The following is a 144,179-nucleotide window of genomic DNA, read 5'->3' as shown; positions in this document are numbered from 1 at the left end:
TACCATTATGTACTCCGAAGGCATATAGATGAGACCATTCTTCCCTCCTGTGGTCGATAATTTTGCCGTATTTACTAAGCACCGAGTTAAAAGATTCTATCGGGACTTCTGGTGGTACATTTAACACTCGAACCGTTTTCTGTACTGTTTCCGCATCACTGATTTTAACCTTCCCTATTCGACCATCCTGTAATGTCATATTGCGTGTACCCTGATATTTACAAACCAGTCTTTCAAAAAGAGTAGTTGATATTACCTTGATGAAGGCCGCATTTTCCAGGTTGTCCAGCTGAATCATTTCTATCTGGTCCTCATTGAGTTTCAAGAAGTGTTGGAACCATTCCCATGCCGAAGGTCGGTTGTCACATTCGAAGGTACATTTCAAGGTATTTTTACGTGTGAATCTTGTTGCCATGTTTGTTTTCTGCGTAGTTACACAATGAAATCACTTGAATTACAGTTAACTATCAAAGTTATCAGACTCGTTTACACACGGAGCGCGGCCAACTGATTTATCTTAACACGTTTAAATATAGCTTTCGGTCCTCGACTTCCTCCACTTTCTCCGAACCCAAAGTGGAACTGCATGTACCATCTGTGTCCTAACGTACAACTGAAAACGTTTTACAGCCAGATGACCTTCCTAACACCGAATGCCCATGTCAAATGCTCAGCCCCACTTTCTTGTCCCCCGCGTTAGACATACCTGCCCTATGATATAGATGTTGATTCCCATAGGGAACTTAAAATATTTGTCCTGAATGAGTAAATTTAAAACACCAATATAATGGTCCGTTATTGGACATTATACATTTTCCAGCTAACTCAGTGCATTGGCACTGCTGGTGGCTTCAAGTAGCCTATGCACTAGCCTTGCGTCTTGGGAGGTGTGCTAAGTCCCAAATGACGAGCCCAACTTAGCACATGAGGGCGAAACGCAGGCAACCAAGAATGAGTTAGCTGGAAAATTTATAATGTCCAATAACGGACCATTATATTGGTATTATGGCTGTGCTAGTAAATTATTTATTCATTTATTTATTTGATTTATTGTTCAACAGGAATTTCTGCCCACTTACAGAACATTTCGATGTCTTATTTTTATTTTAGAAATAATTTACAATAAAAGTTTAAGTATGAAACATAATACTATGCTAATGAACTATGCACAGTCGTAAGTGTGTGTTTCAACTTATTATTTTAATTAATCCTAAAATATACATTATTAATATAAATTAATCTAAGGACTAAATTATTCATGGTACAAAAGTATGCTACTCTACTTTATGTATTCTCTCTGTGTGAGTTCCCGTCTGACTGACATAAACAAGATACTCTACTCGTGAAATATGTCCACGTTTGGCATTTTATTAATTGACTGATATATTCCGTTTAATGGTGAATTCATATGGTGATTTGTGTTTGACCTTTTAACAAAGAAAAATATTTCATACAGGTTTATTTGGTGGAGTAACTCTCGGTTATCTGCCTTTACCTTTGTGAATTCTATGTAGGTATTTTATACACGTTAATATTCTTTGTATGCAACATATCTATCTCAAAATTTGTTATTAAGTCCCTATATGCCACATATTTGCACTAGTTTTAGAGATACAGGAATACAGATATCTTAGAAATTTAGCTTGAACATTTTCTATTTCTTTTATACGTTTAATACTTGGTGGATTACGGACTGTAGAGGCATATTCTATTATTGTTGTAACTGGTGAATTGTACTATGGCTTTGATATTTTTGAATTTGTTGGTGTTTCTCATTAGAAATCCTATAGGCCTTATTTACGACATTATTGAACTGAAGTTTACTATCAAATATTACTCCTAAATCCCTCTTTTCTCAACTCGTTTTAGGCTGATACCGTTCATTTCATAAGAATAGATTTTTGGTTGCCTTTTTCTAGTAAAGATCATTGATTAACATATCTTAACATTGAAACGCAAGGAATTGTGTTTTTCCCATTCAACCAGTGCTGTGAGGTCTTGTAATTCTTCGTTCTCTTTGTTTGAACTAATCTGCCTGTAAATTTTCATGTCATCGGCATATAACTGAAATGTAGAATTCTTCAATAACAAACAGAATGAACAACATCGGAAATTACCCCTTTGATATTTACAAATTGAAATCTATTCATCGCGGAGGAGTTAAAGAATTCGACCAGTTCAGGGCTAAAACTAAAGCTGTGAAGCTTTTTTAGAAGTTTATGATGATAAATCCTATTAAATGCTTTTGTCATGTCCGTGTATATGACATCCAGTTGCCCTCCTTGATCTAAAATATTTGGCACATAGTTTGTAAAGTTTACTAAATTTGAACTTGTTGATCTCCCTTGCATAAGCCATGTTCTTGCTCTATGATGACTCTCTCAACATGTCAATAGATATTGCAGTAAAGTATATCATAAAAACTTTGCATGAGACTGATAGTATTGATACTGGTCTATAATTATGAATGTTTCCGATATTGCCATCTTTGCCCATTGGACACACTTTTGCTATCTTCCACAAATCAGGAAATATTTTTTGTTGGAGAGATTTGCTAATAATTGTAAAAAGTGGATATGTAAGAGCTTTCACTACATATTGGGGTATATTATCTGGACGAGCACTCCTTTTAGATTTTAATCTTTTTATAGCACATTTAACATCATCACCAGATACCACTGACATGTTTAGCATGTCAAGTTCCTTATATTGCAGTTCCTCTAGAATATACTGCTCATTATTTTCGGTGTTTTTTTTGTATGTACTTTTGAAGTAGGAGGCAAATCCATCGGGTATTTCTGTCTTAGAAGTTAAGGTGCTATCATTCAGTACATGTCTGTGACATTCTTGATTATTGGCCCTCCTTTGATTACGCTGTTCCTATTTTCCTTTTAAGGACTGCTCTCTTTGTTTTGAACCCTGTCATACTATATTCACTAAGACGTCTTCTTTACCTATCATACTCCTTACTTCGAATTAGTTGTATTATTTCTTTATTATACCATATTGGATAAGTTATTTTACTATACTTAATCAGAGGAACGCAATAATCAAGAATCTCATAGAGTTTATTATAGAAGCAATCTAAAGCACTGTTAAAGTCCTCAATGTCATTCAATTGTGAACAATCACAAGTGTTTAGTAATTCAAAGAGTAATTGAAAATTAGCTTTATTTTAATTATGATGCCTAAAAGTTGACCTACTGTCCAATGTAGTGAGTTTTCTCAGATTAACTTCTATTGAGAGAATCAGTGCAGGATGATGGTCATCTTCAAGTAACAAAGGCTGGTCGTCTCGCTCAGTGTGAATTTGCTCTGCTGTAGAGGCAAGAACTAAATCTAAATTTATTCGTGATAGTATTTCTAGATGTTAGATTCAAGACTTAGCCGATCCTGCTTTACTTTGATTCTCTCAACTGAAGTCTCCTACAATACAAATAGGACTTTCATTTCCTGGATTTATTGCTGATTCAACTGTATCAAAAATTTCACAGCATTGATCAAGGTTAGAATTTTGTGGAAAATACACTACTCCCATAAAATTTCACCTACGGTTAAACTGAACTTTAAGCATTACGAATTCGAATTCACGAGAGTAAGGAATAATCTGATGAGTTTTAAACATTTTATCAACGGCTACTACCACCCCACCTCCACTCCGTTTACCTGTTACTTTATGTTCTCTATCTGCTCTAAACACACAGTAATTACTAGAGATGATTTCATTATCATATATAGACTTAGTGATACAACTTTCGGTATTGCAGATTATCCTATGGTTATTTTCAGAGGCAGCTAAAACCAGTTCTTGAGTCTTTGTCCTAACTCCTCACACATTCTGATAAGTAATAGTTACCTCTTCTTTACTACTATACTTATTCATGTTTTGTTTTGGCATTTTACTTTATATTTTCAATGTCTTCTGCACGTTTAATATGTAAGACCAGATCGCTTGGCTTCCTTCTAACAAATATCTTACCATTTCGCACCCAGCAGAACTGGCAATTGGCGGCTTTCCTCTTCGTTCTTACCTGTGCAGAGAGCTTCTTCCTGGAAAGGGAAAGGCATTCATTGATGAATACCGGCTGGCTTGTTGTCCACCCAAGATTGAGGGTTGTTATTGTCTTCCCTAGTTTAGCTCTGGCATCCATCAGTTTCTCCTTATCCGCTCTCCGCACGATGGAGTACCCGGTCCGGCAGATGTTCTTGAGGGAATTCTGTGATATATGTCGATCATTGATGAATCAATATTTACCCCAGTGGCAGTACCACCTCCTCCGTGTTTCTGAAACTCAGTACTGCTCAATGTCCTCCACTCGTCCCTTTAAGTCATCCACTTCCTGTTTTCGTTTGTTGTTTTCCGATTTTAGAATGTCAATTACCCGTAGTAAGTCCACCAGCGATCACTCTGTGTATCGTCTAGTTTGCAGTGACAAACCTCCAGAGAGTACCCTAGGTCTTTTTGCTCACTTCTTAGTTCTTTCAATTGCTCATAGTTGTAACATTATAAGGTTTATCACCTTCTCCTGTTTTCGTTTCTCCTTTGTTACAGCCCTCACAACTCCATACTTTACTTTTATTTTTCACAATTGCATCACTCTCACTTTTATTAAGTTTTACACACTTGCCATGGTACATAGTTTCACACTTACCAAAGTCACCTTCTGACCTCCTGTGATCGAGTCTTCACGGGGTCATATTAGAGGTTAGGTCTCTGTGTAGTTCTTTATAACCTATCTCTGTCGTTGCGACGTAAAGCAACTAGCAAAAAAAGTTCTTTATAAATGTCCGTAGAGCCGTTACCCACGTTACTTTCCAGAAATTACACTTTACACTGGTAACATGTTCCTTAATTTACACAAATTTACTATATTTATGGTAATGTCCTCGTTGGTGTCGCCTTACTTTGTCCAAATTACGGAACTTCACTCGTACACACTTCTACACGACCGCCATTGTCGTCTAGTTCCGAGTGTGCTCCGAACACAACGGTTTGGGCTCTAAGTGATGTAAACCATACTGCAGGTTCTAGAGTACAAATCTATACGGTCTGAGTTTAAAATAAAAACTGTGTGTTGCAGACACTAAACAAGACAGCGTTACGCCTCAGCTCAGACGCTAGCGTATTTAACTCCGCAGTCGCTCGGCCACTCCAAGGGGAGCCGGTTAAGAGCCTGGGTAAGGTTAAGTTAGCATGCCAAAATGACGTCTTAACCTCATTTACAGGTCAGCTCGTCGGTTCGGCTCTTAAGAGCCAGTGTGAAAATATATTAGCATTCTTGATAGTGATGTAGGGCAAGCAAGTCATAATGACGTCAAAACCTCACCTAAGCGCCACTTTACCAATTCAGCTCCTCAAAGGGGAGGGAGCCCGTAAGGAGCCTGGGTGAGGTTAGGTTAGCGTTCCTGGTAGCATGTTTGTCAAAGAGGAGGAAGGATTTTCAAATACTGTGCGGTGCACTACAGTGTTAGTCTACCTGTGCAAATTATTAGACTCACCAGAGTATTTTCACATTTTTCTGTTTATCACGATTTATATCTTAATAAATACCGGAAGAATGACTCATTTCATTTCACTGAGCTTTGTTTATATGTTGCTCATAGTACTGGGCCATGGTATTAAGTATATGTGGTAGGTTTCTTTTTCTGGAGGTGGCAGCAATTGTTGTTTTACTTCTCTACACAAGCTGCTATATTCAGCCTCTTGATATGCAATTTGCTATATCCTTCTTACTTTGTTGAGGAGTATGTGATAATGTGTGGTCGGTAGGATTGTTTCTGGTGATTTACAAGGCTTCATTGTTTCAAAAAAGGTGGTATCATTGTTGTATTTGATACATCAGTACTGACTCCTCTGTGAAGTTTCTTTTCTGTTAAAAAGTGGTTATGGGGCATATTCTCAACGCGATATTTCTAGAAAACTGGATGTTTCACAGAAATCAGTGAGCCGAATCAATGTGGCAATCAAGGCTGGTGAACTTGTTACAAAATGAAAAGGTAACTGTGGTCGAAAGCCTAAAATGAGCCCACGAATGACTAGAAAACTTATACAGATAGCTAAAGCGAACATAAGGGCATCCAGTAAGAACATTTCACTGTCTATTGTTCGGAGACGACTTAGTGCCACAGACCCCGTAAGAAGGCTAGGATCACGCCTGCAATGGCCACAGAAAGTTTGACTTGGGCCAAGGAAGTTCAGGAGAAATTTGGTAGTGACTGGAGTAGGGTAAGTATTATTATTAAAAACCAGTAGCAGGAAAGAAGTTGCAGTTCATGAACTGAATATTTAACTCACAACAGAATACATATTTGTCTTGTTTTCGAAAGTTACTGTAGCATGATATTTATGGTTCCTTTCAATTATCTTTAAGTCATCTTCTCTGATGAATCAATATTCTCCATAAGCCAAGAAAGCGCTCAGTATGTTCGCCGAGCAAAGGATGAGGAGTTCCATCCCCAGTGCATCGCAGAGGCAGTGAATCATCCAACCTCTGTGATGGTATGGAGCTGCATGTCATCCAAGGGAACTGGCGGGTTGTATCTGGTAGAAGGTACTATGAGACCAGAACAGTACAAGAAAGTGCTATAATCTCGACTATTTCCACAATTGAAGGAATGGTTTCCGGATGGAGATTTCATCAGGATAGAGCACCCTGTCATAAAGCCAAATCAGTGCTCAAATTCCTAGAAGAAAACAATGTAAATGTCCTTCCCTGGCCAGGTAACAGCCCGGACGCAAAACCCATCTAGAACCTGTGGGCAGTAGTAAAAAAGCTGAGGAAGAAGACGATTACGAACAAGATTCAGCTTTTGGAGGAGCTCGTGAAGATATGGCACAGGGACCAAGACATAAAGGAAAATTGTAAAACACTTATGAACAGCATGCCAAACCGTATAAAAATGATTATAAAAAACAAGGGATACCATACTAAGTATTAAACATTATGTAGAGTGTTTTAATAAACGAGTTTTGAACAAGAAAACGGGTTGCAGGTGGATTTTGGTTTGAATCTAATAATTTGCACACCGCTGTATTTTATATAGGCAGAGCCAAAGCAAAAAAGAGGCCACTGCGTGTGCGCGCGATAATTTGACACACGATTACCGAAGTGCGATTATTAACGTGTGGAGATAATTGTGAGTATATATTTTTTCTGTTCTCTTTCAGAGTCTTATAATTAAGTCAAGAAACAATCAGAAGAACATAAAAATGCAAAATATCGTGATGAAAACTTATGTACCGGAAACCAGTAAATTAATAACTAAACATAGAGAGGACGCCGGTGAACTGGTACGAGTTAAAGAAGATCTGTGTATTCCAATAATTTTTACAATGCAGTCCTCTGTATTTTGCCTTGCTAACATTTTGTTACGTTTAGGGCTAATTTGCCTTGTTTTATTTTAGTGGTATTTTACCACAGTCGCAACTACTTATTTGTGTGCTAAGAGGACCCATGGCGAAATTTACGATGTTTGTTTGCGTTAGGAATGTCACCGTGTTGCAATAGAAGTTTTGTCATAATTTTCTTCCAGATGGGGACGTGATGTATACCACATTTCTCTAGGGATTCGTTGAGGCGTCGTCAGGATCATTTTTACGTTAGATGAATGATATTTTGAGGATGCTTAATACGTTAATATAGAGTGTTCATGTCCACAGGCGTAGCATCAGTTGCGTGCAACAAATGTCATAAGTATAAGAATATTAAATAGTGGAACGCATAATAGTTAATATTCGCAGGGTACACCTTGTTTTGTTTTTGAAAAGTCATCCTGTGATAATTTTGCCAGAAGGTGGTAGCAACGGGGTTCGGTGTAATGAGCTTTGAGGTCGATGTAGAAGTGAGTGTCATATGCGAAGTGAAACGAGAATCTTCGTAACTGTCGGTGGCAGAGATGTTGTATTTTTCCATGTAGTTATGGAACCATGCCACTCAATTAGTTCCTGGTACATATTCCAGAGGTAATGTAGCAGTTAGTGTCGTGATTCCCTTGTAAGAGAAGCCTGAGGGAAAATCGTCATGACGGAATGATTTGAAATGTGGTAAGGTCCGTAGTTTGGTTATTGAATAGGATTGTATATCCAGAGGGGTCTTTCGTTCTTCTAATAACTCCATGAATACCAGTGAAACGCATATCATATTCTCAACAGACTCGAGTTCATTCGTGATGGGAATAATGTGGACCGATAAATTGTTTGAAAATACATAACGTTTTTGTGTAGTAAGAGGCCGTCCGTGGCGAGATTTGTTTGCTGACTTGTAAGCCAGGGGAGAACCGTCTCGGCACACCTCATGATGTACACTGAAGAGCGGCTCGTTCCTCTGCGCCATTTCCTCAGAGAGAGAACCTTCCGTGTGCGGAAGGAGCAAAGGACTTTTCATGAGTTATCTCGCCATCAATCCCAGATCCTTTACATCCGTTTATTCTGAGCTTCCGGACTCCAGAATGGTTATAAGTAACACTCATACTACGGTCCAAAAGATAGGAATAAGTTACGAGTAAACAGCGCAACATGTAATAGACCGCAAATCGCACAACATATGCAAATACCAACCTCATGTGTTCGCTCTGTGTAGGAAAGGAGTGTTCCTTGCTATGACTAGCGGCGTACCCGTAAGGTAAGCAGAGCCAGTGCCTTAGCCCCATATTCCCTCAGTCGTGGTGGACCTGTTATCGTGTGTGTAGTGTAGCCTTGTGGGAAAGGAGTGTTCCTTGCTATGACTAGCGGCGTACCCGTAAGGTAAGCAGAGCCAGTGCCCGAGCCCCATATTCCCTCAGTCGTGGTGGACCTGTTATCGTGTGAGGAGTGTAGCCTTGTGAGAAAGGAGTGTTCCTTGCTTTGACTACCGGCGTAACCGTAAGGTAAGCAGAGCCAGTGCCTGAGCCCCATATTCCCTCAGTCGTGGTGGACCTGTTACAGTGTGTGTAGTGTAGCCTTGTGGGAAAGGAGTGTTCCTTGCTTTGACTAGCGGCGTAACCGTAAGGTAAGCAGAGCCAGTGCCTGAGCCCCATATTCCCTCAGTCGTAGTGGACCTGTTACAGTGTGTGGAGTGTAGCCTTGTGAGAAAGGAGTGTTCCTTGCTTTGACTAGCGGCGTAACCGTAAGGTAAGCAGAGCCAGTGCCTGAGCCCCATATTCCCTCAGTCGTGGTGGACCTGTTATCGTGTGTGGAGTGTAGCCTTGTGGGAAAGGAGTGTTCCTTGCTTTGACTAGCGGCGTAACCGTAAGGTAAGCAGAGCCAGTGCCTGAGTCCCATATTCCCTCAGTCGTGGTGGACCTGTTATCGTGTGTGGAGTGTAGCCTTGTGGGAAAGGAGTGTTCCTTGCTTTGACTAGCGGCGTAACCGTAAGGTAAGCAGAGCCAGTGCCTGAGCCCCATATTCCCTCAGTCGTGGTGGACCTGTTACAGTGTGTGGAGTGTAGCCTTGTGAGAAAGGAGTGTTCCTTGCTTTGACTAGCGGCGTAACCGTAAGGTAAGCAGAGCCAGTGCCTGAGCCCCATATTCCCTCAGTCGTGGTGGACCTGTTATCGTGTGTGGAGTGTAGCCTTGTGAGAAAGGAGTGTTCCTTGCTTTGACTAGCGGCGTAACCGTAAGGTAAACAGAGCTAGTGCCTTAGCCCCATATTCCCTCAGTCGTGCTTGACCTGTTATCGTGTGTGGAGTGTAGCCTAGTGTTGAACGTGACAACATTATGACACAACTACGCCATTTGGACCCTCTTCTTCAGGGTAGAATACTCGGCCACCCGGAAGCAGGCCAGACAGAGACCGAGGTCGCCCCAACCTTGAATGAGCTACAAGGCTTCATTTCCAGGCTTTGGAGACGATTTCGAGACACAGGAGGTGTCAGTCGTAGGCCAGTGCCAGTTCGACCAAGGGTGACTACCCAACAGCAGGACCGATATCTGGCCTCAAACGCCCGACGAAATCGGAGTGGACCTGCAAAACAATTGTCGGCGGAGCTTGCAGCCACCTGAGAGATTGCCGCTTCCCGGCAAACTGCGTACAGGAGGTTCAGAACAGCAGGGCTGTTCGCCCGACGTCTAGCGGTGTGCGTCCAGCTAACTGCAGCACTGAGACGGGCCCGTTTACTGTGGAGCCGTCAATATCGAAACCGGACCTTGAATGAATGGAGGCATGTGCTCTTCACAGATGAATCCGTTTTCAGTTTGCAGAACGATTCCCGACGCACATTAATCTGGAGAGAACCGCGTAGCCGATACAACCACAGGAACATCGTGGAACGGGACCAGTATGGTGGTAGTGGCGTAATGGTGTGGGGCGGCATCATGTTGGATGGCCGTACGGACCTGCACAACTTCATGGGTGGTCCGAGGAACACTGTTAACGTTTAGAGATAAGGGGATGAGATACTGAGACCACATGTTCGACTCTTCAGAGGAGCGGTTGGTCCAGACTTCCCCTTAATGGAAGATAATGCCCGACCAAACCGCGCTGATCTGGTGGATGAATTTCTGGCTGGGAAAGTCATTCGTCGGATGGACTGACCAGCGAGGTCTGTGGATGTGAATCCTATAGAACATGCCTGAGAAGCATTGAGGACGCTAACTGCGTCCCATCAATATCCAACAAGAACCCTCCAAGACTTTTGCACTATCCTTTCCGAGGAATGGGATCGACTGCCACAGGAGCTCTAGGACCACATCTCTGCAAAACCGTATGAACCGTATTAACAGCATATTTTGTTGTGGAAGACATTGCCAAGTTTTGTTAGTTGTTGCCAAAGCTGTACCTTAGCTATCAGAAAACTTCTGACCCATTTTTGGACAAGTTGTGGGACATATGGTGGGTGATTCAGCTTCTGATTGTTAAGCAATCCGTCTGACATTCCTATCAGGCACTAGAGTACATTATTTCATTGGTCCAATTATGGGCCAGCAATACCATGAATCCCTTCTATGCAGTTCTACCCCAATCCTACTGTTCAACCCCAGGACACATAATCGACAATACTTAACGCATAGATACAATACGAACATAGATCCTACATATCTAAAGACAGTGACACTTCAAGAATTATTAAATGGTCAACGGTAATACGAACTAACCCTGTGTTATGGAAACAATGAAACTGGAATATTAAGCCAAATGTTCGGACATGCCATCGAGAGCCCACTCTATGATTTGCCTATGCAAAAGAAATGAACACATGAAAACTCATGCGCCCTAATGCCCGTGTGCGTGGACAACACGGTGCTGCGTTCAAACGATTTGCCACAAAACATACAGCAGTGAAGCTTCTCGCCAGTATGAAACCAATAAGGCTTTGTTGAGTTGCAAGACGCTCTGGATTGTTTATCGTAATACTCAGCCACATTAATCTTTTGCCCGTATGATTCCACGTATGTTTCGACAGCGTGCTCTAGAGACTGAAGGATTTGCAGCAAAATCTATAGCAGTATTGCTCTACATGTAAACCGACCACGCTCACTGCCTAGTGAAGGAACTGCAACAGATACTGCAGGCAATAGTTTACACCTGATGCAACCGCATCTGGCATCTTCTTTCAGGCTACAGAATCTGCTACGTGGTACGGCACCTTGCCTGGATGAGAAAACAAGTGATTGGCCAAATAAGCTTTTTTGTTAAACGACATACCACAGATATTACATAAATATCGCTCCTCGTCTGTATGCGTCCGCACGCTACGGCTAAATAAGATTTCCGGGTATATGACTTGGCACATATATTGCATTTGTTCTAATTCCCGTCTGTATGATACCGCATGTGTTTTGGGTAAATAACCTTTTCTGCTAAAGGACTTGCCACAGATATTGCACTGATTGCCTTCACGCCTATATGTGTTAGCAAGTTTTCGTTCAGATTGGATTTATTCCTTAGGTGTTGCATTGGACTGGCTTTTCGCCTGTATGTGTGGGCAGGTGTTCGGTTAAGTTTGACATACGACTGAAAGCCCTCCCTCAAGCATTACAGGGGATTGGTTTCTCGCCAGTATGCGTCATAAATTGTTTCGTTAGCTAATGATTAAGGCTAAAGGACACGCCACAAATATCACATTGAGTTTTTCTCCTGTATGACGGTGCGAATGTGTGGTTAATTGGGGTTTCTGGGAAAAGGACATGTCAGAGATTTGGCAGTAATACGGCTTCTTTCCTGTATGTGTCCGCAGATGTGCGGTTAAATAAGCTTTTTGGGTGAAGGACTTGTCACAGATATTGAATGAATGAGGCTTCTCGGCTGTATGTGTCCGGATTTGTTTTTTTTATAACCTTTCTGGATATTAGATTTCCCACAACTATTACAACAGAACGGCCTCTCGCCTCCATGAGTCCACAAGTGATTGGACAGGAATTCACTCCGGCTGAATGACTTGCAATTGATATTTGATGGGATTGGCCTGTCGCCTACATGAGGCTGCAAATGTTTGGCTAAATGAGCTTTCATTCTACATGACTTGCCTCAGATAGTGCATCGCGAGGCTGATCTTCTGTATGAATTCGAATGTGTTCGGTTAAGTTTTATTTGCGGTTAAACGTCTCGCCACATGTTCTGCATTAGAATTGTTTCTCTCCCATATGCGTCCGCATGTGTTTCGTCAAAGGCCAGAGGTTTTTGAACATTTTCTGGCATACTGAGCAATGAAATTTCTGGCCTTTCGTATGAAATCGCTTATGCACTGTCAGTGAGCTCCCAATTGAAAAGCATTTCTGGCAAATTCTGCATAAGTGGAGCACCTGGTCCACGTGGATCATGACGTGCTCAGACAGGCTGCTTCCGCTATTGTACTGCTTCCCGCAGTGATCGCAAATGGATGGACGAATCTGATTCTGTCCATTGAAATGTCGTCTGCCTTCCGGAGGTAGAAGACCTGCGTAGCTCACCTCTGGGCTCGATCTACAGTGACAAATTTAAACTATGTGACCAATAGTTCAATAGTCAACTCCACTACAAGTCTCGCCCAGACGAATTACTACTGAACATTTCACTGACTGATATCCCATGCAGGGAGCTCGTTACTAATGAAAATCACATTCCTATTACTGAACATCATCTGGGGTCAAATTCAGAGTGTAGTCCAAAATTTCAAAAGCTCTCACTTGTTAGGATGATGTGTTACGTCTTTTCTCTCGAAAGCCTAACGTCACGATATCACGGTCAATATTTTTCTCATAATTTTGAAATGTACGACATCACAGACTACCTCATTTATGGGGACCTGGAATGCCTTTCTCCACAATGTCAAAATATCAATGCTTGACGTGCCTTTTAACAAAGCTCCCCACGGCAGACGTATGCAATTCTTATATGTTTAAGGTATATACCTTGTCCAGATCGTATATCACTGAAATTATAGTTTAATAAATATAACTTTTTGCAAGTTGGAAAATGTGCTTTTTGCTGAATATAGCTTCCATTAAGGTGAATATGCATTTGAAACCAGGCATTTAGAGACCTTGAGTACACATGGAGCGCTTGAACAAACTGTGAAAGTTTGAAGTTCCTACATGTAGTAGAACACCAAACAATCCCCTTGGCACTACAGCACTTGAAGGGCCTTGACCTAGCCCGAAGGCCTGCAGATAACGAGGTGTCGTGTGGTCAGCACGATGAATCCTCTCGGCCGTTATTATTGGCTTTCTAGACCGGGGCCGCTATCTCACCGCCCGATAGCTCCTCAATTCTAATCACGTAGGCTGAGTGGACCTCGAACCAGCCCTCAGGTCCAGGTAAAAATCCCTAACCTGGCCGGGAATCGAGCCCGGGGCCTCCGGGTAAGAGGCAGGCACGCTACCCCTACACCACGGCCTACATGTAGTAGAGTCTGAGAAAATGTACATTATGTAATTAAAGGAGTAAATATACGAGAAAACAGCGACCAAAATTAGAATGTCAAAATAAGCCTAACTTGGGTCACCTTCCTCTTCAAATTTTTCCAGAAGTTTTCTTTTGGCAGCTCCATCCGTTTTTCGGGCTTCTTGTGATAAATACTGGAAATTAAGGTTAGCATTCCTTAGTCGTTCCTTGTCGCGTCATAGCATGGCATCAACAGTTCGACTCCCGACACACAATAGCAGGATTTTCAAAACTTACGTCTTGTTGCATTTCGTCACTGAATGCTACTACTGCATCAAATAATCCGATGTGTAGGGTATAAATGCCCACAAACACTGTCCTGAGAATCCGACTCCAGATGACATTGTTTACACCATCACTTGGATTTTGTGTCCCGCCGTGCAGACATTGTTTCAACAGGTCAGGGAGTGCTAAGTCATTAAAATCCGGCTGTATTATTCCCATGACAGGAAGAGGTAGACTATTTGGATGATAGTACATTTTTTCAGTTATTAAGCTACTATAACACTTGCACCAGCCTTCAGGATCTACCGGACACAATCCATGATTGGGGTCTTCATTTGAGGACAGTGAGGGAAAATACAGAGCACACATTGCTCTTTTCATAACTTCCGAACTATCCAGGTTTTGCCAGATTCCTAGGCCACAGCAGATTTGAAGGTGGTCTATTGGTGAGTCAGTCTGCTTTTCCCACTGACTCGCTTACCATTTGACAACTTCCGTCCCCTCATACTTTCCTTGAATCGCCTCAGTCGTGATCCCATTCTTTTCTGCGCATGGCCAGGCATTCCAGCTTATTTATGTTTACGGTATCTGCATACGGATTGATAGAATTCACATCATTATTTACCTTTATATCGCCATCACCTTAATAATTTACACATCGAATATTATGTCATTGGAAGGAACACTGAAAACTTATTCTCACTCCTGTCTCCATCGCCCAACTTGACCCCTCATACTTGGCAGCAGAATCTTCTTTATGGGAATCTTTCATTCTCATCTATTCCTTTTCCAGGGTCAGTACTAGTGGCCGATAATACTCCACCATTAGCGGTATGTCCCCTCTTTTGCCGCGTACCATCGAAGGCACCGCAGAGGTCAGGAGGTTTATCACGGCCATTTGCCACTACTGCTTCTTCACTGCATCTCTCACAGATTTTAGTGCAACATCATCTACAGCTCAACCTATTACGTAGCTATAGTCTTGAAATTTTGCAGGTGGACACGGTAAAATTAAAACTCCATATAGCATATCCGCAGCTGATTTTCTTCCCAATGCAGCAAAGGCTATATGTTGTGACCTTTCATGAATATCTCAATTCAGGGTTCTCAATGTTGGGCTGCGCCACGGCCAGTGTCATGCGGAGGTACATGAAATCTCCACTCAAGGGACGTATGGTTCTGGAGTTGGGTCACAGGATCTTATGGTGGACGCATGTCGGCTCGGGTGATGTGAAGAGATGATGATTATTTATTATCCTAAACTAGGTCATAATCCTAACGTTTCTGATAATACGAAAATGAGATCACTGAAAATATTTATTTTATGGAAGGATTTTCCGTTTAATAACTAAGTAAATGCTTTAAGTAATAATTACAAGATAAAAATATATTGAAAACAACACAAATGGACATAGGAGTAATTGAATATTACGTTAATTAAGGAAAGAAAATATCTAACTTTCAACTCTTGTCATTAGTCTTTTTACACATCGATAGTATGTCACAGTGCTGAAGGCTTAACAAATGATGTTTATCATCCACCACATTTTTCAACAGGTAACTGGGAATTGTAAAATCTCATTCGCTTCGCACGACTGTCCTGACTCAAATAAGTGTCTCAACATCCCGCTATTCATACTTAATCATCGCTTGGTTTGCTTAAAAAAATCTATCTGACAACTTGAAGACACCGATAAATTGCATTCATAATCGTTGGACAGGCAATAAATCATTGAATGACATAAGATAGTACCATAGTACGTCATACAACAACATTGGACAAGAGGGAAAAAACATCCCTTCTGGACATCAACAGCATCCGTACCTAAATAATGGACATTAGAAATATATTACAACATCTACAATGATTTCTAACTACGAAGACTCTGCAGCTCTGGTGTCCTCTGCGAAGTTCAACCTGGAAAACTGTGTCAGCTCTAAGCACTAACTCAAATAATCTACAGAGATGTTCATCTAGCAAAAGCTCACCATTGAAGGTCATATCCCTTGTAACGTGGTCCGATATCATACAATGTTATTTACTTCGTGAAGATCATGTATCTTTCCAATACGGTGCGCAAGAGCCTACATTGTATTTGATTGATATAATTCGACGATCATGCTATAAGTGTTCACGAGACGAAAAACCCTCATATTATTCCAAACACGGCCTCATGCCTAAATAATTATCATTCATTATAATAATACCGAATCCGCACGCATGACTAATTCGATTCCTACCTCAATAACTCACATCAGGACCTCTACAACGCATCATCCCAAGAATAGGTAAATCCCAATGACACATCTATAACAATTCAAATTACATTAACCATTGCATATTTTGACGATCCTATTACGTTAAACACTTCATCACATCACATATATGTCATGCACATCAAATTCTCCTTTCTAAAATATATTCAGGCATTTCACGTTGTGAAGACTATTAATCTTATCGCCGTATTACCTCTATATTACCGTAATAACATCAAAACTGCATTCTCGAAACATAGTATTCTATGTAAGAACATGATCTGTGATGACCCTAAATTACGCACTTCACAATTATTAGGTCCTTCCGATGTATATTAAACCTCGAATTAAATTAACAATCATTATAATGACACTATCTCAATACGAATGCCATCGATGCCAAAATCAACCTATATAACCTTGCCAGAGATCGTTAAAAATTCACACGATTTATCGTACAATATATTCACGACCCGAACTGAATTACCGTATCAAACACAACACTCCTGTTCAACGCAAAGTAAAGATTGCCAAGTGGAACGGTCGCCTTCAAGTTGTATGATTTTACATGTCACAATTCGACATAAAGAAACATGCTACTCTACTTTAAAAAAGCAACTACGAAGCGGAATAATGAGATATCATTTAAGTACTCATCCTTGGTTGAGTCCCGTGAAGATGTCACCTCTCATCTGCCAGTTCCTAAGTATTAGCCATTGGTATCCGTCATCATTCTCATCAGATCCTTCGAGATGCTATTACTGCTTAGCTGGTCATGTTGGAATTTGCAGTCATTTCATAATCATATCCAACGATCACCGGTTCCATGTTACCTGAAACTTATAAATATCTATTAGAGTAGAGTTGCAAGCATTAGTATTGTTTACAATGTTCATACACCACACTTGCCTTGGTGTTCTAATAAACAAAATACGTATTTTGTTTTACAACACGTTATTTTACAATGATTTGTCAATATCGTACTGTGTTTTCCTTTAACTTTTGTACAATCTCTCTCTCTACGTATGCAATAACTCTGATTCTCTTTCAGACTCAACAAGATTGAAATCAACTCTCATCAGAAAACAAAATCCCAAATTACATTCTAATAATAACAGACGGTTTGCTTTTCGAGGCTTCACTATACTTTTCATCTTCCATATGTTTTTGACAATTAAAACACATGACCCTTAAAGCATAGCGCTCGCGTATGACCATTTACGCCGGCAAAGGAATTCGTTTAGCAATCTGTCGCGTAATTATTTTGGTCATCAATCGACAATTTCGTCATGAATCTCGATCATCGAATCGTACCAGGGTCTGGCCGTCACATATAGACTCAGCTTAGCCCGATTAATTCAACTCATTCCATGGCCTCCGGTACCTTTCTGCCATTGATGTTCTCGCCATTTACCCGCATTTAACAGACAACACTTGAGGAAATTGTAATACTAATTCAATTCTGTGTTATGCGCCGCGACGTCTCATCATCTACCGTAATTTTACGAGGCACCACGGGGATCAGAGCTTATCATTTTCCTGCAGACACCTTTAAACCGTTGCCCGTCGTTCACATATTTGGATGAGTCACTTGAGTTCAGACACTCCTGGACGTATAATAATCGGACATATGTTTTCATTGATGTCGATTTCACCATAAACTTCCAATGTCTTCACCAACCTCAGTCTGACACTCATTGGAAGGTTATAATATTAGTCTAATATTCACACTGCACAAGTTACTTTTTTCAGTTCTCACATTCACATTTACTGCTGGTGAATTATAAAACTTCACCCAGTATTTGCAATATTTACAAACCATTTCCAGCTCCGCTTTAATGTCTATATGATTATGTACAGCTATTTCTAGGCCACAGCTACTGCACTGTTTACACTACATATGTTCACTTAGAATAGAAGAAAGAATTGATAAATTAATTCATTAATTGGTTGCAATGCCCTTACAAGGCTGTTGTACACTTCTGTGACGCACTTTTAGCACTGGGTACGTTAGTGAGGTTAGGAAAATGTGGTCCCTATACTTGTGATTGTAACGGAACTTCCCTTACACTACTACATGTTTTAGCTTTTGTCTGCCAATACACGCGCTTCCTAAAAATTTTTTTATCACCTCTAGGCACACTGAGCTTCAGAAACAATCTTAGAACAATATACAGACCACTCAGAGAAAACTCCGTTTACCATGATGGCTACCGGTGACAACTTTCCGTGTATGAGTTATATTAAAAATTAAGAATAAATAATTGCAAGTATAATACAGAAATGGCTTATTTGTCATTTTGACGCAGAGATTCCAAAGCTAATTTCATATCAAAAAATAAATTCGATTTTTAACCCTATATCTCCATTAAGGGTCCCCTTAAAGAATGTACTAGGAGGTAGTTGTAAAGGCGAAAGTAGAAGTACTAACTCTTATGTCCGGCAAACATACATCTATTGAAATCCGTAGGAGTCTACTCTTCTACATAAACGACGGCACATGGTTTGGAGTTTTGATCTTGTTCCACCACCCTGTTGGTTGTGGCAGGTGTGTAATTAATTTTCGTAAAAGCCCTTGGTGGCGTTTGAAAGAACTCCGGTGTTGTAGGTACCAATAAAGTTAAGAAAATGTTTAGCCGACAGTCAGCAAAATCTGCTCAACCATGGCAAAATGTTTATATATTACTTACTGTGACACAAACACACTATACTATTACGAGTCAAGGAGTAGTAATAACGCTCTCAGCTGGACCGGGGAACAAGTGACGATCACTACGCAAAAAGTACGAAGAGACAGAATGTGTGCCGGAAGTGAGAATAATATTTCTTCTCTTGTTTGAATGTCAAGCTGTAAGTCAGGGCAAGGACATTTATGTACTCGTGAATCAACGAAGATTCTAGTCTTGTAATGTTTTAATCACTTATTTAGTAATCTGAACTTCTTAGAACAAAAGTATCCCCAGATATGATGTATCGTGTATCGTGTTCTAAACACATCAATCAATATTCTAATCACATGTTGTATCGAGTACAGTGTTCGATTCTATTCTTAATCACTTCTTTTGGAATCTGATCTTCTTAGAACAAAGGTATCCCCTGACATGTTCTAAACACATGTTGTATCGAGTACAGTGTTCGATTCTATTCTCAATCACTTCTTTTGTAATCTGATCTTCTTAGAACAAAGGTATCCCCTGACATGTTCTAAACACATGTTGTATCGAGTACAGTGTTCGATTCTAGCTTGATTACTTATTTAGTGTTATCAACACATCAATCGCTGTTCTAATCACATGTTGAAGTTAACAACATCGAGTACAGAGTTCGATTCTAGTCTTGTCATGTTTTAATCTAATCTTCTTAGATCAAAGGTACCCTCGACATGTTGTATCGTGTATCGTATTCTAAACACATCAATCAATGTTCTGATCACATGCTAAAGTTAATGACGAGTACAATGTTCGATTCTAGTCTTAATCACTTCTTTTGTAATCTGATCTTCTTAGAACAAAAGTATCCCTTGACATGTTCTAAACACATGTTGTATCGTGTTCGATTCTAGTCTTGATCACTTATGTAGTGTTATCAACACATCAATCAATGTTGTAATCAGATGTTGAAGTTAACGACATCGAGTACAGTGTTCGATTCTAGTCTTGTTATATTTCTTTTGTAATTCGCAAGTCTGAATATGCACAATAATGTTATCACCGCACACTCTTGCCTTCGCGATGCATGTTCGATAGAGCTATGCCTTGACAGAGGATGAGGAGGAGGTAGAGGAGGCGGAGGAGGTAGGGGAGGAGGAGGTGGAGGAGGTAGCCATAACAGCCACCACCATCTTGTGTAGTAGCCTCTAAGCGCTAATTAGCGTCGGAAAGGATATCTTGTTGTAAACTAAGGATAGCCTCCATCAAGGTGGTAGATGAGAATTTAGGTTCGCGTATGCACTAAGGTTTTTCTGTTTAATGATGGTAGCTAACGGAGTTTTTCAAATTACCCGCAAGCACATTTCAAAGGTATGTTGCTAAAGATAGCAAATGGAGCATACCAGGTCGAGAATCTAGATGGAACTCAAGAAGGGATTTATAACGCTTCTAACCTCAAGAAATATGTTCCGCAGGAAGGGTAGGCAATTAAGATAAGAAAATATTTCGTATTTTTTAATTAACAGGGGAAGGTATGTGTACCACGAACTGTTTTAGCCAGGTACATTATTCTAAAGTTACCGGACGGCACTAATATATGTTCATGTGCCAGACATCTTATGTGAGCTCGTAGCAAGCAGGACACGTCACCAGCGATGAATCTGCGGCTGACGTCCATGCCACGTGTCGTATGCATTTCTCTCGAAGATACGAGAACTAAAATTGACAAACTTTTTAACCGATGAAGATAAAAGTGACATACATCATCGTGTAGCTAGTGTTCTGAAGGTAAACATATGTCAATCTCAGCAAATTCCACAAAGGCGTTCAAGGGATATCAAGCAAAAAACACACATTTACTCGTGACGTAGCGAGTAACATTGGCCTTGCGGAGTAAAAGCTGTGGCTCCGGCCATAACAAGGCAGTACCAATTCTTCGCTCACAGCCGGCTTGTCAGTCATGCTGCTCGCGGCAAGTGAAGTCGAACTTAGTATTCATTCTACAGGAACGTCGTCATACTTGTATTATTTTCGACAGCAAGTTGACACTTAGTTTATTTGAACACCAGTGAGTAACCTTTGAATGTTCTTGAGAAATTGTTGGACTTACAATTCGACAGGGACATTCGAACTTTGGAAACTAATGTGTTTATAACATTGAAGTTGTAAGACTTCAAATATTTCGCCAGTATTTGAACTTATAAAATATCTCGATTTCCGTGTAAATAACTTTAACAAACTTGAAGCTAGCCCGACTACTTTAAAATATAATGGTCATGAACTGTTTCAACATAGAACATCGTGAGTGCAGATTTGCAACAATTTAACTATTTTGAATATTATCTAAGTATAAAACCACTTTAACTTGTGCATAAAGACTGTTTAATAATTTTCATAACAGAGTGTATCATTTCCAACCAATTCGTGTGAACAAAGTGTCTAATGAACTGTAAATACGCCGTAATACATTACGCCTACTTCGTAATTATAGGATTGGTACACGAATACTTGAGGAACTGTGGCAGTGAGAAGAAACATCACGCTATTCTACAAGAGAGAGCTGTTTCTTTTTTTTACTGCGACAGTGAGTCATGATAAACTGTGCTTCGAATGAAAGTCATTTCGGTACATACGAACGGTGTGTGGTGAGTGTGAACTGTGCATAGAAATGTGTTTTTCATTTCCAATTATTTCAACTTACGTACAAACTGGGACTAGTAAGAAAGAAAAGAAACAGTGTTTCGACAAATTTGTCATCTGGTGAATGGTGATTATTTCTGAAGCCGTTTTTATCAGTTATAATACAGCAAATAAAATTGTGCTTATTTCAAAATAGGACACTAACAGTTACCTAGTCAGATGGACTTTCTTGTGTTAAAGCCGTTCTTGTATTAACATGAGAGAACCTGACTCAAGACGACAATAATCGATGGAGAACGACGCAGATCGATTAAGATGACGTCGATCGACGGAGATTGATACAGATCAACGCGGAACGTGGGCTTGGTACTACGATGGACGGTTCCTGGAACGCGATACTATGGAACATCGCGGTGCTTGCTGTTAGCTGAGTTCCAGATTGTTGCTTGCGGAGCAGTATTCAACAGTTCGAGCTCGACAAGGCATATTACAGGTGATGTACGCGTCTTTTCGTTTAGAAACTTAATTCAGACTCTCAACAGATTCTTATATGCAATGTCACTGCTGACAAAAAACATTAATTCAATTCAAAAGCTCACTTACTTAATATTTTGATGAACTATTATTAGCTGATTATAAACATTGAAAATTAACTTTTCACAACTTAATTCAATAATTCACTCTCAGTAGAAATACAGACAGACTTTTGGAAGAGAGTGTGTTATAATGTTAGCTCTCGTAATATTGTTGCTGTCACTTGTTGGAACTTTAGAATTTCAGTTCAGTATTTTATTTGTAGTGAAGGCTTACAATAAACTCCTAATTCGCAATATTCATATAAAGTATGCAGTAAGTTACGTAAAATAGGACAATACTTAGAACTTTCTACCGGAAGATCGAATTTAATTTCAAGTGTTTTATATATATTTATGACTAAAAATATTTGAGAATTTCACGAGAAGAATTTATAGAACTTACTTTGTTTAATATATATAGAAAACATACTTTGAAATCACAAAAGGTAGTAGAAAGGACTTCAGGATTTCATTAAAATGAAATATTACCTTAACTTCAACATGCTTTATTGATTACATCAAGAATATCATGATGGACATATCTGGTTGAAAAAAATATTACACATTTAGAGAACAAGATATTTTATAAGATGAACACTATTTTTCGATATTTTGTTGTAGGTATTGGAACATATTTTCCAATAAATACGTTTGACCACTACAATAAAGCTATATAATAGGGCATTTTTTCATAGATTGAATAAGTGGGACAAAGTTATGATATCTATTATTTCGCCTTGCAATCCTTCCTCACTGTACCCACTCCTAAGCACTAGGCACCCCTTAGTAAGATCTCATGCTCTTTGATACCATTTTTTCATGGTACAGTACATTTCAAATTTCGTACTTATTGTGCATGTTTTCGGCTTTTAGTTTACATATTCTAACATGTTCTACAGACAATATTAAAAACATTAAGTAATTAATGAGTGTACACTTTCGGCACTGAAACATTTGAAAGGGCACAGGTATCTATCAGGACACACTTCGAAATATTACCGGGATCACTCAAAAGGCTAGATACAAGTGGACTGCGTCTTGGAGAATGTGAAGTGTGAACTGAAAGGTTTATCAGGAAACCGCGGATAATGAGAAACTACCACCATGTTGAAAATCTACACTCGCCCACATACGTAGATGTAGAGATCATTCTCCGCACTGAAGTTAGTTTTAACAAACGCCAAAGGATTAAAACACGAATCATGGAAGAGACTGTTGTAGTGCAGTGCAAAGCAAACGATAAGGACATGGATTTAATCATGCAAATTATGCATGTTATAATATGTTAATAATTCCCTTAACACAATATAGCATAGAACACGCATACGGTCCCTATTCCGGATATGTAAATGTGAATTTTTTAATATAAAAATGATAGCGACATTCGCAGGGTAAAATTCGCAGCGAGGATAAAATTTCTACTTCGTAGCAAGCTGTCCCTATGATGTCCATAGAGTGGTGTAACAAATATCTCAAGCAAAGAATTATACTACCTCCTTCATAAATGTTATTGCTATTAGGTGATACGGAATGGAATGTAATTTACATTCACCTAACAATACTTTAAATGATTCATATCAACATTATTTAAAATACATAATGTTTATTTGTTCTGTTCAATATTGATGCAGGCCACTTAAATTCATAATCAGATTGTATACATGGAACATTCTCAAGTGAAATATGTGGCTGAACTCTCCATATTTTCTATCTTACTGTGTATGAGAATAGTGTGTTATCATGAAGATGAGTTGGATATTCAAAGTTATTATTATTTGAGAATTTTTCAAATTTTGAGTCCTACAAATATCACAGTTATTTGATCAATCACGCAGCCAGAGGTTTGGTAAGATTATTATTTCATATCGTTATTATGATTATTATGAACAGTATGGTACTGCGATCGAATGGTTTGTCAAGAAACATATAACAGTGAGGCATATCGACAGTGTGAGTACTCATGGACACCTATAAATTCCAGGATGGTGTATCTTACATTATTCAGCACGCATGTATTCCAACATGTTTAAATAGTGTAATGGTTATAGGGTCCGCCATGACAACATGCTACGGGTCCGGCTCGTCACCCTATTCGGCCCACCCCCTTACTTCAGCCGCGCCAATCACGAGCGGCATTTACGTGCTAGGCCAGCCCCACTCGCTTCCGCCCGCGGCCCCGTAGCCGAGGAGTATGGAAATGACTCGACTATTAATCTTGAGTCTTCGATCTCGCGAGGTTCCTGGACGATTCTAGAAGGGCCAGTGCAGGTATATAAGAGACGAACGACCAGCCTGCAGTCAGTCAGAGTTAGAGAGTGAGAGTTAGTTAGTGAGTGAGTGAGGAGTGAGATTGAGTTCGCTGGTGTGAGCTAGCGAAGAGCGCAGTCAGTGATAGCCTGGGCTGCGGGTGTCAGCCTGATGGAGTATCTAGCTCTTGGAGCCGAGGACTCGTCCCTGTTACCCTGACGTCGTGTGTGTGTGTGTCTGTGGGTCTCTTGGGGCTGGCTGCTGGAGAAGAACCTTGGGTGTTCTGGAGCAGCAGCGAAGAGAACACTGGGTGACGACGTGTGTAGACTGCGAACGGAGTTCGGCGGATTGAGTGAACAGCAGATATTATCCCGAACCGTGTGGACTGCCGTGATATCGAACTAGCGTGCTACAGGCCGGACTGACGGCGAAGGAGTGAACGTGTAGCCGTGCGACATGGAACCTTGTGTGTGAATGTAGAACTGTGTAGCGTGAGAACATGAGAAACTAAGAGAGAGAGAGAGAGAGGGAGCGCGAACCGTGTAAGTGTGTACGTGTACTTGTGTAACTTGTAAGCTCGGCTATCTAGTGTGTGTGTCTAAATCTGTAATTGTAGTGCTTAAGTTAATAAATCTTAGAAATAGGACGCTACCAGGTTCTGTTCGCATTTATTCATTTATTTAACCCGCCAACACGTAACAATAGCTTGCATTTCTGAGTGAAGGCCTTGCTCATCAGTATTACCCTTTAAGCGGTATGCAACTGCAAATCCTGTGTTTTATTGTGTTTATAGCTAAAGGCCTTGCCACATATACTGCAAGGGGTACGGCTTTTCCTTTGTATGCGTCTGCAAATGATTGGTTAGACCGCGCATTTCTGACTAAAGGCCATACTACACGTATTGCATGAGTACGGCTTGAAGCTCATATGCTACCGCAGGTGATCGGTTTGACGGTCTTTATAGGTAATGGCTTTGCCACACACACATATATATAGCATTGGTACGGCTTGAGGCCAGTATGCGTCGGCAACTATTCGTTATATCGCCACTCCGTCTAAAAGCGTAACCACACCTGTTGTATTAGTATGGCTTATTGTCTGCATGTGTTTGGATAGATCGCCCCTACCATATAATAGCTTCAGCAATGCACCTCCACTGTGTGTGTCCTCAGATGTATGGTTAAAACTTGTCCATAACTGAAAGCTTTGCAACACATATTGCCATGGAACTATTTCGCGCCAGTATGCGTGCGCGTATGTCTGGTTAGACCGCCATTATAGCGGAAGGCCTTACTACAGATATTGCACGGCTACGGCTTCTCGCCCGTATGTATCTGCATGTGAGAATTTAGAAGTATTTTCAGTCAAAGGACCTTACAACAAATATTGCAAGAGTACGGCTTCCCCCCGCGAATGCATCCGCATGTCAGTGTTCTAAGGAACTTCCAGACGTATTGCGCCGGCACGGCTACGCGCTTGTATGCGTTCTGACGTGGGTGATTAAATTTCTTTCTGAGTGAATGCCTTGCCACACGCATTGCAGTTCTATAGCTTCTCGCCTGCATGCATCCGCACGTGGTTGTTTAACTTTTGTCTCTGTGTAAAGGCCTTGCCACACGCGTTGCATTTCTATTGTTTCTCGCCTGTATGCTTCCGGACATGCCTGTTTAGGTTGTGTTTCACTGGAAAGGCCTTACCACACGTGTTGCATTTCCACGGCTTTTCGCCTGTATGCGTGCGATCGTGCTTGGTTAACTGTGCTGTCTCTATGAAGGCCTTGCCACACGTACTGCAAGAGTACGGCATTTCGCCTGTATGCGTGCGAACGTGCTTCGTTAACTTTCCTTTCTCTGTGAAGGCCTTGCCACACGTACTGCAGGAGTACGGCTTCTCGCCTGTATGCGTCCGCACGTAGTTGTTTAAGTTTTGTCTGTGTGTAAAGGCCTTGCCACACGTACTGCACGAGTACGGCTTCTCGCCTGTATGCGACCGGACGTGGATGTTTAGGTTATGTTTCATTGTGAAGGCCTTACCACACGTGTTGCATTTTTGTGGCTTCTCGCCTGTATGCCTCCGCACGTGGTTGTTAAAGTATCGTCTGAGTGTAAACGCCTTTCCGCACATAATGCAAGAGTACGGCTTCTCGCCTGTATGCGTACGGACGTGGGTGTTTAGATGATGTTTCAGTGTGAAGGCCTTACCACACGTGTTGCATTTATGTGGCTTCTCGCCTGTATGCATACGAACGTGATTGGTTAACATTCCTTTATCCACAAAGACCTTACCACACGTACTGCAGGAGTATGGCTTCTCGCCTGTATGCGACCGGACGTGCCTGTTTAGGCCATGTTTTCGTGTGAAGGCCTTGCAACACGTGTTGCATTTATATGGCTTCACGTCTGTATGTATCCGCATGTGTAGTTTCAGCACTTTTGTCTGTCTGAAGGCCTTCCCACATATATCGCACCGATGCGGTTTTGTGTCTGTATACGTCCGCATGTGCTTCATCATACTCCTTTCGATTCTAAAGGCTTTGCCACAATGCGGTTCTACTGCTGAATGGATCGGCATATGCTCGATTAAGTCGCTTTTACAGACATAGCTTTTGCTACAGATTTTGCAGGAGTAGGGCTTCTCGTCTATAAACGTCCGCAAGTCGCTTATTGAACACTCGAAGCTCCCGACATCTGTGTGAAAACCCATGTGCACTGTCAGGTTGTTAATATTTGTAAAGTATTTCTTGCATATTCCGCACTCATAAAGCGCTCGTTGCTTGTGGATCATGACGTGCTTAGACAGGCTGCTTTGGCCATGGAACAGCTTACCACAGTCATCGCTGTTGAATTGACAATCCCCTTTGTGTCTCGCGAGATCTTGTCCACCATCTGTAGGTGGATGACCTGCGCGGCTCACATCTGGACTCGATCTACAGTGACAAATTGAAACCATGTGACCTATAGTTCAACAGTCAACCCCACTAGATGTCTCAAACAGAGGAATGACTACTGAAAATTTCATTCACTGCTATCCCATGCAGAGAGCTCTTTAATAATGACCATCACATTCCTGAAGGTGAACATTTCAATTCAATAATTTAATTTAAATATACATCATTTTAACACCCATTAACGGTGGATATCGGCAGGACTTCAAGTTCTAATGCAATTTTATTCATCCTTAACTCAACATTTTTGAAGTACGCAAGGCAACTTCAAGGACACTGTGAATTCATATCATCACAAGACGTTGTATTTAATTAGACATTAATTAGACTATATTGTGTTTTTAATTTGTACTTGACAAAATGGGATTTTAATTCTATGTTTGTACTATCCAAAATTTTTAAATGTCACATTGTCATACTCATTGTTTTGAATTTTAATGGGGGCCCCCGTATTTTAGTCAGGTCTTATTGTATAATGAATTTTAATCTACTAGCTAAGGAAGAGAATGCATTATATTCTCGAAACATGTACTAGATGTTAAGGTGAAAGGTAAATAAATGAATAGTATTGACTAGGCGGACTATCTTCCAACATATTTATTGTTACTAAGTCAATACGGATCCAATCCCGACCATCATGGTCAAGATTATTAATAATGATTATGCCAGCCAGGCTAGAAAAATGATAAACAAATTTAAGAACACCAAGGTTAAAATTCTTAGTATTTCAAAAGAGCTGAACTTTCTTAAGAAATGTATTAAAAGTGACGTTATACCTAAACATTTGATTTCCGTACAAAAGAGAGGTAGATTGCTGCGTCATGAAATGAGAACACAGCGGAAAGTAAATCACTTGTGGATTAAAAATGAAATCAGGTTCTTACACCTTAAAAAAACGAAGCTGAACAACACGCTTTATGAATTACACCTACTCATCGCTAGTCAAATTTCGACTCTGGAATGGGAGGAGGCGCAATTTAACATTGACCTCTCATTATTTACAATATTAAAGAAAAAACAAGATATTTTAGATAGAAAATACCAGAGGCTCATTGAAGACAAATGCATCACCAAAAATGAAATACGAAATAACAACACATACACGACAACACACACATTTTATCCGCCACTCAAAAACCTGACCAACGTTGATTTCAACGATGACGAAGTCGAAATCTTAAATAAAGGTCCCAAACATAACTGGCCACACACGAGTAAGACTGTCCAAAATAGAGAACTAGTGAAACTGATAGCGGAATCTGAAGTAGCAATTGCAGAAGTACCCATAGACGAACAAGAGAACATGAGGTTCGAGGCTAAAAATAAAATTTGTAAAATAATTGAACATAAAACCATCGCAGATACCCACACTAATAACAATCTCCGAAAGATTAATAAGAAGACTAAAGATAATAACATAATTGTCACGAAAGCTGACAAGGGTAACACTATAGTTTTAATGAATAAAGATGATTACATTAGTAAAACGAATGATTTCCTGAAGGGTGACAACTTTCGTCAGATAAAGAAGGACCCTACTAACAACATGCAAAAGACTTTTAAACAAATTTTAGCTAACACTAATTTTTTGATGAATTCGAATGAAACAAAACGCATGGTAAATATGAACCCAGGATTGCCGAAATTGAGGGCTATGCCTAAGGTACACAAAGAAGGCATACCTATTAGACCGATTGTTAACTTCAGAAACAGTCCTACATATAAAACGGCCAAATTTGTACACACGTTTTTAAAGAAACATTACAGATTTAATGTAGATACAAGTCTCCGCAATACCATAGATTTTTGTGATAGGACAAAAAATTTCATTTTATCGCAATATAATACTATCCATAGCTTTGATGTGAAAGATATGTACTCGAATATTCCGATCACGGAGACTATCAACATTGTTAAGAACAACTTAAACACACATAGTTCGTTGAGTAAAGTAGAAATTGATGAATTCATCAACTTATTAAAGTTTATATTAGAAAACAACTTTTTTACTTTCAACAACAACGTGTACAAACAAGTTAATGGGTTGGCCATGGGATCACCAGCGTCTGGTATCCTTGCAGATATATTTATGGACCATATGGAATCTAATAAAATAATCGGTAAAATAAAAGGATTAGACTTATGGTTAAGGTTTGTTGATGACGCGTTCGCTATCATTAACGAACAAGAACTCAAGCCAAACGAACTGTTAGACCAATTAAACAACCTTGATAAACATATAATGTTTACAATCGAGTCGGAAGATAATAAAAGTCTAAACTACTTAGACGTAACATTAACAAGAGACAATAAAAACCTGATTTACCAAGTATTTAGAAAACCTACACGCACAGATGTTGTTATTAGGAAAGACTCGAACCACCCAGGAGAACATAAGAAAGCGGCATTTTACAGCTTCATCAATAGAGCAGTAAGAATACCATTAAACAGAAATGATTTTAATAAAGAGATAAACATTATACAAGATATTGCCAAAAGTAACGGTTACCCCAAAAGCTATGTCAATAGGATAAAGAGTAAGGTCGTGAATAGACCTAACACCCTACTTGTAAATAAGGAAGAAAGAAAGAAATTCGCTACATTCACTTACATTAATAAACAATCATATAGTTTGGCTAAACTATTTAGAAAACACAATATCCATGTATCCTTTAGGACAGACAATAATAATAATAATTTATTGTTCAATTCGAATAGCGTAAACACCAACAGTAGGTTCAGTAAATCAGGAGTATACAAACTGTCGTGCCAAGATTGCGGAAAAAAATATGTCGGACAGTCAGGTAGAAGTGTGGTGGTACGGTATAAAGAGCATGTCAATGCACGAAAACATTCTAGATACTCTGCAATGTGTGAACACATGCATGAAAGCAACCATCATTTCACAAATATTGAACGTGATATGACTTTATTACATTCATTAAGCAAAGGCAAACAAATAAATGCCCTAGAGAAATTAGAAATATACAAATTGCAAAAATTTGATAATGAGAACAACCTAAATGAACACATTGCAGAAGACAATCAGTTGTTTAAATTGGTAACCCAATACCCTAGTAAGAGGCCAAATGATGTCAAGCGTGTAAGGGGGGAAGTATGACTGTAGTATCAGGGGCGGTTCCTTCCACCCCTCCTTCCATCCAACACGCAACCCAATGTAATTCTGTAACCAGTTGCCAAACAACATCAGGTGCCTCAACATCTATCTAACACATGCATGCTACACGTAATATTTACATCATCACACTGGTAAGGTTTAATAATTTTTACCCCGTTGTATTCTCATTTGTTCATGTCGGAGCCTTTTGTTAATTTTCAATCCATTTCCTTTTTATAGACCATTTTAATCTATTTTCAACCTGGCTGCATAATACATCTATCAACCGAAGATAATGGAAGGACTCCAAGTTTTAACGCAACTTCATTTATTCTTGTACAAATCCAATTGAACTACGCAAGATAGTATTATAATTCCTAGGACACCGTAATTTCACATCATTATACGACGCTGTGTCCAATATTTTAATTTAAATAGACTTCATTTTAACACCCATTAACGGTGGATATCGGCAGGACTTCAAGTTCTAATACAATTTTATTCATCCTTAACTCAACATTTTTGAACTACGCAAGGCAACTTCAAGGACACTGTGAATCCATATCATCACAAGACGTTGTATTTAATTAGACATTAATTAGACTATATTGTGTTTTTAATTTGTACTTGACAAAATGGGATTTTAATTCTATGTTTGTACTATCCAAAATTTTTAAATGTCACATTGTCATACTCATTGTTTTGAATTTTAATGGTGGCCCCCGTATTTTAGTCAGGTCTTATTATATAATGAATTTTAATCTACTAGCTGAGGAAGAGAATGCATTATATTCTCGAAACATGTACTAGATGTTAAGTTGAAAGGTAAATAAATGAATAGTATTGACTAGGCGGACTATCTTCCAACATATTTATTGTTACTAAGTCAATAAGGATCCAATCCCGACCATCATGGTCAAGATTATTAATAATATCAATACGCAAATAATTAGGAAGAGAGATAATATGCGGCAGAAATGAGAACAATTATTTGTCGTTGGTTTTGAATGTCGTGCTGTATGCCAGGCCAAGGAAATATATGTACTTGTGAGTACGAAGATTTTGATTTCTTGCATGTTATTTTGATAAAAATTATTAGTATTGGCGTAAATGTGTATTTGTGTAGAGATATCTCTGTGTCGCACCGACACAGACAGGTATTATGACGACATTGCGATAGGAAAGCCCTAGGAAAGAGAAGGAATCGGTCGTGGCCTTAAATTATGCAGAGCCCAAGCATAAGGCTGGTGAGAAATTGGGAAACAACGGAAAAAATCTTCAAGACTGCCGACAGTGGGGCTCGAACCCACTATATCAAGGATGCACGCTGACAGCCGCGGGCACCTAACCGCAAGGCGAACTCGCCCGGTGTATAGTTTTCTTGGTAGAGCTGTAATCAGATTTACAAGATATTCCTACATAAAGGAAATTGACGTACGTTCCCGGTACTTACGAATGTAACAGGCGTCAGAGGTAGGATAGTATTTGGGCAATTCGTGACCTTTAAAGGATAGTGCGATATACGGAAGACGATACCAGGAATGATGGCTTTGATGAAAGTGACTTTGATCAATTTACAATTTACCCATATGAAGTGCAAGCTGGAAGAACGCGATGAGGATATTTCAGAAACCAATACCGCGTTACGGTCATGACTTCGATCAGTAGTAGTAGCAGAAGGTAATGATACTGATAAAGAAATTATTGAAATAGCGGATGTTGCTGACTTATTGGCACAAATTGTGGAAGTTCGTAAGAAGTTCTAAGAAGACAAGCCGAAAATTTTAGATTATTGGAGAAAAAGCTAGCGAAATGTTCTCAGAAACGAGCTGAAAATTATAGATTGGTAGAATCTAACATAACTGAAATTGATCAAGGACTAAAGCAAATTGAAACTGATGTAGAGCGTAAAACAATGACTACAGAGGACCGATTTGCATCACCAGAAAAGGGGTCTATACGAAAGTAGAGGCTTATTACTGAATTCTGAACAAAATCAGATAATGTAGCAGGGAAAGTGCGTGTGAAAGCACCACCTTAAGATTGTAAAACTCCATGGTCTACGTATCGAAGGCAATTTTAAGCCGCAGCCGCCTCCTATGGAGTGACTAGAGAAGAAAAAAGCACTGCCTTGGTTATTGCGCAGCGACGTGATAAGTTGGATATACTCCGAGCGATTCCAAGACAGTGAGCAATCAAATTTCAGTTCCTGGTAGCCCGATTAAAGATTGGATACGGTGGTAAAGACCTTCAACAAATTTAACATCGTCAACTTATCAGACGCCAGAAACGTGGCGAGACACTACAAGAATTTGAGGCAGACTTCGCGCGTCTTGCTTGTATGGCTTATCATTCACCTACATGCAATTTCACAGAAGAACATTAATTCTGTAGAGCCTTTGATGATGAATATATCCGACCCAGAATTGCAACGACCTCTTAGTCTGGCGAACCCAAATACGTTAGATAATGCGGTGGCTCGTGCATTTTAATTCGAAGCTGCTACACAGAGCTCGCATCTACACGTGCAGCTTCGACGGTTGAATGAGGAGGTGCCTCTAGACGAAGAGGTAGATATGATTGCTTTGATAACCCAGTGCAATGCTGATGGACAACCCCGAAGGCGGGAGATTTCTGTTGGAGTGAGCTCGGACATGTGAGTAGCCCTTTCAGACCTGAAAGAAAACTGAAGGTGTGAATTTTTGTTTGTACGTCAAGAACTGACTAAAATGCTCCTCAATACACATATTGATAGTTTATTTTACAAAATAAAAACTAACATCCGAAAAACAGGACCCACACAATTGTGCGTATCAAAATTCAAACCTCGTTGTATCACGTACGATGGTGTAGCTTCAAAATTTACGTTCACTAACCAATGTACACACTTCATTGAATATATTCCGGTATCCAGTAAAGCTTCTAGATTAATATAAACGCAGTAAATAAATACTTACTTTCGGCACTACTGCTTCCTGCCATCTCGCCGATCAACTGTGCTTTTTAAACTCGTCTTCCTTCGCCCTGGCGGTCAAGCGCATACTAAAATCAATTGAAATACACGCCACGTGTCCTGCACAATCACTGCAGTCCGGTGTAGCGCCGAAAAAGCATCAAATACGGTCAGGGATAACTAAAATACGAACCCGCACAATTGTGCGTACTCGGTCTGAAAGGGATAAAGAATCAAAGTTTCAGCAAAACTAAAAAGGGCCGGTGCAAATGGGCAAGCACCGCATGTCATCGCTCCTGCCCCGGGAAAATTAGTACATATCATTTCATTCGTGCGCCGGTTAGACATTATTTTTGTCGACGGAGAAGTGAATAGTTCTGCTCGTACTTCGCATCATACATCGGGGCCAAACTAAACATATATAAGCAGGGTGTTACTGAACCGTCTAGTACTCCCTGGACGTCACCCGTGGTTTTAGAGAAGAAAAAGAACGGGTAGATAGGTTGTTGGTCAGCAACTTTTTCGCTCCTTCCAGTTGCTTTTGTTGTGTGGCTAGGGCCAGATTGTTGGCTCAGAAGAATTTTCTGGCCGGAGTGTATGGAAGGTGAGATATGTAAAAGTTGAACAGTAATGGTGAACGAACGGATCCTAGGGGCAATCCAGCGTTAGACTTCCGCTCCTGGCTTATCTTGCTTCCAACGAGTAACTGAAATTTCCAAACACTTAGCATGTATTAGCGCCAAACGATGTCGAAGGCTGGAGTAAAGTCAACAAACACCAAAGTTGTTTTCAAGATGTAAGAGGCACCACTTGCTCACAGCAATTATATTCTTGTCTCAAGCCTGCCTCATAAGTTCAAATATGCTCTATGACAGTGCTACTCATTCTGTTATAGAAGAGACCTTCAATCAGTTTACAGAAGTACGTAGGAAGGGCTATGAGGTGACAGCTTTCAGCCTAGTTGCTTGGTTTGCTAGGTTTTAAAATACAAATGGTCTTCACCTTTTAATGACCAATCAACAGGATGTTGGTGAAGAATTTTGCCATTCTTTAGCACTTATACGTACATGAATCATGAAGTGAATGCAGGAGCGTTTAGAGTCAATGTCTGAAAATGTGGAGCAATGGCCAGAATCAGATATGATAAACAACAGTTATTATCAGGTTTTGCAGCTGCTGTCGAATGTACCTGGTATGTTTTAATCAGGAGATAAAAACGTGCCTCGTATACTTTCATGACGTCATTGCAATAGGCAACTTTGATATACACCTATCGAACCTGGAGGAAGTCTTTAAGTGGCTGCAGAGGGCCAAACTGAAGCTGAATGTAAAGGAATGCCAGCTCTTCCGGGAAAAGGTCAGGTATTTGTGAGATGTTGCCAAAGACGGTGTAGTCGTAAACCCGGAGAGGATACGTGCGGTAAAAGAATGGCATGTCCCCCCAGAGATGTATATGAATTCCTGAGTTTCTTAGGCCTATGCTCCTACTACCAATATTTCGTGCCCGGATTTGCCAACAAAGCTAAACGGATGAAGAGGACGAATGGAAAACAGCTTTCTTAAGTTGTAGCCGACAACCAACTTCACTGGGATGAACACTTGCCGTTATTTCAATGACATATCGGTCTTCGGTCCATGAAACGACAGGACAGACTCCGACCTGTGCTCTCTACGGCGAGGAGCTGCGTTTTCCCTGTGATGTGAAGTTCGGCAGTGGATCCGGCGAGCACCAGACGGCTGGGGATGACTACGTGAGGTGTTCGAGAGAAGGAATGGGTCAGATTCACGGCCTCGATCGAAGAAACACAGAAGCTGCTGGTGGCCGAATAACGCATACCTACGACGCGCGGGCCGTAGAAGGTGGATTCGAAGCCAAGGATTTGGTGTGGCTCTTTAATTTACGGAGACAGCGGGGTCTGCCACACAATCTCCAGCGTTCATGGGTGTTAAAGACTTTATATCTCGTATTCTTAGTCTTTCCAGGAGAATGCCAATGGTGGAGCATTTCAACCGGTTAGCAGCATACGAAAGAGCAACTTCCTTGACTAACGGGTAATCGAAGACTGTTTGCTAACTGGTCCAGCACGGAACAGTCTTAGGGGGGCGGCAGTATTACGAGTGAACGAGTAGTAATATCTCCCTCAGCTGGACTAGGAGACAAGTGACGATCGCTAAGCGAAAAAGTGAGACAGAATGCGCTGCAGAAGTGAGAATAATCTTTTGTATGTTGTTGATGAACGTCATGCTTTATGCCAAGACAAGGAAATTTGTGTACTCGTGAGTGAAAGATGATTTGCAAAGTGTTGTAGGCTATTTTGATTAAAATTATTAGGATTAGCGTTAATGTGTGTGTAGAGTTCACTTTGTAATTTGGCAATACGATTTACGAGATATGGAGCCATAGAGATTACTACCGAAGAGAAATTTACGTACGTTACCGGTACTAATGAGTAGTAGGGCAATGTATGTTGTAGAACAAAGGGTGATGCATCAGCATTTTCCCACGACGTCATTGACCCCTAGCAGTGGAGATATGGGGCATGAGTCCCATCCAAAATATAGTCTGTGAGGAGAGAAGGGCATCTGAGCGTCAAAACTGAGCCCAAGATGGCGACTGTGTAGTTAAGCTCTTCTAAAATGGCAAGGGAAGGGCATCTGTCCGTAAAACTGGGCGCTGTGTAGTTAAGCCACTCCAAGTTGGCGACGAGGAGGGCATCTTTACGGAAAACCCAGTCAAGATGGCAAGAGTGTAGTTAGGCCCTCCGAAACGGTGAGGGGAAGAGCATCTAACCGTAAAACAGGGCGCAAGATGGCGACTGTGTAGTCAGGCCCCGCAAAATGGCCACGGGAAAAACACCTGACCGTAAAGCTGGCCCCTCCTAGATGACGTCAGGCAGGGCATCTGGACGTAAAACTAGGTGAGACCCTATGTGTCCCCTCTGGTGGGAGAATCAAAGTGGCGACGGGTAGGTCAACTGACCATAAAGCTGTGCCCCGTGTAGTTAGGCCCCTCTAAAGTGGCGTCGGAAAGGGCATCTGTCCGCCGAACTGAGCCAAGATGCAATGGTGTAGTCAGGCCTTCCAAAACTGTGACAGAAAGGGTATCTAACCGTAAAACCAGGCACAAGATGGCGACTGTGTAGTTAGACGGACCAAAATGGCGATGGTTAGGGCATCTGACAGTAAAACTGGGCCATGTGTAGCGAGTTCCCTCCAAAATGGCGATGGGAAGGTCATCTGACCATAAAACTGTGCCCTGGGTATTTAGGCCCTCAAAAATGGCGAGATGGGCATCTGACTATAAAGCTAGGCCCTGTGTAGTTAGGCCCTTGAATGAGATTAGGCATGCTCTCCTACTCGAATTGCCCTATGCCCTATTAATCAAGATGGCGTCGCGAGAATTCCTATTACCCTGCTACTCAAAATGGCTTCGGGAAGGGTATCTAGCCGTAAAAGTGAGGTTAGGCACCTCCACGAGGTTACGCCTGCTCTCTTGCGCGAATCCACATTGCCCTACTAATCAGGATGGCATCGCGAGAATCCCCATTGCCCTACTACTAAAGATGGCTTCGGAAAAGGCATCTAGCTGTAAAAGTGAGGTTAGGCCTCTGCATGATGGCGAATGTTGGCGTCGGGAAGGGTATATACCCGTATAAGTGAAGTTAGGCCCCTCCTAAATGGCGTCTGTGAGGTTAGGCTTGCTCTCTTATCTAAAATCCGCGTCGGGAAGGGCAACTGACCGTAAAAGTGTGGTTAGGTCCCTCCAGGATGGCGACTGTGAGATTAGGCATTCTCTCTTATGGAAAATCCGTGAATCGGCATTGCCCCACTACCATACAATGGGTCAAAGACCTCAGACCCCGGCAGCCCCACTACCAGGGGTCAATGACCTCGTGTGAATATCCTGACGCAGCATCTGTTGTTTTAGAACATACATTGCCCTACTACTCTCATGAATGTACCATTCTTGTCATACAAGTGTAGCATTCTATTATGTCACAATTACATAGATTTCATGTGCAATGAAAGAGAGCCGCCTTAAATATAGTACAACAAGATTATACTAAGAAGTTCATACTCACTACCATGTATTACATCAGTCTATGTCTTAATTGCTTTCTTTAACAGAGGCCATATGCAACATGGAAACCATTAATCCTGATGAAATCTTGGAGAAGCTTAAAGATAACAAGCAGACGATGGCTCTTTCCCTAACTTTTGACGTTTCCACATCATCTCCAGGCAATGCTGTCTTAGGCGTTACGATGGGGACAAAGAACATGGCTTAGGTTGTAGGTTTTATTAAAATGTTCTGATAGCCTGAAATCCTTTGAATCCAAATGCAAGCTATACTGTCCATGAGTATTCTTGCAAGTGATTCTCGGAAAGTACAGCTAAAATGAGCATGAAAATCAAAGCTTCAACCATACTTCAATACAATATAACATTGAAATGCACCACAGTGTCACATAGAAAATATCGAAATATGCATACCAAGCAAATTAGAGCTGCTATGGACAAGAAAAATAGAAACTACAAGCTGCCAAATATAGACTGAGTACACATTAAGACGGGAATCCCCATGCAGATTAGTCCAAACTTGTCTGAATATTGTAGACTGGCTTGCAATGCATTCGGTGACATTTAAATACTGAAAATAGAACACTACACGCACCCATGGCAGTTCAAGTGCAGTAAACATGAAGGTCGATAAGTAATCCCTGCTCTAGACTTAATCATTCACAGTGAGCACATCGAATGAAGAGTGCGACAAATTTAACTGTGGACAACAATACTGCTGTATTTGTGATGAACCGTACCATCATTTTAAATGGACGGAAAATGAAAGCACCTGCTGTTTACACCAATCCAGTACATTTTGCAGGGATCAGTTTCTTGTGAAATTCAACATCTTCTGGAACTGCCTCATTGTATAGAGCATCATCTTTATTTCCTGTCGAAGAATCAACCAAAATAAGAATTCTATTTCTGCCATGCAAATGCAGCCATACCACGTGGTCCAGGAACACTTTCAAATCCTGCTTTGTCATGTTTGGTGATTTGACAGCATATGTAATTCAAGTGTCCTGCCTGTTGGAAATTTCCCACTGGGTTCTGAGACAAGAACATACATGTGTGGAAGAAGGGTGCCATCCATTAAAATAGCAGGCATTATCATGTATGAATGGGTGGTTGCTGCAACTGAACCCATCGCACCATAAATCGTCTTTGCTCCCTTCACGGCAAGAGTTCTCCCACAATGTAACTCTTTACTACAAAATCTTGAGTGATCTGCATTAATTATCTGCTCTGCTGTAAAATTATACTCATCAATGGAACGCCTTAATTCCGTAACAAACTCAATAGTTTTCTCTTCTATATCAGCGGCATCGCCAACAGATCTGCTGCCAACTTTATGCGTGATCTTGCAAGAAAAAATCCTGTTTCTCTCAAACCACTGCAGCCATGATTTGGAAGCTTTGAATGTTAAGGTCTTGCTTGCATCAATTTATAATTTGACAGACATCGCCGAGATTCGTTAGCGTTTGGTCGTGTATAATTCCATGTTGTTTTCGCACTGCAATGAACTGACAACGTACCTCGTTATTTATTCTTTCTTTTAGCACCTTCCTGTCTCTGCCACTTCATTTCAGCGTCTTTTCGAAGTTTTGCATAATTGTCTTGTTTTTTATTTGTCCTAATGTGCTGTTCCATTAGTAAATAAGACCTTAGGGATACTCCAGGAGGACAGCACTGTGGAGGATCATATACTCTTGATAGCTTTGTCCACATTTTGTAAGCTACAGCCAAGTAACCTTCAGGATATTTCGTTCCAGTCTTCTTTAGTGGTGATGAATAATACAAGGATCCACTGCCACATAATGCTAGACCGCTTTTCAAAATCGACTTATTTTCCCGATGGATCATCCCCAAAGTCACCCTCAATATCATCTTCATTGATGAATTCTTCGTGTACCATAAGAGTTACATAATTTTCAACAAGAAACTTTTCATCAAAGAGCTATTCCGCAACTACCCCTTTCTTTACACTCCATACGCCCCTACCCCTCTGCTTCCCATTCCAGCGATCCATGACACGTCAAATTGTACCAAATATCGCTTCTGATGTTCTGAAACCTAAATAAACTGAGTTCGTCAGTGAGAACAGTTGAGTACTCTTTCTTGTTAGTTCCCGCTGGGACCTGATACTGTTGTCTGAGACCGCCCAGTAAACTCCTGCTCTCCCCTACCTAAAGTTGTTAAATCCCGCAAACCACTTTCATAGGAAAGAAAGGAAAAGCTAATAGCAGGACTCAAGAGGTACTGAGAATGAAAACAACCATTCAAAAAGAACTAGTCATAAGCACTCCCTAGTGGGTTAAAGTAACCTTACTCCATACATTTTATTACAAAATGATCTTAAAACTACCCCAAACTAATCAACAGTAACAAGTTCATTGATACTTCAACCAAGCAGTCTGCTGTCCTCAGCAGGTAGTCTGGGCATGCAACTTTACACATTGACAACGAGCTGCTTTCTGTAACATGAGCTGGCAGTTATTTACTATGTTCAACTGTTTTGTGCATTTCTTATGATGCAATAAGGTCCAAAGTGTGTGTGTCAAGGTCCAGAATAGTGGGAAAACTTTATCCATTGTTTAGCAGCATGTTCCCCATATTAAGACATTTACCATTATATTAAACAATATTTAATTCAGACAATGTACATTGTCCCACGGTAGTTGATAATGGTCATAATTCAAGAAGTCCAAGTTTATGTGTTTTGTATTTCTGACAGTTATTCAGTTAAGTTTGTACTTTGGTACTCTCAAAGAACAAGATAAATACATAAGGTCATTGGTTGAAATAAATGGCACATGGATTAGCTCATAGGTTATTACTTTATCTGAGTTTTTGTTTTATTCAGACTGCTAAGTTTGTGATGAACGGTTAGTTGGATACATGTAATTTGTAAGGTTTTTTTTTGCTAGTCACCTTAGGTCGCACTGACACAGATAGGTCTTTTGGCAGCGATGGGACAGGAAAGGCCTAAGAATGGGAAGGAAGCAGCCGTGGCCTTAATTAAGGTAGAGCCCAAGTATTTGCTTGGTCTGAAAATGGGGAAACCACAGAAAACCATTTTCAGGGCTGCTGACAGTGGGGTTCAAACCCACTATTTCCCGCATGCGAGCTCGCAGATGCACGCTCCTAACCGCACGGCCGACTCGCCCGGTTTGTAAGGTTGTACCATAATAATTTCGTGTGGCTATTTCTAGCCGGGTGCAGCCCTTGTAAGGCAGACCCTCCGATGAGGGTGGGCGGCATCTGCCATGTGTAGGTAACTGCGTATTATTGTGGTGGAGGATAGTGTTATGTGTGGTGTGTGAGTTGCAGGGATGTTGGGGACAGCACAAACGCCCAGCCTCCGGGCCACTGGAATTAACCAATGATGGTTAAAATCCCCAACCCGGGACCCTCTGAACCGAAGGCCAGTACGCTGACCATTCAGCCAACGAGTCTGACAGGTTGTACCTTGAGAATAATTATACTATGGGTATATAACAAAACCACAAATTGATTACTGCCATGGGTGATATTAAACCATCCACACTAACAATGTGCTCATACGTGACCTGTAACCATAGTAAATATGTTTAGAATTCTCACACCAGGCAGTTTATTTATCAGAGAAATCACCATTTCCTGCCTATTAATATTTACTTCAACAAATGTGAATTCCGGACATGTTCGAATAACCTGGGAAGTCATACATAATACGTGGCTCCATAGGTCATGCCTACAACAAACTGCTGCCTGGCCTCCATGCTTTCCATCTGACCAATCATACTGTTTTAGATCATATCAATCAATTTCCAACATAGAGGATTGAATTTGTACTTGCTCTGAAAACAATAACCACCACCACCACCACCACCTGCTAGGAGTCAGCAAGGTTTCAGAAATGCACAGAATTCTTATTTAGTGCTAAAATTTCAACATGAAGCATGCAAGACAAAGAGAATATACATGCCCACACTGCAGACTTTGTGAAGAGGATGACAATGCCTGTTTCAAGAGATACGTGCTGCAAAGAGAGAGCCCAGGCAGGTGAAATTATTGATACTGACACTGCTAAGGTCATATCTATTACAGAATACATGGTGTTTAAAGAAGGCAACTCATCTCAACTTCCTTGAGAAAGAGACAGTTTACTATCACTTGCTGGCACTTGCAGATATGTCCACATATTCTTAAGAACTCTATAACAACAATTACAATAAACATTACTTTTATTGCTATCTCATTCAAAATTTAAATGTTTCAAGATTGCATCTGGGGTAATAATCTAGGATTGTTAATGTTGGTGCCATATGGAAGCACATATCTATCTTGTATCTACACATTTTTCATGCCACATCAGATGACTGAACTGACAATCAGCTAGAAAAATACCGAGGAAGGTTCCAATTGAACCTTGCAGACGAAGACAATGTGGTGAACGGTTTGGCATAGAGCTGCACATGCACAGTCTGGAGTAGGCAGCTTGCTCCATTTTTGTACTGCATATGTGCACCTGTCATGGCCTATTCTGATTCTGTTCAGGTAACTCCAGGTCTTGCAAGATATCCGATATACACTTGAAAGTTTAGCACCTGACAAGATGTTAATACAGGTGCAATTCTCTTGCTACTTCTTGCAAAACTTTTCATTCTTCAAGAGATTTAAAACACCTGGCAACCACGTCAGCAGCATCACGCAGTGGTGGATGATACAACTGTAGCCTATGAAAATGTTAAAGTGGCAGGTCCCTATGTGGGAGTAGAAGAGACATTTTGGAATTCATTTATAAGGACAGCAGATCTGCACAAATGAGGTGGCATTATATTAATCAACAGTGAATTGGAGTGATTGGATTGCACATAGTAGTGTTCACCTGGGTGTCAACAAACCTTATATAATGACAGTTCAACCAAACAGGTGTATAATTCTCTGCACTTGAGTAAATCAAACCCAAGGTTGAAGATTACAGCGTGGTTGCTCAAGTTCCCCAGGTAGTTCCACATAATTTATGGAAAATGTTGTTATGAGTCCTGAATTTCTGAAACTATATTTTGGTTTCCAATTATGACAAAGGACTCTGCTGCTGAAACTGATGCCGAGTTTTATGTTTACCAAATAAAAGCAAGACTGGGTTGAAGTTGCCAGTTTTGGAAGTAAGTATACAATATAGACAAGCTGTTAGTCAGCAACTTTTCTGCCTCTTCCAGTTGCTTTTGTTTTATGGCTAGAGCCCGATTGTTGGCTCAGCAGAATTTTCTGGCTGGAGTGTCAGGAAGGTAAGATATATACACGTTGAACATTAATGGTGAATGAACTGACCCTAGGGACAATCCATCGTTAAACTTCCACTCCTGGCCTATCTTGCTTCTAATTATTAACTGGAAATTCCAACTACTCAGCATGTTATTAAGTCCAAACAATGTTGAAGGCAGGAGTAAAGTCAACAAACACCACAGAAGTTTTCAGGATGTAAGAGATACCTAATGTTCACAGTAATTATATTCTTGTCTGAAGCCTGCCTCATCAGTTGGAATATGTGCTAGGACAGTGCTGTTATACTGTAGATGAGCTTTACAAAGAGCTTATAGGAGTAGGTAAGAAGGGCATTGGGGTGACAGCTTTCTGCCTAGTTGCTTGGTTTGCTACGTTTCAAAATACAAATGATCTTCACCTTCTTAATGACCAGTTAACAGGATGTTGGTGAAGAATTTTGCCAATGTTTAGTACTTACTCGGATATGAATTAGAAGTTGAATACAGGAGCCTTTAGAGTCAATGTCTGAAAATGTGGAGCAACGTGCACAATCGGATGTGAGAGGTAAGAATCATTTTCAGGTTGTGCACCTATTGTTGAATGTACCTGGTATGTTTCTTATCAGGAGATATTCTAGTTATATTAATGATGTGAGAAGCAATTTGGTTCGGTGTCACTTCAGGATGTTTTCTGCATACTGGTGGACTACTTCTTCCCTGTCGATGACCTAGTTGTTAGGTCCCTTTAAACAACAAGCAACAAGCTAGAACTTCTTCCCAATCTTCTAAGATGACTCCATCTGTCACTGTTGAAGTGGGTAATGCCCAATTTCTGCACTGTGTTTGTCCATTTCTGCCTCCGAGAGAAGGCAAAACTCGACAAAACTTGGATTAATAATTCAGGGCCTCCACTTTGATGGAAGTGTTGGTACAGTATTTCACTTTCATCATTCCATCCCGGAATGTGTTCTTTACAGTATCCTCGTGGCATACACCCTTTAGCTGTTGTTCACACATTTACAAAGAAAACTCATTCCAGTCATCTTTCTGTAAGTTCCATCAGACATGTGGTGTTTATTGGATGACAGGGACCATAATACCTACAGGTCTGTATTCGTTGTGAGGATAGGCATCTAAGACTTTTCCCATGACAATCATGGGATATTAGTTTCATTGCAGCTAATAAAACGTAAGTCAGGATTTGGATACTTGAACCCTGCAGCAGACCTGAAAGTACCTTGATGTTGGGCATCAAAGTCTACATGAAGATTGTCCCCCTTAGCCTATTCTTCAAACATGCTATCACTTACATCTTTATCAGAGTACAGTCAAAATTTATGATGACTTGAATTTTCCTATGTAAATTGCAGTGTTCTGCAGTGTGTATGACATATTTAGGCCAGAATGTTTGGGTGGCTTATAAACATTTGTGACAGTGAAGCCATGAAGGTGATAACTGTATCTATATCTGCATACAAATTCTCAGAAATCAGCAAGGCCTCATCTATGTTGCTCCGGACATATGTAGCAACGCCATACACCTCGTGGTATGTTGATCCTAGTGTGGTATACCCCGTAATTTAACCTGTACTTCAGAAATTTTCTTCACTGGAAGCATGCCATTCCTGAATGATGACAATATCAATGTCTAGCAAGAATTTTGACAGGTAGTCACACTTTGCCTTTTTAACATTTTAAACATTAAGTTGGAAGAGTGGAATGATTGGCCCAACGTTTCTCATTAAAGAACTCTGAGAATAACTATGTTTACTACTTTGATATGTCATTGTGTGTCACTGTCAGGAAATCCTATCGATAGCCTGGCTGCCTGTATTGTTGTTGATCATTCTGCACCATCCACTGATAGACATAGCATATGGACTTAATTTTAAGCCTAGTGCATCAGCAAGCTTACCCAACATGGAGTTCATCTGAGATCTGCTACCAAGTGATACTCAACAGTCATAAAAAAACACCTCTACTGCCCCTTACTCTGACAGCGACAGTAGACAAAAGAACTTCATATTCCTAAAAGTTCCCTTGACTGATCAGTACGGCTGATTTCTCACCGTCTTATTCTGTGTGCAGGGATTGGTTGCATATCCTGCTGTTTTCCAGTGAGCACCTACTATGTTGCTGATGAACTAAATACAGTCACTTACAGTCATGTTTTTGATAATAGTTCATTTTATAGATAATGAGGACCATTACATCACTCATATGATAAAGAAGTAGAAGTAAGTGGCTGAGGCCCTCTTGTGGCTATATCAGGTTCATACGACTGGATTTAGTAAATGTTGCTTTGTGGATGACACAAGCTCAAGACTCTGACAACTGCTCTCTTAAAATTTTAGTGAACCTTGTAAACAGTGAGATGCTTCACCTAAACTATTACCCTCCCACTGCTTCTGGAAACATGTACCGATTACGTCCATGGTAAAAGAAAGAAACTGAGTGTATACCTCTAACACTTGTCCAGTACTGAGATTACTGAATAGTTTTTCATTCAATAATTTTACATAATTTGATGATTCTGATCAAACTATAGGTTCTGGAAATAACTAATTTTCAAATTCAGAATTAATCTGGGATTAGTGTAATGACTGCAGATAAGGTCCCATTATATCATTAAGTTGCCTTGGGTTACAGGCAATCAGCTGATTCAGTTCATCTGACATGCAGGACAACAGGTAATATTAATACTGGGTGTCAGTCAATGAATTGTTTTCAATTATCAAGAGAGAAATATATCATGGTAATGCATGAATTCAGCAAGTGAACCCCTGAATTTTGGGAATGAAGCTGTTGGCAACTGAGTATTGTAACTGGAGGTTGTAGGTTGCTGATTTATTGAGGAAGGTGGAGTTACATTAACCCAATTGCTCCAGAAATAATGCTCCAACGTGATTGGTTAGAAATTAGAATTAAATTGCCCTCAAGAAATATAAACCACCCCATCAGAGATACTGTGCACCATTGTGAAGTAAATATTATAAATTATAATTATTATTTATTCTCCTTAAATTGTACAAGTACAATCTGGGGGTGGTAGATAGAGAATGTACACAGGAGTGCCTCCATCCCCACATGTATGTTTACGTAACCTCTACTGAATATTTACATATGTGTAAACAATTTTAAATTTACATATCTACACTCCAAACACTGTATACTTAGAATAATTATTATCTTGATTTATGCAATACATATTAGAGTAAGAATACCCGGTCCTTTATACCCTCACTCATACCCCTCTGTAGACACTCATACACAGCCATTCCCACATACACACGCATACATATCCGCGCACATTCGACTTTACTTGCACAAATCGTTCTTAATTTGAATTTATACACGTTGTATACATCACATATGGGATTCTATTTATATATTTTCTATACTGCATGGAGAAGGTGAAGAAGAGGAAGCAGTTTTATTTGAGATGGAAGACAGTTCAAGACATGAGCTGACCCTGCCTAAAATTCATTACTATGAGGTAGTTCTGGCGATGGGGAGGGGGGTGAGGACACAAGAGTAACTCCTTAGCCTCTACTAACAGAGTAAAAATTAAACTGTAGGGAGAGATGTGTCTTGTCTGTCAGGGATTCCTTAAGGAAGGCTACGTCTAACGAGTTCACTGGTGGCAAAACCTGGCTGTGTATACAGGGATGTTTGTTTATTATATATTTTGCTCGTCAATCAACACCTTCTAATTTCCTCATATTATCTGTTGTCGTTGGGTGCGAGGAAGGAAGACCATATAGTGCTGCACCCGAGAATTATAAGCTGTTTGTAGGGCTTATCTCTTCCTCCAGAGAGCCATCTACAGACAAAACCTAGCGCTCAATATGCCTTGCACCTAATTCCGTTGACGTGCTTATTCCATTGTAATTATCCTTAATATAAATACCAAGCAGTTTGATGGAATTAGAAATTGGTAGGTGGAGTCCATATAGAGTAGGCAGGTTCGGGAGTGGCTGTCCAACTCTGCTTAGTCTTACATATTTACATTTCTTAACACTTATACCATACCACAGAGCTATACTATCCAGATCCGAGTAGAACTGTACCAGATCATCTGTAAATGTGTCATCAGCATGCTATGCCATGGTCGAATTTACACAATCCAGTAAGTCAAGAGCATAAATCAGGTACAGGAAGGGCCCTATCTCACTGCCCTGAATTACTCCAGGAGTAATTGGGGTTTGGTCTGATTTGGATACTCCATGTGCAACACATTGCATTCAACCCATCAAAAATGACCTCGGCCATGCCAGCAGTTTACCCTGAATGTTGTAGTTGTCAAGTTTTAACACAAGTCTTTGATGTGACACCTGGTCAACAGCTTTGCCCCAGTCCGGAGACACACAGTCTATTTGTGACACCCGCCTGCTCCAGTCATCAATAACTTTTGTTAAAAGAGTTGTGCAGGATTTTCCAGGGATGAAGCCGTGCTGGTTTGAGTTTAACAGGTTTCTCTCCAACATTTATAAAACAACTAGGCATCCCATACACTTACAGATCCCTGATGTTATTGAAACTGCTCAGTAATCATCCACATTTTCCTTGTGTCCATCTTTGAAAACTGGGACATTGGCTTCTTTCCACAGGCAGTGTCCTGGTATTCATAAAACGACTGAAGGGAGTGGAAAGAGAGGGCACAGCTCTTGAGAATTCTTGCTGACATTCAATCTGGCCCGGTCACTGAATGTGGTCTTGTTTACAAAAGCCTAACCTTGACTTCACTTTTTGAGAAATACAGATTGGTTAGAGGGAAGAGAGGGATAGTTGTCCAAGAATAGGGCATGTTCCCTTCCTCAGTAGGGGCTGAGAAGTTATTAAATTTCCTGTTGAAGGTGCCTGCGATTTCTTGTGGAGTAGAGACTGCCGTACTGTTAGGTTTAAATACAATGCAACCTCTACTTCAGAGAAAACCCCATAGTTCCATGCAGTTGGTGTTGAGACCGTGAATATAAGAATCACACGAATGTCCAATAGAGTGTTTCGCCAATCTGTACTTCTCCCACTCACAGTTGATTGGGTTTCTTTTCCATTTTTAGTACAGGCGGTTCCTCATTGAATCTCTCGTGCAGCCTCCTTGGTGATCCATGGGGATTTATGTTTGCTGGTTATATTTACTATTGGTGTGGCTTCTTCTACGCATCAGAAAAATGTTCCAATAGTCTTGCCATATCTTCTTAATGTCTGTATTGCTGGTGACTTTTGAGGTGAGAGTGGGTAGGCAGTTTGACAGTAAAGTGCACAGATTGTTCCACTTTGTTAAGGAAAATTTAAAAGATGTTCTAGTATGGGGCTAGGGAGATGGTTTTATGTCAGTCAGTGATGTACGAATTGCCTGAAGATCACAGAATCCAGGAGTAATATTAAGGGATTGGACACACTGTGATATGTTACCTAGGAAAAGATCAAGTGATGAGCTTGTTGTTCACATAATACGCAGGGCTTGGAATATTGAGGAAGGAATAAATCATAGAAATGGGAAAGGAATCTAATGCCAAGGGTGTTATTTGGAACAGGGGCAGAATTTCTGGACAACATAACTTCTAGTTTGAAATCAGCAACAATAAAAATGGCATGATAATTTTGTTGTACATCTTGTACAAGCTCGAGAGAGAAGCGATTAGTTCATCGTTCATCTCCGGAGATGACTTAGAGGCGTGGTAAATTGATCCCATATGCAATTTACATTTGTTGCATGAACCGGAAAAAGCTCCACATTAGCTCACCTAATGAACTGAACTCGTGTGTGCGTGTGTGTGCGTGTGTGTGTGTGTGTGTGTGTGTGTGTGTGTGTGTGTGTGTGTGTGTGTGTGTGGTGGCTTAACCAGTCAGCAGTCCATTTCTTCAGGAAATCCAGGTAAGACTTTTTTGTCTCAGTTAAAGTACGCCCATTAGTCAGGTAGCTACAGTATTTCCTCATGACAATGACCTCTCTAAGAATAGCACACCCCTCACTCCTTCACAGAACATAGATGCCGGTAACCTTTTGAAACAAGAACTTTCACTATATCCTCATACTCTCCATTGTTGTCACGTGAACAGCCTAAGCTTGCCCGCACATATTGACGAAATTCAGGCTATATTTACCAAAAATAGCATCCATTTGATAGGTATTAGTGAAAGGTGGTTATCGCCATCAATTCCAAACAACATGGTTCGCCTTGACGGCTATAAACTCTACCACCATGATCGTACAAATAAGAGGGGTGGAGGTATTGTTCTCTACTGTAGAGATGACCTGAAGAGCCGTGTCATTTGTACCTCATCGACCGGTGAATTGCCGAGGATGGAGTTTATGTTCTTTGAAGTAGTTGCTAGTGGACAGAAAATACTTATTGGAGTGGTTTACCGACCACCTAAATTATCTTACTTGACCGAGTTTGATACGCACCTACTTAACCCAACATCGGTCGATCTTATTAACGTCACATCATCGGTCGAGGTGTTAGCGCAGCGCTCACCCTAATGAAAAAGAAGTTCAAGTCTTTCTTATGTATATCAATCGGAAATTATCTTACTAGGAAGTTTATATTTTTATTCTTTTGTCACCTTACGGAGCACTTTAATTTATTTTTATCACTTTTGGCCTCTAAACCCAAAGTAACGTAAGTCATAATGCCTTATTATGCCATATTTGGCCGGCTTCTTTGGCATGAACTGTCTAAACGCACATCTACCACGAAATGATTCAAGCATTTCGTCAACTGTAGCGTATTCAGAAATGCTGTAGCTGTTCACACATCTTGCTACAAAACCTTCAAACACATTTCTGATCGGGGCTAGTCTATCAAGTGCTCTCCTTGTAAACCTTGTCCGTGCATCATCGAAACAAAAACCTCGCAACAGTAACAGAAACTTCGGTAAATCATTGTAAATCAAAAATACTCTGTAGCAGTCCCATCATTATCCTATAAATCCTCCACAATCTGGAGTGACGAATTTTGCACGCCTGCTAAATACGAGAGACCTGGAACTGCCCTTATTTCATGAGGATTTGTATCTATAACATCACTTTTCCTGCTGTAGTTTTATGAAGGCAATCGTTTGTGTACGCTGTAATTTCTTCAATCACTTCGTCAGGGAAAAATATTTTCCATGCATTGAGAACAGATCTAGCGTTTTTTACAATTTCTCCTTTGAGTCCCGGTGGATGAATAACGATACTTCTGCGCTTCCTACGTACTTACTGGCGTGCTGCATGAGCATGCCAAACGGTCAGTTGCTCCTTACCGATATACACCACTCAAGGTTCTGTTATTTCCTGCTCATCACCGGCAGATTGTTCATTTCCACTATCATGGTCACTGTTATTCAACTGTTCTGCGTCTGAATCAACTGAATCATCTAACTCTTGAGATGAGCCTATTTCAGCGTCATTATCAGATTCTTCCAACACCCACTGAACTACCTGAGCATATGAACGATGCATAGTTCCTGATGAATGCTACATGTAACTTCACGTGCACTGAAATAACAAACAGTGAACTCAAAATATCTAATCCAATTCTTCTATTTCAATAATCATGACACAACATTACTTAGAATTCAAAGGAACACCATCGGTCAAGGTGTTAGCGCAGCGCTCACGACTTCACAAATAAGCAGTCTAGGTCACTCTGATGACAACTTCGCAGCCGTTAACAGCACTATTCGATTGTTGACATATCACCGGCCAGTTAGATAGTAGCACACGTCAGCAGAACAAACGAAAAGCAAGCAGTGGCCAGATAAAATCGTTTGTTAGCGCTGCGCTCCCCCCTCGACCGATCTTGGGTTAACTTGCTACCAGCCTATCAACATATCATTATATTAGGCAACTTAAGTACAAATCTACTTATGAAGAAATATGGTACTAAGAAACTAGAGGACTTGTTTTCCTCATGTGACTTGACTATCCTTCCCTCTGACCCTACATACCATGTACATACTGCCAACAACATTTCCCACACCTTAATAGATCTCAAAGTAACAAACAACCCTCAGAAAGTGGTAACTCACGGACAAACTTCAGTGCTGGCTGTGTCCATCCACGATCTTATATTTCTCGCGTACTCACTTCGTGTTCCAAAATATAAACCTAGGCATATAACGTAAATACCTTTAATATGTTAATACACAATCTATACAACAAACATGCACCGAAAAGACAGAGTAGAATATCCCGCAAACCTAATCCATGGCTAACCCCTGCAGTTAAAAATATGATGTCTCAACGTGATGCTCTTTACCAACATTACAAACGTACTCAGGACCCAAATGACTATGAACAGTATAGAATAATTAGGAATGAAACTAAACAAATCACCCGTAATCTTAAATTTAAATATTTTCGTGAATCAGTAAGTAACCTAAATACAGCTAGTGGCTGGAGGCATCTCTGAGCCATGGGCATAGGAAAAACACATGAACAGCTTCAGGTACCTGACATTCCACTCGACGATTTAAATTAGTATTTCACGGAAGAGAGAGCTCAGTCTAATCCGCTTAACAGACCACGCGTAAATAACGTCCCAGCACCTGTCCCACAAAATGGCCCGTGCTTTGCGTTTCGTATCGTCAGCACTAATGAAGTTAAAAAGGTCTTGTATTCTATTAAATCCAAAGCAAGCGGTGTGCATGAAATTCCTATTACTTTCATACATAATATTATTGGCGCTATTCTACCCATTCTCACCCATATTTTTAATTACTGTCTCAAAAACGGCACATTACCGACAATTTGGAAGTATGCCAATGTAATTTCACTTCCTAAAATCCCAGGTTCGAAACTCCTATCCGATTACCGTCCCATTTCAATTCTCCCTGCTCTCTCCTAAGCGTTAGAACGGCTGGTACATACGCAAATATTGGAATACCTTCAGGCTCACTCTCTTCTTGACCCGCTGCAATCTGGCTGCAAAAAGGGTCATAGCACAGCCACTGCCTTACTCAAAGTGACTGAGGACATCAGACAAGCAATGGACGAAAGACAAGTGACTATACTCAAACTCCTTGACTTCAGCAGTGCTTCTGACACGATAAACATCCAGACATTGCTGATGAAGCTCAAATCGTTTTTCGGTAATGTTGCTTTAAAATTTTTCACCGCATATCTTACAGATCGTATGCAACGTGTTACAGTACAGGATAGTGCTTCTCAGTGGCGACTCCGGAAGGCAGGAACCCCGCAAGGTCCTGCTCTTGCTCCCCTTTTGTTTGTCCTCTACATAAATGACATCTCCTCTAAAATAAAGTATAACAGATATCACCTCTTTGCCGACGACCTCCAAATTTACTGCCACGTTAATATAAATGATATATCGAATGCAATAAGAGATATTAACTCCGACCTTCAACAAATCAGTGTGTACGCCAGTGAAAACTCTCTCCTCCTCAACGCCCAAAAAACTCAAACTATTATTATCGGTTCTCAGGTATTATTAAACATCATTAATAAAAATTATGCTATTCCTCCAGTGACATAAAATGCCACTATAATCCCGTTCAGTAAGGAAGTGAAGAACCTAGGTATGACCGTGATTGAAACTCTTGACAGGTCTGCACACGTAAGAAATACACGTAGAAAGATGTACGCGACGCTACACCCTCTGAAACGACATAAGGACATCTTGCCAAAAGACGTGGAGATAAAACTACTCCAAACTTTGATACTACCAATACTTGACTACTGCGACTTTGTCCTCATTGATGCTACCCGTGAACAAACTATGAAACTTCAATGAGCATTGAACTCTGGTCTTCGATTTGTTTTTAACTTGAGTTACGATGCACACATAACCCCTAGCTACACATTTCTTTCCTGGCTGAAACCCGAGAGGCGACAGAAATTCCATGTACTTACGTTGATATATTGATCTCAGAAGGAAAATCTACCCAAATACATCTCTTCAAAATTCCATTTATTATCCACATTCCATAATTGTAACACTAGATCTGGCACTTCCCTCGCTATTCCCGTCAACCACTCTTCAATGTATAACAGATCCTTCGTTGTGGCTGGGTCACAACTTTGGAATTCACTCCCAGCTGCTGTCAGGAACTCAAAATCAATATCGAAATATAAGACTGAATGTGGAGATTATCTGTTGAATACCGCTGATTGTTTTGTGTGTATGATGACGTATATTATGATGATGATTATTATTATTATTATTATTATTATTATTATTATTATAGTGCAATGTACATTATATTTAGCTACTTACTCATGTACATAGATCACTTTTACGGCCATACTTATATTTCCATTTACTTTATTACTTACTGTGTTCTCTTTATGCACTGCTCATTTCTTCCAGTTTGTATCTTACTTTTTCATTATGACTGTCTCTTTCTCATTATCTATACGCTCCGAATTTTATTCTATTTTATAAATAGAAATTATATGTTGTCCAAATCTGTAATTTTTAGCTTATCTTTGATTTTATGATAGAATAGTGTTTTTCTTTTATATATGTATTATCTGTAGATTAATTATGTGGTTAAGTGTAAGAGACGGCCACGAACCCTAACTTCGCCACTGCTAAAGTCAATAAATAAATAAATAATAAATAAATTTCTACCCACAGGGCTTTGGCAATTGTCTCCACGTAACAAACTCAAGTTGGGTGACATTCTGGCTTGACTGCTATTAGAACTCCCCCTGCACAGCTATGGGACCGAGCCTTACGGAAATATATCAGCGCGTCATGAAACAATTCTGAGTCATAAATTTTGTTGGACAACCAGCTCTCACTGACACATACAATGGTCAGGTCAAGGCTTTCACGCGATGCGTGGATATTTTGTAACCATCCAGGTGGCATAATACTGCGCACATTGACGGTGAAAAGTGACAGATGTTTATTTACATATAGAATTATTCACTGAGTCACTGTTAAATGTAAAGAATGAGCCTGATAATGGCCAGCATAACCATCCCGGAACCGTTCTTTATTTTCCTGACGTCAGACTTTGAATGCATTGTGCAGGTTCTATGGCCATTTAGCGAGCAGCTACTACACCACATGAATAATCGGCTCCTTCTACAGCTATTTCCGCAAATTGTGTACTATTGAGAACCTGGATGAGTTTGATATCCTCACTTAGGTCAAGCACCAACCATAATGGTGGCAGATCAGCTAACGGCAGTCTGACAACACTGTTCACATCGCTCCGCTGTGGCCGACGTATGGATGCCAGCTCCAGGCTTTCAGCACTGCATTATGACAAACAGTGGAGAGTACATTTTTCATTCACCAATAATTTTTCCAATAGAAATGTTATCTGAAGTGATTATAGCACTTTTGGAGTATTGCACTGCAAATCATTACCACCAAAAAATATCATTAAACTCTGCCAAGGACCTTCAGAGCTCTGATGCCATGGGTTACGTTTCAAAGTTTACGAACCTGGGATATCAGAATGCAGAGAGCAAAGCAGGCCTTAATGTCATCCCCATTAGTGTCAAACCACTTGATATCATGTATCCTTTTCTTTTCTTATCTGGTTCCATTAATTGTCCCCAGCTAAATATTTGTTTCCCATGCAATGCGGAAAAGCAATGGGTCAATAAACTCCAAAATCACAGGGATTTCTGATACAAAATTATCTAAATATTTGCCTCTCAGTTCTCCCGACACCCCTAGAGAGCCTGTAACGTGATCAATATCATTACTACTAACCCACAACCCAGTCATTATGTTTTGCTTTCGCACATGGAACTTTCAATACAATTTCACAGTAACTTTTACCTGATGAATTGTCACCTTCACTTAAAATCTCCTTACCATTATCATGATAACTGCCATAACTGTCCTCCAAATCATTTTCAATAACTCAGCAATAGCATTGCTGTCACTGGTCTTTACTACATCTGGAACCGTGGCAAGGAGACTGACTAACACCTAAGAAAAGTTTGTGCTTTCAGAGGCTAGAATTGGGCGATGTGTTATGGTAGAAGTTCTCAGAAGGAGAGCCGAAAATAAATCACATTCCTGTTCTACTTATAGAAGATCGCAAAAGGGGGATCACAGAAAGGAGACCTGAAACAGGCTCGTTTAGCATGTTCATATCATGTAGGTTTATCTGTGATGACTAAGAGCTTGCATTAGCTCTCGTTTGACTTCACTAAACTGGCTATTAAATATTCCCCAAACTGTACCGCAGAGGGCAGCGCCCCTGCTTTGTAAACGGATGGTCCTTCCTTCCGCGAGTCTTTGACTTTTATCTCCTTGACATGATGTCTTTGTTGTTGTTATGACCTAAAAGAAAAAAGATGGAGTCGCCTCTACTCGGAATAGCATTTTTGAATTATCGATGGGTCTTTATCAGGTTTAAACTCTGCCTGTATTCATATTCTGATTTTTAATTGATCAGCTCCAACCTCAGGTAATGTGAGCTGTGTTTTCACTTTTATTTTATGTTTATCTTGTGGCTGTTCCAAGTGCCTTGTAATCGCGACTGACTGATATACGTCTTTGCCCCGCGATATGAATGGGTGTGTGTTTGCGGGCATTATTGTGGTGGTGGTGACGAGGTAACTGGGTCTCTACGAGAATTGTCATTATGTGCACGACATTATACTTCTTTATTGCCACCAAATGTTAGTAGGCTCTGGGTGTCGACACGGAGATACGTCGTACCCAGCGCCTGTGTTGGTGGGCTTGTACGTGGGCCGTGGGTCCATATCGTCCTGCTTATAACATATTTGCAGTGTGCACGTTTCTACGTCGTGTGTGGGAACTTACTTATGGCCAGGTGAGTCATACTACATGTGTTTACGATCTGTTTTGAAAAGAGGTTATTGACCCTATTGTTGCCCGATATCGACAATGCCTGAATGTTTGTGTGTATGTGTGAGAGCGAGCGAGGGGCTAAAGGGATGTCGTACCGGTCAGTTAATTTATGTTTCCTTTTTATTTACTCCTCGTACACTTGTTTTTTCACTTCGAGTGAGGTGTTTATTATTTTTGTCTTGGTCTATTTTATGACCGTTTTGCTCGTTCTTATGGTCGCCATTTTGGTTTCATTTTTAATTCGGGTGATGCGCACACACGCTTTATTTCCTTTGCCCTTTTGTGTGCTCTTTGGTACAGAGATGCTGCTCCCCTGGCCATCTCGATACCTTCATTGCTTTCATGTAACTATTGTTCGCTCTACTCCGAGAGGCTGCGTGATGTCTTATCCTTGTGATGGTCATTGTTGATGCTGTAATAATGGTGGAGGCTTGGGTAATGTTTGGTGAGTAAAATGTGAACTACTTCGCGGAAAGAAATGACCAATATAAGTCCATGAGGATCTTTCCGTCAATGATTTTTCAATATGTTGTGAATATATTAATTAAGCAGTGAGCAGGTCATAAGGTATTGTTTATCCATATATTATTGGTATGTTGGGTTCGAACGGTTACGATGCTAGCTTCTACTAACCTGAAGGACAAAAGCACGTATGTAATAATTTTTTTTATTTTCCTTTGGTGGCTTCTTTTCTTGCATTTACATTTTTATCTTAATAAACCCTCATTTAATTTTATTTGATTTTTATTGCTGGTAGTTAGCTTCTTTTTCCTTGTCATGAATTATTATTATTAATCAAAGTCTTCAGTTCGAGGCTGTTATCTGCCTCTCCTGATCGGAGTCCACGTCCTCGAATCTCCCGTCGTGTTTTTACGTATTGGGTTCGGTGCAAATGGTAGCAGATGCGTGCTCGATCAGGACGTCTCCTCTGTAATAGACTTGGACGAGATGGAACTGTAGGTGGTGATTTATGCTTATTTTATTATATGAAGCCTCAATTTCTCTTAATTTATCTTGTGAAGCCACTATTATTCTGACCTTAATTTTGAGTCATATATTCTATTTATCTGCATTGTTGTGCCAATCGGCGTGTATGCGTTGTGTTTATTTGAGTTGAATACAATCGTGTGGATAATGGAGAGTCAGAAAACGATTGTGATGAGTAAACATACCGATGTTTTGACTACGGAAATGCCCGACGCTGTGAGAGATAAAGGGGAGGATACTGATGAGCTTAATGCTTCAGTTGCGTCCGATAATGATAGTGCTAGGTGCCCTGATTGTGGAAATGTTATGGAGTGTCGTAATCGTGCCCTTGACCTGAACCATGAGGAGCCCGTTTCTCCTATTTCCAGTCCTGCTTGTTAACCGAACGCTAATGCAAATGTTAATCCTGTGTTTGATGTAGTCCGTAAATGGAAATTAAATTTTTCGGGGGAAGGCAATAGTTCTAGCGTGATTGAATTCTTAGAGCGGGTGGAAGACATTGCGGAGTGCAGCTCGCTCCCCCTCAATCTATTCGTATCCGTCATCCCCGGAATGTTAGAAGGGCCGGCTTTGAGATGGTTTAGATTGATGAAAGTCAATATTCGGTCGTGGGATGATTTCGCCGTCCGCATTAAGCAGCAATTTGGTTTATCAGACATGGATTATTGTTTGAAACAGGAAATTTTTAGAAGGACTCAGAGAATGGGAGAAGGTATCGACGATTACGCCACAGGCATTCTAAACCTATTCAATCGTTTTAAGCGTTAAGGCACCGGAATATGAGATCTTTGACCAATTTTATCGAAATCTGGCCCCTGACTACAAATTATATATAAAGAGGTGCCAAGTAGACTGTGTTGAAGACATTATAAATTTAGGCCGTGAGTTCGAATCGACAGTCAGTCAGAACAAGATGTATCATCCACCTCCTACTCCTTCCAATTGTTCTTTTCCCGATGTTGCCTGTCGTGTACCCATCAAGTCGGTTTCCTTTGGTGCCACCCCCTCTTCGTCTCGGCCTTGTGGCAGTCCCGATCGTAAGTCCGACCTTGCATCCCCACCTCGGCGCTATGTCAACGCCATTCAACCCTCTAATCCGACTACCATAAGCAACGCCACTGTTAGAAAATGCTGGAATTGTGGTAAACTGGGACATATTTCAAAGTACTGCCAGTCTAAGAGTCCTCTCAAATGTTTTAATTGTGGTCTTACTGGTGTTACTCGGCGCGTGTGTCCGCGATACAATCCTGAGCAGGGAAACTGAAGGCGCGCTGGCATGATGGCCCACCGTTGGCGCCTGATATTGGTGTGAATAAAAGAATCTGGGGTCACCCCTCGTCTACACCCTGGGCCAAGATTTTGATAGGATCGCGAATTGTTTATGCCTTATTGGATACCGGGTCGAGTGTTTCGTTCATCAGCCGCCAATCCCTTGTATCTTCCCTCAATTTGACGTATCTGCCTGCCTGTGAGGACCTGGGAAAGTTCATGTCCGCTGATGGGCGTCAGCTGTGTGCCGTGGGTCGTATCGAGTGTCATATCAAAATTCGTGGTTTGTCATGGGACTGGACGTTCAATATTGTTCCCGACTTGTCTGTCCCGGTCATTTTAGGATCAGATTTCATGTTGGCAACTGGTTTGTCCATTGATTTCATCAGTCGTACCTTTGCCTTTCGGTTCAAATCTGATGTGAGTTAGCCCTTTGAAACCCCCTTTCAGCGTGGCACTGCATGCGCCATCGTGGAATCTCCACTGCCCAACGCCTCGTGTGAATTGACTGAAAATCAAACCTTGATGTTGAACGGTCTGTTAGAAGAATTTTCCGATGTGCTGACTGCCGATCTGGGTTGTGCCAAGAATTTTTCCTATTCAATCGAACTCAATAACGACACCCCTGTTAGGTCCCCTCCATTTAGCTGTTCACCCCCTAAATTGTGCTCTATGCGCGAAATGGTAAACGATTTGTTAGAAAGGAAGGTCATCAGTCCCTCAACATCGCCCTATAGTAGCCCCGCTTTCCTTGTCCCCAAAAAGGACGGTCGATTTAGGTTCGTGGTCGACTATCGAAAAGTCAATAAGAACATCGTCTTCGACAGTTTCCCGTTGCCTACCATCGAAAGAGCATTTCAACATTTTCATGGTGCAAGGTTCATCACTGTTTTTGATTTCAATTCGGCGTACTATCAAATCCCCTTAGACCCCAAGAGTCGTCCTTGCACCGCCTTCGCCACTCCTTTTGGGCTTTTCGAATTCAATAAAGTGCCGATGGGTATCTCAATTGGTGGCCAAGCGCTTAGTCGGGTGATGGACTTGATCTTCGGAGACCTAAAATATTCTAGTGTATTCAATTTTTTGGATGATCTTCTCATATATTCCACGAGCTTCGACGAACACCTAGCTCACCTGCGCGAGGTACTCACCCGTTTGCGCAAGCACGGTTTTACCATCAATCCCAGAAAGGTGTCTCTCTGCTCTAAGCGCCTGAATTTTCTTGGCCATGTCATCTCCGAGTCCGGCATTGCTGTGAACCCTGACAGAGTCAAATGTATTAGAGAATTTCCTCGCCCAAAGAATGTACGTGGCGTTAGAAGATTCTTGGGTATGGTTGGCTTCTACAGTCGTTTCATTAAGGATTTCTCCCAAATTTCGGCCCCCTTAAACCTTCTCAAAAAGAAAAATAGTCGCTTCGTCTGGGACGAACCTCAAGCCAATGCCTTCAATCAGTTGAAAGATGCCCTCTGTCAAGCCCCTGTTCTTTACAGTCCAAATTTCTCCCGTGATTTCGTTTTACAGTGCGACTCTAGTGAACTTGCAGTTTCTGCCGTATTAAATCAATCCGATGAGGATGGGAAGCTGGTTCCCATTGCGTTCTTCAGCAAGTTGTTGTACGGAGCTGAATTGCGGTACTCTATCTATGAAAAAGAATGCCTAGCCATAGTCTTGGGAGTTGAAAAATTCCGGTCTTATTTGGAACACCGCCATTTCTTTGTCCATACGGACAACCAAGCGCTATCATGGATGAGCGCTAATGTCAAACGACTCGGTAGAACGGGTAGATGGATACTCCATTTGTCAGCTTATAAATTCACCATTGTTCACGTTCGAGGAAAAGAAAATGTGGTGGCCGACTGTCTGACGCGCATGTTCGATGGAGTGCCGGAGAGTGAGGTCGAACCCAAAGACGATTGTTATCCATCCGAGTTGTTGAAAGCGTCAACATTTTGCACAAAGTTATCCCTGGTCTTTCACAGACATCTCCGAGCATCAAAAAAATGATATTGAATGTCAGGAGCTGATGAAGGGTGTCGCCGATGGGTCTCTTCGAGACAAATCATTTGATGTCAGACGAGGACTGTTAGTCCACCGCAGCCGTAAAAATGGCAAGACAAGGTTTTCGTTCCTCTGGCATTATGAACCATGATGTTACACTACTACCATGACTCTTACCTAGGTGCTCATCTGGGTCAATTCAAAACCCCGAATAGTATCTCTCGGGATTTCTTTTGGCCCAACCTGAAAAAGAATGTACTGGAGTATGCGAAAAGTTGCGACATATGTCAAAGGTGCAAACCTGCGCAATCCTGTCAAACTGGTCTTCATTCCGCTGACATTGCATTTTACCCCAGAGAAAAGTTGTTTGTAGATTTTTTTGGCCCTCTTATGAAGTCCAAAAATGGCAACATCGGAATTCTGTCGGTAGTTGACGCCTTCTCTAAATTCGTCTGGTTGTTTCCGGTTAGAAAAATTAACTCGAGCAGCGCCATTCGCCTTCTATCTCACCATATTTTCCGAGTTTATGGCCCCCCGAAAATGTTAGTAACTGACAATGCGTCTACCTTCAGTGGCAATAAATTTCGTCATTTGTGTTTCGGATGGGGAGTGAAGCAGGTTTTTCTGAGCCCCCACTATCCCAAACCCTCACACATCGAAAGATTTCATCGCAATCTCAAGGCCTGTCTGAGTGCTTACCATAGCGCTGATCAGCAGACCTGGGATGAAAATCTTGATTTTTTTGTTCTAGCTTTCAACAGTGCACTCCACGAGTCCCATTGCCCCAGCCCGGCAGAATTATTCATTCGTAGAAATCTGGCTGACCCATTGGAGTTGAAATGGAATATTGAATACCTGAGCAAACCGTCAAGGAACGTAGAGATTGAACAGAAATGGAAAGAAGCAGTCGCCCACTTGATCCGTGCACGAGACCGGGTGGCTGAACGGTTCAACCGGGGCAGAAGAGAGGTCGCTGTGCAAATTGGAGACTTGGTGGTGGTGAAAATGTTTCCTGTCAGTTCTGCAGCTAACCAGGTCACTGCCAAACTGTGTCATAAATGGTCAGGCCCCAAAAAGGTAGTCAGATTCTTGGGACCTGTCACCGTTGAACTACAGGACCTGAAAAGTAACAAATTTAGTAAGGCTCACGTGTCTTTGTTGAAAGTTTATCATCCACGGAGCCAATAATAAATACTTCATTAATTTGTAATATTAGGTTTAATACTTGTACATGTTCTTTTGCTTGTAGCAAAATTGGCAATCTTCTAAAATTCCTTTTCTTTCTGGGATAACATTGATGAAAAAGAGAGACCGGAAAGGAAAAATAATAATCGTATGTCATGAATTGGAAATGAGACAAAATGAATGCAGATTCCATGGAGAGAAGAGGACTCCCAATCTCACTTTCACTCAGCTATTCCGACCATCGCTGGTGGAGACATGAAATAAATTGCGTAAAAATAAAGGGATAAGAAAAAAGGGAAGAGAGGCTGATTAATTCAGCCTGTTATTGTTAATCAAGAAAATACTGAACTTCAAAATGAGATGAACTGGATTTCATAATACCTTGATGTGTACATAGCTCGTAACTGTATCTGTCTTGTGTGTTTCATTCAGTTGTAGTTAGGATGTAACATTCTTTAGGTTTAGATGTGTGCACACTCTAGTTATAAGGTTTGAGTCTCATTTTAAAATGTGTCCCTTGGCTGATCACCAAAGGAAGACACATTTTAAAACGGGGCTGTGGGATGATGAAACAGGCTCGTTTAGCATGTTCATAACATGTAGGTTTATCTGTGATTGCTAAGAGATTGCATTAGCTCTCGTTTGACTTCACTAAACTGGCTATTAACTATTTCCCAAACTGTACCGCAGAGGGCAGCGCCCCTGATTTGTAAACGGTTGGTCCTTCCTTCCGCGAGTCTTTGACTTTTATCTCCTTGACATGATGTCTTTGTTGCTGTTATGACCTAAAAGAAAAAAAGATGGAGTCGCCTCTACTCAGATCAGCATTTTTGAATTATGGATGGGATTTTATCAGGTTAAAACTCTGCCTGTATTCATATTCTGATTTTTAATTGATCAGCTTCAACCTCAGGTAATGTGAGCCTGTGTTTTCACTTTTATTTTATGTTTATCTTGTGGCTGTTTCAAGTGCCTTGTAATCGCGACTGACTGATATACGTCTTTGCCCCGCGATATGAATGGGTGTGTGTTTGCGGGCATTATTGTGGTGGTGGTGACGAGGTAACTGGGTCTCTACGAGAATTGTCATTATGTGCACGACATTATACTTCTTTATTGCCACCAAATGTTAGTAGGCTCTGGGTGTCAACACAGAGATACGTCGTACCCAGCGCCTGTGTTGGTGGGCTTGTACGTGGGCCGTGGGCCCATATCGTCCTGCTTATAACATATTTGCAGTGTGCACGTTTCTACGTCGTGTGTGGGAACTTACTTATGGCCAGGTGAGTCATACTACATGTGTTTACGATCTGTTTTGAAAAGAGGTTATTGACCCTATTGTTGCCCGATATCGACAATGCCTGAATGTTTGTGTGTATGTGTGAGAGCGAGCGATGGGCTAAAAGGATGTCGTATCAGTCAGTTAATTTATGTTTCCTTTTTATTTATTCCTTGTACACTTGTTTTTTCACTTCGAGTGCAGTGTTTATTATTTTTGTCTTGGTCTATTTTATGACCGTTTTGCTCGTTCTTATGGCCGCCATTTTGGTTTCATTTTTAATTCGGGTGATGCGCACACCCGTTTTATTTTCTTTGCCCTTTTGTGTGCTCTTTGGTACAGAGATGCTGCTCCCCTGGCCATCTCAATACCTTCATTGCCTTCATGTAACTATTGTTCACTCTACTCCGAGAGGCTGCGTGATGTCTTATCCTTGAGATGGTCATTGTTGATGCTGTAATAATGATGGAGGCTTGGGTAACGTTTGGTAAATAAAATGTGAACTACTTCGCGGAAAGAAATGACCAATATAAGTCCATGAGGATCTTTTCCGTCAATGATTTTTCAATATGTTGTGAATATATTAATTAAGCAGTGAGCAGGTCGTAAGGTATTGTTTATCCATATATTTATGGTATGTTGTGCTTGAACGGTTACGATGCTAGCTTCTACTAACCTGAAGGACAAAAGCACGTATGTAATAATTTTTTTTATTTTTCTTTGGTGGCTTCCTTTCTTGCATTTACATTTTTATCTTAATAAACCCTCATTTAATTTTATTTGATTTTTATTGCTGGTAGTTAGTTTCTTTTTCCTTGTCATGAATTATTATTATTAACCAACGTCTTCAGTTCGAGGCTGTTATCTGCCTCTCCTGATCGGAGTCCACGTCCTTGAATCTCCAGTCGTGTTTTTACGTATTGGGTTCGGTGCAGACCCGTGCAGGGGTGATCAAAATATAACCTAGTAAGTATGCCATGGCGCGTGAAAGTCTCATCATTTGAGTTGAAGGCCTAGCCAATATTCGCATGAACGTCAAGTCATTTAAGTCCAGTAGGTTGTTAAAATTGGACAGAATTTCCAAACATAAAAAACATGATCCCACAGTGCTACAGCCATAATGGGCCTACCTTGGCCTACCAAGCGATCACTACTCAGCCTCAAGGCCTGCACATTATGAGGTGATTTCTGGTCAGTGCAATGAATCTTCTCAGCCTATATTCTTGGATTTATCGACCTGGGCAGCCATCTCACCATCAGATACCTCCACAATTTTCATCAGGTAAGCTAAGTGGCATTTGAACCAGTTCTTGGATTAACGTAAAAATACACGACCAGACCAGAAATTGAAACCAGAGCCTCTGGGTGATAAGCAGGCATGCAGGACATCTGGCTGGCTGCTTTTCTATCTCACTCTAAGGTCCACTAGATAGCAAAGTACACCGAAGCTCTCGAGGGTCAACGGCTGAGTTATCATGAATTTGGTTGGGTACACTTGCTGACATTGTACAACACAAAGTATCACACTTTTAACATTATGACTACCTGGGCCATGGGATCCCGAGGTTGACTTGTACACAGAGGGAGTTAGTGTTACGGGTGTAAGATATAAAATGTACTTACTTCTCCTCTTCTTTGAAACATTGTACAAGTTGATCAACTGTAGGTTCTTCAATGGTTACTTCATCCTTTACATCTGCTGAAGCCTATAAGAAATATGGAAAGTAAATTGAAAGTATAATAAAGGGATAACAAGAATAAAAGTGTAAAAGGTGTCCCATATTCCTACAGTAGGTAATATTGGTCAATGGTAGAATAACCCCATAATTCAATATCCAAAACCAATACCTGTTGAGATGAGGGCAATCTTATCTCTGCCGAGTATGTGTAGCATTCGGTGATGTAGACCGTCTTCCCATTGAAGATCACTGTTCATTTCTGATGGTTGCGTTTGCAGTGCACTGAGTGTGTTACTGGTACATTTCAGGTTGTGTTGCTAGTGCAGTAATGTATCAGAGCAAAACTGGAGATTCAGTAGAGAGTGAATGATTTAAATGGTGAAAATGAGTCTTACTATTTCTTGAAGGAAATGCCAGACATGGAATTCCACTATGGATTAGCTACAGGCCCGTGTTATGTATAATGAACAACATCCACAATTCCACATTCCTTCTGCAGTATTATTCAGCAGGCTATCCTGCTGACTTGCAGACATAGGATCATTTGCAGCAAGGAGAACAGATCCAGTAGGAGTCACACAGTCCACTGCTGGAGACGGAGATGCTTGTGTTGTCCCTTAAAAAACGTAATTCTTCAACAACAATTTTGTGAAGAACTGAAAATACTGAGGATAACCACACACTCCTTATCCAACGTGTGCAAGCTCTTTGGCCACCAGACAACTGCACTCATGCTCATAAATTAAGGATAATTGCGTATTGTGGTGCCATACGTGACACTACACAAAACTGGCGCTAATAGTATAGGCACATAGTGAACACAAACGAAACATATCCGTAAGTCCACGGTATTGGTGATAAGTTGAGAAAACCGTCCCAAAACACATGTGCTACAAAACGCCACTGTTTCCTGCGCATGTACCCCGACATCAATATAGGATGTGATCACCATGCACACGTACACAGGCACAAAGGTTTGGCATACTCTGGATCAGGTGGTCAAGCAGCTGCTGGGATATAGCCTCTCATTCTTGCACCGGTGCCTGTCAGAGCTCCTGAAGCGTCCTAGGGGTTTGAAGACGTGCAGTGATACATCGACCGAGAGCATCCCAGACGTGCTCGATGGGGCTTAGGTCTGGAGAAAAGGCAGGCCACTCTATTGGCCGGATATCTTCTGTTTGACGGTACTCCTACACGATGGCAGCTCGGTGGGGCCGTGCGTTATCATCCATCAGGAGTAAGGTGGGACCCACTGCACCCCTGAAAAGATGCACAGACTGGTGCAAAATGACGTCCCGATACACCTGACCTATTACATTTCCTCTGTCAAAGACATGCAGGGGTGTATGTACACCAATCATAATCCCACCCCACACCATCAAACCACTACCTCCATACACGTCACTTTCAAGGACATTACGGGGTTGGTGTCTGGTTCCCGGTTCACACCAGATGAGAACCCGGCGAGAATCACTGTTCAGAGTAAACATGGACTCGTCTGTGAACATAACCTGAGACCACTGTTCCAATGACCATGTACTGTGTTCTCGACACCAGGCTTTACGGGCTCTCCTGTGAACAGGGATCAGTGGAATGCACCTTGCAGGTCTCCAGGCGAATAAACCATGTCTGTTCAGTCGTCTGTGAACGGTGTGTCTGGAGACAACTGTTCCAGTGGCTGTGGCAAGGTCCCGAGCAAGGCTATCTGCAGTACTCCGTGGCTGTCTGCGGGCACTGATGGTGAGATATCAGTCTTCTTGTGGTGTTGTACACTGCGGACGTCCCATACTGTAGCGCCTGGACACGTTTCCTGTCTGCTGGAATCGTTGCCATAATCTTGAGATCACACCTTGTGGAACATTGAGGGCCCGTGCTACGACCTGCTGTGTTTGACCAGCCTCCAGTCGCCCTATTATTCTACCCCTCATAACGTCATCAATATGTGTTCGTTGAGCCATTTTCATCACACAGTCACCATTAGCACGTCTGAAAACATCTGCACGCTTATTACAAGATATTAGAATCATTCTGTATTGATGGTTTTCACTTTACAAAGGTGAAAAATGAGAGTATCCTCCTATTCAATACATCATATATTCCATCATTGGACGGAGTAAACAAATTAAAACATGTTTTGGATCGTTTGAGCCATCTTCAGTGAAAAATGAGGGGGGTTGAAATAATTTACATAATATAAGTTAAAAAATGCCAAAAAACATAATGAAGGAGCAAATTAAAAAACAAACAAAAGAGAGCCTAGACGGAAACAAAATTAGCACAAGTATACAATATTTACATCAATATGCAGGGCAAAAAACAACTCACTGCGACAAAATTCAGTGAAACAGGTGTTCATTTAAAATAAGAATTGGAACTAAAAACTGTGTTAACCTAAGTGAGTTGTTTTTGGCTCTGCATATTAATATAAATATTGTATGTTTGTGCTATTTTGTTTCCATCTAGGCTCTCTTTTGTTTTTTCATTTGCTCCTTCATTATGTTTTTTTTTTGCATTTTTTTACTTATATTATGTAAATTATTTCAACCCCCCTCATTTTTCATTGAAGATGGCTCAAACGAGCCATAACATGTTTGAATTTGTTTACTCCGTCTAATGATGGAGTATATGATGTATTGAATAGGAGGATACTCTCATTTTTCACCTTTGTACAGATCTGCACACTTACTCGCTGCACCGTACTCTGACATGCACCAACATACCTCTGCATATTTGGACTGCTGCCAGCACTACCGTGCGACGAATGCAGGTCAAATGCAGAAAATGCTCATATATCAAGGTGATTTAAAACCGTAATCCGCCCACCATATCATTGTTTCACCATGTATCAGCATTATCCTTAATTTCTAAGCATGAGTGTATGTCGACATTACAGTTCTGTCACTGGTTCCTAGCTAGGACACTGAAGATGCACTGTCCCCAGACAGCATTTTATTTACTGAAGTTGCAGGATTCACAAGAGATGGCACATTAATTTACCAGAACACATCCGTGCAGGCAGATGTAAATTCTTGAGCAATCATGGAGATATAGCATTAGGTTTGCTTCAGTATCAACTGTCGGCAGTTATCGTGGGTGATAGACCCGTAAGACAACACATTTTACCACAAACTTTAACATTAACAGGTACCGAGTATCACCAATTTCCATACCTACAATGAATTGGCAGCTCTATTGGGGAACTTCACCATTGCAGAAAGATAACAGATGTATTTCATGCACGATAGGCTAATAATTCAAGTTCTGTACCTTATGCAACAGCATCTAAACCAAACATATCATGGGTGAATGATTAGTTGAGTAGATGCCAGTAGCAGAGTCTCCCCATTCACCTGCCCTGAATCCTTTCAATTTCTGCCAATGGGAACACTACATACATGGGTGTAAGCCCAACCTATCCATAACATACGTGTTACAGGGGCCTTAACAATTCACACAACCAAATCTGAGTGCAGGTATGACCCCAAGAGTTCATGCTTCACTGACAAGAGTGTCTGAAGCATGTGTAAGGATGGATGGTAACCACATGGAGCACCTCCTTAGTGTCTATATCTACGTAATACACAGATGGGCATCAGATGAGAGATTGGCCCATATCTCAACAGCTGACCAAATAAATTTTATTCTTCCACAATAAAATCAGTATTTTACCATCAATGTTAAACTAAAAAAATGGAAATGAACCAACAAGCATTGTATCATGTTGTAACTGTTAGCGCTATTAGCTGCCCTACATGTGTCCAGCAATGGAAGGAGAAAACAATGAAACACTTGTAGAAGTGCTAGTTGGAGAGTTTGTTTACTATTCTGAATCACCTAGAATAACCCCGAATGTTCACTAATTAAAAGAGTAGGATATTAAGGAGTTCAGTTCCAATATATATTAACACAGAATTGTTAAACATGAATTAAATTCTAGTCACTATAAATTAATCTGGAAGGATACTTACAAATGACGTACTTGCTTTTTCATCAAACAAGACCGGTTCTTCCTTGATCTCAACTTTCTGGTCCATTTCACACAGCACCTGAAGTATTTATTACTTCCACTAATTTTCTACTGAAACAAGGAACAGAAAATATATCATCACCATCATGATCATTGTTTGGGCTACAAGTTCATGGACTAACCAAGCACGGAAGCAAGCCTGTAGCTCTCCATGACCGTCAATTACTTTATCACAGCCACACAACCTCTATTCATGAATGGAATCCAAATCACACAGGTTCATAGCTTTTACTTCAAACGATAACACATGCAATGGCTGAGAATAAATCATAGGCACATTTGTGAGAAACTGCGGACAATGCTAATATATTACCAGTGTCCCTCCAACTCTAGAGACTGTTTTGATACAGATGTTCATGTCACCATATCCTGTGCTAACCTTCTTAATTTCTTCATAAGCATTTGCACATGCACTGTAATGTATACCAATGCCTTACTTAATCCCCACCCCATACACTTTTCTGAAGTCAACTGTGAGAATCCTGGGTTACTCAGCATGCATCCTACCAAATACATTTTTCATTCTTTATGTCGCACCGACACAGATAGGTCTTAAGTCGACGATGGGGTAGGGAACGGCTAGGAGGGTGAAAGAAGCTGCCATGGCCTTAATTAAGGCATCTGGCATTTGCCATTTGCCTGGTGTGAAAATGGGAACCACAGAAAGCATATCCAGTGCTGCCAGCAGCGGGGATCAAACCCACCGTCTCCCAAATGCAAGCTAACAGCTGTGTGCTCCCAACTTGCTTGTTACCAACCTCTCTTTCAGGATTTTTGCTAATCTTTCTCCTCTTACCAACATTATTTACTATCTAATTATTTGCAACCTGAATTTTCAACATCACGTTCAACATAAAAGCACATTTCATTAGTTTCCTTCATGTTATTTCTCTATCAGCTCTTATCCATCATCATTCCCATACAGTCAATGCCATACTGTAATGTATTCTAAACATCTTTAGGAGTATCTATACTGACTGACAGAGCAAATGCAACACCAAGAAGGAGTGGTCAGAACTTTATGCCAATTGCAGGGTAGACTGACGTCACTGAGGTATGCTCATGATGTGAAATGCGCCGCTGTGCTGCGCACGTAGCGAACGATAAATGGGACACGGCGCTGGCGAATGGCCCACTTCGTACCGTGATTTCTCAGCCGACAGTCATTGTAGAACGTGTTGTCATGTGCCACAGGACACGTGTATAGCTAAGAATGCCAGGCCGCCGTCAACGGAGGAATTTCCAGCAGACAGACGACTTTACGAGGGGTATGGTGATCGGGCTGAGAAGGGCAGGTTGGTCGCTTCGTCAAATCGCAGCCGATACCCATAGGGATGAGTCCACGGTGCAGCGCCTGTGGCGAAGATGGTTGGCGCAGGGACATGTGGCACGTGCGAGGGGTCCAGGCGCAGCCCGAGTGACGTCAGCACGCGAGGATCGGCGCATCCGCCGCCAAGCGGTGGCAGCCCCGCACGCCACGTCAACCGCCATTCTTCAGCATGTGCAAGACACCCTGGCTGTTCCAATATCGACCAGAACAATTTCCCGTCGATTGGTTGAAGGAGGCCTGCACTCCCGGCGTCCGCTCAGAAGACTACCATTGACTCCACAGCATAGACGTGCACGCCTGGCATGATGCCGGGCTAGAGCGACTTGGATGGGGGAATGGCGGAACGTCGTGTTCTCCGATGAGTCACGCTTCTGTTCTGTCAGTGATAGTCACCGCAGACGAGTGTGGCGTCGGCGTGGAGAAAGGTCAAATCCGGCAGTAACTGTGGAGCGCCCTACCGCTAGACAACGCGGCATCATGGTTTGGGGCGCTATTGCGTATGATTCCACGTCACCTCTAGTGCGTATTCAAGGCACGTTAAATGCCCACCGCTAAGTGCAGCATGTGCTGCGGCCGGTGGCACTCCCGTACCTTCAGGGGCTGCCCAATGCTCTGTTTCAGCAGGATAATGCTCGCCCACACACTGCTCGCATCTCCCAACAGGCTCTTACTGGTACATGCTTGGTGACGGACGTGAGTGAGTGAGGCTCCACAGTAATCAAGTGATTTGAAGGTGTTATACAGCAGTGAAAGTGAAAAAAATTGGCGGAAGTGTTACATTTGTATTGACCAATCAATATACACACACGTTTTGTTGGTATTGATCTTCTTTTAATTCCAAATTAGCATTGTAAAGAAAATGGGTCGCCGAAACAACGGAGTTGGAAGCCCAGCCATTACCAGTGCTGCCAACGTAGACCGCCTCGTGAAGTGCGCGCTGGACGACTTCATTAACTCGGACAGCTTCCTTGAAAAAATTGTGCAGGCCATTTCGACCCGCATAACAGAAGTGGTCATAAAAGAACTTGAAAAAAGTTTAAAATTTAATATCGAAGCGTTGTCAGAGTTAACTGAAAAACTTGATAAGGAGGCGGAAATTCGCAAACTGAAGGAGGATATGGACGCTAAGTGTGATTCATTGGAGCAATATAGCCGGAGAAATAATGTAAGAATTTTCGGCATTCCTGAAAGTTCGAACGAAAACTGCGATGAACTAGTGCTCAACGTGTGCAAAGCAGTAGGTGCAGATGTGAGACTTAATGACATCGATAGGTGTCACAGAGTAGGACCTCGATCTCCAGGAAAAACACGACCTATCCTAGTGAAATTTGTGTCTTATCGCTCACGGCAGGACGTCTTCACGAAGAAAAGGAAACTGAAAGGATCATCTACAACAATCCGTGAAGACCTTACGGCTGTCAGAATGTCCATCTTGAAGACAGCAATCCAGCGTTTTGGGCTTACAAACACTTGGACTGATTCAGGAGACATCATAATCAAGAAGGCGGACGGGATGAAATTAAGAGTTTGCCAGTTAAAGGATCTTCCTATGGCATAAGGTTTTGTTGCAGTGCTGCTTTATCACTTGATAATGTGAGTCTACTTCCCATCCTTTACCGTAAGTCACAGCCGAGAAGCTATCTTTCAATTTAGTTTAAGAAAATCTATCTATCTATCTATCTATCTATCTATCCATTTACCGTATTAATTGATCTAAATATCGATTAGCTTATCTGTCTTCTTATCCTACCATCTGTCGATTGACTTACTCTTTAATCACTTTCCTAACTGGTTCTAATTTAAATCAGGTCCCCGTATTTACGTCTACATAGATCTAACATCTACACTACGGAGAATAAGCTCCTACTCGAGTTATTCTGTACGCGTAATCTGCTGTTGCACGTTATTATTATTATTATTATTATTATTATTATAGACAATTTAGCTATCTAAAATACGTAAATTGCTGATTATTCATTGGATGTATTCGCATGCTGTGTTCTACTTCTAGTTAGTTTTCATTTTAGCAATTGGCAATGCATACCACTAACAGCAGTAATCCCTCTGACCATAGCAATACTTTTCCTTGTCACACTTCCCCTTCCCCACCCATCCCTTCAACCTGTCTACCTGCTAGTCCATTGACCCGAACCCCACCCCTTGAAGCTACAACACACATTCTCCAGTCAGCCCTAAATAGACATAAAAGCGCACTTCACATATGTCACCTTAATGCCCAGAGTTTAGTTTCTCAAACTCGTATAGATGAACTCAAAGCGATTTTCATTCCCCTGTCCTTTGATATCATCTTATGCAGCGAAAGTTGGTTGAAAGTCAAACATCAAGCTAAGAATCTTGAATTACCTGGCTACTGCCTTCTGAGGAATGACAGACTTGGCAAAGGGGGAGGTGGGGTCTGTGCTTTTGTCTCTTCGCGCTTGAAACCTCAAATTATCTGTCAGTCGCCTCAACAGTACGAGCGTAAACCTGAGTACATGTTCATAGAGATACAGGTCGCTACTGTTAAATGCTTGGTAGGTGTAGTATACAAACCGCCTAAAGCTCGCCGTCTGAATGACTTAGAGACTGATATTAACAGACTGTTACCTATGTACGAACATTTTATAATGATGGGCGATTTTAATACAAACCTTCTAAATCCAGATTCTTCCGAAGCCACCCATCTATTGAATACGTTTCAGGCATGCAGCTTGGCGGTCCTCCCACTTTCTCCCACTCACCACACTAAAACTTCACACACACTACTGGACCTAATAGTAACGAACAACCCTGACAGAGTATTACATCACGGCCATACATCTGCTCCCGGACTGTCAGCCCATGACATCATCTTTATGTCTTACGCACTGCAATGCCCTAAACATAAACCTAAGTACGTGACTTACCGAGACTATAGCCGTATTAACAACGAAAAATTATTGGAAGACGCTTTTTCGATGCCGTGGCAGGAGATAACTCATAAAACTAATATTGACGACATGGTCACCACTTTCAATAACATGATAATACATATTTTTGACAAACATGCCCCTATGCGAACAGCACGCGTCTGTAAAAGACTCTCCCCGTGGCTAAATGATGATATTAGAGCAATGATGGCTAAGCGTGATGCAGCTCATAGGAAATATAAACATTACCCGACAGAGGAAAACTTTATCTATTACAAACGACTACGTAATAAAACGACTCAGACAGTAAGAAACGCTCGACTACGGTACGCCCATGACCTTATAAAACCTGACGTAAGACCCGCTACTTTATGGAAGTCAATCCGCCATTTTGGACTAAATAAACCGGACAAGGTAGACGATTTGGAAGTTTCTCTTGATGAACTGAATAATCACTTCGTATCCTCCCATGTACAATTAAACGAAGAAGCAAAAGAAAACCTTTTGTGTGCAAATTACAACACACCACCCGTAGGCAGAGACAAATTTTATTTTAGTTATGTCTCACCCCTTCAAGTGAAAGCGGCTATCATGCGAATCAAAACCAAATCCACAGGGGTGGACAATATATGTATTATAATGCTAAAGAAAATTATCGACGCTATTATTCCAGTATTGACATTCATATACAATTTCTCCCTTCAAAATAGTGTATTTCCAACTGTCTGGAAAATGGCCCTGGTGCATCCTTTACCAAAGATAAAATCTCCTAGACTAAACAGTGACTACAGACCTATAAATATACTGTCAATAGTAGCCAAGGGACTCGAACACATTGTGCATAATCAAATCACCAACTATCTCAACGACCACGACATATTAGACCCACACCAGTCAGGTTTCCGACGCAATCACAGTACATGTACTGCCTTACTAAGCGTGACTGACGATATAAGACAGGCTATTGATGAGCAAAAACTGACTATCCTAGTATTATTGGACTTCAGCAAAGCATTTGACTCTGTAGACCATGAGTTGCTCCTATCCAAACTTTATCACCTAGGGTTCTCCTACAGTACTCTGAGATGGTTGGGAGCTTATTTACACCAACGTCAACAACGTGTCATCAATTAAGGTGCATTTTCTTCGTGGCAATATGTAAAAAGAGGTGTCCCACAAGGGTCAACCCGTGCTCCTTTGATATTTTCTGTCTATATCAACGACCTAGCTAAACAGCTGACACATTGTAAACGTCACATCTATGCTGACGACGTACAATTTTACATCCATGCAAAACCAACAGACGTTTTGACAGCAATCGAGAAAATTAACATGGATCTAGAGGCCATAAGTAAATGGTCTTACCAGCATGGACTTATTTTGAACCCGAAAAAGTCCCAAACTATAGTAATTGCCCACCCAAGACTTATTTCCGACAATTTCCGCATGTCCATCCCCGACGTACAACTTCAAAATCAAGTGTTGCCCTTTTGCAAGAGCGTAAAAATTCTCGGAGTAACCATTAACCAGCACCTCTCGTGGACAGATCAGATAATATCTGTGAGTAGACGAGTTTTTGCTACGTTGCACACATTAAACAATTTCAAATTTACTTTTCCGTTCAGTTTAAAGAAGAAACTAGTTGAAACCCTCGTTCTTCCAATATTCGATTATTGTGACGTAGTTTACAATGATGTGAAAACCGAGCTTCGAGATAAACTACAACGTGCACAGAATGCCTGTGTAAGATTTATATGTAATCTGAAATTTTCAGATCATGTTACCCAGTCTTACGTCGACCTCGGATGGCTACGCCTTGAAGACAGACGCAAGCTGCATACCCTGACTTCATTGCACCGAATCCTTACCTTACAATCCCCATCTTACCTGTATGAACGATTTCATAGCCTTTCTGAACACCATGATAAAAACACCAGAGCGCTGAACTCGACATTGCTCGCTATTCCCAAGCATAAATCCTCAACCTACAACAATTCCTTCACTGTTGTGGCCAGCCGTGAATGGAACTTCCTTCCGCAGGAGGTCAGAGGGATATCAAACCACGGAAGATTTAAACGTATGTGTTCAAAATATCTCTATGAAACGAGCTCGTAGTGCGACAGTCTTCTTCTTCTTTTCCTTCTTCTTTATCATGGTCATTCTTCTTCTTCTTCTTCTAGTCATTCTTCTTCTTCTTCTCATGGTCATTCTTCTCTCCATGGTCCTCCTTCTTCTTCTTCTTCTTCTTCTTCTTATTATTATTATTATTCATCAATAGTGTTAGAAAGTACTCAGCTGTGGTTTCCTGCATAGTTACCCTTATCCCTATCCCCATTTGGCAATGTTTTTCATCCACAGTAAACACATGAAAACTGAACATTCGTCAATGTGATATACTTCTGGAATTGGACAAATTAATTGTAAATATTAGTAGGTTTATCTATATTATTATTATTATTATTATTATTATTATTATTATTATTATTATTATTGAAATTGTAATTCGTTGTTTGTTGTATGTTAATTTCTTCGTACGAAGCAAAATGTTAATTTATATTGTGTATTATAATAGTTATTTTTATGTACAGCAGGATAGCATAGTACCGTAGTAATTTGTTTCAGTCTCTTTTTTTTTTCATTTATTCAGTATGTTATATATTTTTATGTTAATTATGTATATCACTGGTTAAGTGTAAGACAGGGACGCGTGTCCCTAACTTTGCCAGTTAAAATAAATCATATCTATCTATCTATCTATCTATCTACGAGGTGTACAGATGCTTCCGTGGCCAGCGTACTCTCCGGATCTCTCACCAATCGAACACGTTTGGGATCTCATTGGACGCCGTTTGCAAACTCTGCCCCAGCCTCGTACGGATGACCAACTGTGGCAAATGGTTGACAGAGAATGGAGAACCATCCCTCAGGACACCATCCGCACTCTTATTGACTCTGTACCTCGACGTGTTTCTGCGTGCATCGCCGCTCGCGGTGGTCCTACATCCTACTGAGTCGATGACGTGCGCATTGTGTAACCTGCATATCGGTTTGAAATAAACATCAATTATTCGTCCGTGCCGTCTCTGTTTTTTCCCCAACTTTCATCCCTTTCGAACCACTCCTCCTTGGTGTTGCATTGTCACTGTCAGTCAGTGTATATTTGAGATGAACAACGGTTTTCTATTATTACTTTTATCATTTATCAAACTATGTGATTATAAGAACTTCTTCTTCAGTGAGTATCAGCTCTAGGTGTTCCTTACGAACAGTGTCCTAAGACAGTTGGTGTATTTATTTGATCACAAGGAACCTCTTGTTGTCACACCCTAGAGATCTCACCCTCAATGTGGAAAAAGGAAGCAACAAAGAGATCCATGAAAAATGTATACCAGAGAAACTAAGGAACAGTCACTGGACTTACATATAACTAGTCTGTAATCCCATCAACATACCATATGATGGAGCAAAACTGTTTTGTACGTAAATCACTCACTTGATTAAAAAAACAACAGTTATTACACTTATGACACTTATATAACATATTATAATACATAATACTGAATATTGATGGGCAGATGCCCTTGATAACAGTCAGACACATGTTCTCATCTCCTCTCGCACGAGGCACCCAAGCATAACAGTCTCTCATCCCCTTATATCCACACCACTTCCAGCTGGGTGCTGAAGGGTGCTGCTATCTGTCCTAGGAAGTGGTAGCGAGCAACTAGGTGGTCTAGCCATAGCTAGGCCGGAACATGCTCCTCACCATTGAATCACCATGATTCAACCAAAATAAATTGCCTGATATGCCCTCATGAGAGTTCAGTTCAATTTCCAAGTCTCACACAGGCACTGACATATAGAGTTCATGTTCAGTAACCAAAATGAGTTGATCGTTCAACAAAATATATACATAAACATAAGTAAAACAGAAACACAAGCAACAAAATATTTACACACTGTTAATAGAAGGTACTAAGTAGGTTGACTGTGTCCTCATCCATTATTATGCAGTATGAATTAAGCACACTATAAGTTCTCAGTTCAAATCACACACAACACCATAATTACACTCTGAAATAAACAAAGAAACAAATATTTACATGAAACACATTATGTTTAGCCACACGATCCTGTTTAGTTCTCAATAGGTAATGGAATTAACTTCTTAACAGGTCGTTTAAAAAGACCACTGGTCGTTCTGATGGTAGCCACTCGTGCAAGTCCATTCTTCCTAGGGTGAACAGTCTCCACCACAGCCAACTTCCAACAGAGAGGAAGAACAACTGTTTCAGTAGATACGTTCTCCTTGAGACAGGTCCATTTCTTCCTCTGCTGCAGTGAGTTCAGGTAATCGGCAGACCACCTCTTCCTTAACTGCTGCTGCATTGACTGGACACGCAGCAATCGAGACAATCTGTTCATGGGCAGGTCAGTAATGTCAGGCTCAGGAATGGTTTTAAGGGGGGCACCAATTAGGAAGTGAGCAGGTGACAAATAATTAAGGTCACTGGGGTCATTGGATAAGGCAGATAGGGGGCGAGAATTAAGACAGGCTTCTATCTGTGCAGTAAGTGTACATAGCTCCTCAAATGTCAGTAGCGCATTACCCGCAACTCTTCTCAAGTGGTACTTCATGGACTTGACAGCTGCTTCCCATAGTCCGCCAAAGTGTGGAGAGCTGGGAGGTATAAAGTGCCACGTGATGCCTTCCATCGCTAATGAATTCCTTATCTCTTCACAAAAGCTGGTTGAAAGGAATAGTTTTTGGAGATCCTGCATTCTTCTATTGGCACCAATGAAGTTAGTCCCATTATCACTATAGATGATGGAGCATTTCCCACGTCGAGCTATGAATCTCCCCAGGGCTGCCATAAAGGCATCAGTAGAGAGGTCACTCACCACCTCCAGGTGAAGAGCCTAGGTAGCCAGACAGATGAACAATGCAATGTAGCTCTTCGTTGTCTGTTTGCTTCTTACATATCCCCTCTTTACGAAGAAAGGACCAGCATAATCAGTTCCTACATTAAGAAATGGGCGACTCTGTTGCACTCTGGTAACAGGGAGCTGTCTCATCAATTGTTCAGCTGTTGACGCCTTGAATCTAAAACAGGTCAGGCACTTGTGGATGACTCCTCGAACAACTGCCCTAGCCGTGGGAATCCAGAATCTTTCTCTTAATGATACAATTACTAACTGAGCACCTGCATGTAAAAGCCTAATGTGCTCTGCCATCACAACAAGGTTTGTGAGAGCATGCTGGGGAGGAAAGATAAGCTGGTGCTTAGTGTCATAAGGTAGTTTTGAATTTACTAATCTTCCTCCTACCCTTAGCATTATCATCTAAGAATGGAAGTAAATCTGCAATTTTATTCTTCCTTGCAGCATTTAGAGTTGAGACTGGCTATCTCTTGAGCATAACACACTTGTGCAATTTTGATACAGGAGTGCAAGGCTATCTGCAGCTCTTGTCCACTTAATATCCCTAACCTCTTGTCTTGAGGATTTGCAATACTGTGAATAAATCGCCAACAATATGCAGTAACTCGAGTCAGTCGGGACAGTGACGAGTACTTCAGCATAAGTTCATCCCAATTTGTACCTACCAATATGACTACAGGAAGTGTGCTTCGTGACTCAAGTAGTTCCTCTTCTTAATGGACCGATATCGTGTCTGGCCATGATTCAGTGGGCTCAGTTAACCAGGATGGTCCGTGCCACCACAGGTTCATACCTCGTAGTTGTCCTGGAGCAACACCTCTCGATATTAAATCTGCTGGATTGCAACTGGTAGGAACATGTCTCCATTCTGCCTTGTGAGAGTATTCTTGATTTGAAGAGACTCGGTTGGCCACAAATCTTTTCCAGCGAGTGGCAGGAGATGCGATCCAGGCTAAGACAATGGTGGAGTCCGTCCACAGGTAAAACTTGCTGACTGGCAGAGACAAAGCTGGAAGGGTCTTGTGGAGTAGTTGGGCAAGTAGTAGCGCTCCACACAGTTCAAGTCTTGGTAGTGTCAGTTTCTTCACCGGTGCTACTCTGGATTTAGAACATAATAACCTGACACAGGTCTGTCCTCCTTTGTCGACAGACCGTACATAAAGACAAGCCCCATAAGCTTGTTCTGAAGCATCAGAAAAACGATGAATTTGTATATCAACAGGGGGTCCCTTACATGTGACTAACCGCTCAATACAAAATTATCTTATTGCCTGTGGCTTAAAGTGAAGTTCTTCCCATTCTCTGACTAGTTGAGATGGTAGTCTGTCATCCCAGTTCAGACTGACTAGCCAAAGTTTCTGCATAAAAATCTTGTAAGAAATTACCAAAGGACTGTCCAACCCACGTGGATCAAATATTGATCCAATAACAGATAATACCTTTCATTTAGTTACATGAGTATCAGTATGATAGGGACTGTTTGAATATAGATTGTCACAAATGAGAAAATGATCAGTAACTGGATGCCATAATAGGCCTAAAGATTTCACGTTAGTGCCTTCATCAAGACTTGAAGGCAGCTGGGTTTCCCTGTCCTCTTCTGGAACTGCTTCTAGTAATGCTGGGTGGTTTGAACACCATTTCCTGAGGTGAAATCCTCCACTCTCTAGTAAATTAATAATGTAAGACTGCAACTGAAGAGCATCCTGGATATCGTCACAGCCGCTTAATAAATCGTCAACATAAAAATTATTGTTGTTATTGTGAAATTGTTGTTATGGATCATAACTTGAAAACTGTCCATGAACGAGAGCCAGTTTTCGTATTTTCCATTGAAATGTGGAATGTTAATAGCCGGCAACTTTAAACTCGCAACACTGCTGACCTGAATTCTTCCTGAATCTACCGTGTTGCGTGATGCCTCTTCAAGGTTCGCTATTATTTTACTCATTTCGCCCTTTACCTTGTAGTATTTGGTTTCGAATTCGGCACGCACCTGATCATGAGCTTGCTAGTTTTCAACGTCTCCTAATTCTAATTCTGACTGCACGTCATCAAACTTCGACATTAATGCATTCATGTCTTCGTATCGTAGTTTAATTTCATGCGAATTCGAATGTTGCTGAGCGATGAAATTCTCAACGAAAGTTTCCCAGCGGGTAAGTTGCGCTTAAGAAGCTTTTGCCTTGTTGAGGATTCCATGATGGAGGGGGTAAGACAATAGCAAGGAGAAAAGGAGAGCCTTAAATGGATAGTACTGACCTGCCTTCAGTTTAGTTTACCTCTGGTGCTGGAACATCGAACCCGGGACTGCCAGATAATGTAATTCAAGTGAACTTCCAAGTATTTCCACGTGACTGTTGAAACTAGTCGTCCATACTACATGCCACGCTGGTTTCACGAGGTCCTCGTGGTGTAGATAATCCGGCCCGGTAATTGGACCATGTTTTGTACATAATCACTCACTTGATTAAAAAAACAATATTTATTACACTTACGACACTTATATAACATATTATAATACATAATACTGAATATTGATGGGCAGATGCCCTTGATAACAGTCAGTCACATGTTCCCGTCTCCTCTCGCACGAGGCACCCAAGCATAACAGTCTCTCATCCCCTTCCATCCACACCACTTCCGGCTGGGTGCTGAAGGGTGCTGCTATCTGTCCTAGGAAGTGGTAGCGAGCAACTAGCCATAGCTAGGCCGGAACAAAAACCATGGAATGTTTGGAGAATGAGTGCTACTGTACAAGTGGTTGTACAACGTGGCCTGCCTTACCTAAGGAAATGCATGGACTTGGTCTATACTTATACAGGTATCATGTGTAAATATATGGAAAAAGTATGTCTGCCTGCCAAGTGCAGAAATTATGAGAAATTCCAAGAGGTTAGAATTACTGTAAGAAACGAATAGTGAAGATGACCAAGCTCGATTGCTTCAGTCGCTTAAGTGCGGCCAGTAAACTTAACTAGTAATCAGGAGATAGTGGGTTCGAACCCCACTGCTGGCAGCTCTGAAGATTGTTTTCCGTGGTTTCCCATTTTCACACCAGGCAAAAGCTGGGGCTGTAACTTAATAAGACCAGGGCCAATTCCTTCCCATCCCTAGGCCTTTCCTATTCCATCGTCACCATAAGACATATCTGTGTCGGTGCGACGTATAGCAAATAACAAAAAAATATATATATATAGTGAAGATGCTATGCATCAAGATTACATGCACTTCAGAAAGGACACAGGAACAAACACTACTGCTGAAATAGTTTGATGAGCGCTTTAGTAAGTGGAAATATGAACAACGCACATTTTTCTAATGGGAAAAAATATATATATATATTTATATTTATACATATTTATGTTATAATGAATGTTGCCTTTTGTGAATAATTAGAAAAGTAGCACAATGCTGAAACAAGACAGAGCCCTTCATCCTGGCCTATTTCTACCCTTTGTGCCACACTGAAATAAGGAGGCTAACAGTTCCTAGTTACAGTATTTACTTACTGCTAGCACTGTTTGATGGAATTGAAACTGTGGTGGTTTCGCTGCTGTCCATCTGTTGAGCAAAGAGAGGAAAAGACTTCCCTTGCTATAGCAAAAACAAATATAATATGAGCATCATCTACAATACACAGAGGATTCCATATTACAGGAACAAAAATTAAATAAAATTGTCATGCCTATCACAGAAGAATAAAAAAGGGACAATTTACGCAATGGATATTCATTACCTATATAATCACAGGAATTAATTCCTTCAAAAAACAATGCCTTAAAGACAACAAATCAGTGTTAAATCCCCTCAGGTATTAATACATAATATATACATATTATTATTTTCTTTTTCTATATTTTGCTTCTTTCAAGTGGCAAATTTATGGCTCTTTGTCCTCTCTTGCACTTAACCCCATCCACTACAGTTATTTGCAGATACATGAATGTATAATCTATCAGAGTTTCATTATACTAACACTCTCACATGTATAATAAAATTAGAACAGTACACTGTACATTAACCAATATGAAATAATACTCCTCAAACAAACACACAAAATAAATACACATATTTCACAATTATCAACTCGGTCTAATATACAAGAAATACACTCATGCACTCAGCTGTAAAGTGCACAGCTTTCAACAGGTAATCTCAGCAAGAATCAATGTCTGATAGGAAATTTCAAAGTCTGGAATAGTTCACAGTAAAATAACTCTTATACATAGATGCAGAATGAAGAGGAATAGCAAGGGTATGGCATTTCGAGTATTACAATTATGACAGAAAACAAAGTGAAAAATTTAAAGTAAATGTACTCAGGAGAGTTGCTATATAGGAGTTTCTGTATTAATACATGTGATACTAACAACATTTTTCAGGTTTCAGCCAGTGAAGTTCTTGATACTAAGGAGTCATATGCACATCACAGCTCAACTTAAAAAATTATTGTGGCAACAGTTCAAACCTTGCTGCAATTTCATCGTTCATTCCTTAGTTGCATCATCAAGGACTACAACACAGTTGTAGAGGTTTGGAAGAATTAAAGACTGGATGAGTCTTTGTCACATGTCCACTGGTAAGACAACCAGCATTATTTTCAATGGATGAAAAAAGGCAAAATATTTCTGACATACATTCTTGGTATGTTCTATCCGATTTAGAGTTTAAGTCATAATCTCGCCAAGGATTTTCACTACTGTATTGTAGTTCTATTAGCAGAGGTGGATGTATACACTGTTGATCATGCACAGGAGTTTCTGAGAAGCAACTTAGATCATGTAAATTTGTTTAGTTATATCAAGTCAGCAATGATTTTTGAAATACATCCGATATTCATTTATTTTGCAGTGGATACATCTTTGAAAATCATCTGCAGATAAGTCGTAAGAACATGACTTTAGTTTAGAGATCTCATTGATGTACAACAAATAATACAGTGGTCCCAAAACACTTCCCTGTGGTTCCCTACTTTCCTGGTTTGCAGTTCTGAAAGGCTGTCACGAGCTGATACCCACTGCCGAGATCTTCAAGTAAGATGTAAAATCTCAGTGTTAAAGAGTCAAACCAGAAGGATTCCATCTCCCTAACTAACTGCTGTTGGTTATTGTGTCAAAAGCACCACCAGGCATGTTTCCATAGCAAGTCACATCAAGGGGAGCAAGTGCAGTACTGTACCCCTTCTTGAAACATGATTTTATAGGGTCAAGAAGAGAACTAATTTAAATATCACAGTACTCGTTTGAACCCAAGTTGTTCCAAAACTTTAGGAAGAACCGGGAGAAAGGGTTAGGCAATAATCAAAAGTTAGTCTGGGATCAAGTTTCTTAGGCAATTGTATATTTCCAAAATGAAGAAAAGCTAACAGTTTTAAGACAGTAGTTGAAAATGTGTCACAACAGGAAAAATGGCACCCGTAATAGTACAGATGAAATTGTATAATGGTGATATCTACATTACAGCTGCAGATTTAATTGAGTAAATTACTTTCATAACATGGTTGCCAGAACAAAACGTGGGCAATTACGCTGTGAGGTGAATAACTGGTACCTGTTTAGGTGACTGGGTTAGGAGGTATTCTATATTCTACAAAATATGTATTAAGTTTGTTGGTTCCATCTGTTGCTGCTGACCTCTCACAATACCCAGTGCGCAACTGTTACTTGTGTTCAGTTTACCTCGAAGAGTTAAGTATTTATATTTCTGATTTCTTAGGACTCACTTGACTCAGTTTCTAACCACAAGGTAGCTTTGGAAATCACATCCACTGACAGTTCTCTTGTACTCTCACAAACGTGCATGATAATGAACATTCATATTTTCAATTTTCTCATTTCACCACGGGTAGGGAGGGTGACTAACTTTCACAAGACATTTGGGAGCAAGCTTGTCCTGCAGTCTGGTACCAAGAGCATTAAATCTGTCAACTTTTGTGTCGATATTTTCTAGAAGTAGAGTATCATTTCAGATTACGTTATGGGCATCATACCTTACGTTAGGCAAATTGATATTTTTTATATTTCTACAGGTGTTGAAGTTTATCTTGTATTTGGGTACATGAGGTCATGAGTTGGGATTGACGGAATAGGAATTTGGCCATGATTTACAACCTTCTGCAGCTTGTTAGCTGTAAGATCCATTAATATATGAGCTGTGTTTATGTGTATATCTGTGATTAACAGGATTTGAAGGAAGGATTGCCCAGTTAGAGAAAGACATCATGTCTACAAATATCGCAGTACGGGCTAATTCTTTGTTTAGGTTGATATTAAAGCTACCTATAATTATTATTATTACAAGTTCATAGATAGGCACAAAGTCGAATCAACAAGCTTCAAACTCAGTCATGTCCATTGTGCCACGAGCTCTATGGACTAATGCACCGGGAACTTTTGCTGTGCTAACAGTAATCTCAACAAACCTGAACTCAGGCCCCAGCTGAGCAACATGCAATGGGTTACAAGTCATTTCTATAATAAAGTGTTACTCCACCTCCTTTCCTACCATTGGATCTGTCCCAGTGGACAAGTTTATAGCTATCAAGTGCTGGTTGGTAGATGTGAGCCAACTTTGAGAAATATATAGGACGGGTAGCAGGAAGAGAGAGGACATTGTAAGCACTGTGATATGGAGGGAAGGACCTGATTCAATAGAATATCTGTGGTGATTGGACGGGAAGTGTGGAAGGAAAAGTGTCGAGTCCCTCACCAAGGCAAGCACCAGGTAGTGGACATGGTTCTAACTGTATGGTAGAATAATCTTACAAATATATTGATAGCAACAATGAACAGTCACCTCATATTCCTGGATAAAAAGAACACTGACCGAAGCTAGTACTATAACACACACACATTTAAAGAAAATATAAAAACAATTAATGAAATAATATATCAAAAATGATCAAACGCACGGTGACCATAAATCATGAAATCCAACATCCTTCATGTTACCATGGTTTGGTGGATCAGCAGAGGTGAAAGAAGGTGCGGGGTGGAATGGGTCTAACCACAAGGCCGAAAGAAGAATTAAAATTTCAACAAAGGTTATATTTTTGAAAATGACCAAACTTAACAATATTCACATAGAATTTAACAAAAACAATCAACAACAATCCAATAATCAGGTACACAATATAGTTTTACAAAGAAAGCTCGAGTTCCGGGGGTTTACAAGTTCAGGGGTCCGAGCCCCAATCTTCACAACCCTTGGACAATTAGCCCACCTTCACACATTTATTCAAAGGGCAGAAATCCCCGAAAATCATATCGGGCCTCCTAGAGGCACTTTATTACATCAGAAAGAGCTGACCCGCTCTCAATTTCTCACGCCTATCAAAGGCCACAACAACTTTCCCCATAAAGTGCCTCTCAAGGCACTTACAAATAAACAGGGGTAACTTGTACCCAACCTACAGGGCCTTCGTCGAGAAAGAACAGATTAATTAAATGGCCCAAAATACCAGGATGAATATAGGCGTGTACTTGCACTCCTACATGAGGCTTATTAAAACCTAAGTGGCGCTAGGCCGATAAGCAGGGGCTATTCCAATACTAGGGAGGTGACTCGTACAAGCAAATTTTTAAGATATTACAGAAAGAAAGAGTAGAAAAGCGGTTACAAAAACATAGTCACCTCAAATGCAAAATGAAGGGGAGCTCTAGAGGGTAAAGCAATCTCTATCTCGGATTTACAGTTAAAGTTATGTGAAAATTTTACAAAGACCGGAAGATTTTACATGTTTCAATGGATGGTTTACATATTAAAGGCTTTGGTCCTGCCCCGAGGGTTAAACTGCTGACCTAGCAAGAAAAAAGATGTTAAACGGCCATTACCTTGTTGAAGAACTGCTGCCCGAAGAAAGAGGCGCTTCCCGCCCCCTGCTACATATCCACACACTGAGCTAGATGTTGTTCGAGAGGTCCAGAGACAAGAAAATCAGCAGTTTTATACCCTTGTGGAAGATTCGAGACCTTTCATGAATAATAAGGACACACCCCCTAAACTTTATTGGGTAGGTAAGAGTTACACATGGAAATTCGAAGAAGAAACCTCTGATAGGTGGAAAATTAATTACAGAAATTACTGTTTGGCTAAATTCAAAACAGGCGGAAAGAAAGCTTAATACTGCCACCCCACAAATGAAAGAACAAAATTATGAGGGTATTTAGAGGATGTAGTAAGGATGTAAAAGAGAGTCTCTGGTAAGAAAGCAACTAGAGTATGGTTCCAGAGTATGGGACCCTCACCAGGAATACTTGATTCAAGAACTAGGAAAAAACCATAGAAAAGCAGCTCGATTTGTTCTGGGTGATTTCCGACAAAAGATTAGCATTACAAAAATGTTGCAAATTTGGGCTGGGAAAACTTGGGAGGAAGGAGACGAGCAGTTCGACTATGTAGTATGTTCCGAGTTGTTAGTGGAGAGATGGCGTGGAATGGCATCAGTAGACGAATACGTTTGAGTGGTATCTTTAAAAGTAGGAAAGATCACAATATGAAGATAACGTTGGAATTCAAGAGGACAAATTGAGGCAAATATTTGTTTATAGGAAGGGGAGTGAGGGATTGGAATAACTTACCAAGAGAGGTGTTCAATAAATTTCCAATGTCATTGAAATCATTTAAGAAAAGGATAGGAAAACAAGAAATAGGAGATCTGCTACCTGGGCGGTCGCCCTAAATGCACATCAGGATTGATTGATTGATTGATTGCTTGATTGATTGATTGATGGATTGAGATTGCCCCATTTGATAATATTTAAAATGAATATTTATGTAGTACTATTAGGAATGGTCCTTGGGTAATATTTAATGTAGATTTATTTATTTTTATTTATTTATTTAATTATTAGATACAGGCTATGGAGGGCCATTTTACACTAATAATAATAATAATAATAATAATAATAATAAGTATAAAAGATAACAAAGGTATAAACAACAATATTAAGTAACAACAAAACAATTTTAACAGTAACAATGTAACAACAATGACAACGGTAACTGGCAAGTGTCGGTTTCAGAAATTAGGAAGAAGAAAGGTCAAGGATTGGAGGGACGGAAGAAAGTGAAAACCTGGAGAGGACTTCAGAGGAATCTTTTAATTTTTTGTTTGAGGATGCAAAAGGTGTGAATATGTCAATATCGGGTAGTGAATTACCAAGAGTAGGGAGACGGTGGAAGATAGAGCGTTGTTGTAAGGTTAGGCGCGGATGGGACTCATGATGGGTGCGCCGGTTGTGTGTAGGGCGGGGAGGAACGTATATAGGGAAGTACGCTGGAAGAGAATTACATTTGGTGTAGCCATTGATTATTTTGTGAAGGTAACATAGATCAGAGAACTGTAAACGGCTTCTCAGGTCAAGTATACCCAGGTAGTTCATAAGGTCAGATTTAGTTTTGTTCTTAAAAACAGGATTGCGAGTCTTAACAATGAAGGTGAAAAAGTTAAAAATACCATTTAGTTGAGATATATTTGTGATAGCAGATGAGGACCAAATAGGGGAACAAAAGTCAATAATGGAGAGAACATACGAGAAAAAGTATAATTTTAAGGCGTTAATATCATTAATTTCAGTAAACCTATAAAGAATGCCTAGAGTACGCATAGCACAGGATTTTATAGAGTGAATATGAGCAGAGAAGGTTAGTTTACAGTCTATTATAATACCTAGGTCTCTTACCTGAGAAGCCGATGGCAATGTACTTCCCTGGATGGTATATGCAGTGTTCATTCCTTGCTTTAGCAATGAAAAGGAGATTGTATTGCACTTCTTAAAATTGGGAGAAAGATTCCATTTCTTAAACCAGTCACCACACGAATTGAGAACAGTCTGTAATTCGTCACAGTCATCAGGCGTAGACACTTCTCCTTGGATTTTCAGGTCATCAGCGTACAAGAGGAGGGAACACTGACTATTTCGGGTGCAAAAAATTATGTCATCAATATTGAGAACAAAGAGTAGGGGTCCCAGAATACTGCCCTGAGATACTCCTGATAATACAGATAACCATGACGAGGCAGATTCAGGGAGTACCACTCTTTGTTTTCTGCCGGAGAGGAAACTTGTTATCAATGACAAGACGGGGCCATGGATATTAAACCTGGTAGCGAGCTTATGAAGAAGAAGTGTATGATCCACTGAGTCGAATGCCTTGGCCAGATCTATATAGATTGCATCTAACTGAGATTTATTTTCCATTGCTGAAATGATGTGGTGATTGAGAACAGTGAGGTTAGTGAGGCATGATTTTCCGGGAGTGAATCCGTGTTGTTCTTCAGATATGTACAGCTGTGTGAAAAAGAGGAGTCGGCGGTGGATTATTCTTTCAAGGACAGAGGATAGTATTGGAATGATAGATATTGGGCGATATGATAAGATATCATATTTGTTGCCAGATTTGAAAATAGGTGTGATATCAGCTTGTTTCCAGCTGTCGGGGAATGTACCAGTAGCCATACACAGGTTTAAAATTGTAGATAACGGTGCACAGAGAGATGCAGAAGTGTTTTTTAGGAATATAGGGCTAATATCATTGGGCCCGGTGGAGCGGTTTGTTGGGAGACTATTGAGAATATTTTGTACTTCGTTAGGGGTCGTTGATATTTGTGACAGTGAGTAACTGCAAACACTATTGATCTGTGGTAGTTCTGTGATAGGTGCAGGAGGGCTAAAGGTAGAGTGAAAGTACTCATTGAATTTTTGAGACCTTAATTCAGTTGGGACATCATCACTATGTAGTTTAAGATTCAGTGGTATCCGGGGTGACTTTCTACATGACGAAATTAGGATCCAGAACTTTTTAGGGTTGTTTTTAAGGTTTCCAGTTATAGAAGTGATGTGCCGGTTGTAGTCATTTTTAAGATGCGATTTTGAGATTTTCCTGAGGTGTTTAAAAGTATTATACGTGTGTGAATTGGGGATAGACTTCCAGAGTGACCACGCACGGCTTTTGTTCTTTAGTAGCAATTTAGTTTTGGCACTCAGCCAGGGGGGATATTTGTGTGTTCTGGGTTTGGAGAAAGGTACATGCTGTTTAATGGTGGTAAATATTAAATCCTCAAACAGGGAAACCGCACTATTGACGTCAAGCTCAGCTGATAACCAGCACCAAGGGAGGGATGACAAGTCCTGGTTGACGACTAGCCAGTCCACTTTACTCCAGAGCGGAAATGTTTGCCTCGCACCGGGTGGGAAGTCTTTACGTTGACAAGCAGGTAGGCTGAGGGTAGCCTCGATTGAGTCATGGTCAGCGCTAAGAGTGTTTCTGCCAACAGATACACTAACACTAGTTACTGTAGAGAAGAGGAGGTCCAATGTTGCCAGATTTCTGATGGGTTTTAAGCAGAACTGATGTAGATGAAGACCGTTTATGAACATACATACATACATACATACATACATACATACATTATAATTATAGACTGTTATGCCTTTCAGCGTTCAGTCTGCAAGCCTCTGAGAATTTACTAAATGTCGCCACAATCCTCGATTTGCAACTAGTGTTGTGGCCTCATTTAGTTCTATACCTCTTATCTTTAAATCGTTAGAAACCGAGTCTAACCATCGTCGTCTTGGTCTCCCTCTACTTCTCTTACCCTCCATAACAGAGTCCATTATTCTCCGAGGTAACCTATCCTCCTCCATTCGCCTCACATGACCCCACCACCGAAGCCGGTTTATGCATACAGCTTCATCCATCGAGTTCATTCCTAAATTAGCCTTTATCTCCTCATTCCGAGTACCATCCTGCCATTGTTCCCACCTGTTTGTACCAGCAATCATTCTTGCTACTTTCATGTCTGTTACTTCTAACTTATGAATAAGATATCCTGAGTCCACCCAGCTTTCGCTCCCGTAAAGCAAAGTTGGTCTGAAAACAGACCGATGTAAAGATAGTTTCGTCTGGGAGCTGACTTCCTTCTTACAGAATACTGCTGATCGCAACTGCGAGCTCACTGCATTAGCTTTACTACACCTTGATTCAATCTCGCTTACTATATTACCATCCTGGGAAAAAACACAACCTAAATACATGAAATTATCGACCTGTTCTAGCTTTGTATCACCAATCTGACATTCAATTCTGTTGAATTTCTTACCTACTGACATCAATTTAGTCTTCGAGAGGCTAATTTTCATACCATACTCATTGCACCTATTTTCAAGTTCTAAGATGTTAGACTGCAGGCTTTCGGCACAGTCTGCCATTAAGACCAAGTCGTCAGCATAGGCCAAACTATTTACTACATTTCCACCTAACTGAATCCCTCCCTGCCATTTTATACCTTTCAGCATATGATCCATGTAAACTACAAACAGCAAAGGTGAAAGATTACAGCCTTGTCTAACTCCTGTAAGTACCCTGAACCAAGAACTCATTCTACCATCAATTCTCACTGAAGCCCAATTGTCAACATAAATGCCTTTGATTGATTTTAATAATCTACCTTTAATTCCATAGTCCCCCAGTATAGCGAACATCTTTTCCCTCGGTACCCTGTCATATGCTTTCTCTAGATCTACGAAACATAAACACAACTGCCTATTCCTCTCGTAGCATTTTTCAATTACCTGGCGCATACTGAAAATCTGATCCTGACAGCCTCTCTGTGGTCTGAAACCACACTGGTTATCATCCAACTTCCTCTCAACGACTGATCGCACCCTCCCTTCCAAGATGCCAGTGAATACTTTGCCTGGTATACTAATCAATGAGATACCTCGATAGTTATTGCAATCCTTCCTGTTCCCTTGCTTATAGATAGGTGCAATTACTGCTTTTGTCCAATCTGAAGGTACCTTACCAACACTCCACGCTACTTTTACTACTCTATGAAGCCCTTTCATCCCTGCCTTCCCACTATACTTCACCATTTCAGGTCTAATTTCATCTATTCCTGCTGCCTTATGACATTGGAGTTTATTTACTATCCTTTCCACTTCCTCAAGCATAATTTCACCAACATCATTTTCCTCCTCCCCATGAGCTTGGCTGTTTGCAACACCACCATGATGATTTCCTTTTACATTGAGAAGATGTTCAAAATATTCCCTCCACCTCTCCAGTGATGCCCTGGGATCTATTATGAATTCACCTGAATTACTCAAAACACTGTTCATTTCCTTTTTCCCTCCCTTCCTAAGATTCTTTATTACTGTCCAGAAAGGTTTCCCTGCTGCTTGACCTAGCCTTTCCAGGTTATTACCAAAATCTTCCCATGACTTCTTTTTGGATTCAACAACTATTTGTTTCACTCTGTTTCTTTCATCTACGTACAAATTCCTGTCTGCCTCGGCCCTTGTTTGGAGCCATTTCTGATAAGCCTTCTTTTTACGTTTACAGGCTGCTCTCACTTCATCATTCCACCAAGATGTTCGCCTTTTCCCATCTTTACACACAGTTGTTCCTAGGCATTCCCTTGCTGTTTCTACTACAGCATCCCTGTATGCCACCCGTTCACTTTCTATATCCTGAACCTGCTTACTGTCTACTGTTCGAAACTTCTCACTAATCATATCCATGTACTTCTGTCTGATTTCCTCGTCCTGGAGATTTTCTACCCTTATTCGTTTGCAGACAGATTTCACTTTCTCTACCCTAGGCCTAGAGATACTTAGTTCACTACAGATCAGATAGTGGTCTGTATCATCGAAAAATCCCCGAAAAACTCGTACATTCCTAATCGATTTCCTGAACTCAAAGTCTGTTAAGATATAGTCTATTATGGATCTGGTACCCCTAGCCTCCCATGTGTAGCGGTGAATAGCCTTATGCTTGAAGAATGTATTCGTAACTGCTAAACCCATACTAGCACAGAAGTCCAGCAAACGCTTCCCATTCCCATTAGCTTCCATATCTTCCCCACATTTACCAATCACCCTTTCGTATCCTTCAGTTCTATTCCCAACTCTTGAAATCACCCAGTAGCACTCTTCTATTCTTGCTGTTGACCCTGACCACAATGTCACTCAATGCTTCATAAAACTTGTCAATTTCATCCTCATCTGCACCCTCACATGGTGAATACACAGACACAATCCTTGTCCTAATTCCTCCCACTGACAAATCTACCCACATCATTCGCTCATTTACGTGCCTAACCGAAACTATGTTGCGTGCAATGGTATTCCTGATAAAGAGCCCTACCCTAGACTCTGCCCTTCCCTTTCTAACACCCGTCAAGTACACTTTATAATCTCCTATCTCTTCCTCCTTATCTCCCCTTACCCGAATATCACTTACTCCTAGCACATCCAGATGCATCCTCTTTGCTGACTCAGCCAGTTTTACATTCTTTCTTCCATAAGCCCCATTAATATTGATAGCTCCCCCATCGAATTCCATTTCGTTCGCCAAGTTGTTTCCAAGGAGTCCCTCGCCTGTCAAATGGGAGTGGGACTCCATTACTCCCATAGGTCCGAGGCTTGCTTAAAGTGTTCTGAGCTCGGTAAATTCATGAAGCAGGATGCTGCCCTACTTGCACATAGTCCAAGTGAGGATCTCTCCTCTAACGGGTTATGGACCACCGGTGAATTGTATAGTCCTAGCCGCCTGAGCACAAGGAGGGCCACGACTCAGAATATGTCCGAGATGTCCACTCCCATTCCAGAGCAACTGGTATCCCGACTCTCAGGACCACTTACTAGGCCACTCAGCCGTTGCCCATGGTTCACGAACTAGGACGCGACTACAGTAACCCACAAACATGAACCATCCGTTTATGAAATTAGACAAAATAAATGAGTCCACAGGGTCGGTTACTGTTCCAGTGGTTGTAGATTGCCAGGATATGTGCGAATTGAAATCACCGATTAGCACAATATCATTGGATTTATTTAGAGCCAAAACCGTTGAATTAAAGCAATTTTCTAACACTGTGATATCACCGGAGGGTGGGCGGTAGAAGCAGCCAACTAACAAGTTTTTACTTCTGGGGATCGTAATTTCAACCCAGGTTATCTCACATTCAGTTTCTAGGTCGGGCCTGTGACGGGCTTTAAGTTTATTGCTTACTGCAATCGTTACACCACCCCCACGCTTACCGGTACCTCTGCTTTTACGGAACACTGAAATGTTAGACGAGAATGGAAGTTCACTGTCCGAGACAAAATCAGGTAACCAAGTTTCAGTGAAACATAAGATATAAAACTCGCTAAATTCAGGTTCACTGAGTACACAGTCAGTTAATTTGTTTTTCAGACTCTGGGTATTCTGATAATAAACATTAAGCGGTCCTGGTTTTAAATGAACGTCGCCGGAAAGAAGTAGTAAGACAGCGAACACAGCACGTGAGAAAGCATGGCAACCTTTCGTCCTTTCGCTGGAAGAGACAGGGGCATGGCGAAGCTCAGGGAGATCAGAGACGGACAAGCAGAGAAAATATAATGCTGTTCAGCAAAGCACCATTGCAGTACTGAATCACACGACACTTCACTTGCTTCAGGGATGGTTGTAGATATGAAAGCACAGTACGACACACTTCTATACACAAGAAAGACTAAGAAAAGAAAGTAATATGTCGGAGGTACAAAAACACGCCCGTTCCCAGTTACCGCCATCTTGCAGAGTAGAGTTGGGTCGATTCGTGAACGAAACGTTCATTTGAACGACTCAAAATAAACAATCGTGTGAATCGATTCGCGGTATGAATGAGTAGTCATTCAAATGAATCGTTGAATCTGAAGTCGCCCGAGTAAGAATGAATCGATGTTCAAATGATTTGTTGTGAATCGTTGAATTTGGTGACTGTCTGTCGTTGTAGCCAACTCCGCATGAAGCTGGCAGCGACTATTACCGATCCGTCCCGAAGTTCGCGATGTGTGAGATGAGGGTAATGGTGAGGACATATGTTTATAACACCTATGACCTGGCCTTCACGCTGTTGTAAGAAAGGCATTTCCGGCCTACAGTTCAAGTCATCTACAGTATGTATAACAGAGATGAAACATCAGTTTTACATTTACTGTTGCACAGCTGACTATTCGTCATCGTTCCACATGAGCATTAATAAATACAGCTGGTAATAAGTACGATTTCCTAACATTTTGTACGGCTACAACGTACTGCGCTGTAAAAGAAATAAAATATTGATGTAAATAAATAATGTTTGACTGAGATGAACGGCCTGTTAGAGGGAACAGCAAACAACAGGTAGAAGGGGATAACAGTAGATCGAAACAATGATGTATGAAAACAATGAGTACATACCTTATGTTGGAAGATTTAGTAGACACATGATGCAAAACATATACTTGGAATTTCACTTGAGTTTATAAATTATAATTGAGGAACACTATCTTCGATAATTTTGTGGACGTAAGGCGTCGTCTCGGCTCAATTAAAGTATTTCCAGCTCTGGAAAAACACGCTCACATGGAACAGAACTACCAACAACACACAGTCGTCTTAACATGAGCTGGTACAGCCTTGCCACCACCTAAAGGGATCTATTTTCCTTGCCAGCAATGGTTCATCAGTAAACTTATCATATTCTATTATCGTGTCAGCCAGCGGCGTAACTGGGTTTGTGAAATGCTTAACACTGGAGTCGAACTCTCCCCACAATAAATCTTCATCTGAGTCCTCTGCATGTTGTTGCTCCTCTGATTCCCTTACTACCACATCGCAGGAAATTCTTACAGATGCAGCTTTTTGGATAAGCGATTGTTTCGCCTTATTCTACGCTGCAGTAGACAGAAAAGCTTGCTTCTTGAATGTCTTTGAACCGTTTATCAAGTTCGGTTTTAATTTTTGCAACCACTGATGATATTTCTTTTGGCTTATTTACATTTTCAATTTTCTCAAAATAATTATTTAAGCACTGAGCAAATAAAATCAGTTTGGAAACAGTCACTTGTTTCTCAGAGCTTACATCCTCGGTGATCTGTAAAAACGGTTTGAGAATTTTGCACATTTCATCCAAAACATCAAAATCTTCACTGGAGAGAATGATCCCGGGATTCACTAGCGCCAAAGTTGACACAACAGCTTCTCTATTTTTCACCACACTTTGAAACATAGCATAGGTGGAATTCTATCTGGTAGGCACCTCTTGCTTAAGAGTTTGCTCTGGAAGTCCCATTTGTTTCTGGATCCCTTTTAATTTAGAAAGAGCACGTGGACTCCGCTTAAGATATTCTACCACATCTTTCACTTTGGTTTTGAGCTCTTTAATTTCCCCTATAGCGTTCTGCACTATAAGATTTAAAGTGTGTGCAAAACATGGAATGTGTTGATATCCTAGGTTTCTTGCTGCTGCAATCATATTTGGTGCACTGTCAGACACAACAGCAACAATTTTACTGTCAATTTCCCATTCCTGGCATACCCGCTTTATTTCATTGGCAATGTTTTCTGCACTGTGGCTTTCATTGTACACGAAACAGTCCAATAAGGCACTACACAATTTGGAGTTTCCATCCAAATAATGAGCAGTTAAGGCAACATAACTTTCAGACGCTCCTGAGGTCCAAATGTCCGTGGTCACGCAGCATGCTGTAGTCTGGGATAAGCTGGCCTTTATTTTGTCTTTAACATTATTATATGTCGAATCGAGAAGTGCATTCGGTAAAGTTTTTTGAGAAAGCAATACATAATTTCGATTTAAATGATGCAGCAATTCCCTAAACTCTGGCTGTTCAACTATTCTGAACGAATGATATTGTTTCACAATAAGTTTTAACACAATATTGTCCAACATTTTGCGTTTCGACACTGGAAGAGGTCTGGAAACAAAGTCGCTCATTTTGTTCTGTCCAGTTTTTTTGCCTTTTGGCTGGTGGCTGCGATGATTCTTCGGTAGATGTTGAGGGTATAGGTCCAATGGCAGATGTTGAGGGCACCACAGCAGATGTTGAAGGCACAGATGACCTATATTCAACAACTCCTTCTTCGGTATTGGGTTGCGGCATTTCCGGCCTAACAGCAGCAGTAGGATGCTTTGTTTTTAAGTGTCTAGTTAAATTTGAGGTGGTTCCAGCCTTAAAAGAATAAACACCGGAACATATTTCACACTTAGCACGACCGGGACTTATCTCTAGAAAGTATTTCCAGATAAAACTTGTTTTCCTATTACTCCGATCCATTTTGCTCACATAGACAACACGCACAAAAGCTAGGCAAACCACCGAGGACTGAGTTGCTCAAGATATCACGTGACCAGTGTTGCCAACATAGCTTTTTCTCGCTAAATGTAGCTTATTTTAATCCTACGTTTAGTGCCAAGAAAAAAACAATCCCACTTAGAGAGATTGTAGGCTTTAGAAAATTTAGAAGATAGTATGTCGATCCAGGTCAATAAAACCTCGAGAAACCCAGTCGTGTTGTAATCATGAGCAACGTGCTCATGTTAACGTTTGTTGGTTGATGCTGTCGCAGAACACCTACATGGAGGCATCAAAGTAGTTCGTTATCCAATTCATATCATAAGCAATCTTACATGCAAAACGTCAAAAATATGCAAGAACCTTTTGTATCCATTGTAATTAATATAAGTAAGTAATTCAAACTGAAGAATACCAGGGACACATGCCCTCATGCTTAACCCGCCATTTTGTATCTGTAATCTCTAAGACACCATTCGTTCGCGAAGGTTCAATGGAAGCTGCACATCAATAGAGATTGTGTGGAGCCTGGTGTGTTGGACTTAATAATAAAACTCCTAGACGTCAGGACATGAATAAAGCTCTGATGAGTGTAATAGCTGAAATGTAGCATGCCTTTGTTCATCACGTGGTGGCAGATCGGTCGGTATGTGCTGTATCACTGTCGACAGTCTCGCCATTAATCAGAATGATACGAGCAGCAGTGAAAAAGAGGAGATATGGTGGTAGTGGCGATTATTGTTTTAAGAAGAAGTACAACTAGGCAACCTTCCTCTATATAACACTAATCAGAGAGAAAAAATGGAAGGGGTCCGACACTTCGAAGAATGAAGGTATCGGCCAAAGGAAGACAAGGGCCACGAAGGGCGTGAAAATGAAGGACTCCCTAGCCCTCGCAAACCTAACAGCGTCGGGGTCGGAAAAGAACAAGTGTTGACCAAGAGAGGTCGGATAGGATAGATGAAAGTGACTGCCTGGCATAAGTAAGTGTACGCAATGCCAGGACTCAGCTAAGGGCCCCATGGTTGCCAACCCACGTTCCAAAGTTCAGAGCCCTTGGGCCCCTTTTAGTCGCCTCTAACGACAGGCAGGGGATACCGTGGGTGTTATTCTACCGCCCCCACCCACAGGGGGGAAGGAGACAAGATCAGAAAAAGAGGAGAGAGAGAGGGGAATCCTACTTGGAAGTTCTCCTTTATAATTTTTTTTTATTTTCTTAAATATTGGCTTTTCAAAACGATGTTTCCGATCTAGAATTTAATTTTCACTGAAATATTGAAAGTGTGAATTTTCCTTTTAAGTGCTGCTGTGAATGATTTATTACGTATTTAACTTTTGGGCATAAACTCAAATCAATCAACCTTCCGTAATTTAATTAAATTTATGAGATGTCAAATAATCCAGATGTGATAAGTCATTCGCTTGTTGTTTATTCCTCGCAGACAGTGAATATAATTTGCTTCGTAATCCATATCAGCATGGCATTTCATCTACATGTGGATATCAGTGGCATCCGGAAACAGTCTGGCTGCAATCAGGCGAGGTAATGACAGTTCCTACGGTAGACAACCACACATCAACACGTGGACGCTCTTGCCATGCGTTCTGAAGTAACCCAGTCATTCTCCAATCAACGTGGAGATCGCGGGCGGATACATGATGTTGTATGTTTCCATCATTGTCTGTTCCCTCGATGATGGTAGAAATACTGGAATATACTTTGATGATGTAACATTATGGCACGTGTCGATGATTTCATTCCATCTCAGTTTTAGGCCTATTTACTATCCGTATGCTCACGAAACTTCAAAATACCGGTACGTGAACTACTCATTTATAATTTTTGGTGAAATCTAGTATTACGAATTACTTTGTTTGACAAAAACAATACTTTAATTTCAATTAGAGATTCAGTTTACTTTAATGTTGCTCGTGATATTTTGTATTTACACAGAGTAGTGACTAGTGAAGAAACCTTTCACGCATCTATGGATTTTGGAATCGTTCTCCGTCCGGCTTGAACGAGTCGCGAAAGAACTGGAAAAGAATCGTGAACGAATCGTGAACGAATCGTGAGAATCGATTTGTAATGTATGAATGAATCGTTCGAATCGATTCTTGAAAATGAATCGTAATGCCCAACTCTATTGCACCCGTCCACCTCCCGAGTCCCAGACTAGCATTTATCTCAGGGGTGTCGGTTCATTATTTAAATCATCAAATATAAATATAACGGCATAATAGAACACGGGGATGAACGGAGCAACTTAAAATTAAAAGGGGGAAGGCTCGATTGTAACTTGAATTTAAGGACTCCATGATAGGACTAGGAAGTGACTGTTACTTTAAAAAGGGCATCATCTAACTACAATAAAAAGATTATGAGAGTGGTTTCCTTTGAAATAATTTGCCAGAAGGAGCGGTTTATTACGCCATTTGACGTATAAAACTTTGATACACGTGGCAACAATATTTGAATTTACACACATGTTACATATATAAATCACTTGCCATACCGCAAGTGGTATCAATATCTTGCTGCGTTGCTTCTGAAATAAAATGACATTTTGGAGGTATAATTTACGGATCGATTCCATTTGAATCGAACCGTTACTCAAGGATATAGCTTCCTTCTATCGGGAGCCCGAGCATAACCCATGTTACGGTCGGCTTCCCGATTTAACTAAGATGACGTACTCCGGCTATATACATTTTTCCGAGACCGGTACTCGGACTGGGTAATGTTTCTCGTGAAATGCGAAAACTGGATTCCACGGACAGTTCCTATCTTACGATATCCAGCTGATGCCATACCAATGAATTAGCATTTACATTTTATTTACATGTGATCTGAATTGTCACCAGTTAGCCTCAGTAGACTACTGACACAGATGAGATAACGAGAAGCGGTGGGAAATACCGTGGCCATGGCCCCCCTCGCATCGCGAGCGAAGTAAACAAACACGCAAGTATGTAACATCGTCCCATACGGAGACCGTACAATAAAGAGGTACCAAATGACTCTAATATCATCATTCTCATTGTTCAAACATACGAATAGAGGGATATCGTCACCAAATAATTTAATTCACGATATTATCATCCTCGAAATTATTATTATTATTATTATTATTATTATTCCTCAACGGTTCCTGGCACTGTCACGTTGATTAATATCGTCATTATTATGCGGGATGCAAACACCAAGTGGTTATTACTGTTATTATTATTATTATATCCCTCTCGTGGTTATTATTATTATTAATGAATAGGTGACCCAAGATATTATTATTATTCACGTCACTTAAAAGGTTATTATCATTAATGAACCGGTCACTTACGCCAAAACATATATATATATTAAGATATCGGTCGCAATTACAAATTAATTCACTGATCAACCAACGACGTCATTACAGTTATTATTATGACAATTATTATTAATCCGACCGCGGTGATTTAACATCGTCCTTACATTGTTATTATTATCGGTTGCATATTCTCAATTAGATTCCCGTTTAACATCGTTATCAACGCTCAATTAATTAAGGCGGTCCAATCCTTTATCTACAATATTTATTATTATTATTATCACGACATCATGATTGTCCTCACTCGTTATTACAATGAATACAATATACGACCATTTCTGTGGAATCTGAACTCTCATTATCCTTAGATCCGTTGTATCTCAACGAATAACTGTGCAGTCTATTTATTTCGTACATGCTGTCACGGGTTCGAATTCTACCCGCTGCGTAACTCAGTATTTCTCTGTGACACTGCCCGTACATTTTACACTCGTATCAATATCCTAAGTGTCTCTCGTACGGAATTTATTTTCCTCTCTATCTCAATATTCCTCGATTCATTTATTTATTCCTCACAGAATTATCAACTGACTTATTTATTCATTTCTGACATCGTACGACCTTTTATTATCTGACTGCAAATTCTTTCACATTTTCTATCTCATTTGGATCTATGCCTTAGTTCATTCTCCACAAATAATCGTAACATCTTGAAATTATATTTACCAAAATTTGACAATCATGGTCTCGTAATATTAGCACTACATGTTCCAGCTAATGAATCGCAACTTCAAAACGCGACATTTATACGTAAAAAAAAATTTGGACCGTAATTTAAACCACACGTTCATTAACATGTACGGATTATTAACACCGATCTACATTTCAATATTATTAATCGATCAAATTAAGTTATCACGCACTTTAATTCCAAATTAAAACGACCTCCCGTCATTAAATGATTCCCAATAAACTCAACACTTGATCACATAAATTATTATTATCTCCGAATCATATAAAAAAAATATCTTATAAAAAAAAATAGTTATATTATTTATTTATTATTATTATTAATATTAAAAAAAATAATAATTTCGCCTGTAATACGGTAGTCCACTCTTATTATGTTTAACGCATAACCCCTTTTACAAACTCAATTTATTCTGGCACTAATCACTCCAGATATGATTTACTTGGAAATATTATATTAATCGCATCTCACAAATTTAACAACTTCACTTTGAAAATATGACCATATTAATTTCAACAAAACACACTTGGTATGGCGAAGCTGGATTTTCCTTCCATGTCATTAAATGGCTCGTTAAAATGACAAAACATAAAAGCACATATCGGGTCTTATTTAACTAGCATAATCAAAATCAAATGTAAAGAAATTTATCGACTACAAAGAAAATAATGAATGCATGCATGACTTAACGTACTACGCTATATATACAAATTTACATCTCCAACAAACTGAATACATAAAAGACCCGATTATTTACATTATTATGATTTACTACTGTCCGTGCTACAAATTTAGGATGGGGTCGTTAAGCGACCCATCTCGTTACAGAAGGTAACCAAGTATAATCAAATTATTCCCATTTTTCCCATCACGATAACATTTCCCAAATATATTTTACAGTTTAGTACTCATCTTAGTTATCGGTATTCCATTGCAGCTTTGCAGACGAGAGGCTTCATCCAGCCCCTCTCTGCGTTTTACTCCTCCATCCTTGATGGCGTAGTTTCACAAAAGATTTCCTGGCCCATTATCATTTTACACTCATATCTTGACTGCCACAAACCTTCACCATTTACTACGTTAACACTGTATACTTTAATTTGGATACAACAAATTTCTAGCCTAGACCCAAGAATTTAATATATTTACACTATTTAATCTTCGTCCACCTACCGCACAATGGACCTGGACACGTACGACGAGGTGTCAACTATTTCGCCCGTCGCGATACGCCCGATTTATACGGCATTCTTGACGTGTTCATTACATCGGTTCGGTATAGCTAAGTACAGGCTACTACTTCCTTAAAGTACTGTTCGTCACACAGTCTATTATGTACGTACTTATGGTGATATATTTTATACTACTCTCTTGCAGGATAATTACTTTACATCACTGATTTTCACAAATAAAAAAAAACACTATCCTACCTTAACTATTTCCAGATTTAACATGTTGCTTGAGCGCGATCACACTTTACAAACACTGGCGGATGCTCGCGCCATTAAATGACTGTACGTCCGTAGAATTCTAAGTTACCGGCGACCAACAGTTCAGCTCCCGATATTCAATTCACGTGTGCTGGCGACCGTCAATTCAGCTCCAACGATTCAAGACAAGTGGCTGGCGACCGTCAATTCAGCTCCGTATATATGGATGAAGCCTTTTTCCCGCGGATTCGTTGACGTCATGCCCCTTAGGGAGGGGGTGGATTTTTAATATCGGTACTTGCACTCCGAATTGGAAGTTAAAATTTACATCAAATTAATCCACTCCGCTAGCATATCTGCTGGATAAAATATGAACTCCTGGTGATCACAGATTTAGGAGATATGGATGGATTTCGCTCCTCACATTTCGCGCCTTTGTAAGCGTCCCTGACAACGTGGTCTTCTTTCAGCCAATGAGATTCAAGCTGTCCGGTTTCCAAGAAATCCAGCCTTCAATTTAATTAATTTGCCAATAAGTATTGATTATTTTTCCATGCATGACCCCTAATAAATTCATTACATTCATCCGCGTACTCATATTAATTTATTACTGAATACTTTTGTAATTACGAAAATATCTCATCCATCATTCCTTAAGATGGTATCACTGAGTCTCCCATCAAATTTTTACTATTGGCCGGCAAGCGGTCACGTGATTTAAATCTCCACCTGCTCGAACTTAGGCTAGCGAACGTACACTCAGCCGCTGTACTTTTCCATGAGGTCATGGAATTTCCGTCCTACCAAAAATATCCCAAGGTCTTACTCATGTGGTGGGTTTTCTTTGTATGACTCTCCCCCTTCCTCTTTCTGACCAAGACTTATTTGTGGACTCTGTATTTCCTTGTACGCCAACTAATGATATTCCCTGCTGTGAAGTAGCTAAAAGTTGTCGTGTTGAGCTAATCCGTCAGGCTCCAGTCTGTCGTCCTTCCTTCGCTCTGATTTCAACATTACATAAACGAAATATTTTCAAATACACTCCTCTGTATTTCAATAAATGTATCATATTATTTTACCGATCAAATCATGATTGATTATGGGCCTAAGTCACTCGGGTTCATCTTCCTCTTGCCCAGGTAAAAAAAAATCTAGTGAGCATCATGAGATTTTTTTTTATGATGTGTCCATATCATCACTATCATGATTTGACATCGGATCCTCTGGTCTGCGACGGCTATTGATTTCGTCTCTCAACATCAGGTTCCTGAACCTTAACTCCTCGTTCTGTCTTTCGATATCATGGATCGCATTGACAAATTCCTGCACGTCTCTGTCTATCTCTCCACACTCTGGACATGGCCTTGCTTCAATTGGTGTACGGATTACTTGGACTTCTTCTTCCCTTCCGTCATCTTCTTCATCCTCTTCTTCGACATCATCTTCTTCCGGCTCGTCATCTGCTTCCTCTCGTTCATCCTCTGCTTCCCTGTGGTCTGCTGGCGTGTGGTAAAGCTTTAAATTTGCAGCGTTATAGATGTTCTCTGAACTTCCATCCAAGCTCTGAACTTTGTAAGCATTGTTGTCATAAGTTTGTATAATCTTGAAAGGGCCCACGAACAATTTGCAAAACTTGTGGTACACCTTCTGCTCTGGGTTAGATACACTAGGCTTCTTTACTAGAACGAGCTCGCCAACCCTCAACGGACGGTGGAATCGCTTATTCCTCAGCCTTCTCAATCGTCGTTCTGCTTGTGCCTCCAAATGTTCCCGTGTCTTTCTGATACAAATTTCGCTGGATACGCGTGGATCTACAGGACATGCTACTGCATCGTGCCATGGCCTGGCCGGATATCTGTTAAAGTGGACCACTTCCGGTATCTGTCCTGTTGCTTCGTGGATCGTGGTGTTAATACATTTAGTTATAATGGGCACCACGTCAATCCACCGCCAATGTGCCTCGGAACAATAGATCCTGCAGAATTTTGCAATCTCTCGCATGATCCTCTCTGATGGATTCGATTCGGGATGGCGAATCGAACTAAGTACATGCTGAATGTCTAGTTGTCGTAATTGATTTGCAAACGCAGCAGATGTGAACTGACTACCATGATCAGTAAGGATCTTCTTAGGCTTCCCCATCTGTGGAATGATATGTGAAGTAATTCCTCGTAGTACAGTTTTAGAATTTGCCTTTTGCAGCGGATACAAGGCTACTAATTTAGAGAATACATCTAAACTAACAAGGATGAATTGGTTTCCCCTACGGGCCTTGGGGAGTGGTCCGTACAGGTCCATTGCGAATATCTCGCGGGGTTCAGTAGGTAACAGTGGGCGCGGAGATTGCTTAAGTAAGTACGGATTATGTTTAATCCTTTGGCAGACGTCACATGATCGTAGTACATTTCGGACTGTTTGGTTCATCTTGGCCCACACGAATGTCTCTTGGATAGTTGCCAAGACCTTCCCTATACCTCCGTGTCCAATGACCCGGTGTACATGGTTGACTACCGGTACTTGCATTTCAGATGGTATGACTATGCGAAGTTTCGTGTGTTCCTCATCCAAAAACTTATGAAGAACCCCATTCAAATAATGGTAGCTCGCTGATAATTTACTAGCTCTGTCATACTGTGGATTGTCTGGCTGCAATGTTTTGTTAAAAAATTCTATCATCAAGTTAGTGAACCCATCTCTCTTCTGTATCGCTCCGATGTCCTTCAGATTCCTTAAGACCTCCTGATCCTCTTCTATCAACTCAATTTGGTGGATTACGACTTCCTCCGGGTTTGGATGTCGACTCAATGTGTCTGCCAAAATATTGAGTTTCCCGGGGCAATGTTCGACTGTTAGATCAAATTGCTGGATAAATAATGCCCAACGGCTAACCCTCTCGCTTGCCATATTGGTTTTCATAATGAACGTCAGCGCTTTGTGATCGGTACGGATAACAATCTGAAAACCATACACGATCTTCTTCCAATACTGCAACGCGCTTACGATAGACAGCATTTCCAATTCTGTGATAGTGTACTTTATCTCATGCTTCCGCAATTTCCGGCTCATGAAGGCGATATAGGTCTTTATGCTTGGATCATCGGGGTTTTCCTGCAGTAATACGGCTCCTATACCTATGGTTGAGGCATCTGTTTGAATTATGAATTTGAGGCTAAAATCCGGGTATCCGAGCTTAACATTATGCAGTAATCGTTACTTGGTCTGAGCGAACGCCTCATCACAATTATGGTCCCACTTCCATCGATTATTTTTCTTAAGTAAGTCTTGCAATGGTGCTACTACGGTTGTGTAATCAGGGCAATGATCAGCGAAGAATTGACACATTCCAAGGAACTGCCGAACATGTTTTACTTTAGTAGGCTTAGGAAACATCCTAATGGCCTCAATTTTGACTGGGTTTGGTCGCACACCATCTCCATCTACAAGGTGACCCAAAAATAACACCTCCTTCTGACAAAAATGTGATTTCGATAGGTTGACCTTGAAGTTATGCCTTCCTAAATCGGTGAGGACTTCATTAATATTTTCCAAATGTTCCGAAAGTGTTCTTGTAGCTACCAAGATATCATCCACATACATGATAGTCGCCTCTTTGACCTTTGGACTTAGATTGCGGTCAAGAGCTCGAATGAGAACCGAACCCGCATTCTTAATACCGAATGGGAGACGATTAAAAACATAAGTCTGTTGATCGAATAAGAATCCCGTCAACAACTTAGATTTAGCTTCCAACAGTATATGATGAAACGATGACGTCAGGTCAAAAGTGGTAAAATATTCCATATCTTTAAATCTCTTCAGGATCTCTTTAATAGGCGGGGCCTGCTCATACTCTGGGACTAATCTCTCGTTGATAGCACGTGCATCAAGGCAAATGCGCACTGATCCGTCCGGTTTCCTTACTATCACTAAAGGATTCAAAAATGGCGTCGGTGACTTCGAAATCAATCCACTTGCTTCCATTTCTCTAATAGCTTCGCGGACTTGGGGATAGAATTTCTCGGCAATTGGATATAATTTCTTCTTATACGGGGACCAATCATTCACGTTTAATTCGTATTCAAAATTTTCAATTTTTCCAGGTTTTGAGCCAAACGTGTCGCTATGCTTTGTTAAAATTTTGAATAAATCTTCCTTCCCCTCGGGACCTATTACAGCTGCATTAACTTTATCTGCTATAACCTTCCCACAGTTGATTTCACCTTCCTGCAATTCTCCCGCAAATAGCTTATAATCATCAGAGGTCACATGATCATCCGTCTCACTCATGACACTTTCGTCCGTCCTAAGCGGATTCACGACTTCGGTGTTCCAAATTTCTTCATGCTCTCCTATCTCCGACTGAGGGTTCATGGTTGTATCCTCAATACCTTCCCTGTGCTTAAATCTGACAGAGTTATCCCCCATATCAATCACAGCCTGGTATTCAGTCATAAAATCGGCCCCTAGGATCAAGTTATAGTTGATTTTATTCATGATAATAAATGTATGAGCAAATTTTGAATTTCCAATTTCGATGTCCAATAATGCCTGGTTCTTACATATGACGGATTTATCCGGGATAATTCCACGAATCTTCAAATTTGAAACTGGGATAATCGGGATGTTTACTTTGGATTGTAGTTCATTTACCAGAACTTGGGATACTACTGATACGCTGGCGCCTGTATCAATGAGTGATCGAACCCTCACGTGGTTGATCCTAGTGTATATCACTGGTAGTCTCTTAATTTCCTTTGAAATTTGGATTTCGGGATCGTCAATTAATTCGTCAGAGGTCACAACCCATGTATCGACCTCTGCGATGATCCATTCTTCAGTTAAAATTCGGCGTTTTTTTTTTTTTCGCCCCGAGCCGTTCTTCAGATTCGAACGTCGGTGCATTCGGGTTTAGGTCGCTGCCCCCTTTCCTTGCTCTTTGGAATTGCAAGCTCTCCGCTCCTGTCGCTTCCTCATCACGGCCTCGATCATGGATCGCCTCCTTCCATTTTCTCTTGTTCAGCTCTTCTATGTACCGCCTAGACTCTTGGTATCTGTCATCCTTCTCTTGACGAGATCCTCCCTGGTAATATCTCGGGTTCCCTTGATTCCTAGCTGGATACGGCCTGTAATTACTTCTCTGGCATCCCCGGTATCCCCTGTCGGCTCGAAAATTTCCTTGGTTTGTTTGCCGGTTGCCTTCCGCAAAATTCCTTGGTCTCGTCCATTGTCGCGGCTTCCACTCCGTATTATATGCTCGACGAGGTTCTGGATCAGTACTAGTTCCCTGGTTCTTCGTACTAGTGGTCTTCGGTTCGATTGTCCGTTCGATATTATTCACCTGTTGGTCCCTGCTCCTAATTTGTCTTGGGTTCGAATGATGCGTTGTGAGGTCTAATTGACGTAATAAAGCCTCCGCATCGACAGCTGTCTGGACATTTGACGCTATCATCATTCGTTGGACCTCGAATGGCAATTGTTTTCCAATGGCGCTAATCAATTCTGTTTCGCTCATTGGATTATCAAGCTCTCGTAGCTTGTGAAATTGTGCCACAAAGTAATCTGAGAATTTCGTGGGTGAAGATGTCGAATATCGTCTGGAGTATACTTCCAGCCTTAACTCCTGCTGTTCCTGAATACTCCAGAACTTTTGGAGAAAAGCCCGCCGAAATCCTTCAAAATCTTCAAAAGTATACAAGAAAGCCCTGAACCATACAGCTGGTGCTCCGTCTAGGAATTTCTCGACCGTTCGCAGTTGTCGCTCTACTGGTATTTTATTCTCATTTATATAACCGGCGATTTCCCGGATGAAACCTTTCGGGGTGACATGCCCACGGGCATCGAACTTTGGTGGCTTGTCATCAGACATCTTAATGACGTGTACCACCGATGTCGGGATAGCACTTGATGACGTAGACGACCCATCTCTGTTTTCAAACTTGAAACCGTGTGTATCAGCATGGGATAGGCCTCCTTTCTTATGAATCCCCTGGTTATCATGGGGTTCGTATTCGCGATATTGGAGGTTAAAATCTTGGCTAGACGCTGATGGTTCCAACCTAGCCTTCAACATCTCCAAGTCTTTTCGGATGTCATCCATTCCGTCGGGATTACAACTGGCTATTTCTTTTGTGCCGGAATTTTGCCCATTATACGCCTTGCATTGTTCTAATAGGCGAACTTCCGTGTCGGCAAATGATTGACCCTGTTCGATTAGACCTTCCGTCCGCTGGAATAACGCTAAGTTTGCGTCTTCGCACTTAGTTATTCTCTGGCTACGGTCTTCTAAATTTATAGTTAGTTCTTCGACTTTGTTTTTCAGTCCTGCTACGATGACAAGTGTACGTGCGGCTTCCCCACGTAACTCGTTCATGCCCTTGTCATGCTTGTCCAAGGTGCCAGCTATCTGCGCGCATTTTTCTTCTACTTGTCCCCGGACGATGTCATTCTCCTTCCGACATTCATCCCGAATTTCCTCTATGTGTGATTCTATGTCTTGTTTATCAGTTAATCGCAGAGCGGCGAGTTCCTTGACACTAGCGTTCAATTTTTCCTTAATGTCTGCGCGTTCCATTTGAGCCTCATCTCTAACGCGGTCAACCTTTTCATTAACGATGGTAATGTACGCATCCATGTGCACTTTTAATTCATCTTTCGCGAAGTGACATGCTTCCTGGACTTGAGTTAATTTGTCCCTAAGTTCCTGTCCCATCGCTACGCTCGCGGCCTGAACTGCATCTATTTGTGCCTTGAGTTCTGTTTTATTAACTTCGCACGCAGCCTGTACTTGGTCTATTTTGTTCTCTAATGAAGCACTATTAACCTTCATTTGTTGAATAATTTCCTGTCTATCAGAAACACTATCGGCCTGTACTTGATCTATTTTGTTTTCTAATGAAACACTATTAGCCTGTACTTGATCTATTTTATAAATAATTTCCTGTTTATCCGAAACACTATCGGCCCGCATTTGTTCAACATTCAGAGTTAAATTTCGTATTAAGTCCTCTAACGTGAGAGCTTTCACCTCTCCCTGTCCTTCTACCATCATGTCCTGGGATCGCTCCCCACCGTCGTCAGACATTATAACTTTTCTTGAGAAAGCAAAAGGGCCGATCGGCCTCTCGCCTTGCTGCACACGAAGGAATACGCTATTGGGTCTAGGCCCTATCCTATGACATTATACCCCTACACTAACTTTCATTTAACAAAAAAAAATTTTGACTATAAAACTTGTTTACATTTGCAGGTCATTCAACTTGAATGCTGGCTTGCGCCTAAGATTTCACAATAAACCGCTCCAATATAACAACAACAACAACAACATTAAAAACAACGACGAAGTTGGAAATCTCCTGCCCTGAAATACGTTAATTTTAATTTATACCATCTCAACCTCTTTTTAAATAACAACTTGAACTGGTGCTCAGTAATATTTTTACCATTTCAAGCCTTCCTAAACAACTGTTTATAATATTCATCTCATGTCCAATGACATTTAAATGGAGTCCTGAATTACCAAAATAATATTAAATTTCATATGGGAAAAGAGAAACATCAAATCTTCGAGCTTATTGAATTTTGAATCATTGCCAAACTTGAAGAGATTAGCAATGGATTATAATAATACACTAGTCAAATCTAGCTCCGTTCGAAACTAACCTTACTCTAGCATGATATTACGTTACAAGTGAACACACACTTGACCGTGATGCGGTCATCAATTAATAAAAATCAAAAATTTAAAAACATAAAATTTTGAAAAAAAGTATAAAAATATAAAAATTTATTAGCAATAAAATTTGCCTCTCTGCCGTTCTTAAAGCAACACTTTGCCGTTCTTAAAGCCCCACTTTGGGCCAGCCATTTTGCACCCGTCCACCTCCCGAGTCCCAGACTAGCATTTATCTCAGGGGTGTCGGTTCATTATTTAAATCATCAAATATAAATATAACGGCATAATAGAACACGGGGATGAACGGAGCAACTTAAAATTAAAAGGGGGAAGGCTCGATTGTAACTTGAATTTAAGGACTCCATGATAGGACTAGGAAGTGACTGTTACTTTAAAAAGGGCATCATCTAACTACAATAAAAAGATTATGAGAGTGGTTTCCTTTGAAATAATTTGCCAGAAGGAGCGGTTTATTACGCCATTTGACGTATAAAACTTTGATACACGTGGCAACAATATTTGAATTTACACACATGTTACATATATAAATCACTTGCCATACCGCAAGTGGTATCAATATCTTGCTGCGTTGCTTCTGAAATAAAATGACATTTTGGAGGTATAATTTACGGATCGATTCCATTTGAATCGAACCGTTACTCAAGGATATAGCTTCCTTCTATCGGGAGCCCGAGCATAACCCATGTTACGGTCGGCTTCCCGATTTAACTAAGATGACGTACTCCGGCTATATACATTTTTCCGAGACCGGTACTCGGACTGGGTAATGTTTCTCGTGAAATGCGAAAACTGGATTCCACGGACAGTTCCTATCTTACGATATCCAGCTGATGCCATACCAATGAATTAGCATTTACATTTTATTTACATGTGATCTGAATTGTCACCAGTTAGCCTCAGTAGACTACTTACACAGATGAGATAACGAGAAGCGGTGGGAAATACCGTGGCCATGGCCCCCCTCGCATCGCGAGCGAAGTAAACAAACACGCAAGTATGTAACATCGTCCCATACGGAGACCGTACAATAAAGAGGTACCAAATGACTCTAATATCATCATTCTCATTGTTCAAACATACGAATAGAGGGATATCGTCACCAAATAATTTAATTCACGATATTATCATCCTCGAAATTATTATTATTATTATTATTATTATTATTATTATTATTATTCCTCAACGGTTCCTGGCACTGTCACGTTGATTAATATCGTCATTATTATGCGGGATGCAAACACCAAGTGGTTATTACTGTTATTATTATTATTATTATATCCCTCTCGTGGTTATTATTATTATTAATGAATAGGTGACCCAAGATATTATTATTATTCACGTCACTTAAAAGGTTATTATCATTAATGAACCGGTCACTTACGCCAAAACATATATATATATTAAGATATCGGTCGCAATTACAAATTAATTCACTGATCAACCAACGACGTCATTACAGTTATTATTATGACAATTATTATTAATCCGACCGCGGTGATTTAACATCGTCCTTACATTGTTATTATTATCGGTTGCATATTCTCAATTAGATTCCCGTTTAACATCGTTATCAACGCTCAATTAATTAAGGCGGTCCAATCCTTTATCTACAACATTTATTATTATTATTATCACGACATCATGATTGTCCTCACTCGTTATTACAATGAATACAATATACGACCATTTCTGTGGAATCTGAACTCTCATTATCCTTAGATCCGTTGTATCTCAACGAATAACTGTGCAGTCTATTTATTTCGTACATGCTGTCACGGGTTCGAATTCTACCCGCTGCGTAACTCAGTATTTCTCTGTGACACTGCCCGTACATTTTACACTCGTATCAATATCCTAAGTGTCTCTCGTACGGAATTTATTTTCCTCTCTATCTCAATATTCCTCGATTCATTTATTTATTCCTCACAGAATTATCAACTGACTTATTTATTCATTTCTGACATCGTACGACCTTTTATTATCTGACTGCAAATTCTTTCACATTTTCTATCTCATTTGGATCTATGCCTTAGTTCATTCTCCACAAATAATCGTAACATCTTGAAATTATATTTACCAAAATTTGACAATCATGGTCTCGTAATATTAGCACTACATGTTCCAGCTAATGAATCGCAACTTCAAAACGCGACATTTATACGTAAAAAAAAATTTGGACCGTAATTTAAACCACACGTTCATTAACATGTACGGATTATTAACACCGATCTACATTTCAATATTATTAATCGATCAAATTAAGTTATCACGCACTTTAATTCCAAATTAAAACGACCTCCCGTCATTAAATGATTCCCAATAAACTCAACACTTGATCACATAAATTATTATTATCTCCGAATCATATAAAAAAATATCTTATAAAAAAAATAGTTATATTATTTATTTATTATTATTATTAATATTAAAAAAAATAATAATTTCGCCTGTAATACGGTAGTCCACTCTTATTATGTTTAACGCATAACCCCTTTTACAAACTCAATTTATTCTGGCACTAATCACTCCAGATATGATTTACTTGGAAATATTATATTAATCGCATCTCACAAATTTAACAACTTCACTTTGAAAATATGACCATATTAATTTCAACAAAACACACTTGGTATGGCGAAGCTGGATTTTCCTTCCATGTCATTAAATGGCTCGTTAAAATGACAAAACATAAAAGCACATATCGGGTCTTATTTAACTAGCATAATCAAAATCAAATGTAAAGAAATTTATCGACTACAAAGAAAATAATGAATGCATGCATGACTTAACGTACTACGCTATATATACAAATTTACATCTCCAACAAACTGAATACATAAAAGACCCGATTATTTACATTATTATGATTTACTACTGTCCGTGCTACAAATTTAGGATGGGGTCGTTAAGCGACCCATCTCGTTACAGAAGGTAACCAAGTATAATCAAATTATTCCCATTTTTCCCATCACGATAACATTTCCCAAATATATTTTACAGTTTAGTACTCATCTTAGTTATCGGTATTCCATTGCAGCTTTGCAGACGAGAGGCTTCATCCAGCCCCTCTCTGCGTTTTACTCCTCCATCCTTGATGGCGTAGTTTCACAAAAGATTTCCTGGCCCATTATCATTTTACACTCATATCTTGACTGCCACAAACCTTCACCATTTACTACGTTAACACTGTATACTTTAATTTGGATACAACAAATTTCTAGCCTAGACCCAAGAATTTAATATATTTACACTATTTAATCTTCGTCCACCTACCGCACAATGGACCTGGACACGTACGACGAGGTGTCAACTATTTCGCCCGTCGCGATACGCCCGATTTATACGGCATTCTTGACGTGTTCATTACATCGGTTCGGTATAGCTAAGTACAGGCTACTACTTCCTTAAAGTACTGTTCGTCACACAGTCTATTATGTACGTACTTATGGTGATATATTTTATACTACTCTCTTGCAGGATAATTACTTTACATCACTGATTTTCACAAATAAAAAAAACACTATCCTACGTTAACTATTTCCAGATTTAACATGTTGCTTGAGCGCGATCACACTTTACAAACACTGGCGGATGCTCGCGCCATTAAATGACTGTACGTCCGTAGAATTCTAAGTTACCGGCGACCAACAGTTCAGCTCCCGATATTCAATTCACGTGTGCTGGCGACCGTCAATTCAGCTCCAACGATTCAAGACAAGTGGCTGGCGACCGTCAATTCAGCTCCGTATATATGGATGAAGCCTTTTTCCCGCGGATTCGTTGACGTCATGCCCCTTAGGGAGGGGGTGGATTTTTAATATCGGTACTTGCACTCCGAATTGGAAGTTAAAATTTACATCAAATTAATCCACTCCGCTAGCATATCTGCTGGATAAAATATGAACTCCTGGTGATCACAGATTTAGGAGATATGGATGGATTTCGCTCCTCACATTTCGCGCCTTTGTAAGCGTCCCTGACAACGTGGTCTTCTTTCAGCCAATGAGATTCAAGCTGTCCGGTTTCCAAGAAATCCAGCCTTCAATTTAATTAATTTGCCAATAAGTATTGATTATTTTTCCATGCATGACCCCTAATAAATTCATTACATTCATCCGCGTACTCATATTGATTTATTACTGAATACTTTTGTAATTACGAAAATATCTCATCCATCATTCCTTAAGATGGTATCACTGAGTCTCCCATCAAATTTTTACTATTGGCCGGCAAGCGGTCACGTGATTTAAATCTCCACCTGCTCGAACTTAGGCTAGCGAACGTACACTCAGCCGCTGTACTTTTCCATGAGGTCATGGAATTTCCGTCCTACCAAAAATATCCCAAGGTCTTACTCATGTGGTGGGTTTTCTTTGTATGACTCTCCCCCTTCCTCTTTCTGACCAAGACTTATTTGTGGACTCTGTATTTCCTTGTACGCCAACTAATGATATTCCCTGCTGTGAAGTAGCTAAAAGTTGTCGTGTTGAGCTAATCCGTCAGGCTCCAGTCTGTCGTCCTTCCTTCGCTCTGATTTCAACATTACATAAACGAAATATTTTCAAATACACTCCTCTGTATTTCAATAAATGTATCATATTATTTTACCGATCAAATCATGATTGATTATGGGCCTAAGTCACTCGGGTTCACTATAGTAGAGCCAACAGTAGAGTTGGGTCGTTCATGAACTAACTAGTTCATTTGAACGACTCGATTATTTGAACTAGTACGAGATCGTTCAAATATTTTGAACGAGTCGATCACGCGAGCATACAGCATATTAAAGGAGGACGAAGATGTAAGCAAGCACCATCTATTGTAAAACTTACGTACTAGCTCAAGTCCGGCACGGAATACTATCTCTCTTGCGCCGCTGTTGCTTCCATGAAGAAAGCACAAATGAACTACCTCGTTCATTTGAACGACAAAATAAGCTCGCACAAAAATGGCCAATGGCGTGCCATGTTAATGGTCACGTAACAGCACATTTCTAATCTGCTCATGAAATTCCTCATTCATTTGAACTAGTTCATTTGAACGACTCAATGCGATGAACGGTATCGAATGAAATAGTTCAAGCAAATGAACTGACTGGACCCATCCCTCCCAACAGCAACCCCAAATACTCAGATGACATGGAAGCCTAGACCAACACCTCCACAAAGGAGAAATATGCAAATCCGCCGTCCTAACGAAGCACAAGCAGAAACACCGCCGAGAAAGGAATATGAGTTGGTGCAGGTAAAAACTCCAGACCTGGAATATGCCAATTTTCCGCAGCAAGTTGCCAGCAAATCAAGTAGACAGCAAACTAGACAGCAATACGCAATGATAAGCACAGGTCCAAGAGTTGAAGAATTGCAAGCGGCAAAGAAGAAAGCTTGGCTCTTTATGGGGCGTTTGAGCCCGCACACAACCTCCGATGTCATAAAGAAATACCTAGAAAACAGAGGAATCAAAGACGACGTTACGTGTGAAGAAATAATAACCAATTACGACACGAAAGCTTTCAAAGTGGGGATTCCATTTGATCTAATGGGCAGGGTATATGATGAGGAATTCTGGCCGAAAGGGATTACAATCAAACGTTTTCAATTTCGATCCTTTCGCCCCATACGAGACAATGGACGCTCCTTCGAATAATTCGGAAAAGAAAATAGTTGAAGGAAGAAACCAAAACTTAAAAGACGCTTCAAGAAGTCTAAGAATCATGATGTGGAATATAGAAGGGCTAAAAGGTGCAATGAATATGAGCCCGGAAAACTTTCTATTAGGGTACGATATAGCAATTTTATTGGAAACATTCGTCACTGACGACTGGCAACACCCGGACTTCTATGGTTTTCATCTTACAGCTAGACAGGGAGAAAAAGGAAGACCTTCTGGGGGGATAACTATCCTCATAAAACCACACCTAACCCCAATATTATCAACAAGGCAACAGAACCATACCCTACTACTGGAAATAGGCGGCCTCGTAATTATAGCCGCTTACTTCCAACCGAACATAACAGCGATCGACATAATGGACGAGCTAGGCCACATGATCACTCAGAGCAAGCAAGATAAGCCAATAATTATAGCAGGTGACCTTAACTGCAGACTGGACATTCCGAATTACAAAGCAAAGCTAGTCCTCGAAAAACTGGAAGAAGAAGGCTTCATCCTGCTAAACAACCCCACTATCCCTACATACATCTCACATAATGGAAAGAGCACAATAGATATTGCACTTACGAAAGGACCAATAACAGGCATCATGACTACAATATGGACAACAAACCAAGCCGTGATTAGGAAACACTTACCAATTGAAATACGTATCCAAGGGGAGTGGGAAAAACTACAGAAAAAGACAATTCACCCCCTTTCAAGGAAAATAGATGTTGAGAAAGTTAAAGAAATGCTAGATTCAACTACACATCTAGACACATTAATAGATAATTCAAGATTGGATGATGCAACAGGAATAATAGAAGAAATCCTACAAAAGGCCGCCATTCCGCGGGCCACAAGAAGAACAAAGATATGGTTTGATAATGAGTGCTATAGGCTGAGGAGGGAGACCCTAGACAAATTGCAACAGTTAAGGCAGAACTTGAATAATCAAAGTCTAATATACATATACAATGAGAAGAGGAAACTCTACAAAAGAACACTGAAAGAAAAGAAACGCGCCTACTTAGAATCGGAGAGCAAGAAACTAGCAGAGGAAGCCAAGAAAAATCCGTTCATAGCCCTACACCTAAAGAAACAACAACAGACGCACTACATAGACATGGAAATCTGGGAATCGCACTTTAGTAAGATTCTCAACATCGAAGGTCCAGTGCACCCCAGAAAAGATCTACATACCACTACTCCACATATACAATTAGACTGGGTACCCCTGACCATAGAGGAAACTAGAACCGCTATAGACAGCACCAAAAACAAGAAAGCCGCAGGTCCGGACGGGATCTATAATGAATATGTAAAAGACACTCTACACCTGCTAGCCCCTATATAGACAAAATTATATAACAAATGTATAGGAACTGCTTCCATTCCCGACCAGTGGAGAAAGTCAATTGTAAAAGTTCTATATAAAGGCAAAGGAGACCCAAGAGATCCCAACAAGTACAGAGGCATAGCACTGGAAAACTGCCCCTTCAAAATATTCACCAAAATTATAACAGGGAAAATAAATGAGGAAATAAATGAGCATCTGCCAGAGAACCAATTTGGTTTTAGGAAGGGACGATCTACCCTAAACGCCATTGAACTCCTGCTAAACCAAATCTGGGATGCCTTAGAAGACAACGGAAAATATTACACCATCTTCATAGATTTTACTAAAGCTTTTGACCTGATAAACAGGAAGCTAGTGATAGACAAGCTTAAGGAGATGCTAGGCACGAACAACATATGGACCTATCTCATCACATCATTACTACAATGGAACGAAGTACGAGTTTCGGATAACCTCACTCTATCAGATCCAATAGCTCAATCAAACGGGGTCCTACAGGGTGACCCACTGAGTCCTTTGCTGTTTATAGTTGCAACCGCAGATATCCTAAGAATTACCCAAAAGGAGGGAGTATTTTCTTGTGCGTATGCCGATGATATTGTAATTGGCTCAAGAGACATAACAAAATTACAGGAAACTGTAAATGACGTCCAAAACTGGTGCTCCGAAAACAAGCTGTTCATAAACATCTCAAAAACAGACACCATGGTGTTCAGGAAAGGAGGGAGAGTACCCGCCTCAGCAGAGACCTTCATTCGGGATAAAAAATTAAAGATAGTATCAGACTTCAAATATTTAGGCATCACCCTGCAATCGAGCGCATATTGTTTCACAAAACATGTCACAGAAAAGGCAACTCAAGCAATGATGGCAATGCATGAAATAAAAGACATTAGATCACTTAGTCTGGAGACAGCAATGTTGCTATTCAGAGTAAAAATTCTTCCAATAATGACTTATGGCATTGAAATTATCTGGACACATTTAACAACGAGGAACTTATCAACCTTGGAAAAGGTGAAAGCGAACTATATAAAGAAGGTGATAGGTGTATCAAAAACGACACGATCTAGACTTGTATATCTCCTCGCAAGGGAATCATTTCTCATAGAAGATCTCAGGACAAGTATGCCACTACCGAACACCGGTGTATCAAAGAAACTGCTAGCAAATCTGACGGAGAAGAGAGAAGAAGTCCAACCAGACTTCTATGGCACAGGGGCAATGATAGATCGCTCGTGGACAAAAGCTAATTTTGAATTAAGACATGTCATTACAAGATTAGCAGTTCACGGTTTTCACCTACTCTGCAAATCAAAAACACTTACATGACCCAAGTATAGACTGTGAGTGCAAACTATGTAGAAAAACGTGTGAACAGTACCACATTGAATTCTGTACAAGAAGAACAATGTCTATAAGTGATTATGCAAATATGTAACCCATCAATGTAACCTATATTCTCTGTTATGGCTATTTGGCTGCATTAAATATATTATATAAATATACTTACCGTTGCTCTTTTACATGAATATATGTACAAAACAATGAAGCTTACCTGTTTTCTTATAAGGTCACGGAAGGTATGAAGTTCTTGGTTGAGATCTGGAAGCGTAAAACAGTAAATGCCTGAGATTCGACCTTTCCCAGCAGTGTGTCAAAGGGCTGTGGTCACAATAGAAAATGAAAGGAATCACATTAACTTGTTAAAATCTGAGAAGTTCTCGCGCCATGCAACGCCAACTACTTCAAAAACAAACCCGAACGGTCAATGGCCCGCACAGCGCCACCTCGTCCTTGTTGTGGCGTTAGGCCAACATCACGATAAGCAGTAGGATCTCAGAGGCTATAAGGAGAAATGTCAAACAATTATATTCGAAGAGGGCACGAAATTAGAACACTGCTTGGCTGTTGTGGTTAGGCGTAAATTAAAATACGAACGTGGACATATGGTTAAAATTTGTAAACATTTTCGTAATACACTGGTAATTGATACCTGCAGTTTCGAGAGACACTGTTACAAGAAGCATGGCCTTCATCTAAACAATTCAGGTAAACGAAAGATAGCAAATATTCTTCTAGATTTTATTAATCTTTAGATATGTACTGCAAAAAAGGCAACACCCTTGAGTTATAATACTGACCAGGAAAACTAGTAGAAAGAACCAGCTGTACTTCAAACTGGCTCAGCCAACTAGAAAATAAAACTCAGGAAAGTAAGGAATTTCAAGTTACCCAATTGCAACAGTCAAGTTTTAGGGAGGAAGGGGGTCTGAGATTGCTCTGGGTAAACTGTCAGAGTGTAGTAAATAAACAATTAAAATTTGGTACATTGATGGAATCTTAAGAGACTGATGTGGTGATAGGAGTGGAATCGTGGTTGAGAGAAGGGGTGGGTAATAGAGAAGTATTTCCAGAAGGGTACACAGTCTATCGTAGAGACCGAGAAGATAAAAAGGGAGGGAGGGGGTGTTTATTCTGGTGAAGGAAACTTATTGTTCACATGAATGGTTTACCGATGAAAGGGATGAAATATTAGGGATAAAATTAATTTGTGATAATATGAAGGAGGTGGGAATTATACGAACATACAGGCCTGGAAGAGAGGAAAGAGACATGGAAATATTTGAGAAAATAATAGATTATACTCATAAAAACAATAATAATGATGTGGTAATAATTGGGGGAGATCTAAACTTGCCGGAAGTTGAATGGAATGGAGCTGCAAGTGAAGCCTATGAACAGAAACTGGCAAATAACTTAATTTGGGAGGGAGGATTTGGACAAGTAGTACAAGAACCAACTCGTCTCAATAACTTACTAGATGTATTCTTGGTTAAACCATGGGAAATTGTTGATAAAACTGAGGTAATTAAAGGCATAAGTGACCATAAGGCTGTAATAATGGATGTGGGACTGGTACCAAAAAGGCTTAATAAGAGGGTCACACAAGACAAGAAATTGTACAGAAAAACTAAAGTTGATGCATTTGGGACTTACCTTAAATCACAATTCAGTTGTTGGATAAGTGAAGGGAGCAATGTGGATACACTTTGGGCTAAATTCAAAGTAATCATTTGGGAAGGAGAGAATAGATTTGTACCTGTTAAGAAGGGTAAAATGACCTCAGACCCTGTTTATTATACAAGGGAAATAAGAAAATTAAAAAGAAAATGTAGAATAGTAAACAGGAAAATCAAAGAAGGTAGGGAGAGTAGAGAAAGTAGAAAACAGCTAATGAGGGAACTGAATAGAGTGAAAAAGGAAGCAAAAGAGAATTATATGAATGGCTTTCTTCAAGAGCATAATGACCACAAAGGGAAATGGAAAAAGCTGTATTCATAAATCAGGAATCAAAAAGGAAAAGGAATCCAAATTCCTACAATGGTGGGAGGAGGGGGTGAACACTATTTAACAGATACTGAGAAAGCAAACCTCTTTAGTAGGGAATTCAGCGATTCAGTAGATGATTGTCAGGAGTTGGAAACCGAAACAGAAGATAGAGAGGGAGAGACATAGAGGGAAACAAGAAGCTTCTCATTCACAAATGAAGATATTTTCAGAGAAATCCAACTGTTCCAGCAAGGAAAAGCAGCAGGAAATGATCAAATTACTGGGGAGGTGTTAAAGGCAATGGGGTGGTACATAGTGCCTTATTTAAAATTTCTCTTTGACTATGTCATAAATAATAGTGTAATACCAAAGGAATGGAAGGAATCTATAATAATACCAATTTATAAAGGAAAGGGTGATAAAAGGAAACCAGAGAACTACAGACCAATCAGCCTGACCAGTATAGTTTGTCAAATACTGGAGAGTTTAATATCAAAGTACATCAGAGGGATATGTGATGATAAAAATTGGTTCTTGAGGAGCCAGTATGGATTTAGAAAGAAATTTTCTTGTGAGGCACAACTGGTGAGATTTCAGCAGGACATATCAGACCAATTGGACTCAGGAGGCCAGTTAGATTGCATAGCCATAGATCTTTCCAAAGCCTTTGATAGAGTGGAACATGGAATATTATTAAAGAAATTGGAGGGAATAGGATTGGACGTAAGGGTTACACGTTGGGTAAAAACATTTCTAAATTCAAGGGTTCAAAAAGTCAAAGTAGGAAATAACGTATCGCAGGAAGAGAAAGTTTGGAAGGGAATTGCACAGGGTAGTATAATCGGTCCATTACTTTTCTTAATATACGTAAATGATTTAGGGAATAATATAACATCAAAAATAAGATTGTATGCAGATGACATAATTTTTATAGGGAAATAAATACCATTGAGGATTGTTCAGAATTACAAAGGGACCTTGAGAGTATTCAACAATGTGTTGAAGAGAATAATATGAAGATTAATGGAGGCAAATACACTGTTACAACATTTACAAACAGGAGTTTTAAAACTGAATTTGAATATACTTTGGATGGGGTAGTTATCCAAAAAGATGGCAAGTGCAAATACTTAGGTGTGCGATTTGAAAGTAATTTGCACTGGAAGGGTCATGTGGATGACATTGTTGGGAAAGCATACAGATCGTAACATGTCATAATGAGGCTACTTAAAGGAAGCAACAAAGAATTAAAAGAGAAAAGTTACCTAAGTATGGTTCGTCCATTATTGGAAAATGCAAACAGTGTTTGGGATCCTCACCAAGAATACCTAATAAAAGAAATAGACAGTGTGCAGAGGAAAGCAGCAAGATTTGTAACAGGGGATTTCAGGAGAAAGAGTAGTGTATCAGAAATGTTAAAGGAACTAGGGTGGGAAACTTTATGTAAGAGAAGGGAGAAAACTAGACTTACAGGATTATATAGAGCCTATACAGGAGAAGCAGCATGGGGAGATATCCGTGAGAGGCTTCAGTTGGAAAATAATTATATCGGCAGGACTGACCACAAATATAAAATTAAAAGGAATTTTAGCAGAAGCGATTGGGGTAAATTTTCATTCATTGGGAAGGGTGTGAAGGAGTGGAACAGTTTACCAGGGGTAGTGCCTGATCCTTTTCCAAAATCTGTACAGATATTCAAGAAGAGAATAAACAGCAACAGAGAAAATAAATGAAATGTTAGAGGGCATTCGACCAGTGCAGGTTAATATAAATAAAAAATGTGTGTGAATAAATTAATTCCATCCCCTGGTCTAAGGAGTTGGACAGCCAAAGTAGGGGACTGCCTGTAGGGGTGAAGTACAGTGGGGACTTGGAGGGCCCTGGGACCGCTACGGTAGCTGTGAAGGCCTTTCAGGAACTCTGAAAAGTGGTGGCAAAAGGGGCTCTGGTTAAGACGCAGCAGGTCGTTATGCTACTTAGGTTCCAGAATGGGTAAAGAAAAAAAAAAGTAAATAAATGCAATGTAAATTTTAATCTTATACCAGTTGTCCAGTATCATTTGAAGTAATTCCACATACTGTATATCAGTTGACTATATTTGTAAGTAGTACATGAGATATTATAAGTAGAATTTTGTAAACAATATAAATTTATTAATGATGAGCTGTGTGTTTAATAGAAAAAATTGTTACCGTAAATTGTATAATATTGTATTATAGGAAAATTTTCTTCTCTTCTTAATTTAATATTTAGTGCTTGACAATAATGTATTTTAGTGTACCATTTGCCACCGAGGTAGACACTTCATTTGCAAATAAAGAGATTTTGATTTGATTTGATTTGATAAATGAGATATGGGATGGAAATTGTTAAAACCGACAGGGACCTATGATAGGATACAACCCCATTACGATGGTATTTTAGCAAGCATTGGACACCCGTGAATAACACAGTAATTGTTTAAATGTTAATTATTTTCAACAATCTATGGGACAAATCAAATTACCACATCATATTGGAATTACCAGCTGAAAGGTAACCATTGAAAGTTGTTCGTAAGGAAGTGTAGCCTAATTTCAAATACTAATGCGACGGACATCTACAATAAACCCCCATAACATTCACAAACAACTGTAAAATACTGTGTTTACCATGCTTGGTGAACTTTTGACTGAAATGGGTCTACATCAAAGCAATCCTAAGCACAACACGAAGAGTGACACATAGCCTACAGGTCCATTATGGAAAGAAAAGAACGGAAGTTTCATTATTCAGTAAACCACACACCACCAACATATGACAATAAAAATGAAACCTCAAGAGCAAAATATAAACAGTAACAAGAAATTTTCACTTATCATAAGTTTGAAAAAATTTTCACAATACAGTCGGGTAAACTGCAGATCAGTTGGCTCTGGTTGCTGTACTTGTCTGTATATGTAGCAAGAGTCTTTTATACGCTGTCTCAAACCAGCTAGCTGTGGGATTGTTATGACCACAAAAGCAGTTTGATTTTTTCTGAATGATTTCCAACAAAAGAGTAGCGTTACAAAAATGTTGCAAAGTTTGGCCTGGGAAGAACTGGGAGAAAGAAGACGAGCTGCTCTACTAAGTGGTATGTTCCAAGCTGTCAGCGGAGAAATGGCGTGGAATGACATTAGTAGATGAATAAGTTTGCGTGGCATCTTTAAAAGTAGAAAAGATCTCAATATAAAAGGTAATATTGGAATTCAAGAGGACAAATGGGGCAAATATTCATTTATAGGAAGGGGAATTAGGGATTGGAATAACTTACCAAGAGAGGTGTTCAATAAATTTCCAACGTCATTGAAATCATTTAAGAAAAGGCTAGGAAAACAAGAGATAGGGGATCTGCCACCTGGGCAGTTGCCCTAAATGCACATCAGGATTGATTGATTGATTGATTGATTGATTGATTGATTGATTGATTGATTGATTGATTGATCGATCGATCGATCGATCTTAAATCACTGAAATTACTTCCAAGTGATCCTGACTAGGTTTGCAAGTGAGCAGAAAATGCATCTTCAGTTGTGGCATGTTCAAAACTGAATCATACACTCCTAAGACAGACTGTAAACACACAATCAAACCTATGAAACCAGTTTTCCTAGAGGACACTACATGAACACCACCAGCCATCGTCTGTATATATTCAATAACCTCCTCAATATAGGCCTTCGTTCTCTACTTTCAAAGGTTTCTACCATCCCTTTCAACAAAGATTGTGGCTGTTCAAGGTGTCAAATATATTGTTCATAAGCCTACGGTAACAGATTTCACTATTTCCTCACACCCTTGAGAAAGGTTTAAGTCTTTGTCACAATATGTCAAGGCACTAGCAACACTTTCACTCTTTCACTGAATGTTTGTGTGGTGAGCTTTATTTTCATCGCTTCCTTCTCCCATTCCCTTCTGGTAAGTTTTGTCCCGAGATGAAGACCCTCGCTACTCTGAAGTCTCCCTAGCTTTTCCAAATCCCTCCTATCTATAACATTCACCGCTGGCAAAAGTTCCCTTACCCCCTAAAATATTCCTCGCTAATTGTATACTATGGTAAGCATATAGAGGAATAAACACTTTAACATCATTTGAGGGATTTTCAAAAAATTTCACCATATTATTTTCATCAGAGGAATCTCCCAGACAACGGGCCATGGATAAATTAGAAGTAGCGCCATCAAAAGTAAGTGACACTATGATTATATTTAGGTCATTTTAAAATTTAAGGCACTCAATTACTAAGTTTGCTCACTCCAAGCGACCTAAACCATTAATCAAGAATGAAAAATTGGAACATTCCAGTGTCCATTTAGTGAGACCAGGAACACTAAAGCCGCCTTTGCTTCGTGTAAATCCAGATCCACGATTTCAGCACCACAATTCACATAAACCACAAAGTATTTTTCTGACAAATTCAGTGTTTCCTGATGCACATTTCATCCATCATCAGTGCACACACTAGGGGCTTTCCATTGATAGCCATCTCCTTCCCTTATGAAATAGAGCAGTTGAACATTGGCATGCAATCCATTGACTGAAACCACTTCCGCAATGTACTGGGATGAGGCAAACCGTGAGAAAATACTTCCTTCAAGTAGCTGTATGCACAACATGAATGGTAATTCAAATTGAGTGCAAAGCAGCGTCGTTCATGAGGATACTCTGCTCTTGTATCACCAACGTTTGTTCACATCAGAAGTTTTGCAGCAGCAGGAGAATGACATTTCTGAAACAGTGGAAGTTAAAAGGTACATTATGCGTTTTTGAAAGTCAATTTATGGCTTTACATCACTTCTTTTAACAGAAATTGTGATAAAATAAGAACAAACTACAGACCTCTAAAAGATCCAAAATGATGTCTATCTGTTCGATCATCAGCCCAGAGGCTGGTTGGATCCTCAAATATTATGTATTACTCTCTGTTCAGTCATCAGCCCAGAGATTGGTTGGATCCTCAAATATTATGTATGTCTGCCAGTTAGGTCATCAGCCCAGAGGCTGGTTGGATCCTCAAATAATGTGTATTACTGTCTGTTCGGTCATCAGCCCAGCGGCTGGTTGGATCCTCAAATATTATATATATCTGCCTGTTAGGTCATCAATTTCAGAGACTGGATTGGTCACAAATGTTATATATGTCTGCCAGTTTGGTCATCAGCCCAAAGGCTGGTTGGATCCTCAAATATTTCAGTCAGTCAATCAATCAATCAATCAATCACTACTGACTAGTATTTAGGGCAGTCACTCAGGAGGCAGATTACATATCTGTTCCTTTCCTAGCCTTTTCTTGAAGGTTTGCTATTATACTGGAAATTTATTGATCTTCTCCCTCAGTAAGTTAAACCAACCCCTAACTCCCGTTCCTAAAAACAAATATTTGCCCCAATTCTTCCTCTTGAATTCCAATTTTATCTTCGTATTGTGATCTTTCCTACTCTTAAAGCACCACTCAAATTTTTTGAAACAGAGATATCATTCCACGCCTTCTCTCCACTGACAGCCCATAACATACCACTTAGTCGAGCAGCTCATGTTCTTTCTCCCAAGTTTCCCCAAACCAAATTTTGCAACATTTTTGTAATGCTACCATACTCTTTTGTTGGAAATCACCCAAAACAAATCGAGCTATTTTGCTTTGGATTTTTCCAGTTCTTGAATCAAGTAATTCTGGTGAGGGTCCTATACACTGGAACCATACTCTAGTTGGGGTCTCACCAGAGACTTATGTGCCCTCTCCTTTACATCCCTACTACAACCCCTAAATACCCTCATAACCATGTGCAGAGATTGGCAGCCTTTACTTACAATCATATTTACGGTGTGATTACCCCATTGAAGATCTTTTCTTATATTAACACCTAGGTATTTACAATGATCCCCAAAAGGAACTTTCACCCCATCAATGCAGTAATTAAAAGTGATAAATAATTTCCTATTTGCAAAACTCACAGCTTGACTTTTAACCCAGTTTATTATCATTCCATTGCCTACTGTCCATCTTTACAACATTATCGAGATCATTCTGCAGTTGCTCACATTCTTGTAACTCTTTTATTACTCTGTACAGAATAACATCATCTGCAAAAAGCCTTATCTCTAATTCCACTTCTTTACACATATCATTGCCATACCCAGTACCGGTATATAAGAAAACATAAAATTCTAAAAATACTGCCTTGAGGCATTCCCCTCTTAATAATAATGGGGGCAGATAAAGTACTGTATATTCCTATTCTCAGAGTTCTTTTTCTGGAAATAGAGCCACCCATTCTGTTGCTCTTTTGTCAAGTACAACTGCACTCATTTTTGCCAGTAGTCTCCCATGATCTACCCTATCAAATGCCTTAGATAAGTCCATTGCGATACAGTCCATTTGACATCCTCAATCCAGGACATCTACTATATCATGCTGGAATCCTACAAGTTGAGATTCAGTGGAATAACCATTCCTAAACACAAACTCCCTTCTATCAAACTACTTATTAATTTCACAAACATGTCTAATATAATCAGAAAGAATGCTTTCCCAAAGCTTACATGCAATGCATGTCAAACTGACTGGCCTGTAATTTTCAGCTTTATGTCTATCACCCTTTCCTTTATACACAAGGGCTATTATAGCAACTCTCCATTCATTTGGTATAGCTCATTCATGAAAACAGTAATCAAGTAAGTACTTCAGATATGGTACTATATCCCAACTTATTGTCTTTATTATATCCCCTGAAACCTTATCAATTCCAGCTGCTCTTCTAGTTTTCATATTTTGTATCTTACTATGAATATCATTGTTAGATTTTAATACTTTTTTAAGCATTATTCACCTCCTCTATCTGGACATCATCCCCAGAGACCAATAATCTTTACATACTCTTGACCGAATATTTCTGCCTATTGAAGATCCTCAAATACACACTCTCCTTGTTCATTAATGATTCCTGGGATGTCCTTCTGGGAACCTGTTTCTGCCTTAATGTACCTATGCATGCTCTTCCACTTTTCACGGAAATCTGTGTGACCACCATTTATGCTTGCCATCATGTTATCCTTATCTGACTTTGTTGCTAGATTCAATTTCCTAGTAAGTTCCTCCAATTTTTCCTTATTTCTACAGCCATTTCTAACTCTATTTTTTTCTAACTTGCTCCTCCTTCTTAGTCTCTTTACTTCTCTGTTATAATATAGTGGATCTTTACCATTCTTTATCACCTTCAAAGGTACAAATATATTTTCACTTTCTTCAACAATTCTTTTAAACCCATCCCAGAGTTTGTTTACATTTTTATTTATCATTTTCCACTGATCGTCGTTACTTTTTTAAAAACTCACTCATGCCTGTTTTATCAGCCATATGGTACTTGCCTAATAGACCTAATTTTAATAACTTCCTTTCTTTCACATTTATTTCTAACTACCACAGAAGAAAATTTGTGATCACAAATACCATCTACTACTTCAGTTTCTCTATGGAGCTCATCTTGCTTTACCAGCACCACATCCAGAATATTCTTCCCTCTAGTTGGCTCCATCACTTTCTGAATCAGATGCCCTTCCTATAATAACTTATATTCCATTTGATGGTCATGCTTTCTGTCATTTGCATTACTTTCCCAATTGGCATATCCGAAACAATCACGTTCCTTTCCTTATTGTTTCCCACACAGCTGATTATCCTATAAAAAAATTCTGAACCAGAGTTGGCACTACGCTTTCCCAGTCTGTACACTTCAAAGACATCAAGTTACCTATTATCTTTAGAGATGCGCCTATACCTAGAATTTCATGTTTGTCATATTTAAATTTTTCGTTGGTCACAAAATCTTAAAAAGAACCAGGTCATATGAAAATTCTTCAAAATTTATAAGCATATAAATGGAAATCAATACTTATTAACTTCAAGAACCAACGACCACTTTCAATCCTCAACTTTCCTCAAGATTTTAACAACATGCCCTTTGACAATTAAATGGAATGCGCTTTCTGATTTTATTTTTAATATCAGTGAAATGATTATTTTCTTTTTAGACTCAAATATTAACACAATATTGTTAACTAATAATATACCATATATTATTTCGTATTAGTTGTTTAATGATCTCCAATCCATTTTACAAGATACGGTACACTTTTTAACAGTATTCATAAGTCATTTCCAATCAGGTACCTGATCTATTCGTAAGGTAAAGGAATGGCTGATGATGCCTACTGTCGATGGGCAAAACGTGTACCATCCAATGTATTAATTTGATGTTAATATTTTTATAAGGTTTAAGTCCTAACTTTTAAGATTGTATTGTATTGAATAGGTGGGAGAACAATATAAACTTTCTGGTGTTATTTAATTCTTCCTTCACCAGAATGAATAATCCCCCTCCTACCATTCCCATCCTATCTCTATGATACACACTCCAGTTCTGTGAGAAACATTCTGCATCCACTATGTCATTTCTCGGCCATGATTCAACTCCTTTTACAATATCTGGTAAGTACATATCTATTAAATTAATTCTATAGCTTTCTTTACAATTAATACTTCTCCAGTTCAGCACTAACATTTTCATGTCATCCCTACTTGACTTCCAGTTCCCCATTTCCTTACCACTGAGCTAGACTACACCGTTTCCCTGAATGTACCTCCCTATAACCCTTCTAAACAAATTTCCTAACTTATATGTAGCAGTGCGGTTTAGGTGAAAGCCATGTGAGCGCAGATCCCTTTCTCCTGCCCAACCATTAGGATTTAGAAATCTCACTCCCAGTTTCCCACATGCCCACTCCATAGTCTTATTTAAATCCCCAATCACCTTCCAGTCAGAATCCTTCCTACACAATATTCCACTGATAAAAATCTCCACTTCCTTAAACTTAACCCATGCTGCATTTACCAGGTCCCACATATTCCCTACTATGTTAGTACTTATACCTGCTTGTCTTATGTTGTTAGTACCAATGCAAAACACTACCAACTTCTCCTTTCTCTCCTCCTTCTCTTCTACTTTCCCAACATCTGCCTTAACCTAATTCACTTTTCTCCACACATTTCCCTTCTTGTCTAACAATGGAATCCCCCATGACCAAGGCCCCAACCCTACCCACCTCATTTAATCCCGCCCCTCCTGCTCAGTTCTATCTATGCTCACAGCTGCAGAAGCTATTCCTCCTCCATTTTCTCCATCCCATGGCACAGTTCCACCTGTCTTTCCTTATCCACTAATCCACATTTCTCTTTCCTACATTTTCCCTTCCTCCTACATTCACAGTTCTCTTCCCTTTCTTGTACCTCAAGTGACTCATACCGATTTCTCCTCTCCTGAATCCTGATTCTGAATTGAGCCCTTAACCTGCAATCTTCTTCCCCTTAAAATATTATACCACCTAAAATCCGCTCCTTCCTTTCCTATCCCTATTTTACAATTACTGTATCCTGCACACCGTCTGAAGGAGGCCTACTTTCCTTCCTGTCCTCTGAGAGATTCCTAGCTATCTCCCTCAAACTCCTTAATGTTTGGCCACACACAGAGTTCCTACATTTGCACTCCTTAGCTATTCTTTACTGCTACCGGTAATGAAAAGAGTCTGGTTGGGTCTTCAAGTATTATGTTTGTCTGTCTTTTCGATCATCAGCCCAGAGACTGTTTGGAACCTCAAATATTATGTGTATCTGTCAGTTAGGACATCAGCCTAGAGGCTGTTAGGATCCTCAAATATTATGTATGTCTGTGTGTTAGGTCATCAATTTCAGAGGTTGTTTGGATCCTCAAATATAATGTGTGTCTGTTATGTCATCGGCCCACAGGCTGTTTGGATCCTCAAAAATTATGTACGCCAACCTGTATAGTCATCAGCCCATACACTGGTTGGATCCTCAAATAATATGTATGTCTGCCTGTTTGGTCATCAGCTCATAGGCTGCTTGGATCCTCAAATATTATGTATATCTCTTAGATCATCAGCCCAGAGGCTGATTGAATCTTCAAATATTATGTATGTCTGTTAGGTCAACAGGTCAGAGACTGGTTGGATACTCAAATATTATGTTTGTCCTTCTGTTAGGTCATCAGGCCTGAGGCTGGTTGGATCCTCAGATTTTATGTCTGTCTCTCTGTTAACTCATCAGCCCAGAGGCTGGTTTGACCCTTGAATATTATGTACCTATGTCTGTCTGTTAGTTCCTCAGCCCAGAGGCTGATAGAACCTTGAAATATTATATGATTCTGTCTGATAGGTCATCAGCCCAGACACTGTGTGGATCCTTAAATCTTATGCAGGTATGTCTTTTCGGTCGTCAGCCGAGACGCTGGTTGGTCCTCCAATATTACGCATATCTATCTGTTGGGTCATCAGCCAAGACGCAGGGTGGATCCTCAAATATTATGTATGTCTGTCGGTGGTAATCTCATAATCGTCTTACTAAATTTATGTATAATTTGATTTAAAATATATTTTATAATTCTGCGCCATATAATACTCTGCTTGGCACTATTGTCTTTAACACTAATCTCAGTATGTAACAATTTATCCCCTGGAATTTTGCCTCTAAAAATTTTAATCACAAACAGGCCTGCAGACCCTCTCACTTTAACTCTCTATTTATGATCTTCCCATCCTCCTCTTCCATTTAACAGCACTCCTAGATATATTGAGGAAAGCAACGGGAAACTACCTCATTCCTCTAGTACGCCTCCTCAGTGAAGCTTAGGCGATCTATGGTAGCTGATGGCAGGGCTGTTGAGGATCCATCCAGCCTTAGGGCTGAAGACTGAACAAACACACATACTATACTCATGCTCAGAAATTAAGGATAATGCTGATACATGGTGAAATAACGCAATGGTGGGCGGTTTGCGGTTTTAAATCACCTCGGGGTACGACCATGTGGTGCATTTGACTTGCGGTCGTCGAACGGTGGCGCTGGCAGCAGTCCAAATACGCAGAGGTGTGTTGGTGCATGTCAGAGTACGGTGCAGCGAGTAAGTGTGCAGATGTTTTCAGACGTGTTAATGGTGACTGTGTGGTGAAAATGGCTCAACGAACACATATTGATGACGTTATGAGGGGTAGAATAATAGGGAGACTGGAGGCTGGTCAAACACAGCAGGTAGTAGCACAGGCCCTCCGTGTTCCACAAAGTGTGATCTCAAGATTATGGCAACGATTCCACCAGACAGGAAACGTATCCAGGTGCTACAGTACGGGACGTCCGCAGTGTACAACACCACAAGAATATCGATATCTCACCATCAGTGCCCGCAGACGGCCACGGATTACTGCATGTAGCCTTGCTCGGGACCTTGCCACAGCCACTGGAACACTTGTCTCCAGACACACAGTCTACAGACGACTGAACAGACATGGTTTATTCGCCCGGAGACCTGCAAGGTGCATTCCACTGACCCCTGTTCACAAGAGAACCCGTAAAGCCTGGTGTCAAGAACACAGTACATGGTCATTGGAACAGTGGTCCCCGGGTATGTTCACGGATGAGTCCAGGTATAGTCTGAAGAGTGATTCTCGCCGGGTTCTCCTCTGGCGTGAACCGGGAACCAGATACCAACCCCGTAATGTCCTTGAAAGGGACCTGTATGGAGGTGGTGGTTTGATGGTGTGGGGTGGGATTATGATTGGTGCACGTACACCTCTGCATGTCTTTGACAGAGGAACTGTAACAGGTCAGGTGTACGGGACGTCATTTTGCACCAGTATGTCCGCCTTTTCAGGGGTGCAGTGGGTCCCACCTTCCTTCTGATGGATGATAACGCACGGCCCCACCGAGCTGCCATCGTAGAGGAGTACCGTGAAACAGAAGATATCCGGCGAATGGAGTAACCTGCCTGTTCTCCAGACCTAAACCCCATCGAGCATGTCTGGGATGCTTTCGGTCGACGTATCGCTGCACGTCTTTAAACCTCTAGGACACTTCAGGAGCTCCGACAGGCACTGGTGCAAGAATGGGAGGCTATACCCCAGCAGCTGCTCGACCACCTTATCCAGAGTATGCCAACCCGTTGTGCAGCCTGTGTATGTGTGCATGGTGATCATATCCCATATTGATGTCGGGGTACATGCACAGGAAACAGTGGCGTTTTGTAGCACATGTGTTTTGGGACGGTTTTCTCAACTTATCACCAATACCGTGGACTTACAGATATGTTTCGTTTGTGTTCACTATGTGTCTATGCTATTAGCGCCAGTTTTGTGTAGTGTCACGTTGTATGGCACCACAATATGCAATTATCCTTAATTTATGAGCATGAGTGTAGATATATTCTAACTTATCCACTTCTTCTATGCTCTCTCCCTCTATCATCCATTTCCTTTCATCTTCCTCCTCCTATTCTTACGTATAATTAACACCTTCGATGTATTACTGTTTTCCTTGCATATTCCGAAATCTCATTCAAACTTCTCTGTAATCCCCCTCCTGGGGTCTCTCTCTCTCCTCCGTGCTCCTCCAGTACGTCATTTAAGAATAATAAAAATAATATCGGCGTTAATTTGCATCCTTGCTTCAACCCAATCTTGCAATCTACCGGCATGCTAGTCAGATACTCTTCTACTTTGTTACTTTCTGGTATACCTCCTCAATCGCACGGATCATCTTTCTTGAGATTCCTATCCGACCTAATTTTTCTATTAAGGCTTTTCCGCTCACCGTGTCAAAAGCTTTTTCAAAATCTATGGGCGCTAATTATACACTCCCTTTTTCCCTGCTTAGGTATTCTTCTATTATCATCTTTACTGTCATAATATTATCTGTTATCCTACTCCCCTTTCTAAATCCACCCTAAAACATTGATAATATCGAATTCTCTTCTTCCCAAACCGTTAATCCATTTGCCGGAACTCCTGTGTAGATCTTACTCCGTGAGTCTAGTAGAGTTATCCCATGGTAATTGCTCGGGAGGTTTATGCTCCCTTTCCTTTTGTATTTTGGGAAGGTTATTCACCGCTACACATGGGAGGCTAGGGATACCAGATCCATAATAGACTATATCTTAACAGACTTCGAATTCAGGAAATCTGTTAGGAATGTACGAGTTTTCCGGTGATTTTTCGATGATACAGACCACTATCTGATCTGTAGTGAACTAAGTATCTCTAGGCCTAGGGTTGTTGTTGTTTGAGTCATCAGTCTACAGACTGGTTTGATGCGGCTCTCCATGCCACCCTATCCTGTGCTAACCTTTTCATTTCTACGTAACTATTGCATCCTACGTCTGCTCTAATCTGCTTGTCATATTCATACCTTGGCCTACCCCTCCCGTTATTACCACCTACACTTCCTTCAAAAACCAACTGAACAAGTCCTGGGTGTCTTAAAATATGTCCTATCATTCTATCCCTTCTTCTCGTCAAATTTAGCCAAATCGATCTCCTCTCACCAATTCGATTCAGTATCTCTTCATTCGTGATTCGATCTATCCATCTCACCATCAGCATTCTTCTGTAACACCACATTTCAAAAGCTTCTATTATCTTTCTTTCTGTGCTAGTTATCGTCCATGTTTCACTTCCATACAATGCCACGCTCCACACGAAAGTCTTCAAAAACATCTTTCTAATTCCTATATCAATGTCTGAAGTGAGCAAATTTCTTTTCTTAAGAAGGCTCTTCCTTGCTTGTGCTAGTCTGCATTTTATGTCCTCCTTACTTCTGCCATCGTTAGTTATTTTACTACCCAAGTAACAATATTTATCTACTTCTTTTAAGACTTCATTTCCTAATTTAATATTTCCTGCATCACCTGCCTTCGTTCGACTGCACCCCATTACTTTTGTATTGGACTTATTTATTTTCATCATGTGCTCCTTACCCAAGACTTCGTCCATACCATTCAGCAGCTTCTCGAGATCTTCTGCAGTCTCAGATAAAATAACAATATCATCGGCAAATCTCAAGGTTTTGATTTCCTCTCCTTGGACTGTGATTCCCTTTCCAAATTCCTCTTTGATTTCCTTTATAGCCTGTTCTATGTAAACATTGAAAAGGAGGGGGGACAAACTGCAGCCTTGCCTCATTCCTTTCTGGATTGTTGCTTCTTTTTCAAAGCTCTCGATTCTTATCACTGCAGACTGACTTTTATACAGATTGTATATTATTCTTCGTTCTCGGTATCTGATCCCAATCATCTTCAGAATCTTAAATAGCTTGGTCCAATCAACATTATCGAATGCCTTTTCTAGATCTACGAATGCCATGTACGTGGGCTTGTCCTTCTTGATTCTATCCTCTAAGATCAGCCGTAGAGTCAGGATTGCTTCACGTGTTCCTACATTTCTCCCAACTCAGCTTCAACTTGTTTTTCCATTCTTCTGTAAATAATACGTGTTAAAATTTTGCAGCCATGAGATACTAAATTAATGGTGCGGTATTTTTCACACCTGTCAGCACCGGCTTTCTTGGGAATAGGTATAACAACATTCTGCCGAAAATCGGATGGGACTTCTCCTGTCTCATACATCTTACACACTAAATGGAATAACCTTGCCATGCTGGTTTCTCCTAAGGCAGTCAGTAATTCAGAGGGAATGTCATCAATTCCAGGTGCCTTGTTTCCATTTAGGTCACTCACAGCTCTGTCAAACTCTGACCTCAAAATTGGGTATCCCATTTCATCAGCATCAACAGCCTCTTCATGTTCCAGAACCAAATTATCTACACCTTTACGTTGATACAACTGTTGGATATGCTCCTGCCATCTTTCTGCTTTGTCTTCTTTCCCTAGAAGTGGCAGTAGTGATAAAAGACCGCTTCTGGCCCAGGGGCTAATGGGCAAGATGGCCGCTATACATGGGCTCTTATGGGGCTAACCCACCGAGAGCTGGACCAGGAGCGAATGGGCAAAAATGGCGGCTATATATAGGCTCTTATGGAGAAAGCTGGCCTAGGGTAGGATAGGCAGTATACATAGGACTTACGGAGATGGCCTAGGGGACTAATGCACAAGATGGCGGCCGTGTGCAACTTCCTAATGCTAGAGCTCCAGAGGCAAGACAGCCGCCTGGGAGGTATGCTGGTGTTGAAAAGGTGTATGTGTTACGTAGTGTACTTCAAGACAATCACGACGCTAAAAGGTAGAAAACTGCCATTAACACCACTGCGAGGGTTGTAGCCCCATCTGACCAAAGTGTAGCAAGTTCTCTACACCCTCTGTGAGGGCTCTAGCATCGACCGATCAAAGCCTGGGGAGGTATGCTGGTGTTAAAAAGGTGTATGGGTTACATAGTGTACTTCAAGCCAATCAGGACGCAAGAAGGTAGAAACCGCCATTAGCACAGCAGCGGGGGTTTTGTAAGCCCGTCTTACAAAAGTGTAGCCAGTACTCTGCTCCCTCTGCGAGGGCTCTAGCATCGACCGATCAAAGCTTGAGTATACCATGAATCTAAAACTCTAACTATAAATGCTAAATGCTTTGTGGATGCATCTCCTCCCTTATCCGGGCTTGAGACCGGCACTAGGGCTCACCCTAAGGCGGAGTTAACACCCTTAGAGAAAGAAGAAGTGAAGGAGTCTGGAACATTATAGGTACTCGGTCCACCATATGTTACAGAAAGTAAGGGTTTGAGGTTGGTTAGGTATTAGACATAGGATTTAGGGTGTTATGCTGCACTGTAGAGAGAGACGACTTTTTCTTTGAAAGGTGTTTAATTTGACAGCATAATAATAGCTTAATTACTTTAGTGTAGAGGTAGCATAGTGTCCATGGGCGTAAGTGGATATCCCATCACCTGCGATTACTCTCTTATCATCATCAGGGGAGAAGGCGATCTTGTTTAGACACACCGTCGATACGTGATGTAATTTGGAAGTAATGATGTTCATCGGCGTTCTTCTTATTTATTTCTTCACGAGACAGTTTACATAGTCCTGAACGTTGATACATTGTTCAACAACACCTCGACTGATCCCTTTAATTTTTTTTAATTCTTCACCATCTATGTCCAGGGCGTACATTTTAGCTCTATGTCCGACAAACTTTCTAATAATCTTGCTACTATCTTCATCTTTAAATTTTCCTAAAACCTTCTTGTTCTTAGCTGTGCTCCGGTGGGTAATCAGATGTATCTAGATGTTCTATAAAGTTTAATTTGTCCTTGTAGATGTCTTCAGTCTGTACCAAATATATAAAAGAATCAGTGTCCATGTACATAAGTTTTAGATTTTCAGTCCCATAGTAGAGAAGTAGAACGTCGTAGTGATGGGAATACATAAGCGTTTTGGAAATGTCTAGTACGCTCATGCCAATATAGATAGGTTTGTTGAAGAATAGTTTCCGCTTCGCCATATGAATAGCCGCCAGGTTGGGTCCGAAGATCGTTCTGTCGATGAAGGTAGGTTTTGCTACGAGTTTTTCTACTACCTTGCTATCTGTTACAAGACGTATGTCTATCCGTTTGCGAATGTTTTCCGTGGTTTTTCCGAACATTGCATTATTAAAAAGTTTATAGAGGTCCTTCTCGAAGTCGTTCTTAGCTTGTTTTCTGTGATCGTTATTAAGTTCTACGTAACATTTCAGCCAGCGTGACTGTCGAAATTTCAGCGCTCGATGTACCTTCTTTAGTTGCAGTCCATGGTTCAAAGCTTGTTGGAGGGTCATGTAATGCATCACGTAATGTTCTCGTTTTCCAAGATGAGTTATTAATTTTTTCGTTACAGACGATTCAGCCGGTTTCATACTTTCTGGAAGGAACGGTAAGTCATTATGAATTGCATGTAGTTTAGGAGGATACTCAACGTCTACTCCTAAAAAGTAGCCGTACGGATCGTCTTCTTTCAGCGTATTTAGATTAATAGTGTCTGGGGAGGCCCACTGAAATTCTCCGTAAGGAAGGGGATGGCACATAGCCCAACCATACTGATTGTTAGCATCTTCATATGTAATAAACCTGGATGGTTTCTCAGGATCGAAATCCGACATATACTTATTATTAGCCTTGACTGAATAGGTCTGGCTAGTGAAAACACCATTGGTCTTGATGGAATAGGTCTGGCTAGTGAAAACAGCATTCGTCTTCATTGAATACGTCTGGCTAGTGAAAACACCTTTGGTCTTGACTGAATCGGTCTGGCTAGTGAAAACACAATTGATCCTGATTGAATAGGTCTGGCTAGTGAAAACACCATTGGTCTTGATTGAATAGGTCTGGCTGGTGAAAACACCATTGTTCTTGACTGAATTGGTCTGGCTACTGAAAACACCTTTAAGACAAAGGAATAGGTCTGGCTAGTGAAAACACCATTGGTCTTCATTGAATACGTCTGGCTAATGAAAACACCATTGGTCTTGAATGAATAGGTCTGGCTAGTGAAAACACAATTGATCCTGATTGAATAGGTCTGGCCAGTGAAAACACCATTGGTCTTGATTGAATAGGTCTGGCTGGTGAAAACACCATTGGTCTTGACTGAATTGGTCTGGCTAGTGAAAACACCTTTGTCTTGATGGAATAGGTCTGGCTAGTGAAAACACCATTGGTCTTCATTGAATACGTCTGGCTAATGAAAACACCCTTGGTCTTGACTGAATAGGTCTGGGTAGTGAAAACACAATTGATCCTGATTAAATAGCTCCGGGTAGTGAAAACACCATTGGTCTTCATTGAATACGTCTGGCTAGTGAAAACACCTTTGGTCTTGACTCAATAGGTCTGGCTAGTGAAAACACAATTGATCCTCATTGAATAGGTCTGGCTAGTGAAATCACCATTATCCTTGATTGAATAGTTCCGGCTTGTGAAAACACAATTGATTTTGATTGAATGGGTCTGGCTAGTGAAAACACCATTTATCATGATTGAACAGGTCTGGCTAGTGAAAACACAATTAATCTTGGTTGAAGAGGTCTGGCTTGTGAGAACACCATTAGTCTTGATTGAATAGGTCTATCTAGTGAAAACACAATTGATCTTGACTGAATAGGTCTGGCTAGTGAAAACACCATTGGCCTTGACTGAATAGGTCTGGCTAGTGGAAACATTATTGGTCTTGATGGAATAGGTCTGGCTAGTGAAAACTCCATTGGTCTTGATTGAATAGGTCTGTCTAGTGAAATCACCATTGGTCTTGACTGAATAGGTCTGGCTAGTGAAAACACCATTGTCTTGATGGAATAGGTCTGGCTAGTGAAAACACCATTTGTCTTCATTGAATACGTCTGGCTAATGAAAACACAATTGGTCTTTATTTAATAGGTCTGGCTATTGAAAACACCATTGGTCTTGACTGAATAGGTCTGGCTAGTAAAAACACCATTGTCTTGATGAATAGGTCCGGCTAGTGAAAACACCATTGGTCTTGATTTGGCTAGTGAAAACACCATAGGTCTTGATTGAATAGGTCTGGCTAGTGAAAACACCATTGGCCTTGACTGAATAGGTCTGGCTAGTGAAAACACCATTGGCCTTGACTGAATAGGTCTGGCAAGTGAAAACACTATTGGTCTTGATGGAATAGGTCTGGCTAGTGAAAACACCATTGTTCTTGATTGAATAGGTCTATCTAGTGAAAACACAATTGATCTTGATATGGCTAGAGAAAACACCATTGGTCTTGATTGAATAGGTCTGGCTAGCGAAAACACCATTGGCCTTGACTGAATAGGTCTGGCTGGTGAAAACACCATTGGCCTTGACTGAATAGGTCTGGCTAGAGAAAACACCATTGGTCTTGATGGAATAGGTATGGCTAGTGAAAACACCATTGGTCTTCATTGAATACGTCTGGCTAGTGAAAACACCTTTGGTCTTGACTGAATAGGTCTGGCTAGTGAAAACACAATAGATCCTGATTGAATAGGTCTGGCAAGTGAAAACACCATTGGTCTTATTGAAGAGGTCTGGCTAGTGAAATCACAATTGGTCTTGACTGAATAGGTTTGGCTAGTGAAAACACCATTGCCTTGATGCAATAGGTCCGGCTAGTCAAAACACCATTGGTCTTCATTGAATACGTCTGGCTAAAGAAAACACCATTGGTTTTAATTGAATAGGTCTGGCTAGTGAAAACACCGTTGGTCATAACGGAATAGGTCTGGCTAATGAAAACAAAATTGATCTTGATTTGGCTCGTGAAAACACCTTTGGTCTTGATTGAATAGGTCTGGCTAGTGAAAACACCATTGGCCTTGATGGAATAGGTTGGCTAGTGAAAACACCATTGGTCTTCATTGAATACGTCTGGCTAAGGAAAACACCTTTGGTCTTGACTGAATAAGTCTGGCTAGTGAAAACTCAATTGATCCTGATTGAATAGATCTGGCTATTGAAAACACCATTGGTCTTGATTGAATAGGTCTGGCCAGTGAAAACACCATTGGTCTTGACAGAATAGGTCTGGCTAGTGAAAACACCATTGTCTTGATGGAATAGGTCTGGCTACTGAAAACACAATTGGTCTTCATTGAATACGTCTGGCTAGTGAAAACACCATTGGTCTTGACTGAATAGGTCTGGCTAGTGAGAACACAATTGATCCTGATTTAATAGGTCTGGCTAGTGAAATCACCATTGTCCTTGATTGAATAGTTCCGGCTAGTGAAAACACAATTGATCTTGATTGAATGGGTCTGGCTAGTGAAAACACCATTGGTCATGATTGAACAGGTCTGGCTAGTGAAAACACAATTAATCTTTATATAAGAGGTCTGGCTAGTGAAAACACCATTGGTCTTGATTGAATAGGTCCGGCTATTGAAAACACAACTGGTTTTGATTGCATAGGTCTGGCTAGTGAAAACACCATTGGTCTTGATTGAATAGGTCTGGCTAATGAGAACACAATTGATCCTGATTTAATAGTTCTGGCTAGTGAAATCACCATTATCCTCGATTGAATAGTTCCGGCTAGTGAAAACACAATTGATCTTGATTGAATGGGTCTGGCTAGTGAAAACACCATTGGTCATGATTGAACAGGTCTGGCTAGTGAAAACACAATTAATCTTTATATAAGAGGTCTGGCTAGTGAAAACACCATTGGTCTTGATTGAATAGGTCCGGCTATTGAAAACACAACTGGTTTTGTTTGCATAGGTCTGGCTAGTGAAAACACCATTGGTCTTGATTGAATAGGTCTGGCTGGTGAAAACACCATTGGTCATGGTGGGATTGATGTGGATAGTGAAAACCCCAATGGTCTTTATTGAACCGGTCTGGCTAGTGAAGACACTATTGGTCTTGATGGAATAGGTCTGGCTAATGAAAACACCATTGGTCTTCATTGAATAGGCCTGGCTAGTGGAAACACCATTGGTCTTGACTGAATAGGTCTAGCTAGTGAAAACACAATTGATCTTGATTTGGATAGTGAAAACACCATTAGTCTTGATTGAATAGGTCTGGCTAGTGAAAACACCATTGCCTTGACTGAATAGGTCTGGCTAGTGAAAACACCATTGGTCTTGATGGAATAGGTCTGGCTAGTGAAAACAGCATTGGTCTTCATTGAATACGTCTGGCTAGTGAAAACACCTTTGGTCTTGACTGAATAGGTCTGGCTAGTGAAAACACAATTGATCCTGATTGAATAGGTCTGGCTAGTGAAAACACCATTGGTCTTGATTGAATAGGTCTGGCTGGTGAAATCACCATTGTTCTTGACTGAATTGGTCTGGCTAGTGAAAACGCCTTTGTCTTGATGGAATAGGTCTGGCTAGTGAAAACACCATTGGTCTTGACTGAATACGTCTGGCTAGTGAAAACTGAATTGATCCTGATTGAATAGGTCTGGCTAGTGAAAACACCATTGGTCTTGATTGAATAGGTCTGGCTGGTGAAAACACCATTGGTCTTGACTGAATTGGTCTGGCTAGTGAAAACACCTTTGTCTTGATGGAATTGTCTGGCTAGTGAAAACACCTTTGGTCTTCATTGAATACGTCTGGCTAGTGAAAAGACCATTGTCTTTAGTTAATAGGTCTGGCTAGTGAAAACACAATTGTTCATTATTTAATAGGTCTGGCTGGTGAAAACACCATTGGTCTTGATTGAATAGGTCTGGCTGGTGAAAACACCATTGGTCTTGGTGGAATAGATCTGGCTAGTGAAAACCCCATTGGTCTTGATTGAATTGGTCCTGCTAGTGAAAACACCAATTGTCTTGATTGAATAGATCTGGCTAGAGACAGGTCCTTCGGTCTTGATTGACTAGGTCAGGCTAGAGAAAACACAATTGGTCTTGATGGAATAGATCGGGCTAGCGACAACACCACTGGGCTGGTTTGGTTAGGTTAGGTCTGGCTAGTGAAAACACCATTGGTCTTGATTGAATGGGTCTGGCTAGTGAAGACACCATTGGTCTGGACTGAATAGTTCTGACCAGTGACAACGCCATTGGTTTCGATTGAATAGGTCTGGATATAGAAAACACCAGTCGCCTGGACTGAATAGGTCCGGCCAGTGACAAAACCACTGAGCTGGTTTGGTTATGTTAGGTACGGCTAGTGGAAACACCATTGGTCTTGATGAAATAGATCTGGCTAGTGAAAGCACCACCGGGCTTGTTTGGTTAGGTTAGGTCCGGCTAGTGACAGCATTGTTGGTCTTGTTTGAATAGGACTGTCTAGCGAAAATACAACTGGGCTGATTTAGTTTCGCTAGGTCTGGCCGGTGAAAACGCCATTGGTCTTGATTGATAGGTCTGTCTAGGGAAAATACCAATGGCCTTGATTGAATAGATCTGGCTAGAGACAGGACCCATGGTCTTGATTAAATAGGTCAGGCTAGTGAAGACACCATTGGTCTTGATGTAATAGATCTGGCTAGCGACAACCCCACTGGGCTGGTTTTGTTAGGTTAGGTCTGTCTAGTGAAAACACCATTGGTGTTGATTGAATATATCCGGCTAGTGAAAACACCACTGGGCTGGTTTAGTTACGTTAGGTCTGGCTAGTCACAAAACCATTTGACCTGATTTAATACATCTGGCTAGTGAAAACACCACTGGGCTGGTGGTGTTACGTTAGGTCTGGCTGGTGACAACACTATTGGTCTTGATTGAATATGTCTGGCCAGTGAAAACACCTCTGCGCTGGATTGGTTGAGTCAGGGTTGTGACAACACCATTGGTCTTGATTGAATAGAATTGGCTGGTGTCAAGACCATTGGTCTGGACTGAATAGATCTGGCTAGCGACAACATCACTGGGCTGGTTTAGTTACGTTGGGTCCGGCTACTCTAAACACCATTAGTCTTGATTGAATAGGTCTGGCTAGTGACAACAACATTGGTATGGATTGAATAGGTCTGGCTAGTGAAAACAACATTGGTCTTGACTGAATAGGTCTGGCTAGTGAAAACACAATTGTCTTGATGGAATAGGTCTGGCTAGTGAAAACACCATTGGGCTTCATTGAATACGTCTGTCTAATGAAAACACCATTGGTCTTAATTGAATAGGTCTGGCTAGTGAAAACACCGTTGGTCATAACGGAATAGGTCTGGCTAATGAAAACACAATTGACCTTGATTTGGCTAGTGAAAACACCTTTGGTCTTGATTGAATAGGTCTGGCTAGTTAAAACACCATTGGGCTTGACTGAATAGGTCTGGCTAGTGAAAAGACCATTGGTCTTCATTGAATACGTCTGGCTAGTGAAAACACCTTTGGTCTTGACTGAATAGGTCTGGCTAGTGAAAACACAATTGATCCTGATTGAATAGGTCTGGCTAGTGAAAACACCATTGGTCTTGATTGAATAGGTCTGGCTAGTGAAAACACCATTGGTCTTGACTGCATAGGTCAGGCTAGTGAAAACACCATTGTCTTGATGGAATAGGTCTGGCTAGTAAAAACACCATTGGTCTTCATTTAATACGCCTGGCTAGTGAAAACACCTTTGGTCTTGACTGAATAGGTCTGGCTAGTGAAAACACAATTGATCCTGATTGAATAGGTCTGGCTAGTGAAATCACCATTATCCTTGATTGAATAGTTCCGGCTAGTGAAAACACAATTGATCTTGATTGAATGGGTCTGGGTAGTGAAAACACCATTGGTCATGATTGAACAGGTCCGGCTAGTGAAAACACAATTAATCTTTATTTAAGAGGTCTGGCTAGTGAAAACACCATTGGTCTTGATTGAATAGGTCCGGCTATTGAAAACACAACTGGTTTTGATTGCATAGGTCTGGCTAGTGAAAACACCATTGGTCTTGATTGAATAGGTCTGGCTGGTGAAAACACCATTGGTCTTGGTGGGATAGATCTGGATAGTGAAAACCCCATTGGTCTTGATTGAACCGGTCTGGCTAGTGAAAACACTGTTGGTCTTGATGGAATAGAACTGGCTACTGCAAACACCATTGATCCTGATTGAATAGGTCTGGCTAGTGAAAACACCATTGGTCTTCATTAAATACGCCTGACTAGTGAAAACACCATTGGTCTTAACTGAATAGGTCTAGTTAGTGAAAACACAATTGATCTTGATTTGGCTAGTGAAAACACCATTGGTCTTGATTGAATAGGTGTGGCTAGTGAAAACACCATTGGTCTTGATTGAATAGGTGTGGCTAGTGAAAACACAATTGATCCTGATGAAATAGGTCTGGCTAGTGAAAACACCATTGGTGTTCATTGAATACGTCTGGCTAGTGATAACACCATTGGTCTTGATTGAATAGGTCTGGCTGGTGAAAACACCATTGGTCTTGGTGGAATAGATCTGGCTAGTGAAAACCCCATTGGTCTTGATTGAATTGGTCCTGCTAGTGAAAACACCAATGGTCTTGATTGAATAGATCTGGCTAGAGACAGGTCCGTTGGTCTTGATTGACTAGGTCAGGCTAGTGAAAACACAATTGGTCTTGATGGAATAGATCGGGCTAGCGACAACACCACTTGGCTGGTTTGGTTAGGTTAGGTCTGGCTAGTGAAAACACCATTGGTCGTGATTGAATAGGTCTGGCTAGTGAAAACAACATTGGTCTGGACTGAATAGGTCTGGCTAGTGAAATCCCCATTGGCCTTTAATTGTTAGGTCTGGCTAGTGAAAACATCATTGGTCTGGACTGAATAGTTCTGACCAGTGACAACGCCATTGGTTTCGATTGAATAGGTCTGGATATAGAAAACACCAGTCGCCTGGACTGAATAGGTCCGGCCAGTGACAAAACCACTGAGCTGGTTTGGTTATGTTAGGTACGGCTAGTGGAAACACCATTGGTCTTGATGGAATAGATCTGGCTAGTGAAAGCACCACCGGGCTGGTTTGGTTAGGTTAGGTCCGGCTAGTGACAACATTGTTGGTGTTGTTTTAATAGGATTGGCTAGCGAAAATACAACTGGGCTGATTTAGTTACGCTAGGTCTGGCCAGTGAAAACGCCATTGGTCTTGATTGATAGGTCTGGCTATGGAATATACCAATGGTCTTGATTGAATAGATCTGGCTAGAGACAGGACCCATGGTCTTGATTAAATAGGTCAGGCTAGTGAAGACACCATTGGTCTTGATGTAATAGATCTGGCTTGCGACAACACCACTGGGCTGGTTTTGTTAGGTTAGGTCTGGCTAGTCACAAAACCATTTGTCCTGATTTAATACATCTGGCTAGTGAAAACACCATTGGGCTGGTTTTGTTAAGTTAGGTCTGGCTGGTGACAACACTATTGGTCTTGATTGAATATGTCTGGCCAGTGAAAACACCTCTGGGCTGGATTGGTTGAGTCAGGGTTGTGACAACACCATTGGTCTTGATTGAATAGAATTGGCTGGTGACAAGACCATTGGTCTGGACTGAATAGATCTGGCTAGCGACAACATCACTGGGCTGGTTTGGTTACGTTGGGTCCGGCTACTCTAAACACCATTAGTCTTGATTAAATAGGTCTGGCTAGTGACAACACCATTGGCCTTGATTGAACAGATCTGGCTTGTGACAACACCATTGGTCTGGATAGGTTAGACCTGTCTAGTGACAAGTCCATTGGTCTGGGCAGGGAGTGGTTGTGGAGGCATTTGCCTCCACGGCCTCTAGTATACCCTATGGCATTATTGTGTAGAGACAAGCCCACTATATAGTTATGTGGCCAATACTGCTCCTATATCCAACACTCGCTAGGACACATCAATTTAAAACCCTGCGGTTTTGTTTGCCCTTCCGTTCACAATAAATATGAATGAATGTAATAATTATGTATGTATGTTCAGTCCGTCAGCGATTCCGCTGGTGGGATCCTCAACTGCTCTGCCATCAGCTGTCATAGATGGCCTAGGCATCACTGATGGGGCATACTAGGGAAATGAGTAGTGAGGTAGTTTACCGTTGCTTTCTTCATCGAGTCATAGTTGCTATTACATATCAGTCTGCCAAGCCCACTGAAATGCGTACACCAGCCGACCCTATGAGC

At 40.6% G+C, this 144,179-nt stretch overlaps 1 protein-coding gene across 1 annotated transcript; it reads right to left on the bottom strand.

Moving 5' to 3' along the window:
• Window positions 1-26,057: 26,057 nt before the first annotated feature.
• Window positions 26,058-117,138, bottom strand: LOC137501034 (zinc finger protein ZFP2-like). The gene is made up of 4 exons (XM_068227891.1): window positions 117,030-117,138; window positions 67,923-68,032; window positions 63,899-63,981; window positions 26,058-27,354 (listed from the first exon to the last, which is right to left on the bottom strand). The coding sequence occupies exons 2-4, from the start codon at window positions 67,986-67,988 to the stop codon at window positions 26,058-26,060; spliced, it is 1,446 nt and encodes a 481-aa protein (XP_068083992.1). The 5' UTR covers window positions 67,989-68,032; window positions 117,030-117,138.
• Window positions 117,139-144,179: the final 27,041 nt, after the last annotated feature.

The sequence above is a fragment of the Anabrus simplex genome, chromosome 5, assembly GCF_040414725.1.
Source record: "Anabrus simplex isolate iqAnaSimp1 chromosome 5, ASM4041472v1, whole genome shotgun sequence".
Classification (NCBI taxonomy): Eukaryota; Metazoa; Arthropoda; class Insecta; order Orthoptera; family Tettigoniidae; genus Anabrus; species Anabrus simplex.
The sequence above is the reverse complement of the archived record's forward strand: the minus strand, read 5'-3'. Positions and strand labels throughout refer to the sequence as shown.

Bases quoted from the DNA above. Each gene is read 5' to 3' on its own strand.
- LOC137501034 (XM_068227891.1), bottom strand. From the start codon at position 67,988: ATGGACCAGAAAGTTGAGATCAAGGAAGAACCGGTCTTGTTTGATGAA. The intron at 63,982-67,922 runs GTAAGTATCCTT...TATTTCTTATAG, and splicing joins AAAAAGCAAGTACGTCATTT to GCTTCAGCAGATGTAAAGGA. The intron at 27,355-63,898 runs GTAAGTACATTT...TTGTCACTGTAG, and splicing joins TGTTTCAAAGAAGAGGAGAA to ATCGAGTCCAGATGTGAGCC.